Source organism: Phyllostomus hastatus, unplaced genomic scaffold, assembly GCF_019186645.2.
Source record: "Phyllostomus hastatus isolate PE091 unplaced genomic scaffold, TTU_PhHast_1.1 phas_scaffold_39, whole genome shotgun sequence".
Classification (NCBI taxonomy): domain Eukaryota; kingdom Metazoa; phylum Chordata; class Mammalia; order Chiroptera; family Phyllostomidae; genus Phyllostomus; species Phyllostomus hastatus.
In genome coordinates, this window is record NW_025334028.1 from 6,842,518 (window position 1) to 6,986,696 (window position 144,179).

The 144,179-nt window shown below is 38.0% G+C and overlaps 1 protein-coding gene, 2 long non-coding RNA genes and 1 pseudogene across 3 annotated transcripts; 2 read left to right on the forward strand and 2 right to left on the reverse strand.

Moving 5' to 3' along the window:
• Positions 1-1,758: 1,758 nt before the first annotated feature.
• On the reverse strand, positions 1,759-79,823 carry LOC123806762 (protein transport protein Sec31A-like). Its single transcript, XM_045820028.1, is given in 28 exon segments — positions 1,759-2,329; positions 3,683-3,754; positions 6,229-6,348; positions 9,502-9,756; positions 10,779-10,837; positions 19,778-20,116; positions 21,953-22,079; positions 25,166-25,339; positions 27,416-27,589; positions 28,787-28,932; positions 32,288-32,414; positions 34,082-34,260; positions 34,692-34,767; positions 39,991-40,068; positions 40,556-40,594; positions 42,227-42,301; positions 43,464-43,703; positions 50,543-50,695; positions 50,895-51,056; positions 54,073-54,172; positions 60,389-60,531; positions 62,126-62,167; positions 62,169-62,267; positions 63,650-63,745; positions 65,216-65,414; positions 66,592-66,715; positions 67,371-67,453; positions 79,676-79,823. Coding segments are annotated over 27 exon segments (3,657 nt in total). The 5' UTR covers positions 67,450-67,453; positions 79,676-79,823; the 3' UTR covers positions 1,759-2,149.
• LOC123806697 lies at positions 6,506-7,133 on the forward strand (annotated as a pseudogene).
• A 97-nt stretch (positions 79,824-79,920) lies between the features above and the next one.
• Positions 79,921-81,778, forward strand: LOC123806763. The gene is made up of 3 exons (XR_006783527.1): positions 79,921-80,105; positions 81,036-81,160; positions 81,332-81,778. It is a non-coding gene; the product is annotated as an uncharacterized LOC123806763 (long non-coding RNA).
• Positions 81,779-83,674: 1,896 nt separating this feature from the next.
• On the reverse strand, positions 83,675-89,419 carry LOC123806970. Its single transcript, XR_006783554.1, has 5 exons — positions 88,894-89,419; positions 86,707-86,776; positions 86,441-86,476; positions 85,409-85,489; positions 83,675-84,071 (listed from the first exon to the last, which is right to left on the reverse strand). It is a non-coding gene; the product is annotated as an uncharacterized LOC123806970 (long non-coding RNA).
• Between the last annotated feature and the right edge of the window lie 54,760 nt (positions 89,420-144,179).

Here is a 144,179-nt window from a genome sequence, read left to right on the forward strand (position 1 = left end):
TACCCTGCTCTGAAGATTACTTAAGGCTCTGCCCCACCCAGCTTAACCAGTGCACTTTTCTATAATAGGCCACACTACCAAGACAGAGAGTCAAAGCAGCTCTACCTAATACATAGAAACAAACATTTTAGGAGGTTGCCTAAAATGAGGAGACAAAGAAACATGGTCCAATGAAAGAACTGAACAAAGCTCCAGAAAAAGAACTAAACAATGGAGATAAGCAATCTATCAGATGCAGAGTTCAAAACAGTGGTTATTAGGATGCTCAAGGAACTCACTAGGTACTTCAACTGCGTAAAAAAGGCTCAGGTTGAAATGAAGATTACACTAAGTGAACTTAAAAAAAAATTTACAGGGAACCAACAGTAGACTGGATGAAGTCGAGAATCAAGTCAATGATTTGGAACATAAGGAAGAAATAAGTGTTCAACCTAAACAGCAAGAAGAAAAAAGAATCCTAAAAAACAAGGATAGGCTAAGGAGACTCTGAGACAATATGAAACATACCAGCATCTGAATCATAGGGGGACCAGAAGGAGAAGAGAAAAAGCAAGAATTGAAACTTACTTGAAAAAATGAAAGAAAGCTTCCCTAATTTGGTGAAGGAGACAGACATACAAGTCCAAGAAACAGAGTCCCAAATAAGGTGGACACAAAGAAAACCACACCAAGACACATCATAATTAAAATGCCAAAGATTAAAGACAAAAGACTCCTAAAAGCAGCAAGAGAAAAGTGGATAGTTACCTACAAAGGAGTTCCCATAACATGGTCAGCTAATTTCTCAAAAGAGACCTTGCAGGCAAGAAGGGGCTGGAAAGAGGTATTCCAAGTCATGAAAGGCAAGGACCTACATCCAAGATTGCTCTATCCAGCAAAGCTTTCATTTAGAATGGAAGGGCAGATAAAGTGCTTCTCAGATAAGGTCAAGTTAAAGGAGTTCATCATCACCCAGTCCTTATTATATGAAATGTTAAAGGGACTTATCTAAGAAAAATATGTTCAAAACTATGAACATTAAAATGGCAATAAATTCACAACTATCAACAAATGAATCTAAAAAACAAATTAGCCCTGGCTGGTGTAGCTCAGTGGATTGAGTAGGGCCTGCAAACCAAAGGGTCGCTGGTTCGATTCCCAGTCAGGGCACATGCCTGGGTTGCGGGCCAGGTCCCCAGTAGGGGGCACTCAAGAGACAACCACACATTGATGTTTCTCTCCCTCTTTCCCACTCCCTTCCCTTCTCTACAAAATAAACATAATCTTTTAAAAAATCAACAAAATTAAAAAAAAATTACTAGTATCTGATTCTCCAAGATTCTAGGGGAACATTATCTTTTGTTATAAGCTTAAAACAGATTATATTAAAATCATTTGACAGATAACTGGCTGGAAAATATCTATCTCTGATTCAGGAGGCTAACAGAAATTGAAGTTTTCTTTCTGCACTTAAATTTCAGATTTATAGGTGCTTCTTAAAAATCAGATGAACAATTATCTATATATAAAAGAATTCAATCTTAAAATTCAAACAATATTGAAAACATTTATTAATAAAATTCATCCTACAGAATGCAAATGCTCAGTCTTTTCACTTAAGGCCAGTGATCCCCCTTTTCATTAATATTTGCTAAAATCTATGTAATAGGCTCTAGATTTAATTATTTATTCAGAACCAAAGTAAAGCCAGAGACATAAAGAAATAAAGATTAAAGTAAACTGGGCAGCTGTTTAAAAAAATACCGCATACACTTAAAATAAGATCGCACACTTTAATCTGATTGACATAGAGGGAGTATGGAGGACACAAAAGAAACTCAGTTTTAGCTCTGCTTTATGCATAACCAGATGCTCTATTGCAAAAGTACACTAAGGTTTTAAAAAACCACAATTTATCAGAATACTTCAGGAAAACTATGTGTAATCCAGGAAATACACTATTTGCATAATAAGAAAATCATTACAGGCAATAAAAGATTAAAATAAAAGAAAGCACCAAGGTTTGGAGCGGTTCTAAGGTGAGTATCTTTGCAGAAATAGTGTAAATGCTATGAAAACATGCTAATGAAGATTGGTCCACATCTTATCATTTTTAAAAACATGTTTCTTTGGAAAAATGGCAATGTTGGCGGGAAGTGAAGCTGTCCTGTTAGACACCCAGCTTATTGGCCTGGGTGAGAACAACTTTAAGAACTGGCATGAAAGCAGAAGTCTCGCTGAAGTTGCTGGTGCTGACTATGTGGGTATGGATGGTCAAGCCTTCAGAGTAGTTTCGCATTTCAATGCTCCTTGCAATGTTGTGTAAACCATTGATGATTGTGGGTGAAAGCTGAAAAAAGGTGGAACCAAGAGAAAGAATTAAAGGAGAATTTCCCTTAAGACCCTCAAGAGACATTAAACAACAATATTTAAAAGGAGTTTGATATAAACATTATAAAACAAAATATATAAACCATTTAGCATATCTAGATGCAGTTTTTTTAGACCAAGCAATATTTAAGTTATAAAACAGAACCATGACAAACTGACATGTAAGGAAATTATTTATAAATTAAATATGTATGATAAGCCAGGACTTTCTTACAGAAAAGCCAGATTTCCTCCCCTAAGCTGAACCACTAATGAGTCTCTCCACTTAAAAGCTTTAATCTTGCCTTGGCCGGATAGCTCAGCTGGTTAGAGCATCATCCCAAAATGCCACAGCTACATGTTCAATCTCTGGTTAGGGCATACAAGAAGCAATAGTGAATGAATAAATAAGTGGAACAAGATTGATGTTTTGTCCTCTCTCTAAAATCAATAAATAAATTTTTTTTAAAAAGAGCTTTAATTCTTTAATTATTTTAGATATAGCTTCACACCTTTAAAAATGATTCTTAATCATGATATCTCAAAGTAAGGACCCATTTTAATCTTAAATCCTGTCTATAATAGATATCCTGAACTTTTGATCTATTTCCCTTAGTAGGGCAACAGCCCTAATTACGTGCTCAACTGATCTATTCTTAACTGCTTTTAATAATTCTGTCATCACTTAAAACCATAAAACCGATAGTCTGTTTTTTCCATTACTTGGTTTAAATGTTCACACTTTTGAGGGAAGACTTTATTTGGATCAGCCCATGGACCACACCACTTCCACAGCTACATCAACTAGCTTTTTTTGGTTTGGTTCTCATGAAATAAATGCTTATTTTTATCTGACGGAATTGGTGTAGGGAATGGGAAAGAGAAATGCTGAAATGCAATAATATAAAAAGTCCCAGTTCTTTTTTCCTATCCTAGTGCTTCTATTAATAAAGCAAAACTATTCTGGAAAGAATGGAGAGGTGGGAACAAAGGAACAGAAGACAGTACACTTTCTCCTACTGCTGGCTCTCTTCACAGTTACAGCACATTAAGTTGCTCATCTTTTGGCCACATTTCGCTTTGCCTTTGTGTAATAGGCATGCTAGAGGAAAAGGGATCAGGAGTCTTGACTGTGAGAAAGACTACAGTTTTGGTCTCTGAAAAACAGAGTATCTTCCCACTCTGATTTCTTGATTCATGGGACAGAAAAAACAAACAGAAGGCCATTTATCTTAACATGCCAGTTTGTCCCCAAGCACACTACAGGCAAGTGCTGATAAGATGCTTATTTTAGCAACTAGGAATAAATGAATCCTTTTCCCCACAAACTTACTGTCTGTTCCCTAAGTTTATCATATAGAAACTCCAAGCGTTTGCTGGCATCATCTAGCTTCCTCTTGGTTTGCTGCAGGAGAAGAAAAACAGGTATGTTATATTTGAACATTAACTTTTATCCAAAAATTTTGCCCTATCTCATTTCACTAAACCTTATACTCATGATGGTGAACAGCTTCATTTTATAAAGAAAGGGAGGCAACTATAACCAAGAAACTTGAACAGATTATGAAGCAAAGGTCAGTAATCTAATGGGAGGAAGACAAGAGGATGGGCCTCTTTCTTCTGGTGTGCAAAATTAGAGGACTGGGTGGATTTCATGTGAACTGCAAACTCACTTGACAAGGTGTATGAATGTACAGGTGCACTATATCCAAAAACAACAGCAGGGCCATCTGGAGGCGGCAATGGGTCAGTATACTACAGATGAAAATGTCTAAGTACACTCATTATAAATTGTGGGTGTTAGAAGGCAAACATATAGGTAAACTAGAATCTTTCAAAAATATTACTTACATACTTAGTCATTTGGTATGTTTAATCCTGACTCTTTCTGAGCATTTAAAAAACATCAAGAAAAAAAAATTGTCATCTGGTAACTTAAGACTACTAAGAAGGAAGCAGTAAAATAAGTTCTTAAATTAAGAAGATCCACCCACCCCATCCTAATATTATAAGTACAGTGAGAGAAAACTAATCTGAAACCAAAGTGAAAAGTTTAAAACTAACAATGATCTACATTATGCAACAGCTATAGAACTGACACTGTTCTTCAATATTTATTGAGTGTCTATACTATGTGCTATGCTGGGGACACAGTAGTATGTCTCATGGAGCTCATACTCTACTGAGTAGGAAAAGATACTAAATAAACGATATGTTCTATGCCAGATGGTGATGAGTACCATGAAGGAAAGTTAATAGAGTAAGAAGGACTGGAGGTGTTGGGAATTGAGGGGGTGGTAAAGAAAGGCCTAATGACTAATAGGATATTGGAGCAGAAGTCTGGAACAAGTGAGGAGTGAGCAGAGCAGTTATGTGGGGGAAGAGTTCTAGACAGAAGGAGCAGCAAACACAAGTCCTTGATGTGGAAGTGTCTTGGTATACTTGAGGAAGGAATGTCAGCATGTCAGAAGAGGAAAGCAGAAGAGATGAAGCCAAGAATAATATTATAAACTAAGCTGTGCTGCAAAATTACTTTGTGTTGTTTGGACATAATTAAAGTAAAAACAGTAGTAAAGCCATACTATAAAAATGGTTCCAATTATTGATTAAAATGGATTTATGTGGAGGGGAACTATTGCAGTTCCTGTTCAAAGTTAATCCCACATAACCCAAGGGGGTGAGGGTGGTGGTAGTTGGGCAGGAGAGGATATTAGAAGTTCTCCTCCAACTAGTCACAGAAATTACAGGAACAGTTTGTCTTTTGTGGATCTCTTCTGCCTAGTGCTCCTGTGGACCCAGAAGGAAGACGGCACGGAGACCTAGAGGAGGTTAAATTCAGTTAAGAATTTACTGAGCTGGGCCATGAACTAAGTGTCCTCTCACCCTCTCTATACCAACTCATCCCTGAAGGAGGAATGAAGTTCCCCCACATTTTTATGGAAACACCTCTATTTTTGAATGACTGTGGCCTATTTAGAGGTATGCACAGGGGATAGTATTTACCTGGCTATGAGCTTCATCTGCCTCTCCATACTAGTTTAACATTCCCATTATTCTCAGAACGTCAGGCGCTAAGGTTTACCTTAAACCTTCCCTGCCTCTGCTTTCCTGAAAACTTCAGTTCAGGGAATTGCTTTCCAAAAATCAGCAGAAGGCTGCACATATTAATAATACTCAATGTTGATGAAACAACAAAATCCAGAAGCTGTTTTTCAAATAGACAAGTGCCTAGTGGCTAAATAAATCTATTCAACATTTGTTGGCAGAAATTAAAATTTCATTGAAAACAAAAGTGGCTTTGTAGAGTTTCTGTTGTTGCCAATACACAGGCATCCTCTAAGTAAACTAAGTAAAATCATGCATATGACTCCAATATCTACATTTATCTATTTTTAAGATCTTTGTAAAGTTTTAAGATTGTCTACTTTTAAAAGCTTCAATGTAAGCTCAGAAATAAACCTGAAGATTGACTTTCTTGCATACAACTCTTCTGTTCTATTATAGTGCCAAGCATGAGGTTTGCTGATGAGAAGCAGTACACATAGTGGCTGAGAGCATAAACTCTGGAGTCAGCCTAGGTTTGAATGCTGACTCTGACCTTGGGTATTACTTAACTGCCTTTTGCTTAAATTTCGTCATCTGTAAAATAAAGACAATAATCTATCTACCATGGGGTTGCTGTGAGGATTAAATACATTTATATATAAAAATGTACTTAAATATATTTTTATATGTTAAAGCAAACTATGTAAGTACTACTAGCTTAATTACTTTTGTGCAAACATTTAAAGTATATCTTGCAGGACTTTAAGCAATGATTATAGAAGACTTTCATAAAGGAATACTTCAATAAAGCAAAATATAAGAAAAAATACATACAGGATCTGTGGCTGAAGAAAGACAACGCTGAATAAGATCCTCAAATGTGGTCTTTAGAATGAGGTGTTCATCTGGAATAGGTTTCTTAGTAATTTTTTCTGTTGGCAAAGACTGCACATGCTGGAAGAAATAATACCACAAAATCAGTAGAAAGGGCCAGAAGCTCCCTATACACAAAGCCCTGAAACCCTGTGGTACAGAGAAACCAACTGCCTTCTAGACAGGCTATTCAAAAACCAGACGAAAAATTAACATGAAATCACTAAGTTAAGTAAAAATGAAAACCAGATATCTAGTAGAAGGTATAACTACTCTTCCTACAGCTCTGATTCTTAAAACTAGGAGTGGAGGCCTTGCAGACTCCACCTCTGCCCCCTGGACCTTCCCTCTCCCAGCCATGGTCAACCCTACTGTCTTGTCAACCCTACTGTGTTCTTCCACATCACTGCCAACAGAGAGCCCATGGGCCACATTTCCTTCAAGCTGTTTGCAGACAAAGTCCCAAAAACAGCAGAAAACTTGTGTGCTCTGAGCAACAGGGAGAAAGGATTTGGTTTTAAAGGTTCCTGCTTTCACAGAATTATTTCAGGATTTATGTGCCAGGGTGGTGACTTCACATGCCACAATGGCACAAGCAGCAAGTCCATCAGGGAGAAATTTCATGACGAGAATGTCATCCTGAAACATATGGGTTCTGGCACCTTGTCTATGATAAATGCTGGACCCAAGACAAACGGTTCCTAGTTTTTCATCTGCACTGCCAAGACTCAGCGGCTGGATGGTAAGCATGTGGTCTCCGGCCAGGTGAAAGACACATGGATGTTATGACATCCATGGAGTGCTATGGGTCCAGGAATGGCAAGACCAGCAAGAGGATCACCATTACTGATTGTGGAGAACTCTAATAAATTTGACTTGTGTTCTGTAGTTCAGGAGAGCACCCCTTCACCCCCATCTGCTTGGAACGTTCTATAATCTTCATGTTCTTGCCACAGTTCTTTGGGTTCCATATTTCCCTTAACCCTTCCAAGTCAAGCTGGATTGCAGAGTTAAGTTTATAATTATGAAATAAAAATGAAACAACAACAAAAAGGACTGGATATAAAGTATTTAACTAATTATGGAACATATGTTGATCACTAATGTATATAAATTGATGGGAAGTAGATCTATGCCAGTAAGAAATAAAAACAACAAGGCATTTATCAAGTAGGCTGGTTAAAACAACTGCTTGTTCTGTTTGTTGGCTCATTTTTGTTTATTCTGGCACTCTTCTATCCGTTAACTGGGCTGTTGACAAACTGCAAGATTAAGCCAAAGGTTAGAATAGAAGAGACCATGATGTTACAGAATATAAATATGAAAAAACAAAGAAGGAATGTTTAAGTTTTTAAAATTTTGATATATTAGTTCATTCATTCATGAAAAAAAATAGGCCATTATGGGCCAGGCACTAGTTATGAGCCAATATAGAAATGATCTCAGCCCTCAGGGAATTTACAGGCTAATGAAAAAGAAAGGAAGTTTTAAAATGTTATAAATGTTTGTAAAATACCAGCTCAGTTATATTGTCTGTGGTAAGCCAACTGAGATTTAACTGAAGGGAAGGCCCTCTTCAGGGGTTGGAAGGATAAGTAGAAGTTAACCACTGAAATGGGTTTCAAAGCATTCCAGACTGAGAAAGATCATGCACAAAGGAAGGACCATGATACAAAAAGACTAAAAGGAGACCAGTGTGGCTAGAGCACAGAGAGAGCAGGAGGTCAATGAGCTGAGACCTTCCAGACAATGTGAAATATTTTGGGTTTTATCTTGACAACAATGGAAAGTTGTAATGTTTTAAGCAAAGAGGAGACAAGGCCAGATAAGAGTTGGATGAAGTAAATGCTGGCAGACAAATGAAAGATTCCTGCATTGCTGAAGACTACAGAAGAAGGTGGCATGGACCCGGCTGGAAATGTTAAGAGAGTTGAGGGAGATTTTAAAGTAACAGCAACAAGATTTGGGGATAAATTTTTAAAAGAAGCTGAAGGAAAAAGATTATAAACAGCTCTCTCTTTCAATCGTAACTGAAGTTCCAGTCTAAACGAGTATGACATGAGCACCCAGGTCTAAACAAAAGTGAATTGCTGGGTAGTTCCCCAAACTAACAGAGACTTGTAATCAAAGAAAAAATTCACAACGCATCTTTATAATTTATATTCTTGTCAAAAGAAGCAAGTTCTGCCCTGGCTGGGTAGCTCATTGCATAGAGCACGGGCTGAGAACCAAAGGGTTGCTCATTCAATTCCCAGTCAGGGCACATGCCTGAGCTGCAGGCCAGGTCCCCAGTGGGGGCTACGTGAGAGGCAACTACACATTGATGTTTTTCTCCCTTTCTCCCTCACTTCCCCTCTCTCTAAAAATAAATAATAAATAAAATCTTAAAAAAAAAAAGAATCAAGTTTCCCTATCTCCCTCAAAACACTGGTTTTTATAATATAACTTTTAATAGTTAGAATTTCCTTAGGCGGAACTATTACTTAACAAAAAGGCATACTCTTGTGACAGAAATACAATCAGTACAAATTTGAATTCGATAAGTCAAAGACAAAAACAGAAGAACTAATTTTATACTTGGACAGGAATTTGTTTCACCTTACATTGAACTTTGGCCCAAGCTCTTTACTTTTCTTTTTTTAACCTTTTTTAAAATTGTTGTTCAAGTACAGTTGTCTCAATTTTCCCACTTCTTTTCATTAATAGATCAAAGTATTTATCATTATATGTCAAAGTCAGATACATGTAAATGTAACAGATTTTTCACATCTGGAACTCTCCCAACTAGCAGTTTGTATGTAAAAAGCAAGTACAAATTTATAGTTTTATTTGAAGATAAGGCTATATATATATATTATTAGCTCATATATAAGAAAAGATGTAACTCACTACATTTTTATTTTACATTTTAAGGGAAAAACCTTTGAAAAGAGCTTCTGCTTAGGACCTTGGAGGCAAATAAAGGATTCAACTGAAATTGTGGCTACTGCTTAGGTATACCACAATCACCAAGTTACTGGAAACATACACTAGCAAATATGCAAGGCTCTTGTAGAAGTCTGTATATGGCCATGTAACTGAAGAATAATATACTATTTTTTATTCAATGTGTCTAAGTTGAAACCAAATTTTAAAAAATGTTAATAAAGGTGTAACCATAAAAGTTAACACATTAAAAAAGTTTGCTGAAATAGACTCATCTCCCCATTCCATTTTCACAGATTTTACTGTTACCTGGATGGTATTTCCAATAGGAGCTCCTGGGGCACCTTCAATATTGGGCTTTGAGAAAGACGGTGGCATGCCTGGTTGACCAAGGGGTTGCTGCATGCCAGGGAAGGAGGGCTGGCCACCTGGAAGATGTGGCTGTGGGAATGAAGCTTGGCTTGACAGTGGTACTGCAGCTGAAGGTTGTTGCTGCAGCATCTGTGACTGGGGGTCACCCAAGGGGTTTGTGATGGGAATAGGAGGTATAAAGTTTTCAGGCATCTGTAAAAGATAGTAATAAAAGATAACAAGAGTGAGAAAAAATGGTAGCAACATTTCCTCAGCTTTAAATAAGGGAGTTAGACTAGTCCATGGTTTAAAAAGTTGTGTTTTTTTTAATAGACTACTTTTCAAATGAAATTTTCTGCAAAATTATGGAGAAAAACATAAAAGTAGAGCTAATCTGGCTTAAAGGGGTGGAGAGTCCAAACCTAGACCTTTTAGTTTCCTCTTTGCCTTCCCTCCTTATTCCCAAAATGGGGAGCTAAAACCATGGTGTTTTTGAAAGAGGATATAAAAGTCTGGAAAATTTTATCTGGCAATACTCAAATCAGATATACCAAATATGTTTGTATATTTAATATAATCACAATGTAATACACTTTTCCTAGTGGATTACCTGTCAATTCACCCACACAAAAAGCAGTAGACTAAGTTTCTGATTATTACTAACCTAAATTTTGGGTTTTCTCAGCCATTTAGTGTCTCCCAATTTTATGTTACGGCCTCTCATTACCATATTTGGGGGAAGGAGAGCACTACGAGTAAAAAAAGGTAGAAAATGGCTTGGGGAGAAGGAAAGAAAAATCTTATCTTGTCCTCTAACAGCTCTCAACAGTTATTGGCATCTAAACAATGCTCAGCTATAAGAATATTTCTTCATTCATATTATATGTGACAAGCAAAATATAATTACCAAATTCATGATTACTGCTGGAACCCAAAAACCAAAGTAACACCTAAAAAAAAGTCATTTGAGAAGGCTGAAATTTTGTTTCTTATTCTTTGAAAGAGACCTGTTTGTAAATTTATATTTTGCCTCTCAAAGAAGTGCAATCCATACCACCATACTGTTTTCTACTTTCTTTCCTCTCCTTCATGGATTTGAAGATGTAAGCTGAAATATACTTTATCAATCTAGTAAGCTTTGCCTTTAAAGGATCAGAAAAGTGTGATGTGCCCTAGGTAGCTACATGATTAACAAAACATCTGTAGGCAATTGGATAGACATCTTTTTCTAGTACCTTCTTCTTCTTGGGTACTCTGTTCAAAGCTGGAGGATCATTCCAACCATTCTGAGGACCTATAACAGATAATAGAGGGCATTTTCCTTTAGAATTCCAAATAGAAGAAACTAAATTGTATCCTTTATAGAATACCTTCAAATTCTGCCTTAACCCTGAGATAACTGTCGTAAGTTTTACCAGCTGAGCTATGAAGGTCACTGGGTAGCCCTAGATTCTCAAACTCATTACCTCTAAAAAAATCACAAGGCATCAGCTTAGTAGGCAAGACATCTTGCCATTAAAATGAAAGAGCTGTGCTAAATTTAAGGACAGTAAAGTCTTTATGTCTATATTAGCGTATAACTTTCAAAGATCTGTTAATAATTCTCTCCTAATAAAGAAAAAATAAGTCACTAGAGATTGCTTTTAAAAAGCTCATAGTCAACAGACAAAAAAAAGTAAAGGTACTAATCTCCTATTTCCCAAAAGATGAATTCAACATAAGCAATTCTGCATAAGCAAACCATCCACACAGTAGAGAAACACTGTTTAAAAAAAGAGAGCCCAACTATACAACACTAGAAATTTTTATCATCTTTGCTTTAGGAATTACTTACAAAATAGAAAAGGACATTCAAATACTTGTGATAATTTTTTAATGCCACAAAACTAAATTCCAGGCTGGCAGCAAATATAAAATTAAACTGCTGCCAACTTTAGTAAATGTCCTCTTAAAAAAAAACAAAAACCCCGTAATCTCAGCAGAACTTAGTAAGTACCATAGTGCTGGTATCTTTAAAGGAAAAGGAACAAAACATGCCAGAAATAAGATAATTTCTAAATCACAGTATAATCATGTTATATTTCATGGAGTTTTATATATGTGTGTATGTAAAGACAGAAATTACTCTTCTTTCAATAAATTATATATTTTCAGTATTTTACCTTTTGTTTTATTGATATCCTTGATGTTAAATTACAAAATTGCTTAGCAAACTAAAGAACCTGTGATTAATAACAATGTCACGGAAACTTTTTTGAAAATAAGATCTCCTAATGAGCCATGTACTCATTTGCCTTGATTGTAAAGACAGAATAAATTTTCTACAAATTTACTATGATAGGATGCCAAATGAACCTCAAAATACTCAAGACAACATACAACATATTAAACTACATGCTGGTATCTGTTTAACAAATTCTCCAAGTTTTGATCATATACAAATTAATCATTTATATATAATTTTATGCATATCTAAGACAATCTTGATATAGTTATTGTCTTTATGTCTACCTAAAATAGATGATTTTTATGATTTAGAGCTATTAGTATCACCACATTAATTCAATCAGTTCTGAGATCTGATTCATTAAGAAGCCAAATTTAAAATAATGACACGGATCAGACTTAAGATATCATCAGCTTTGAAGTTCACATGCATTATTGTGAATGCCCAATCATTATTGCATTCATTGATTCAGAGATTTCCAAAAGTACATTTTATAACCAATTCACCTTCCAACAAAGGTGCCTGGTCTTGTATAAACTGATTTTCTGTAGACAAAAATGTAAAAGTCACTTAAACAATATTATATTCAAAAACATTCTAAACTCTACTTTTCATTTTATAATTGTTTCTTCTCCCACCAACAACTCCCAGAAAAAAACAAACTAATTCTATAAGGGGTTATGAGGGTAGGGGTGATGGATAAAAAAGGTGAAGGAGTTAAGAAGTACAAATTGGTAGTTACAGAACAGTCAAGGGGATGTGAAGTACAGCATGGGGACTATAGTCAATAATACTCTAATAACTAAGTATGGTGTCAGATGGGTGCAAGAATTATCCAGATGAACATTTAGTAAGTTATGTAATGTCTACTCACTGGGGTGTATATCTGAAACTAATAATGTATGTCAACTGTAACTGAAAATTTTAAAAAATAATGAAATGAAAATGTATATGAGGGAATAAAACTTTAATCAAGTCATGTGAAATACTTCTTACCTAATTAAGAAAGTAACCAATTTGGGGGTAAAGCAAAATCACTTGTGTCAGATCCCATTAACTCTTAAACAGTATGTTTTTTCTCTTACTATACCCACGGTCTCTTTTAAGAAAAAAGACAGTTTCTTCTTACTTAAAATAATTTCTCCCTAATTGTTTGAATCAATAGTTTTTCTACCATTTGATCAATGAAGTTCAGAAATATTACTGGGGGAAAAAGTTCTGCCTAACATATTATAACTAGTGTGTCCATTTTAGTGTTCTTTAAATCTGTGACTCCAATTCAGCTGAAGATCTTGTTAAAATGCAGATCCTAATTCACCGGCACAGTGCAGGGCCTGAGATTCTATCATTCCAGCCATCTCCCAAGTAATGCTGATGCAGCTGGTCAAAATGAGATCTCTACACTGGCCTGTAGAGATCAGCACTGCTCTTGTTAAAGATACGCATATCAACCAATCTTAACAAGGTACCACTTCACTGCTGAATTTGGGAGACCCCAAGTGTCTGTATTTTAGAGAAACCATAATTTCTGGAGTCACACCATTGAATATAAGTATACATGAGAACAGGCTCAGTTAATATGTTACCATCTCATACGGCCTTTTCCATAAAAATATAAGGATTTGCAGACTGTTTAGGACAAGTCTTCCAGAAATCACTAGTTCTTTTAAGGGAACTGGATTTTGGCAGCAGACACGAGGAAAGAAGGCTGAAAACTATTCGGCAAATATTCAGGGTTAGGCCAGGCCCAACCTCAAATCAAAAGCATGCAGTAGAGGTACGTCATATGCACATATAACTTAGGGGAATTCAACTCAACTATCTTTACTTGGGTAGAGAGGAACTAAGACAATATAGCAATTTATTAGAGAGTTCATTCAATTCAGTCCGAGCTCTACTCAAGAAGCACAAACCTCAAAGAAATTGTAAGGTGGGAGAGGTAATCCCACAGTCGAAACCTCACACACTGTGTGGAGTTTACGAATAGATGCTCTGCTACCCAATATGGCTCCTAAACACAAACCAACTTTTTCACCAAGGGCTTGACTGCAGAAAGGAGTGATCAAACATAACTGACTATAAGTGAGTGCCTATTTTTGCCTTAAATAATGACTTTATAACCTAACTCCCACATGACCTCATAGCACAGTAGTTAATAAACCGCTGGGAGTCATGCCTGCCCCACGAGAGAGGACTGACATGATTTGCAATTACTAATGTACTTCCTATTAATAGGCTTCAGCTTCTGGGCTAAGGGGTAGATATATTACAAACCTAAAGGTACTGAAAATAGTTTGACCTTGACTCTTTTTTTTCAGGAAGTGGTCCCAACGACAAGCCCTTATCCCCTGTCCAATGAGAGGCAAGAGCAGAAGATGAAAGCAGTTTTTTCTCTAACCTCTCATAGCAACGACTTAAGCCCTGGCTATTAAAGCCTGAGGGTGTATCCTGATTTTACAAACTATGAGTAGCACAAAAAAGCTTATGGAGCAATATCGTATGACCCTTTGGTCATAGCCAGTTTGCTAGCCTGCGTAACTTAAGGGGCAGGGGGCAGGGGGTGTCTTCTGAATAGAACATAACAGATGTACAATAACCAAAGTCCCCTCCCCCAGATATATGCCTAACTGACTATACCTAACTTAAAACCATGAAATATATTACCCATGTTTTATTCCAGCCCAGATGATCCTTGTTCAAATTTCTTACTAATTTAATGCAGTTTTGTCTCAGCTATAATTTTAACCCCTCTCAATCTTTTTGCTTTTGTCTTCAGATTGTTTAACTATGACTTTTAAAAACACAATGAAATTAGCTTCTCCTTTATAAAAACATTTTAGTATCAACTCAGGTAAAGCAAGCTACATGAAGAACATGAATATCTATAGAAGATACTATTATGGAGGTTCAATACAAATGGGCACAGTGATACTCTTAGTAAACATTTAAAAAATCAACACAGCATTGTTTAATCTAGAACATAATTCTCCTATAAAACTGTAAAAAGAAGATAATCTTTTGCTCTTTAAAAAAACTACAGAATGGGGACAAATCTCTTTCATACTCTTTAAAACATGACATGACTTTAAAGGGGGAAAAAAAACCCAACCAGAAAACAAGTGTTGCTGAGAGTGTGGAGAAACTGGAACCCTTCTATACTACTGGTGGGAATGTAAAATAGTGCAGCCACTGTTGAAAATAGCACACTAGTTTCTCAAAAAATTAAACATTGAATCACTATTTGATCCAGCAATTCCACTTCTGGGTATATGCCCAAAACAACTGAAAGCAGGAACTTGAACAGGTATTTGTACACCCATGTTTATACCAGCATTATTTGCAATAGACACAATGCCTATGCACAGGTAAATGGATAAACAAAATGTGGTATATGCATACAGTGGAATGTTATTCAGCATTAAAAAGGAAAGAAATTCTGACAAAGTACAACATGGATGAATCTTGAAGACAGTGAAATAGGTTAGTCTCAAAAGGGCAAATACTGTATGCTTCTACTTATATGAAGTACCTAGAGTAGTTAAATTCAGAAATAAGAAGTAGAACAGTGGTTACTTGAGGGGGAAAGGGGAGTTGTAGTTCCACTACTGGATGACAAAAAGGTTCCAGAAATAGATAGTAGTGATGGTTGTTCGACAACATGAATGTACTTAATGTTACTGAACTATATACCCTTAACAAGTGATTAAAAGAGTAAATTGTATGTCATATACATTTTAACCACATTAAAAATTTTTATTACATGCAAATATACAAACATACATATGTGTGTGTATGCATGTATGTATATATGTATATAAAGGGAATATATAAACCTAAATTAGTGGTTATATTTGGGTGATAGAGTTACAACTAATTTAAATTTTATTCTTTATATTATTTAGAGTCTTTCAAAATCCTACAGTGAAAACTTAATAAAAACAAGAGAAAATTAATTTAAAAACTGAATATGGTATGTCACAGAATACTGGAGACCCTTATCCATGTCAGTGCAGGGATTAGCCCTCTACAGGTCTTTAGGGAAGAAAGAGGGAACTGCTTGGTCTTATGTATGGGAGTGGACTTGCATACCACCCTTACTTGAATCCCATTTCTCATTGGGAACCTCCTTAGGTATTCTTGCAGGAACATAATGTACTGCCTATATACTGGCTAAGACACTTTTCAGTGGATGAACAAAATAGTAGCTCCAATAGTATGGAGACTTTGGCTAGAAGATAATTTGAGATAAAGAGAGCAGAGCATTCTTGTCAACACTATACATCTTCTTTCCCTTATAAGTCTAGCAAGTCACATTTAAAAAAAGGATGACAAAATTAAACATTAAAATTTAGAAAGATGTGCATTTTGGAAGTAATTTCCAATGACATAAAAAAGAATTTTCCAAAAGAAAAGTTCTCTCCTTTATTTCAAAGTTAAAACCAGGTCCTTATAATTTGACTAAGAAATATTTATGGAAATTAAAAATTTTCAGAATATTGTTTAATGAAAATATGCAATATTATGTATGTATGTCCCTTGAAGACTCTTCTATGTGAAGAAACAATAGGACTATATGCCTAAATTAAATTTTCCATTGTTTAACAAAAGCAATAATGTTCACTCAAAGATAAATTTCATGATAGCTTAAAGGTCATTTTATCAAAAAATATTTTTTTAGTAAAATTCCAAGGTCTTCTTCATATTTGAAAGTGCTCACCCTTAGTAACAAACATACATTAAATGAGAGATTAAAAAAAACAAGAACAACAACAAAAACAAATGTGGCCAGCATTGTCCTACTTATCCTAGAGGAATCACAGGGAAATCTTCCTGCTTCCTGTGCTGCCACCACTGAACCAACACTGCACTACCCTAATGCAGGCTGTTACCACATTACCCCTAGAACTAGGACAGGGCCTGTTTTCCTCACCACTGACTCTGCCATGCTGCCCACAATCTATTTTGTAGGACCACATTCAGACTAGCCTTCTGCAAGTACCAATTCAATCATGCCTATGACCAGGTCCTTCATAAGAACTTTTCTTCATAAGAGAACTCCAGGTCCTTCATAAGAACTTTTCTTTTTACCATATGAAGTAGAAAATTCTTGCTCAGGCATTTAAGGCTTTCCAAAATTTGGCCCAAGTACAAATTTTATATTCCAACTTATAACAAAGCTATGGGCTGTTCATTGGAATTGCACTGTCTTTTTCCGCCTCCATATCTGTCTGGAATAATTGTGATTACAGACCAAATAGACCCTCATTAAGGATTTACTAATTGAAAAAACAAAAAATAATTTACTGAATGAATGTTATGATTGCAACATTAGTTTCTGAGTATGGGCACATTACTTCGCGATTCACTAACACTGAGAGGGCTTGACTGAAAAACCTAAGTTTCTGTCAAGAATCATCCGTTGGACAAGCAGAATTCTTAAATCCTATAGAGAACCATGATATGATCTAAGACTCATCAGAACAAAGATAAAATTTTCAGTCACAATCCTTTATATAACCTAAGCAAAAATTTTAGGAAGACAAAAATAAATTATGATAAAGCTGTAACTGTTAATTAAAATATATGGGACTATTAACATGCAAAAGGCAACAAAGCAGCTAGCTTAGTGCATGCTGATTACTGAAAAAGTTTGTTTGGCTTCTTAATAGTCACTCTGTTTCTCAGCCAGGTTAGAACATTCTGTTACTCTGTATATAAGCAAACATTTTATCTCACAGCCAAATGCACTTTTGCTGAAGAAGAAAGACATACCCATACAAATGTTTAACTTAGATAATGCAGTAACAAATACCTAAAACTGTTGCTAAATGATTTTTCTAATTCTAACACTGATAGCTATTCTATCACATTAGGACTATACTCTGTGATAAATAAGAATGGATAGGGCTTTGAAGACTGAGAGACCTAGGTTTGTATCTCAACTTGGAGATTTCCACAGTGTACCCAGAAGAACATAATACAATTCCTAGAAAACTCAACTTTCCTCATGTCAATTTTTTAAAAAATAATTTTTCCCATTTCTCATGGCTGTGGGAACTAAATAACAAAATACTTGTCAAGTGCTGGTATATGTCCAATGAATGTTCAATAAATGATCATTGACTTCCCTGCACCATCTTTTAAGTAGGGGTTTACTCGAATCCATCTTTCATTCACAAAGTCTAGTATCCAACTATTCACTGAAACACTGTTCATACAGTTTCACTCACCCAGATTTTAAAAGGTAATTTTTTTTAAAGATTTTATATTTTAGACAGAGGGGAAGGATGGGAGAAAGACAGGGAGAGAAACATCAATGTGTGGTTGTCTCTCACTGTACACCTCTCCAGGGTGCAGGGGGTAGACCTGGCCAGCAACTCAGGCATGTGCCCTGACTGGGAATCGAACCAGTGACCCCCTGGTTTGCGGGCTGGTACTCAATCCACTGAGCCACACCAGCCAGGCTTTAAAATGTAATTTTAAAAACTCTACACCTGAATTAGCACTGCTTGATAAAATATCTGTATTGAATATTCTAGAAATCCTATTTGTGCTGTAAAAGATGATACATATTGTGTGTGAATGTGTATGTGATTTTTGGTACTTTGGATTTTAATATATATCAAAGAAGAGAGGAGGAGATATGTGTGTAGTTCTGGATCCATAAGGCTTTATTAGAAAAAAAATTTCCTTAATAGACTCTCTTTTTTGATAAATGTTTTCAGTAAATAAAGCTACTGATCAGCACATAAAAGGAAAAAATAATACTGGACTCCCCAGGAGCAACTTCAGTATTAGGAGCAAAGCCAGCACTCATGTATCTTTTTGCCCCTCTAGTTTAAAACCATCAATTATAATCTGAAAGAGAAATTATTTTCAAATATCAAAATGCACAGAACTCTAATTTTTATGTAAGGTTTTGTGTAATCACAACTAATTTTGTAGTCACTGTCCCTCAGTAGTTTTTATATACTTAATACATTAATCCCCTTTATAAGCTTGTAAGTGGGAACATTATTATTTTGAGGAAACTGATGCTTAAAGAAGTTAGGTAACTTACTCAAGGTCATACACATAGAAAGTAGTGAAGCTGGGATACAAACCCAGGAAGTTTAATTTCAAAGTCTACATTTTATCCACTGTTGTTAGTAGTTCTTAACCCTGACTCACTGATGCCTTTTTATGGCACATGCTTTTAAGACCTTTTTTACTATCCAAAAATAAAAATCAGATAATGTAACTTACCCCCCAAATTAACATAATGCTATAATTGTAACATGAGAATAAAATTAATAAAATGTGTATTTCACCATAAAACAACTTAAAATTATAATTTTTAATTACAAATTTCATGCACAACTATACTACTAGACTCCCCCCCCCCGCCCAAAAAAAATAACACACCTAGAAATTTCCAAAATGTTTCAGAGGATGCTTGGCATTGCCCTACTGGAGAACTAGAACAATAGTGTACAATGACTTTCTGCTGTATTAGCAATTCTGTCACTTTTGTTCTCTCACTTTTTTCCTTTAGATAAGCATATCTCCTCACTTTCCAAATAAATATACTTATAAAATTTGTGCAATCTCACTAAGACTCCGTACTGTTTAGCCTCCATGAATGATTTTAAGACACAAGTACTTTTTAAAAGTGTAAACTTCACAGTGAGAACACAGAGCATTAGTTTTACTCTGGTAAAGATATTAGTGTCAATCAGATCTGGGTCCAACCACCACTGATCTTGCCAATTAATTTCTCACCCCTTACCTGAAATTCAATGTGGATTGCACACTCTTACCCTTTTGAAGCTCTAAAGCTTTCCTCATTTAGTAACTAAATTCATTATAAGAAAATCACCCCTTTAGAAAGTTTGAGAATTTGTTATAAAAACTTAATGAACACCTCACATTATCCAATATATGAACAGAAATAATTCCCCTCTTTCCACCCAGGTATTCATGAAAAATAAAGGAGGGAGCCAAACCGAATCCTTTTCAAGCTCAGACCTGTTCTTTGGGACGCAGGCAGCTCACTGGCAGCAGGCAGTGTACCTGTTGTTCCAGGAGGCAGTGCGTAAGCTGAAGATGGTGGAGCTCCTGGTCCGCCATGCTGGAAGGATGCTCCAGAGGAAGGGGGAGGGGGGAAAGAAGCAGAAGGGCTGGAGGTAGGTGGAGAGACCTGGTGCTGTGCTGCATACAGCTGAGACTGCCCAGAATAGGAAGGAGTAGAAGATATGTAAGAGGTGTTAGGGTAAGTGTTTGAAGCAGAAGGAGCAACAGGCTGCTGAGGTTGATATGTTGCTGGCCCCCCCGTTCCGAAGGAATATGGCTGGGCTGGTTGATAAGCTACACCAAGGAGAAGAAATAGAAATTTTCATTAATTACAAGTTTATTCGGACAGCAACAGAAAATCACTTATCTCATTCTATGGAAATTGTTTTTATCATTCTTTTAACAGTAAATTATAAACAAACATAAACACTTATATGTTATGCTTTTCAATGCTCAGATGCCCTAAATACACTAAAAGTCATTGAATTCCATATTTGAAACCTGCCATCTCCACATTGCTATGGGCTATGAAAATCTTTGAAACACCAGATCCAAGAACTGTAAGACTGACTCTTTTCTATACTAGAATTTCCAGAGGAATCATTTCATAAGGTATATAAATGTCTAATCACTATGTTGTATACCTGAAACTAACATAATATTGTGTATCAACTGTAATTGAGAGATAAATTTAAAAAGTAAAATCAATTTTAAAAGAGGCTCTGAGACTTCCTGTTTCTGAGAAAAGACTGCAGTGACATCTGCTAGCCACCAGATGGAACCATGGAGGAATTATACATTCAAAGAGAAATTGTATATCCTTTAGTTAAAGGGAGTTTAGTGGCAGCATAAGATCTCCCCCACCGTAAGAATTGTAGCATAAGCACTACTATAATTTATCAAATGTCTTCTCCAACATTTAGCAAAATCATTAGCTACTCAAGTTCTGAGTTTGAGTACAGTTCCAAATTAATGATCAACTCTCTATGATCCCTGACAAAACAATTACTATGTTTCATATTATATAGTTGGTTAGTAAGTAATCAGGCAGCCAACTAATATTTTAATGCAGTGAACTGAACTCAGACTAGAGATCTTAATACTGTTACATTCTGTATGACCAGGGGTAGATAGGAACCTCTACAGAGTGAATCCAGTAGAACCGCACTTAGTTCTAACTCTGAAGACAGCACTTTCACACTGAGCACTTGAATGAAAAGTTGTATATTTGTATTCATGTTAAGTATAAACATTCATTTTAGCATAGAACATGCTCATTAAGATTAGTTCTTAGTAGGTGATAACCTCTTATTTTTATAATACTTGTTTACTCATATAATATTCCCCTTTGAGATTTCTATGTTTTGTTCTTCATTTAAATTTTAAAACTAAAACAGTGGTGATATTTTACTCTCCAAGAGCAAATATTTTCTGGAGGAAAAAAAAAGCCACTGGTGTATATGTGTCATTATTATACATCTGCCAAAATTCACAGAAGGTACAACACCAAGAGTGAACCCTAAAGCACGGACTGTGGATGATAATGATGTGTCGATGTAGGCTCAATGACTGGGACAGATGTACCACTGAGGTGCAGGATGTCAACAGTGTGGGAGGTTGGCATAGAGGGGCTGGTGGTATATTGTAACTTTCGGTACTTTCCATTTGGTTTTGCTATAAACATAAAACTGCTCTAAAAAAAGTAAAACCTATTTCTTAAAAAATAAAGTAAGTGGAAAACAACAACAAATGTCCCTTGGAACCATTTTTCCAAAAATGATTTATGTCATCTCACCTGAGGGAAAACAGAATGTACCAAGTAATTTTTTAAATTCTATTTTTTTTTAGACCAAATCATGGGCTAATTGACTCTCTTTAATATGTCTTAGTAAAGACTCAGGAATAGGAGCCAAGTGGTCTGAATGGACTGACAGAACTATTTGTTAGTGTAGTGATTCAGGATGCTTCCTATTGAAACCATGTTTCTCCATAGCAAGGACTTGGGCCCTATGTACATTGGTTCTTTCTTGTTAAATTAATTAGATCATGGCTTTGAAGCCTCAAAATAAATAGTTACCACACTGGACAAGACATGCTGCTATAAAAGGACTTAAGGGACACACTACTTACGCTGTGGCTGTGGATAAGGTGGTACCTGGGTGTGCACGTGACTGGGTGATGTGGGGAGCTGAGCTGCGGCAACATGTGGGTTAACATTTCCATGCATCAAGAAACCTGGAGGTGGAGGATTTTCTCCCTAGGAAATGAGAATATAGTAAAAGGAAAATTCACCAAGAATCTTATATGATGGATTTATAATCTCCAAAATGGAATTCTATTGAAAAATACTTTATTGTATAATACAAAGAAACATTGCATTTTGCACATTCTTTTTTCTTCAGAGCACATTTTCTGAACAACACATTCTGAGTGATTTAAAAATCAGACAGGTTCAAAGTAATAATTGCAATGAATAACCACAGATTTTAAAAGCCTCATAAAAGTGTCAATGATATTTATAAGTCACCAGGATTTCTCATCTCTACTAAATTCCATCCACAATTCCACACTTTGAAAATATAAGTATAAATGCCACAAGGGAAGGTTGCTTCTCTTCAATTTCTGCAATGCTCAAAAATAAAAATAAAAATAAAAAAAGTAGAAAGAAAGGAAAAAAAGAAAATCTTCAGTGAAAGCAGATTTACACCATTGTTAGAACCTTGGTTGATGTTTTTCTCGCTCAAGTCAATTTAGAACTGCAAAGGAGGAGAAACGGATAAGAAAAATAAATTAATTGTGCTAATGGCTTCTTGCATCCTAAAAGCATTCAAATGCAATAAGCAGACAGAGAGATAGTGAAGGGGAACCTGAGAAAAGGGGATAGAAAATATATAACTATATATATTTAGGTGAGCGGAATTCTGCTCAAAGAGGAATAATGAAGGATATACCTGTGTGTCAGAGGGAGAGGCTGCAGGTGGATGGCTGGGAAGGGCGGTAGGAGTTTTGTTACTCCAGGTAGTGACAGTAGGGGCAATTCTAACCTGAATTGAACAAAGAAACATCAATCACAGAAAATAAAAAATGAAAATGTTAAAAGAAGAAAAAAAAACCCCGAAAGGTATTAACAGCCATATGCAAAGCAAAATGTTAAAGGGCAGCAAGATGGCATATTAGTCAGGCAACTGCTTTTAAGGTAGCTGGGATTCCAAAAGAAAAGCACACATTCACAATAAAATAAGGGGAGGGAGGCAGTAGAAAAAATCAATATAAAAACCTAAATCAAAGCACAAAGAACAATACCATTCAAATGTCAAGAATAAGAGGAAAGGCTAGGTCCTGTAAGTAGGGAAGGAAAGAAGACATTCTGAGGAAAAAAGGCAACTGATTAAAAAGTTATTCTGAAGCATTAATAGTATTCATGCTACTAATAGTTCTGTAAACATATTGCTATAAGTTTTCTTTTCTAAATTTCATTAGAGCCATGAAAAAAAATTAGTCCCATATGAGGCTTAGAATCATACAGAGAACATCAAAGAATATCCAGTCTAATCCCCACCCTACACCAATGAGAAAACCAAGGCCCTGACATATAAAGTGGTTTGCTGAGGTCCATACAACTCACTGGTGAAGGAAGCTAGGACTCATTCCCAGTCTCCTGACTCCCAACACAGTGTCTGCTACACTGTGTTGCTTACCCTGGAGTCCAGAGGTTTTAAATTGTTTTAAACCATCAAAATCTTTTTGTCAAGTAAATCTTCATAGAAACTCCAATACATAAATAGCAAGATGTACTGGTTGAAGTAGAACTCCTACAAATCTGGTCTCTCTTTCATTCCTTTACTCCTGCCTGTAACCTTCCTTTAAAACTACAAGCCACTGTCCTCATTCAGCATAGCATAAGCTTTAATAAAGAAAATCATTGCTTAATTTATGGTTGAATCTGTCTTTCTTTTTTTAAAGCATGACACTGGTAAGCCAAAGTAAAACAAGTCTTTTGATGTTTTATGTTTTCCCAGAAAGAGAGATAAACCCAAAGACATAAAGGGCAAATGCTGTCTTCTCTCAATGCAGAGAATGCCTTACTATGTCAGTATCCCAAGAAAGAGCATAGTCCAACTCACGGTGCTTCAGAGTTCTAGCCCCAGACTGCCAATTAATTAGCCACACAATGCTGAAAAATTCAAATGCTATGTCTTAAAACTCTGGTTGGTTGATTGACCTCTCCACCTCTCAAGTGTTCCCAGCCATGACCTGATTTGCCCTACCTATGTTACAGACTTTCCAAGTGCAGTTTAATTTCCACGAGAGTGGGAAATTCAATCTGTTTTGTTTACCAACATACCCCTAACATGTAAAATAAAGATGGGCAGTCACAGTAAGGGTCTCAATAAATATTTGTCAAATGAATGGGAAAACTGTTAAAACACAGAGTACTGTAGATAGTTATATTCAAATGTAATCTATCCTGATTAGGTACTAAGCAAAAGTACAAAAGACCAAAAAGCGTGATTTGATTTTTTTTTTAGTTTTCATGATTTTATATTTACATTGCCTCAATCAAATGTAAGAAAGACCCTGTCAATTCTATCAGCAATTTATTCTATTTTAAAATGGGCACAGTATCTGTTAGCTTTGTTTTCAATCAAGACCATTTATTATTTATAAAAATATACCTTTCCTTTAAGAACATAAATGTTATCTGATGGTCTAGAAATACATCTCTACACGAAACAGTAAAAGACAACATAGGCCACTTTTTTGCCACTAAACATGGTAAGTTTAATTTAATAAATAAATAAAAAATATTCAATCATCTTCAAATTCCCCATGACCTATAACTTCATAAACTTTTGGTCATTCAGTTTTCTCCAAAAAGTGTATATTCTCAATACTCTTCATCGTGCTGATACAGATGACATAATAAACCTACACTAATGATTCAGAAAAGAATACTAAAAAAAAAAAGACTATTTTCTAAAAATATTTTATAAAATTAACTATACAATTGTTGCCACCACTTTACTTAAACTTTGTTAGATGAATCAAATTGTAGAAGTTTCAAGAACAGATGTACATGCATTATAAAAGTTTGAGTTATGGAGAAATAAGAAATCTATCTGGAGAGCTTAATTTGTGTCTAAAATATAATCTATTAGACTAAAGGGATAATTTTTAAAAACATAAATACCACTTTGAAGAATACAAAAAGTATACCTACCAAAACAATATGTTGTCTAGTTTTATCACAGTGGATAAGGTCTGTTACCCAACAAACTAAAACCACTCATTTGAACAGAAACACATGAAACGTTCCTACTTAATCTGGACCGTATCACTCACATGGGGATAGTATTGTTGAGGTGCAACTCTTGGCATCTGCGTGTGGCCAGCAATTGGTCCAGGCCTGTCCTTGGGCAGCTGCTGCCTCTCATAAGGTACTTTGGGTGATTCCTGTCCTGGTACAGGCTCTCCTTGTGCTCTACAAAGTCTGTCACGAAGCTGCACAATATTTGGCTATAAGAAGCAATGGAAGAAAACACAAATTATTAAGAGTTCATCCAAATATATGACAGCATGTTGATTTTCTTATAGTAAGCTTGATCATTCATATATTTGTTTATGTGCTGTGTATTCTACAACAAACCTTGGCACACCAGGTTCTGACATCATGGTTTCTAACACTCAAGACTGACACGAAAGGTCCATAATATACAGTGTAACTTGCAATTTAACTGAGGCAGTGATTTGAATTATGCCTACTACATGGTGGCATGCAAGATCAAGGTCACTTCTCATCGCTGCTCTTTTGTTATTTTCTTGTAGTTAAGTAATGTTCACAAATCACAAAAGTAGTTTTAAAATATAACTTTGCTTCTTTGTAGGGAAAAAAGGCTCCCAAAGAGAATCAACTGCTAAAGATGGTGATGAAAGAAAATAATGATCTGAGAAAGCAAAAATTAATCTAAAAAGGCATTTGAAATAAAAGAGATGTCAAGCTCAAGCTTATACAGATTACAGCTATATTGATATACAGCATGAGTTGACTACATACATGTCATATATTAACAACAAGAAAGCAATGTTGAAATGTTTCAGCAAAAATTCATTTTATTACCTTCAAAAATTATATATTTCTATAAGTTCATGTCATTTAAACATTTCAGGTATTCTTTATTGTCTTTTAGGAGGATAATTGTATACTATAATGATATCAGAGTCTCATAAAAAAATCTAAGCATCTACTGAGATACATAGGTGAAGTAACATCAAAATGATGATATTTGCACCCTGACCAGTGTGGCTCAGTCGGTTGAGTGTCCTCCTGCAGGGCCACGGGTCACTAGTTAGACTCCCAGTCAGTGCACATGTCTAGGTTGCAGGCCAATCCCTAGTTGGGGTGCAATAGGCAACTGATTGATGTTTCTCTCACACACTGATTTTTTTTCCTTTTTCCTTCCCTTCCCCCTCTCTAAAAATAAATAAATAAAATATTTTAAAAATATTATGACATTGCATAAAGAATATTTAAAAGTCCAAAGAAAATAATAAAGAATAATGTGTAGACAATGTATGTAGTTATAAATGGTAATGAAAAGAGTTTAATTCTAAGGCTAGAAGATCTAAAGATCTTAGATTGAGTTAGTCTTAAAATAAAAAAAATAAAACCCCCCCATAAGAACAGAATAAAGTTCACAATAAAAAATAAAGAAATAAAATACTTAGAAGGTTCAAAATTAAGTTCTGTCAGACACACAGTATAAATATAAATACCCCACTTGTGGAAAACTTCCCTCAGATCCCATCTTGACTCCACCCATGCCCCATGATGGGTTTTAGGTTTCTATCTTCTGTGCTCCCACAGCACTACTACCTCTACCACAGCACCCTGCACTTGTGGAATCCTATGTTTGTTTGTCTACCATCATTTTGAGTTTGGAAATTCCCTCAGGGACAGGATCTTGGCATTCTTTTCCATCACTGTATAGTCAGTTACTCATTGAATTGAATTAAAACCAATACCATGAAAAACCCCGAGTTTTATTGCACACCAAATAAGGAAACTAAATTAGGAATGTAGTGTAGTTCTCTCTGCCTTAAATACTTTAAAAATAAACTTGCCCATAGAAGGTATCAGACTGATGGCATACAGAACGAACTTCTTCGCTAGTATCTGGGATGGAACTTGTGGGAATTCTGACATTACAACCCACTAGTCTGATTAAGCATGAACGCTTACAGCTTTTCAACACAGAAGATTCTTACAAAGGCCCCTTGTACACAGAAGTAGCATCTGGCTTAAGAAACAAAGTTAGTCCTTTTCCCATTTATTTCCTCAAATACTATGACCCTCTGTACAAAGAGCTGTATCATACTACGAGAGCATACTATCTGTTTGACACAGCTTTAAGGGCACTCCTATAATGATCCTTGAAGAATTGTCCGACAACATTCACCTATAGTCAGGTGATAGACATTCAACCACTCCGAAACATTCCACCTACTAGCATGTTTATGTTTAATACTGAGTGCTATCTACTGGGCTCACCTTACTCATATATTAAAATAAGAAAAATGACCACTTATAATTACCTGGTTGGTGCTTTCAGGAAGAAAAGCCAAGGCTGCAGCAATACTGCCCTGGGCTGCCAACAAACTGGCATACTGACTCATCTTCTCAGCCAGAAGAACTCCTACAGTGTTAGTGTCCATGGCTTGGGTGAGTTGTACAGCTTTTCGTAGGATGACAACTTTCTCAATCAGATCCTAAGTGAGAAAAAGAAAGGAGAGTAAAAGAGAAGGATACCAAGATCTGTATGAGAGGAAACAGGAAAAGATAATTACTACGATTTCCAAAAAAGTATAGTACCTATTATCACCTCTCTTAGAAAGGTCTGGAATAGTTTACCACCATTTAAGTAACGGAAAAAGTAAGGAGGAAGGTCTCTTACTCATGTTATGAATAGGGCATAGGTTACCACCTTCTCCTAAACATCCTTAGACTGCCAGATATTTGTAAGTTAAAAGAGGCATATCCAAAGTGTCCGAAGGCAGAAAATTGGGTTCTAGCAGGAACAGGAGAAACTATGAATGAAAACATCATACTATCTATATTATAAAAATAGTACTACTATGAGGTGACCTACAAATGGGATTACTATTTCAACCCAAAGTTTCTCATATTGCTCCTCAATACCAATTCTTTCAACAATGGGGAGTTATGCTTCATGTATAAAGCACAACAATATCCTACCTATTGCCCTTTAGAGGTACACAAATCCAAAAGTGTGAAACAAGTGTTTTCTCTCAGAAGCACATAGAAGGAAACCTGGATTTCCTACCAGATTTTCAGTTTCAACAGAGTAATATTTAAAGCAACAAATTTCCTGTAAACCTCTTTCCAGAAAAAAAAAGAAATACTAGACTGAAATGAGACACTGCTGATTAAATGCTTAGGGAAAAAATTTAAATATATAATTACTCAGTGCCTGAGAATAATTTTTTACTTCCTCGCTTGTCCATGTATTAGTGTTACATGGGAATACACTCATTTCTTACTTTCATTTCTCCTTAACCATGAAGATTCTCTATCGGTACTGGGGATGCCTCTCATTAGTTACCCTACATTGATTCTTTCTTTGCCCAAAACAGACAGGATCACTGGAGGCAGAGAGAGGAGCAGGAAGAAAAAGAGGTAAAGTAAAGGCTGTTTTCATGCTCTTGGCATCTACTTTCCCCAATTAAGTACCAAATCACAACCCTGACCTCATAAACCACTGCAACCCCTTTTAACTATAATATCATCTCAAACTCTCTCCCTCCAAATACAGCAATAAATATGCATAATTATCTAGTACAAGAACTTCTAAAATGTAAATAACTAAGGGTAAAAGCAATGAACTAGAACAAATTACTTCTATAAATAGGGTGAAAGACAACTAAAAAGGTTTCAAAGATACTAACCTGAAGTGACAAAGGGCTGGTTCCATCTTGAGCTTTAGTCCAACATGCAACTAATTTCTCTACATTGCCTGCACAAATATAGCAGAGACATGCCTGAGTCTGCAGGGGGCTATCACCTTCACTTTCAAGCCTGGTTCCCAAAAGATCTACAAATCAAAAGAGAAGCAAAATAAGATTATATCTAAGACACTCTGTATGTGAAATTGTGAGCAGCCCAATAACATTTTCAAAAGTATAAACTTCACAACCAGTGAGTAGCAGGTAGAAAATCATTGTGCCATGTAAAGTTTCAGTAAATATTTGTCAAGTGAAATAAAAGTGCATGACAAATCGTATATAATAGACAAGACTCTAAGTGACAAGATTCTATACCTAGCTATAGAATGGATTTACATTAATTATATTAGGGAAAAAATAAATGGAAACAATATTTGTACAGAAAAATCCTAATAAGCATTTAACTCCAAGTTATCACATCAGATATTTTTGTAAGCACTAGTTTAAAATATGGCACAATTGGAATAAACATCAATGACAGCTAAGATTACTATAAATTATTTATAATAATAAAGTTGTTATCTTTTAATTTTCATATTCTTATAATACTTTCAAGTTGACAAACTGCTGTTCCTTCCACACTAAGCAGCCTAAAGTTTCCATTCTTACAGATAAATATTATTCCTTAGTCACCAGTTTAGAAATATTCAGTCTAAGAAATATTAGACTCTCAAAGGTAATTTCTACTCAAATGTTATAATTATTAATTTTTAAAAAGATTTTATTTATTTTTAGAGTGAGGAGAAGGAAGGGAGAAACAGAGGGAGAGAAACATCGATCTGTGAGAGATACATCCATCAGTTGCCTCTCACATGCCCCCAACTGGGGAGCTGGTTCACAACCCAGGCATGTCCTCTGACTTGGAATTGAACCAATGATCTTTTAGTTTGGCAGACGATGTGAAACACACTGAGCCACACAAGACAGGCTATAATTATTAATTTTATCAAGCTAACATTTATTAAGTGAGAGGTGATTTTGTATCATTTTACATAAGAACAGATCAAGGCTTAGAAAGCATTTTTGACTAGGTTGTACAGCTAGTAAGTGGCAGAGACAAGATTCTAAGTCTGGTCTGTCTGAAATCAAAATCATTAAACAGTATTATTAAAAATGATTAGATATGGAGAAGTAATATAGAAAATAATTCTGAAAAAAGCATTCAAATGAGAACCCTTTTTCTTATTTGTGATTGGTAGGTTTATGAAAATGTATTTTTCCCCCGACATAAGATATTTTATTTCTTTAAAAATCAGGGCATGCATAATATAGTTTCAAAAAGGCTAAACTAAACACACATTTGTGATATAGGGATTTCTATAACTTAAAAATATATTCTATTGATTATGCTATTACAGTTGTCGCAATTTTTCCCCTTTGTTGCCCTTTATCCAGTACCCCCCTCCACTTGAACAATAACCTTCCCTAGGTTCATGTCCATGAGTTAGTTGTGCATATAAGTTCTTTGGCTACTCCATTAACTATACTGTTCTTAACATCCCCCTATTTTGTATGCACCAATTTGTACTTCTTAATCCCTGGACCTTATCCTCTAGTCACCCTCTTCCCCTCCAAACTGATAACCCTCCAAATGATGTCCATTCCTATGATTCTGTTCCTGTACTGCCTGTTTGCTTAGTTTGTTTATTAGATTCAATTGTTCATAGTTGTGAATTTATTGCCATTCTAACGTTCATAGTTTTGATCTTTTTTATTGTATAATTCCCTTTAGCATTTCATACAGTGGATTGGTGATGAACTCCTTTAGTTTTACCTTGTTTGGGAAGCACTTTATCTGCCCCTCCATTCTAAATGATAGCTTTGCTGGACAGAATAATTTGTTGCAGAATAGGTTGTAGGTCCTTGTTTTCATCACTTTGAATACTTCTTTCCAGCCCCTTCTAGCCCGTAAAGATTCTTTTAAACAATCAGCAGATTGGCTTATGGGAACTCCTTTGTAAATAACTGTTTTTCTCTTGCTGCTTTTAAGATTCTCTCTTTATCTTTAACCTTTGATATTTTAATTATGTGTTTTGGTGTGGTCCTCTTTGGATCCAACTTGTTTGGGACTCTTCATGCTTTGTGGACTTGCATGTCTATTTCTTTCACCAAATTAGGCAAGCTTTCTTTTATTATTTTCTCAAATAAGTTTTCAATTTCTTTTTCTTCCTTGTCTCCTTTTGGCACCCTATGATTCTGATGTTTGTATGTTTAGAAATATCCCAAGGCTCCTTAGCCTATCCTCATTTTTAAAAATTTTTTTCTTCCTGCTGTTCTGATTAAATAATTTCTTTCTATCTTATATTCTCAGCTTTACCCCCTCCACTGTTGGTTCCCTGTAGATTTTTTTAAATTTCACTTGATGTAACTTTTACTTCTGCTTGGGTCTTTTTTATGCTGTTGAAGTACCCAATGAGTTCCTTGAGCATCCCAACAACCCATGTTTTGAACTCTACACCTGATAGTTTGCCTATCTCCATTTCATTTAGGTTTTTTTCTGGAGTTTTATTCTCTACTTTCATTCAGGCCATGTTTGTCTTATTTTGGCAGCCTCCCTTTGTTTCTGTGTATTAGACACAGAGGCTTGACTCCCCATCTTAGTAGTGTAGCCTACTGTAGAAAAGCACACTTGTAAGTTGTATGGGTAGTCACCAGGGTAGGGGTAACCCGTGTCACCACTCTGTGGCTCTGTGTGGGGAAGAGCTTGGAGAGGAGATAATGCCGCTGCCTGGCCTTCAGAGTTTTGCCTAGGAGGAAGCTGTCTCCCAGCACTTGCCTCGTTGCCAGTCACTTCAATTTCTTCCCATATGCCACTAGTACCCTCCAGCTGTTGCCCTGATGCTAAATCCCAGAGGGGGTGAGTCTGCATAAGTCCTAAGTCAGTTGCAGTCCCTTTAAGAGTCTCCTGAGAATTCTGCAGTTTCTTCTGCAGCTCCCACCCGCACTGGTTTTTACAGCCAGAAGTTATGGGGACTTATCCTTCTGGTGCTGGAACCCTGGGCTGCATTGTCCTGTCTGGGGCTGGGACCCCTTGATCCCAAGGTATCCCTCCTGATTTTCATCCTCCACATATGGATGTGTGACCAACTGTTCTGCATCTCCACACCTCTCTGTGCCACCCCACATCTCTCCATGTCTCTATGCACTTCTCTGCATCTCTTGGCACCTCTCTGTGTCTCTCTGCATCTCCACCCCTCCTACCCATCTGGATGAATGTGGCTTCTTTAAATCCTTGGTTGTCAGACTGCCATACAGCTAGATTTTCTGACAATTCTGGGCAATATCTGTTTTGTAGTCTATTTGTACTTTTTGTTGTGGTTGTGTGTGGAAACAAGGAGCGTTTACCTATGTCTCCATCTTGATGAGATTGAAAATTTCTAATATTTGTCAATTTTATTTATAATATACTATGCCACATACATAATATAAAGCTCATTTTCTTACCACAGAGGGCTGAAAACTCATCAGGTTTAGCATAAGTCAATACTGCAGCTAAAGCCTCTCTCCAATTTTTAAGGTCACAAGACTCAACAATCTCTTTCCAGTTCTTCATCACCACTGCAGTAATTAGCTTGGGAAAGGGAAAAAAGGGAATATTAAAAGCTGTTGGTATATTAATAATAACTAACTCTGGTTAATCAATCATATCTTTCAAAAATTGTTATTATTCATAGTATTTCACATAGAATAAACAGCAGCAAAGTGAAATATATCCTTGAACCAACTAACATAGAGTATGGTATTATTTTTTCCTTTAAAAAATATCACAACAACACACTTTATAGAATTCCGAGAAGAAAAAGTATAGAGTGTTATCAAAACATTTAACAGAAAGTCATAACCTGATCTGATGGATCAAGAACAACTTTCTAAGCATACAGACATGTGATACGAAGTAAGAATTAATTTCATCAAGGAGGGAAGAAAATATTCTAGGCCAAGGGAACTCTAGGTGCAAAGTCCCAATAGAGAAAGGCACATGGAATGCGTTAGGAACTGAAAGGTGGCCAGAGTGGCTAAAAAATAACAGGGGAGAAAGTGACAAGAGACAAGGCTAAGGAGACTGATGGCAACCAATGCTAAAAGGACTGAAATCTGGGGCAACTTTTATTAGAAGAAAATAATAACATCAAGCAGGGACTTTAAAATGTTTAGACCCTTTGCTCCAGAAATTCCTTTCCTAGGATTGTAACCTCATTAAATAATTAGAAATTCTCACAGATCTTTAGGTATAACAAGGATGTTTAACACTAACTTATCAGTGTTAGGAAAATATCAGAAACTACCTAAACACCCCCAAGCAAGAGAAAAAATACATCCTTGCTGTAGAATTTCATAGACCAATTATAATTTTTGTAAGAATCTTTAATAATATAGGAAAATGTGACAATATTTGTAAGTAAAACCACACACATATATACATATACGATCCTGATTCTGTTTTAAAAAATTCTACAAACACATAGGAAGAGGTATGGAAAGTTGGACCCAATTTGAGATTGAGAAATACCAATCTGATAGAAGAATTAGAGGGTGTTAAATATTTATCTTTAAAGTTTTCTAGCCCTGGACAGTGTGGCTCATTTGGTTGGAGGATCGTCCCATACACTAAAAGGTTATGAGTTTGATTCCTGGTCAGGGCACATACTAGGTTGCAGGTTTGATCCCCGGATGGGGAGCCTACGAGAGGCTCCTCAATCAATGTTTCTCACATTGATGTTTCTCTCTCTTTCCCCCTTCCTCTTTCTAAAAGCAACGAAAAATTGTCCTCGGGTGAGGATAAAAAAAATTTCTATATTCTATCTTTTCCACAATAAAAAACCATGAAAAGTATTACTCATTTTATATGTAAAGAACAAAAATTGCCTGGCTAAATAGCTCCGTTGGTCCGAGCGTTGTCCCAATACGCCAAGGTTGCGGCAGTTCAATCCCCAAACACATATAAGAGTCAACCAATGAATATATAAATAAGTGGAACAACAAATCGATGTTTCTCTCTCTCTTCCTTCCTCTCTATAGCTCTTTCTAAAATCAATAAGTTAAAAAAATTATAAAAGAACAAAAATTGAAATAATCATGCCCAACTATGAACATTAACTATTTCTGGGTCAAGAAATTATGGATGGGTTTTTTTATTGTTTACTGTTTTCTGCATTTCAATCATCTATAATAAAAGTGTATTGCTTTTATAATCAGATAAAAGTTATTGTTTGTTTACCTATTTTTAAAATAACATACCCTGGTAACTTTGCTTTGTGATTTTGCAAAGTATTTCTTCTGGGTTCGAGCCAATAGTTCTTGTCCACCTGCTATGGCCAATATTATAGCATCGGCCATGCGGTTATCATGTAAACAAAGGTCAACAGCGCTCTCAAAGTTACCCGTCAACAAAGCCTGAGTAATTAAACCATCAATATCTGCAATAAAGATATAATACACCCAAGTTAAAGTTTTTTGTTATAAGAAAAAATATTACACATATCAACTTTTATATGCACACCCAAAGAAGAAAAAAATTCTAATTTCTGATTATTACTGGTGATTAATTTTTAACAGAAACTGTTGAGATCTGTGGCAATACACTGATAGCATGTAAGTAAAATCAGGTAAGATACCACACTTTATAGATTGCTTAAACTGGAGTAATAAATATCACACGGTTTCTATTACATAGGTGCCAGAATATCCCACCATTTCTAAGACACTAATTACACATACTAAATGATAACTGAGTTCTTCTTTTTAACCTTCTAACACTTGTAGCAAAATATTTCTAACTTAAACTTAAGAACTATATGCTTTGAAATGATTAAAAAAAAAACGAAGTTAAAAACCAACAGGTTTTTACCTCCATTGATGGAGATGTTAAATGGTCCTCCAGCTGAAGGTAGAAATTCAAATTCTTGTTTTTCCTCTTTGACATGCTGAAGAAATGAAAGGGCTACAATTTAGAAGAATGAAACTGTGGAATAATTTACTGGCAAAACAAAATTTATACATGATTATTCACTTATTGACTGGATAACATGCCAAGTTATTCTAGAGAGTGCTCAGATCCAAGTTTACACTTAAGATCTACAACTTCACTAAGAATTAACTCCTGTTATACAATCATAAGTAAAAGCCAAGATCGTCAGAAGTAACGTTACACAAACTGAAGTATACATACACATTATTGGTAGCTCAGAAGTTATTGAAGCTAAACAAGCATTGTTTTCTTAGATACCTCAACTAAGAGTAACTTGAAACATGCAAAATATGAAAAAAATCACATAAACGCAAGGTAAACAGATTGTTTATGAATATACTACAATTCTAGATTTTGTGTTCTCTTCAACTAGCCATACCCAGAACAGATTAGTCTGATAAAAATATATACAGTTCTGATATAAATTTCTGAGATGACGTGTTGAGACTGAGTAAATATAAATTCAATTTTTTTTTCTTTAGGAGAAAAGAAGTATAATGGAGGCATATATGCCTTCACTTTTATGCATAAAAATAAAAAAAAGACAAAAAATAAAATATATCAGCCCTGACCAGTGTGGCTCACTTGGTTGGGCATCCCTCTGCCAAGTGAGAGGTCACTGCTCAATTCTAGTCAGGGCACATGCCTGGGTTGGGGGTTTGATCCCTGGTTGGGGCACATACAAGAGGCAGACAGTTGATGTTTCTTTCTCACACTGGTATTTCTCTCCCTCTCTTTCCCCATCCCCTTCCCTTCTCTCTAAAATTAAACAAATAAAACCTTTAATTTTTTAAAAGAAATATATAAAAGATTACTGAGAAATTTTAAAGAAAAGCATAGCTGTCTTATATGAGATAAAAGACCTATCTTCTGTACTTTTGTAACCTACATGCCTGAATGTAAAAGTGTCTAGTTTTAAAAATCAGGGGCATTTTTGGATTGGGCAATTTTAGTGAAGAGCACAGCATGACATCATAGGTAAATAATGCTTAGTTATAGTTAATATGGACTATTACAAGAGAATAACTATAACTCTTTCTCCAACTAAAGAGCATTTAGAATTTAAAAACTTAAACAAAAGAATATCAGAACTTAAATACTTCACATTAAGAAATAAAACAAGACTTCTGGTTAAGATGGTGGCATAGGCAGACATGGCTCTCCTCCTCCTCCTCACACAACCACATCAAAATTACAACTAAAATATAGAACAACCATCAGAAATCGAGTTGAATGGAAGTCTAACAACTATGGAATTAAAGAAACCACATCCATACAGACTAGTAGGATGGAGCACAGATGTAGAAATGGGCTGGCCCCTCACCCATGTGCAATGGAAAAAAATTCAAGAGGGATATCTTGAGAGTAAGGAGTCCCAGCCCCAGACATGGCCCTTCAGCCCATAGTTCTAGTGCCGGGAAGATAAATCCCCACAACTTCTGATGGCAAAAATAAGCAGGGATTGAGTCTGTGGAGGAAACTGCTGGAATCTCAAACAGTTCCTCTTAAAGAACGCCCCCTCCTATCCCCCACACAGAGCTGGCAAGCTGGTGCCATATCTAAGACTCCATCAACCTGGATAACACTTTCTGACCTGCCTTGGAGATTCCTGAGATTCTGCCCCACCCCAGATGCTTTTCCATATGAATGGCTGGTTTTGGCTCATGCTTTACAACTTCTTAAAATAAATCCTCTCAAATAAACAACAGCTGGCCTCAGTAGGCCCCAGGCCCCGCACTGGCAGCAGCCAGCCTAGATTCACAGTTTGGCTTCACCAAGCCCAGGACAAGGAGCAGATTACTTTATAGTTCAGACGGGGTGGTCCCGTGTAAAACACAGGTGGGGGTTGACCTTGGCCTGTACCACCTGGGAAACCCCAGGGCCAGCACACCCAATGGACAGCTATGGACCATGTTGGAGCACCACCCTGCCCCTGTATAGCTGATCCTCCTTAGAAGGCAAAGGTTGGTGATCAGTGGTCATGGCAAATCCTTGCAGCTGACTGGTATGGCTAAATCCCTCCCAATGATCTGCCAACAGCAAAGAAGGCTCAATTATAAGAGGAGGGTATACTCAGCCCACACAAAGCGTGCACCCCAAGTACTGAGCTTGGGTGATATGGGAGGCTGTGCCACTGGACAATACAGGACACCTACTACATTAGGCCACACTACCAAGACACAGAGTCAAAACAGCTTTACCTAATACACAGAAGCAAACACAGGGAGGCTGCCAAAATGAGGAAACAAGAAACATGGCCCAAATGAAAGAACAGATCAAAACTCCAGAAAAAGAACTAAACAAAAGGGGTATCAGATGCAGAGTTCAAAACACTGGTTACAAGGATGCTCAATGAACTTAGTGAGGACCTCAATAGTATAAAAAAGACTGAGTCAGAAACAAATGATACATTAATTGAAATGAAGAATAATTTACAGGGAAAAATCAGCAGAATGGATGAAGCCAAGAATCAAATCAATGATTTGGAACATAAGGAAGAAAAAAACAATAAATCAGAGCAACAAGAAAAAAAGAATTAAAAACGAGAATAGTATAAGAAGCCTCTGGGACAACTTCAAGAGGTCCAACATTCACATCACAGGAGTGTCAGAAGGAGAAGAGGAAGAGCAAGAAATCAGAATAATTAATTTGACAAAGTAATGAAAAAAAAATTCCCTAATTTGCTGAAGAAAATAGACATGCAAGTCCAGCAAGCATAGAGTCCCAAACAAGATGGACCCAAAGAGGCCCACTCCAAGACACATCATAATTAAAATGTCAAAGGTTAAAGAGAATCTTTAAAAAAGTTGTAAAGAAAAGTAGGTAGTTACTTACAAGGGAGTTCCTATAATACTGTCAGCTGATTTTTCAAAAGAAACTTTGCAGGCTAAAAGGGACTGGCAACAAATATTCAAAGTTATAAAAAGAGGGGACCTACAGTCAAGATTGCTCTACCCAGCAAAGCTCAGACAAGGTAAAACTAAAAGAGTTCATCATCACCAAACCATTATTATATGAAATGCTAAAGAGACTTATATAAGAAAAAATGATCAAAACTATGAAAAATGAAATTATGAAAAATACATATCTATCAACAAATGAATCTAAAAAACAAACTAAGCAAACAAGAACAGAGACAGAATTATGGATACAGAGAGCATTTTGATGGTTGCCAGATGGGAGGGGAATGTGGGGGAATGGGTGAAGGGGTGAGGGGATTAAGAAGTACAAATAAGTAGTTAGTTACAGAATAGCCATGGGGATGTAAAAGTACAGTATAGGAAATGGAGTAGCCAAAGAACTTAACAGCATGACTCATGGACATGAACAATGATGAGAGGACTGCGTGAGGGAGGGGGAGTGCAGGGTGGAGGGGGGCAAAGGGGGAAAATTCAGGACAACTGTAATAGCATAATCAATAAAGTAGCATTTAAAAAATAAAAATATTTTATATAGAGAAAAAATAAATCAGATACTGATTTGATTACTATATTCACTAACACAATAAAAAAAAGCCTTCTTTTTTAAAAATCACAATTTTTCAAATCTGCTTTCTAACCGATAAACCTTTATATATGAACTTCTGAAACATGCATAAGGCCAACAAATGCACAATTTATTACATGTTGAGTATCTTCAATGTGTTATCTACTATGTTTGGTAAACAAATAGCATCATTAAGATAAAGAGGAAGATTTTATCTCCTTAAAATTTTTTTAAATACTCTGAAAGTACACACAGATGACTACTCTTTTGTTAAATACATATTCTTTTTTAAAAAAGGTTTTATTTATTTAATTTTAGAGAGGGGGGAAGGGAGGAAGAGACAGAAATATTGGTATGTGGTTGCCTCTCGTGCACCCCCTACTGGGGACCTGGCCCACAACCCAGCCATGTGCCCTGACTGGGAATCGAACTGGTGACCCTTTGGTTCACAGCCCCACACTCAATCCACTAAGTCATACCAGCCAAGGCAAAATACATATTATTCTTGAGTGTATTTCCAAATGATCTTCTATTTGATAATACATAGTTTATTCAGTTGTATATAAATGCAAGTACATTTTTAAAAAAGATTTTACTTTTTTAATTTTAGAGAGAGGTGAAAGAAGGGAGAAAGAGAGGGAGATAAAAATCAATCTGTTGCCTCTTGCAGGTGCCCCACCCAAGGACAGAACCTGCAACCCAGGTATGTGTCCTGATCGGCAATCAAACTGGCGATCCTTCACTTTGCAGGACAACACCCAGCCAACTGGGCTACACTCATCAGGGCTGAAAGTATATTTTTTAATGTACCCTACAATTTTGTGTAGGTATTCTCAAAATTAGTTAAAATCTTTTGTAAGATTTTACCCATATCCTTTATTCTCAACTTAAATAAATGCTAGACCTACTTCCAAGAAAGATGTTTTTTTATAGTTATCTTGTAATAGTCTAAATTTATTGATGAGTTGTGTTCATAACTTAGTAAAAGACAGTAAGAAATATTCCACAGTCAGATATTCCCATATCACAAAGAAGAATGGAAAAGTCAAAGGCGAGATGGAAAAAAAACTTAATTTTCCAAGAAGAAGTATAATAAAAAGCAAGAAAAGTAATTACAGAATTATTTGTTAGTGGTTAAAAAATACCCCAGAAAATTAAAGGTACAACATTGTGTTCAAGGACTCTTTTAAATTAGTTGTAAAAATTATCAAATACAACTGAGAAAACGTTTACAGTAATCATGGCAATCAGTTTATTTAGTGAAATACTCTTTACTTGAACTCCAAAATTCAAGAAACTAATTCAGAAGCCTATGCTACTAATAGTGGGCCCTAATTATTAAAGTGTCAAGATAAAAACATTAACTTCACATACAATGAACAGTGGATATCTGAATAAAATCTCTTTTCAGTTTGACATAATATTGTCTATCTGACCAAACTAAGTTAACCCCACATCAACTGTTCATTTTAAACCATATAATCCAGAATCTAGGTCAGAGAACTAAAAATTTTAGAGATGATACTTCTGTAAAACTAGTAAATAGACTCCTACCCTAAACATCTCTAAGAAAACAATATATTCCATCTTAATTTTGAAACATATAGTTAAGAAAATTTTCCATATTTCAGTGTGTGGTAAACAAATAGCATCTATTTTCCCAATGTAATTAAAATGAAAAAAAAATAAGTACCTCTCCCAAGAGCTGCTCTTCAGCAGCAGGGCTCTCCTCCCCATCACTCTGTGCTACTTGATCAGAATCTTTAAGAGCCTTTGGTACACAAAACAATTGCAGAGGAAGTTGAAGTTAGTAGCATTAAAAGGTTATTAGTGAAAAATAAAGACAAAAGACCCAATAAACAACATTCAGAGCTACTTTAATCGTAAGAAGCAACACTAAGTAAATTTGAGACACACCATTAGAAGAAAAGCAAAGAGCCATTACAGCTGAGATCTTCCCTTTTTCTACTAAATGTCCCCTCGACAACAAAGATCTTAATGTTAGGTATTTGGGCAGTCATTGATTTCGTTTTTTCTTTGTTTTTGCAAAATTCAAATACCATCAAGAACAAGGTATGCTCTACCAGCTAAATTTATACTGCTCTAAAATGAGAATTTATTGACTTATTAAAATATCTTCAATCAGCATTTATTTTATACCATAAAGCAATAGAACACATTTCTTAAATTATGTTTCCTTTTTTGTTATCACCTAAACCAAAATTTTAGAAGATAGCTATTTTTAAAGGCCTTCTTACCACATCAGGTCCATCCACTTTGTTCAAGGCCAAAGTAATCTGAAATAAAAAAATAAAAAAACCCCACTCACCTACTCAATGGAATTCTATTTCAAGGTATATAGCAAATATTCATCTCTTATTCCATTCTCATTGGCAAAAATCCACAGAAGTTCTGATCAGGGATAGCATGTTTAAGAAAAGAATAAAATCTGTGCAGGACTGATTCTCAATGGTTCTAGTTTCAATTACAAGGAATTCCACTGCTCACATACCATCTCACTCTGTTGTTCAATGACAAAACTTCAAAACAAGCGTATTTTCTTCTATTTTGTTTTAAATAAAATAACTGCAATTAGTTTTCTAAAATATTTCTTCAGGTACTCACTCTGGAGACAAATGCTATTCCAAGTATTTTGAAGCCCTGACTGGGTAGCTCAGTTGGTTAGAGCATCATCCCTATACGTCAAGATTGCAGGTTAGATCCCTGGTCAGAGCACATATAAGAATCAACCAATGAATGCATAAAGAAGTGGAAAAACAAATTGATGTTTCTCTCTCTCTCTAAAATCAGTAATAAATAAATAAATAAAAATTTAAAAACTTTAAAAGAAAAAAGCATTCTGACAAATTCTATTTCCTGTGTTTGCTATCTGGTATGCAGTAGAATTTTGATATTAATCTCTTAAAAACCTAAAGAAGTTATAGCATTAAGCTACACAGACTAATAATAAAGTTAAATATAAAAAAAATCTAAGGAGTGATCATAGACACATAGCCAATAAGCAGTGGAGCTGTGATGTGACCCCAAGACTGTCTTGACATTAAAAGATGTGCTCAGCACGCCTAGAGTGTGCAGTATCCAACCTGTAATTGCATGTGACAACCATGCAATGCTGCAGAACACTTTAGTCATTTTTAAAGGATGACAAGGGCTAATGTTAATTACATAAAGAATCTACACTATTTCCTTCAAGTTTTCCAAAGTCAGAGTGTTTTTACTGCTGTTCATGTCAACACTGCAGAATAATAATAATTAAGCCCCTCTTAGAGAAGAAAATTATAAAACTGGAATATAATTTCTTTTTATAAGGGAATCTTTTTTAAAATTAAAATGTTAAACAAATCACTTGGACTTTTCGTTTACTCAGGTTCAGTGCAATAAATTGCCCTTGTTCCAAAATGTTTACTAGTTAGCTGTTAGCTGAATCAACTCAATAAACACTTTGGGAATGGTGGGCTAAAGGCATAAACATCTAGGTTGGAAAACTGTGATAGCTTGAAATAGTACCATTTTTTACCACTTAAGCTGTAGTGAATGTAGGATGATCTCTAACAGTTTCTCCCTTTCTCCCCTCCCCAGAGCCATTGGTTTCACACCCTCTTAAAATCTCTGTTATTTCCAGTATTTGAGATTCATAGCCTCTTATCATGCAAAGCCCAATCCTCCCTGACACAGCTCTTTAAAACAAATTTGAATAAAAGGTAGTTCTGGGAGCTTCAAAATCCAGGTATAAGTGGAATTTTACATTTAACAATATGATTCAAAACTTTGGCAAGCAAACACAAATTCTTACTAAATATATATTGAATGACTGAGATCATCTGTGTAGAATTTTATTTAAAAAAACCTATTCTATAGAAATATTCTACTTGTATAAACACAACTTTTTCACTTTTCTAAAAGTTTACCTTTTTTCCTAGGTCTTCTTTTCTGTATCCTAGAAGTTCAAGGTATTTTCCACGAGAATCATCCTCAAAGTTTACCTTTAAAAAAACATATTCTTAGAACAAAGACCAGCATATAAAGGTCTAATTTTTAATTAACTGATGAAATTTCAAGTAGAATTACTAAAAATATCTAAAGTCTACTATATCAATTAGAAGTTTCACTGCAAGAAAAAAATCCAAATACTCTTCCTTTAAATAAGTAATTTTTTAATGAGTATACTAGTAATTATCCTAGTTGAATAAGTTTACTTTTAAACTATAATTTTTATAAATAAAAACTTAACTCATGTCTGAAGGCTATATGAATGAAAAACTCATACTATATGAAATATTCAATATCCTAAAACTCTTTCCCAAAATTAATACTTAATTAAAAAATACAAAAATAAACTGTAGCTCTAGCTGGTGTGGCTCAGTGGATTGAGTGCCAGCTTGCTATCTGAAAGGTTGCTGGTTCAATTCCCAGTCAGGCCACATGCCTGGGTTGCAGGCCAGGTCACCAGTTCAGGGCATGCAAGAGGCAACTGATCAATGTTTCTCTCATACACCATTCTCTCACATATCATGTTTCTCTCCCTCTCTTTCTCCCTCCTTTTCCCTCTCTTTAAAATAAAAACAAAGTGTTAAAAAAAACTGTATAATTTTAGAATTTAACCTTGTTGTATTCAAGATCTCTCATCTTTGGGAAATTCATTATGAAGGAATAGACATTCCAGTGGAGACAAATGATGAACCAAAGATTCTATCTGTTACTCTACCATCATAAATGCAACTCAGTAAAAGGGATGAGAAATGCCTCCAATCTCTCTCCCCTACACCTCTTCCATCTCTTCCCATTTTCCTTAAATGGATCTACTACAAAAAATAAATACTCTACTTTTTATTATATTTATGTTTTTAATATTCTAAGCTCTATGTTCTCATTTTAAAATAGGTCTGGTGAATATTATATCTTTCTTGTATATTGTTTTTTGCTTATTAAAAAAGTACTTCATGTTAGGCTTTTCGAAGAAGAGAAGAATTCATGACATAAAAAATTAGGTTGTGTGCTCTTCATAAGGTTTCCTTAATTTCATCCTGAGGTTCTTGACATCACATTCTTCCAAATATTTCTTTACCAGGAAGACAGATTTAAAATATAATGGTAACAGTTAAATCTGCAGATAATGAAATAAAATTGTTTTAATACAAACTTTACCTTCAAAAAGGACCACACATTTTTTTCAAATTCTGACTGAGAAGCGTCAATTTTTTTCTGACAATATTTGACAAAGCCTTGTGACTGCATGACCTGCTGAAGTTGATCTGATCGGCTGAGGAATTCCTTTTCTGTTACAACCTGACTAATGAACACGTGCTGCTGCTGCTGCTGCTGTTGCTCAGCTCCCTGCTGAGACTGCATTCTGACATTTTCAAAGGTAACCAGTTTGCCTCCAAACTATAAAAGAACAAACAAACAAAGTCAGTTTGAACACAAGTATGTGGCCAAAAAATGTTTTTATTATACACATGCTAAAAGAAAGGACTGTGACCTAAATATATATCCTTTGGGTAAAATTAGGGGACACACTCTCCCACACTCTACCATCTGACCCTAGTCTTCAATTATTATTCCTCTTCACAAAACCCGCCTTCTAGATAAAATGGGCCCTACAATTTCTAACCTACTTCATTTTACTAACTTCCACATACTCAATGCTACTTCTTTTTTTTTAAATATATATTTTATTTATTTTTAGAGAGAGGGGAAGGGAGGGAGAAAGAGAGGGAGAGAAACATCAGCGTGTGGTTGCCTCTCACACACCCCCCATCGGGGACCTGGCCCACAACCCAGGCATGTGCCCTGACGGGGAATCAAACCAGTGACCCCTTGGTTTGCAAGCCAGCACTCAATCCACTGAACCACACCAGCCTGGGCTCAATGCTACTTCTTTTTAAGGCCTAGGCAAATGTCACCTCTTCCAACCCAGATGCCTTCAGTGTAATAGTGTACTATAGATCTCTTTTGATTAAACTACTAGTTACATGTATTTGCCCCACCTTCTGGTCTAGGTGCTGTTTTGGAGAAGGCAGTATATGCCACTCTTCCAAAATACACCATTTGGCATAATGATTGTTTTGAGCTAAGGAGTACTTGAGCCCTGGCTGGCGTAGCTCAGTGGATTGAGCGTGGGCTGCGAACCAAAGTGTCGCAGGTTCAATTCCCATTCAGGGTACATGCCTGGGTTGCAGGCCATGACCCCCAGCAGCCGCACATGGATGTCTGTCTGTCTGTCTCTCTCTCCCTCCCTCCCTCCCTTCCCTCTGTAAAAATAAATAAATAAAATCTTAAAAAAAAAAAAGAGTACTTGAAAATGAGCAGGAGTAGAAAGGCACTCCTCTTTTCTTTCTAAAAGTAGGAGATGAAACTCCCATGGGAGCTATTCTCCCTATGCCAAGAGTAAGGAAACATTCTTATCACTAGCAATGAGAGTTAAGGCCGAGAGAAATCTGTACAAAAAACACTTGTTAAATAACAAACAAAACTTTTACATATCAATTACTTCCCTCTAGTCTCTATATATTTACTTTTCTACAATTCCCATTTGTTCAACCTAGGTTTTACTACTTCTTTGTATGCTTTACTTCTGTTAATTTGTCTTATGTCAACTTAACTCTCAAGCCAGCATGAAAAACCTAGAAAGGGAGACAGATGCAAAGTTGTACCTCCTCTACACTTACAAGAAAGATTCTGTGTCTACTTTATTCTTGTATCGCCTAAAGGATCCAATATCTGCCTTGTATACAGTAAGTAGACAGTTAATATCCAATTAATGTATTCATAAAAATATAGGTAAAGAAGAAAGTACAAACCCTGACTAGTGTGGCTCAGTGGATTGAGTGCAGGTCTGTGAACCAAGGGTCACTGGTTCGATTCCCAGTCAGGGCACACCTCCTGGGTTGCCAGCCAGGTCCCCAGTAGGGGGTACATGACAGGCAACCACACACTGATGCTTCTCTCCCTCTTTCCCTCCCTTCCCCTCTCTCTAAAAATAAATAAAATCAAATCTTAAAAATCAAAATAAAGAAAGAAAGTACAGGAACAAATTTGATTCTTATACTCGGTAATTTTTATACAAGGATTATGGACTTTACACCAACTTATCTTATTAAATATCTAATATATTCAAAGTGTTTTTTATATCAGACATTATAGAAAATGTCAAGACAGAAGAAACTACAAATCACTATCCTTCAGAAACTTAACATGAAAATAAAACTGGATACAACAGGCACATATAAGTGTCAAATGAAGTGTGGACAATACCACACATGATACAGAATTTCACAGAAGGGCAAAAGTACTGGGTTTCCCCAAGTTCTAGGAAAATTTGAGAAAACACTCAAGAGCAAGACCTAAACTGAATTTTACATGATGATCAGGTTTATTCATTTACTTGGCTTTATGTAATATTATTATAATGTATTATAAATAATGTAAATGCTGTTTAGTCATCAGTTTTTTGTTTTTAAATATTTTATTTATTTTTTTAGAGAGGGGAAGGGAGGGAGAGAGGGAGAGAAATATCAATGTGTGGCTGCTTTTTTCACGCCCTCTACTGGGGACCTGGCCTGCAACCCAGTAATGTGCCCTGACTGGGAACTGCACCAGTAAACCTTTAATTCGCAGGCCACAGCTCAATCCACTGAGCCACACCAGGCAGGGCAAGTCATCAGTTTTTTAAATCATCCACAACAAATACAGAAAACTTTGATATTGTTACTGAAAATAACAAAATTATTTTTAAAATCATGGTGATGTAATTTATGAAAATTGAAAGAAAAAATTTAGAAAGGTAAAAATAAAAAATATAAATGTGCTAATGTTACATAAAAGTTTCAATTAATACTATGTAAAGTTGATACAAGAAGGCATGGATGTTTAAGTAAATTATTTACATTTCCAAAGACAATCACAAAATAAACAAAAATTCTACAACATCAGTGGTGGTAACCCAAAGATATTTGAGGGGGATACAGACCATTTACCCCTTCTGGCCACAGAGAGGTAATTTTCATTGCATTCTGTTAAAAGGAAGAGCAGAGGAAGAACACTTCCAGCTTCACCCCGACACTCTCCTGGGAGAGCATGGATTAACATTATTTTTCAGGGAAGAAATGTAAAAAGCTTGCAATAGCTCTTAAGAGCTTTTTTTCCTTTTCCTTTTTTTTTTTCCCATCTGTCTTCCTACACAGAGCAACAGTGTATGTAGATAAAAGTTGCCTGCACCTTCAAGGAAAGCTAGGATCTCAAAGACATATTCCACATAGATGCTTACTGCAGCATTAGTCTCCACAGTAAAAACAACCTAAATGTCCATTGACAGATGAATGGTTAAGGAAAATGTTGTATGTATGTATACAATGAAATATTATTCAGTCTTTCAAAGAAGAAAATATTGTCGTACACAACATAAGGACATTATGCTAAGAGAAACAACTCAATCACAAAAAGACAAAAACTGTGTGATTCCATATATAAGGTATCTAAAATAGTAAAAGTCAAAGGCTCTCTCTATGGATCCTACCTGCACCTTTCCCAACCCCCTTCTACCTCCACGGCCCACATGCATGGTCCCACCCCTCTACCTCCTCCTGTTGCCCCACGTGTCTGAATCCCACACACATGAAACTCTCACATCTCTCAAGGCATACATTTCTCTTCCTCTTTCTCCTAAACTCTAGGGGCCCCTTTTTCTGCTATAACTTGTTTCTTGAGCCCATTTTTTCTACAGCTCGTTTCTTCTACCTCTGTGACTAAGTAAACTTGCTCTTATAATTTGAAAAAATAGAAAAAATTAAAAAGTAAAGTAGTCAAAGTCAAAGAATCAGGAAGTAGAATGTGACCACCAGAGGCTGGGAGAGAAAAATAGGCAGTTGTTGTACAATAGGTATAGAGTTTCAGTTTTGTAAGATAAAAAAGTCTGAGAGATCTGTTGCACAACAATATGCATGTAGGTAACACACTACTACACACTTAAAAAGGGTTAAGATGGTAAACTTCATACTTTGTGTTTTTACCATATTAAAAAAATTGGCAAGTAAAAAAAAAAAGCTAGAAGGAAGGGAAGAAGAGAAGAAAGGACATAATCTCCTAAAAGAAGAAAAGGAATGAAGGAAGGAGAAAGAGAGAAGGAAGATAAGTTTAAGAAGGTGATTGGGAGAGATGGATGGTGTGAAGGTTGTACAACAATGTGAATGTACTTTTGCCAATGAAATGTATATTTTAAAATGGTCAAAAATAGTGAATCTTTTGTTATGTATGAAGAGGGGATCCCCCCCAAAACAGAATTATTTTCCTGTAGTACAGGCTTCCCCTGCTAGGTAAGTGTTCTCGGAACTCATCTGTATCAGTGTACCAGATGGTCTTGTTGTGAGAGGCTGCAATCAGCTTCAGTGAGGTTTTTTTATGAAGACTCTTTCAACATGTTTGCCCACTTCATGATGGGTGATTTACGAGTTCACCTGCCCATACTGTGCTCAGTGTTCAACAGTTATTGATCCAAAATGGCATCACCCTTGTGCCCTACCCACTCTATTAACCCGATCTCACCTGAGTGGCTTTTTTGTTTCCCCAGATGAAAAAAAGTCCTCAAAAGGAAACGATTTGCCAATATGGAAGAAGCCAAGCAAAACAAAACAAAACAAAACAAAACAAACAAACAAACAAAACAGCAGAGGCACTAAAAGGCATCAAAACTGACAAGTTCAAAACCTGTTTTGAGCAGTGAAAAAAAGGTCTCAATATGTGTAACCAAATGGAGGGTACTTTGAAGGTGACTGAAGTCTAAACATGTAAGAATACATAATCTTTTATAAATAAATCCCAGGTTTTGGGGGGTCTCCCATATATTTTACCTTTAAAAAAGAAAAAAAAGGGGGAAGGTACCACTTTTCCTGAGAAGACATTTTAAATGAAGAAAAAGTCACAATAAACTCAAATTGGATAAAAGACTTAATTATGAATTTTGATACCATAAATGTCCTAGCAGGGTGTCCAACCTATTGGTGTCTTTGGGCTATACATAAAATACACAAACACTAATTAAAACTGATGAGCAAAAAAAGGTTTTCTTTGCACCCCGATGTTCATAGCAGCACAATTTACAATAGCTAGGGGCTGGAAGCATCCTAGATGCCCATCAGTAAATGAATGGATCAAAAAACTATGGTACATTTACACAATGGAATTCTATGCAGCAGAAAGAAAGAAGGAGCTCCTACCCTTTGCAACAGCATGGATGGAGCTGGAAAGCATTATGCTAAGCGAAACAAGCCAGGCAGTGAAAAACAAATACCACATGATATCACTTTTAACAGGAACCTAAACAACAAAACAAAGAAACAAGCAAAATATAACCAAAGACACTGAAATAGGGGACAGACTGACAGTGACCAGAGGGGAGAGAAGAGGGAATTTCAGGGGGGAATGGGTAGGGTTTACAGGAACAAATTTAAAGGACACATGGACAAAAACTAGGGGTGGGAGGTAATGGGAGGGAAGTAGGGAGGGTTGGGTGGGTGGGCTGGAATGGGAGTAAATGGGAGAAAACTGTACTTGAACAATGATTAAAATAAAATTAAAAAAATTTAAAAAAAAGAGGTTTTAAGTAAATTTATGATTTAGTGTTGGTCTGCATTCATAGCCATCTTGGGCCACATGTTGGACACCCTTGTGACCTATAAAAAAACATAAGCAGCAAAATTTCAGATGTCCCATGCAGCAATATTTTTGCCGCTGTATCTCCTGAGGCAAGGAAAATAAAGGAACAAATAAACAAATGGGACTGCGTCAAATTAAAAGCTTCTGTACAGCTGAAGAAACCATCATCAGAATGAAAAGAGAACCAATTGTATAGGAGAACATACTTGCCAATGATACCTTGGACAAGGGTTTGCTCTCCAAAACATATAAAGAACTCACAGGATTCTACACCAGGAAGACAAGCAACCCCATTAAAAAATGGGCAAAGAACTTGAAAAGACACTTCTCCAAGGAGGACATACAGAGCACCCAGAGACATATGAAAGGATGCTCAGCATCACTAGCCATCAGAGAGAAGCAAATTAAAACCACAATGAGATATCACCTCACATCTGCCAGAATGGCCATCAAAACAAATCAACAAACAAGTGTCATGAAGGATGTGGAGAAAAGGGAACCTAGTGCACTGTTGGTGGGAATGCAGACTGGAGCAACCACTGGGGAAAACAGTATGGAATTTCCTCAGAAATAGATTAAAAATGTAACTGCCTTTTGACCCAGCAATTCCACTGCTGGAGTTATACCCTAAGAATCCTGAAACACCATTTAGAAAGAACTTACCCACCCCAATGTTCATAGTAGCACTGTTTACAACAGCCAAGTGCTGTAAGTGCCCATCAGTAAATGAGTGAAATGAGTGGATCAAAAACTGTGGTATATTTACACAATGGAATCCTATGCAGAGGTAAGAAAGAAGGAACTCCTACCCTTCGTGACAGCATGGACAGAACTAGAGAATATTTTGCTAAGTGAAATAAGCCAGGTTGTGAAAGACAAAAACCATATGATTTCACCTCTAAGAGGAACCTAACCAACCAAACTAACAAGCAAAATAGAACCAGAGGCACAGAAACAAGGAACAGACTGACAGAGGAGAGAGGGGAGGGCAATAAGGGTGGAAAGAAGGAGAAGGGACTAGTCAAGGACAATGAATAAATGACCCATGGACATGGACAACAGGGTGGAGAATGACTGTGAAGGGAAGGTACTAGGCAGAGGAGGGTAAAGGGGGAAAAACTGGGACAACTATAACAGAATAACAATGTTAAAAAAAAAAGATGTGTAACTTAAGTGTCCTTCTACTAAGAACACATCATTACCTTACTCAGTTTGGGTAAAATCCTGAAATAAAGAAATCAGCCCTGGCTGGTGTGGCTTAGTGGATGAGTGCCAGCCTGCGAACTGAAGGGTCGCAGGTTTGATTCCCAGTCAGGGCACACGCCTAGGTTGTGGGCCAGGTCTCCAGTTGGGGGCACATGAGAGGCAACCATACATTCACGTTTCCCTCCTTCCTTTCCTCCCTCCCTTCCCCTCTCTCTAAAAATCAATCAATCAATCAATCAAATCTTTAAAAAATAAACCAATGTTTGGGGGAAAAAAAGTCACAGACACATCTCAAACTCAATCTTCTTCCATGAGAGTGATCCTATAAGGCTTTTGTGATTGTGGACCATAATAACAAATTCACCTACTGAAAAGGAAGCACCAATAGGCCTTCGGATCCACTTCGGTGGCTTCTTCAGAGGCAACACTATATGATGCTGAGCAGCCTGCTGAGGAATTTGTAATGGAGGAAGAGGCTGTCCTGTGCCAAAGGGGTCAAGATTTCCAAAAGATGATGAAAGCTAAAAAAAACAATAATGTGAGAACTTCTAATTTATATAAGACTCTATTACACGTTTTTAAGTCATATGCAAGAATTTTTTTCATCACAATTATCCAATTAATCAGTTTTGTTGATCTATAACATCATTTTCAAGATAATTACACAATAAAATGATTTTTTCAGTTTCTATAATAAAAAACCTCAACATTTCCTATTACCTTGTGAACTTGTTTCTGCCTTAAACCATCTGCATTTCCTCCCATGATAGAATAAACACTGATACGTCCATCAAAAGAAGCAGCTGACAAAACAGCAGGATTTCTGGGACACCATTGAATATCAAAGCACCACTGTGTATTGGTGGGAAGTTCATATAAGACCTAGACAAAAAAACGTCAGAAAACAGTATAATCACTTTATAGCCAAAACACATGAATTAATATGATCAACAAATACAGCTTAATTAAACATTCTCTTTTAGATAGTGTCTTTTTTTTTAAGATTTTATTTATTTATATTTATTTTTAGAGAGGGAAGGGAGGGAGAGGGAGAGGGAGAGGGAGAGAGAGAGAGAGAGAGAGAGAGAGAGAAACATCAATGTGCGGTTGCTGGGGGTTATAGCCTGCAACCCAGGAATGTACCCTGGCTGGGAATCGAACGCGGGACACCCAGCCCGTGCTCAATCCACTGAGCTATGCCAGCCAGGTAGACAGTGTCTTTAGCTAGGAAAAACAAGTATAAAAATTTCTTTAAGGCCAAGAAAGTCCATTATGATGATCTGTTATAATAAAAGGGAATGCTACTCAAAATTTCAACCAGATTTAGAATAACCACATCTTAAAAACAGATATTTTTGTTTTTATTGAAATATTAGTAGATGCATGTGAAAGACCAGAACACTTTATCAGAGTTAGCTTATTAAACTCTAAAAGATCACTGGTGTGTTGTCCAACTGTTTTTGCTTGCCAAGACCCAAACAATTACATCTAGACTACTTGAAGACCAAATTTTAATAACAATCTTGAAAGAATTCACTGAGAAATTTGGCTTTTCATTAAAGCAAGAAAACAGATACACATCATTCTTATTACTGCAGAATCAAAACAGAATTTGGCATAAACAATCTTTCTTATAAGGAAAATATTGAAAAACTATATGAAATGGCTGATATAAAATCTTTACAATGTAGTAATTGTTGTTAACTCAAAATTAGTGTGCTAGCAACATGCTCATAAAGCACAGGTTTTGCAGCTTTAAGAAAGAGAATGGGGAGTAACTGTTTAATGGGTACAGACATTCAAGTATAGAAGATAAAAAAGTTCTGAAGATGGATGGTGGTGATGGATGCACAATAATGTGGATATACTAAGGTTACTGAACTGCATACTAAAAAATGCCTAAAATGGTGTCATGCATATTTTACCACAATAAAACCAGAGGGTCAGTATGCATCTTTAAAAAGAAAAATAAGTCAAATTAGCTTAACTTTGGCTTGTATAATATTTAAAAATAATGTTTTATTTTATAAGAAAACAATTAAATGAAAAGATATTTGGCCTGTTTGTCTTTGATGCTCAAATTTGTTGCTAAGAGTCAAAGCTTCATGATATTTGAATCACTGTGTATTTGTAACTGGCATTTGAACAGAACATTTACTGTTTCTTATTTTAGTTGCAGCAAGCATGAAAAGTTTATCACTTCAAAGTCTAAGCACATAAAACTAATCAAATGCAAAAATTCACTTCATCAATTTATATAACTGATAAAATTAAAACAGTAATTTTCATGAATTTTGAACTCGCCTGGGAAGACAGTTTAAGTAAGATGCAAGATTTCTATTATTTAGTCTACAAATCAAATGAGGCAAAACTTATTGTTTTAATTTTTTCTCTTGTCTCTCCTAAATTTAGTGTTTCTACATTCTCATAAGCAACACTTCATCTGAAAACTTTAAGCCACAAATCAAGCAACAGAAGTACTTGTTTTTATTTTAATGTTATAGATTAAAACCTATTGAAGATACTCTTATTTTTACTAGCATTCCATCAGGGTAACTAGCAAAGCACTTGCAATAATCTAGTTTAACTTAGAAAAAATAAAAGTTTAGAAGCTATAATTAAAATCTGCAGTGTCTTCGCCAGTACTGAAAGAGAGGAAAACCATTCAACTATTAAGAATAATAAAATCATAATTAAAAGAACATTTTAGTACATAACCCAAAGCAAATAAAATTATACTTATATAACACTTACATTTAAATATGTAAAATTTCCTACATCTAAATTTCTTTTTTCTAGGGAGATAGTTTTTACATTCTCTCTCTCTTTTTAATCCTCACCCGAGAATATGTTCATTGATTTGAGAGAGTGAGGACGGGAGAGGGAGAGAGGGAGAGAGGGAGAGAGGGAGAGAGGGGGAGAGAGAGAGAGAGAGAGAGAGAGAGAGAAAGAAACATCAGTCAGTTGCCTCTCATATGCCCCCTGACAGGTATGTTCCCTGACCAGGAAATGAACCTGCAACCTTCTTATGTATGGAGACTAAGCACCAACCAACTGAGCTACCTGGCCAGGGCATTCCTACATCTAAATTTCTTTGGGTAAAACATTTAACAAATTAATATTACAAAATATTATATCCTTGCTGAATAATTCAGCAAGGATATAATATGATATAATAGGATATAATATGATGAGAAAATGTGTAGTTAAAAATAAGAGAAATTAAAAAGCTATTTCTACTGATTTCCAGAAGTCAAAGAAGATCTTCAGAGATGATAAAGCAGGAAAAAAGACCCAAACCTTGAACACTATTATTCTGAAGGCACCAATTTTCAGAAACTACATGTTAAATAAATCAAACCAGCTATTTCTGAGTCTAGGTAAACACTTTTTATTGGAAATGGAGGGTAGAGGTGATTACTAGTTTCATATACACTACTTTAATGACTAATTTTCCCAGAAAAAAACAACTTAACCTAGAAAATGTTCTTGATAAAAATCTCTACCAGATTAACTTTTCACACATATCTCCATCTACTTTCTTTTTTTAAAAGATTTATTTATTTATTTATTTATTTATTTATTTATTTATAGACAGAAGGAAAAGGAAGGAGAAAGAGAGGGAGAGAAACATCAATGTGTGGTTGCCACTCACACGCCCTCTACTGGGGACCTGGCCTGCAACCCAGGCATGTGCCCTGACTGGGAATCGAACCAGCAACCCTTTGTTTCTTATCCCACGCTCAATCCACTGAGCTACACCAGCCAGGGCCCATCTACTTTCACATGTCCTGAATTGTAATAGTGTGTTAAAAGGATCCTTATGAAAAGTTTCTTATTCAGCCAGAAATAAAATATTATGATAGCTGTAAATCTGAGAAATGTTTCCTCTCCATACCTCTCCTGTGTTTGGGTTGGAGCAGAGAATCTTAGCATCTTTTCCACAGCTCAGCAACAATTCAGGATCTGCCATGCTCCAAGCAATTGCCAAAATCCCCCTTATACGAAACAGAAAAAGATGAAGAAAGTTTTAACCTTGAAAACAACCAAATCTCCAAATTATTTGTCTAAGCTTTAAAGACATACACAACTAACAAAAGTATAATTTCACGTAGTCTTTCCAGGAAGCAGTTTAGTAGTGCACATGCGTTTTAATCATTACAAAGATACAAAAATTCAATACAGTGTGCAGTGTATAATAACAAAAAATAAAAACAAATGCCCAACAATGTGAATTACGCAATAAAAAATTACAGATCATCTTTTGATGAGAAAATGTGTAGTTAAAAATTCTGTCATAGAAATATTTATAACTATTAAATGCTGGTTATAATTAATAAAAAAGGTTAACTCTGCACATTAATTTGTATAAAATGCATAATTGCATTAAATATTTACAATAGTAATTGAAGTTACGTACATATAAAGAAAAATATGTTCAAAATGTTTTACCTATTGATGGGTAGGAAATGTAATTATTTCACATTTTCCTTTTTGTCTACATTTTCTAGCTTTTGTTACCAGAGAAGTTCCAGTATATGACATTTTTTAATTAAAAGAAAAACTTTACAATTTGCCAAAGATCTGATTTTACAGTCATTTTTGCATTTTAATAGCTTTTGATTTTTATCCTAAGTATAACAAAAGTAATACTTTTGGTACCTGTTCTGAAAACTTAGATTAGGTTAAAGAAAAATCTCACCATCACACACACAAAAAAATGCTATTAACACCTTGTCTTTTCTATATTAATCCTTTGTTGTTTAGAGATAAAAGCAGGTAAGTAAACATTATCATACATAAAGAAAATACTAGAAACTAAAATTTAAATACATGATAGCAGAAAGTACTAGACTAGACAAACACTACGCAAGAAGTGTATTTGCATATATTTTTTAAATCCTCACTCAAGAATATGTTTTTATTGCTTTTACAGAGAGAGAGTGAGAGAAAGACAGAGAGAAAGAGAAATATCAATTAAGTTGCCTCCTGTACACACCCCAACCAGGGCTTGAATCTAAAACCTGTACGTGCCCTAACCAGGGATCTAACCCATAACCTTTGGTGTATGAGATCACACTCCAACCAACTGAACTACCCAGTGAGGGCTTATTTGCATATTTCTTAAAAAAAAAAAAAAAACACACACACATACAAATTAATGTCCCTCACTTCTCCTGAAAACATCACAGTAATTCTAAAATGCATAGTTAACAAAAAAAGATTAAGTCTCATTTTCAACATGTATATTAGAGATGTTTTACTTTCCCCAAAAAGTTATCAAGAGTTTATGTATGTATGTATGTACATATGTATTTATTTATTTTTAGAGAGAGGGGAAGGGAGGAAGAAAGAGAGGGCGAGAAACATTAGTGAAAAACTATTAGTGGCCCCCTGTATGTCCACCAAGCAGGGACCTGACCAGCAACCCAGGCATATGCCCTGACAGAGAATTGAACTGGCAAATTTTATGGTTTGCAGGACAATACCCAACCCACTGAGCCATACTAGTCAGGGCTCCCCCAAAAGTTGTTTTTAATTTTATATTTCTTACAATCTAAGTCACCTCAGAATCAGGAAACTGATACAGGAAAAGGACCCAAATACTTTATGACTTTTGTTTCCAAGAGTTTATTTTTAGAAAGTTAAAATCTTTCTAAAAATTATGAGCACAATGTGATGTATACCCTAATAATCCTCACCTAGATTCATAATTGTGGCCATGTTTACTTCATGTCTTTCTCTCTGTGTCTATTTGAGAATTAAGTGCCAATACCATAAGAGACACCCCTACACTTATCTCCAGGGATAAGAACATTCTCTTATATGACCACAACACAATTACATATTAAAAAAAATATTATTTAGATGCAATTATTTTAAATAAATAACCCATATTCAAATTTCTGCCATTTCATCAATAATGTACTTTCTAAACTGCCTCTCCCTTTAGAATCCAATCATACATCTCAACAATTTCAAAGCACATCAAGAATGTCTTTTAAACGAAACTATATATTTGGTATCACATTAAAAAATATTTAGGTTTAAATTTTTTTTTAAATCATAGAATTACAGATCTGAAAATAACCCTAAAGATCATATAATCCAACTCTCACACATATTAGAGGAAGAAAATTGAAGAAGAAACATTGATTTGCTCCTGACACCCAGTATGGGTATCTGTCTTGCTAAATTACAACCATTCCTAAAATTCATAGTATATGGACTTTGAGATTACAATATTTGGAGTAGAAGTCAGTACTTGACCTATGTAACCCAGGCCAAATTTAATCTTGCTGAGCTTCAATTTCTAATCTGTAAAAGGGGATAATAGTATGCACATCATAGGTTTTTTATAAGGATTAATCAAGCTAACATTTAAAGTGCTTGCATACTTTACATGTTATATAAGTGTTAGTTATCCTCCCACTACAATGTAAGCTCCCTGAGGCCATAAATTTTCCCTACAATATTACTGAATTCTTGTGCAGTATTTGGTACAGAATATGTGTTCAATGAGAATGTGTTAAGTGAACTTTTTAAAAAACCTTATCTACTGTGAGAAAAATGTTTCTCAGAATCAGTTGCAACAGCTTCCAGGAGATGGGGTCAGAGGTTTCTGGAAGGGCCTTGGGCTTGTGGTGCATGTTCTGTGAGATGAGTGATATAGAAGCTGGTGGTGCCACTGTCTTCCCAGATCTGGGAGCTATAATTTCACCCAAGAAGGTGGCCTAGGTAAACACAGCTCACCTCCTTACACAACCACATTAAAATTACAACTAAACTATAGAACAACCATCACTCAGAACCAGCAGAAATCAAATTGAACAAAGGTCCTGCAAATAATGGAATTAAAGAAGAAACCACCTCCATCAGACTGGTAGAAGGGGTGGAGACATGGAAACTCAAAACTGGCCAATACCAGTGGATATGGCTGATACCATACCCACATGTGGTGGATAAAAAGCAGGAGGGATATCTTGGGAGCAAGTGGTCCCAGCCCTACACCAGGCTGCCCAGTCCACGGGTTTCAGGGACAGGAAGGTAAGTCCCTGTGGCTTCTGGCTGTAAAAACCAGTGGGGAGGTTAAGTCAGTAGAAGAAAGTGCTGGATTCCTAGGCAGTTCCTCTCAAAGGGCCCACATATGGACATACTCAGACTCACTCCCACTGAGCTCCAGCACCAGGGCAGCAGCTTGAAAGGCACCAGTGGCATATAGAGAGGAACTGAAGTGTCTGGCATCAGAGCTAGATTTGGACGACAGCTTTCTCCATGACAGAAAGGAAGGCAGAAGTCATTGCTCCTCTTCTGTTTTCTTTTTTAAGACTTTATTTATTTTTAGAGAGAGACGAAGGGAGAAAGAGAAGGAGAGAAACACTGATATGTGGTTGCCTCTCCGTGTCCCCTACTGGGGACCTGGCCCACAACCCTGGCATGTGCCCTGACTCGGAATCAAACTGGCACCCTTAGGTTCGCAGACCAACACTCAATCCACTGAGCCACACCAGCCAGGGCCCACTGATGCTCTTCTGAGCCCTTCCCCAACAGAGCCACAGAACATGGCGGGCACCATATTTTACACTGTTTGCCCAGTCATAGTGATTCCCTGAGACCCCATCCAACTTACAGGCCCACCCAAGTGGCTAGCAGTGGCTTTTCCATACGAATGACTTGTATTGACACATGCTTCTGATCTTTCTGAATCCACTCAAAAAAGCAGAGGCTGGCTTCAGCAAGCCCCCGAATCTTGCTAAGTGGTCCCAGGCCCAACACTAACAACAGTTGGCAATGGTTCACAGACTGGCCTCACTAGGGCACCTCTAAACACAGCAGAAGAAGCACCCAGCTGCAAACCATTTTATAGCTTATGCATAGGGGCCCCAGACAGAACACAAGTGGGTTCCACAGCACTGCTGAAGTAAGCTCTGCTCTGTACAGTGGGCCCCTGCACAGCTGATTCTCCACAGAGGGCAGAGGGTGGTAGTCAGTGGTCACAACCAGTCCTTGCAGCTGACTGGCCAGGCTAAATCCCTTCCATTGACTGGCCAACAGAAGTCAGGGCTCAATTATAAAAGGAAGGTGTTCTCAGCCCATACAAATGACACACATTGAGTACCCAGCTTGAGTGATAGGGGAGGCTGTGCACTGAACCCTACAGGACACCTACTACATTAGGGCACACTACCAAGACAGGGAGTCATAGCAGCTCTACTTAATACACAGAAACAAACACACGGAGACAGCCAAAATGAGGAGACAAAGAAACATGACCCAAATGAAAGATCAGATCAAAACTCCAGAAAAAGAAATAAACAAAATGGAGATAAGCAATCTATCAGATACAGAGTTCAAAATACTGGTTATGTGGATGCTCAGGGATTTTAGTGAGGATCAACAGCATAAAAAAGGTCCAGTTATAAATGAATGATACACTAATAGAAATAAAGAACAATTTACAGGGAAACAACAGTTGAGTAGATGAAGCAGAGAATCAAATCAATGATTTGGAACATAAGGAAACAAAAAAACAAAACAACAAACCCCCCCCCCCCACACACACAAATCAAAACAACAAGAAGAAAAAAGAATCCAATAAAATGAGGATAGTATAAGCAGCCTCTGGGACAACTTGAAGCATTTCAACATTCGTATAAGGTGCCAGAAGGAGAAGAGAAAGTGCAAGATATTAGAAATCTATTTGAAAAAATAATGAAAAAAACTTCTCTAATTTGGTGAAGGAAATAAAGATGCAAGTCCAGGAAGCACAGAGGGTCCCAAACAAAACTGATCCAAAAAGAACCACACCAAGACACATCATAATCAAAATGCCAAAGGTTAAAGACAAAGAGAGAATTTTAAAAGCAGCAAGAAAAAGGTAGGTAGTTGCTTGCAAGAGAGTTCCCGTAAGACTGTCAGCTGATTTCCCAAAAGAAAATTTGCAGGCTAGAAGGGATTGGTAAGAAATATTCAAAGCCAGGAGAACAAGGACCTACAAGGAAGATTTCTCTATCCAGTAAAGCTATAATTAAAATCAAAAGGCATATAAAGAGCTTCCCAGACAAGAAAAAGCTAAAGTAGTTAGTTCATCATCACTAAGCCATTATTATATGAAATGTTAAAGGGACTTATTTCAGAAAAAGATCAAAACTATGAACAAAATGGCCATAAATACTTATGTATCAACAACAGAATGAAAAAAATTAAGCAAACAAGCAAAACAGAACAGAATCAAAAATACAGAGAATGAGTTGGTGTCAGCCAGGTAGGATGGGGGGGGGCTAGGGGGAGAGGTGTAGGATGGGGGGGCTAGGGGGAGAGGTGAAAAGGTAAAAGGATTAAAAAGCACAAATTGGTAGTTACAGATAGTCATGGGATGTAAAGTACAGTATAGGAAATCTAGAAGCCAAAGAACTTATATGCATCGCTGAGAGAGTAGGGGGTATTCAGTGGAGGGGGAAAGGGTGAAAAAATTGGGACAATTATAATAGCATAATCAATAAAATATAATTAAAAACAAACAAAATTTCTCAGAATCATCCCTTCTTTACTAAAAGCTAACTAAAGTATAACATCTGATTAGGGATTACATTTTGACTGGACTCTTTTTTTCCTTATAAGAAACTCAAGGAGAGGTCACAATTTTAAGACTTTTTAGTGTGCAAATCTACTACCCAGAGGGAAGAATGGATTTAAAGCTTTAGTTTATGCCCTGGCTGCATAGCTTAGTTGGTTAAAGCATTGTCTCGGAATGCCAAGGTTGTAGGTTCAGTCTCCAATCAGGGAACATATAAGAATCATGCAATGAATGCATAAATTAAGTGGAACAAGAAACTGATGTATTTTTTCTTTTTCTCTTTCTCCTTCTCCCTTCTTCTCACTCTAAAAATAGTAAGTACATTTTAAAAAATTTATTGAACAAATATGTAGAAACTCCCTGGGTACCTGAATATCAATGGCAGGTAATCTGTCAAATTACGAACTAAATTTAATGCTACTAAAATGTTAACATGAGAAAATTCTCATGTCATTTTTTAGAGCATCTGCTTTTCAGATGCTCTAAAACTGAAAAGCAGAATAAACTACCTACTTTCTCAAAAATTTTTGCTTTTAAATCAAAATAAAAACTTAACTTAATAAAAATTATCTGATAATTCAAAGTAGTAAGTAAATATTTTTAAAAATAAACAAGTTCGTTAAGAGAAGCATGATACCTGGCATGGTTTTCCAGGACACGGAGTGGAGTAGAAGCAAAGCGAAGATCCCACACCTGGACCACTGGTAACCTATCATCTTCAGATGAGAGGACCATTTGAGTAGCAACATCAGGATGCCAAGCCAACCCAGAGCAATGCATCTGCAGATAGTTAAGGACCATATTTTATTAATCATATTATTTTATGAAAGCCAAAATGAACTTAAGGAATATACTTTTGTTGAAACAAAAAGTAGAAAATATCAGCTCAGGCTTAGTCTATTTAAAAAAAAATCTGGGGAGAAGTTGAAGAGGGTATAGGAGAAATATATGGTAATGGAAGGACACTTCACTTGCAGTAGTGAACACACAATAAAATATATGGGATGATATATTATAGAATTGTAGACCTGAAACCTATATAATATTACTAACCAATGTCACCCCAATATTCAATTTAAGAAAATCTATAAGGGATTAAATTAATCCCTATAAGGGATTTTGTTAAACAGTAGTCTTAAAAGTAAAAAGTTTAAATGTTTTCAATTCATCCAGCTATTTGACACATAAAGCCATTCTGGGATAGAATTATTCTATATCAAAAAGGTTTTCCCACCAAAATTATAACTAAAAGCAAGTTTTATATTAAATTTAAAATTTAACATTTCCAAACAATAAAAATAACAAAGATTTTAATAATAAAAATCCACATCTTTTTCTGTTTTACCAGAACAACCAAGATAATATGTCTAAGTAACAAGTACCATCAAATGTTCAGACGGGGATAAATTAACATTACTGACAATTACTTGGAAGTTCAGATCCTATTAAGTATTCCAGAATATGATTGAAATGCTTACTGTATACTCTGTTTCATTAAACTTGTTTTAAAACTCCTGATTCACTGGAAAACAACATCCTGGAGAAATATTCTTCTAGTTTCTTGTTGTTGAAATATCATGTATGTATTCTCTGATTTAAGCAAACCTATTTTTGAAAATGTGCAGCTATACAATGTAATTAAAAACAAACTAACAAAACAAGGCCCTAATGGTATCTAAATCATCTTCCAGGACATGATGGCATAATATTAAGAAATTTAAAGCAAAAAATTTGATATGTTATAAAGCAGTATTGACTAGGCAGTAGGAGAAGAACATTAGCTCACTTTAGCAGTACCTAATAGACGGGATGAAGCCAGGAGTTTAGAAACTACAAGTTCAGTTATAAAATTACTTTCAGGGAAAATCTTCACATTTTAGAGAAAAGTAAAGCTGAATTAAAAAGTTGCTGTAGCCCTGACTGATGTAGCTCAGTTGGGTGTCTTCTTGCAAAGTGAAAGGTCACTGGTTTGATCCCTGGTCAGGGCACGTGCAAGAGGCAACATGTTTCTCTCACACGTCAATGTTTCTCTCCTTCTCTTTGTAACTCCCTTCCACTCCCTCTAAAAATAAATAAAATGTATTTTTAAAAAGTTGTTGTAATGCTTTGGAACAGCTAGCAGAATCAGCAGAATATCATGGAATAAGGCCCCAATCTCTCTCTTCATCATTAATAATATCCAACATGGTTTACTGAGAACTTTATTTTCCCTAAGGAAAAGTCTTATTGTTCCAACATGACTGGTCCACGAAAACACAGGCTATGACTTTACAGAAATTTGATTTGTTGCCAGCTCTGACAAACAATATAGGATTACCTACAGAAGAATAGGATTACCTACAAAATATTCATCACAAATCAATCATACACTTACCCTGTTATTATGATCACTAACTTTGATGATAGGTTCATTTTTTTCTAAGATCCCATACAGTGGCCCGGCCACTGGGACTGGCTGATGCTAAAATGTGCTGGACTTGTCTGTTCCATGCAATGCAGCTGATATCTTCTGGGGGCTATAAAGAATAAACTATTAAAAACCATTTCTCAATTATAATCAAATTTAACCATAACATCTGATCCTCCTTTTTAAAAAACAGATTACTTAAAAATCTAATGTCTACTCCACAAATCTGCTTTACATTCCTAAACTCTCAACATATACAACAATTTCATATTGTCTCATCCACTAGGGATTTATTAAGTTCCCGTTATAAATAAAGCCCTGTTTCTTTATTTTGCAAGTGCCGCAAGGTACATAGGGGACCACAAAGCAGATGTGGGTCCATATAACAACTAGGCAGAGCAAAAGTTATAGCCTAGACAACTAGAAAAATATCATTATAATGGTCAACCACACGCTATCATCATGCCAACCTCAGACTGGCAAATGTTAGGGTCCCATTATCTTTGTAATGGCTACTCAAATTGAGTAGTCTACACAACACAAAGAAACTCAAAGAGGCAGCAGAAGAACTGCTGTTTCTCAACTTATCAAGAATACATAGTACAGCCCTGAGTGGTGTGGCTAGGTCATTCCTCAAAGCGAAAGGTCGCCAGTTCAGTTCCTGGATGGGGTACATGCCTGGGTTGAGAGTTCAGTCCCCAGTCAGCGTGTGTATAGAAGCCAACCGAATGGTGTTTCTCTCTCTTTCTCCTTCCCTTCCCCTCTCTCTAAAAGTAAATAATAAGTGAAATATTTTAAAAATTATTAAGTATAGGGAATAATGCCTTGGAGCCATCACACCAGAATAAAACAGGTGACTGACCTGGAACGTGAAATTGTCCAGAACTCAATAATCCTGTGGATCTTCTGGACTTCAAGCTAGGGCTGGGTTGCTTTTTTAAAAATAAGTTCCCTGCCCTGGTTATGTGGCTCAGTGGATCAAATGCCAGCCTATGAACCAAAGGGTCCCCCAGTTGATTCCCACTCAGGGCACAAGCCTGAGTTGTGAGCCAGGTCCCCAGTACGGGGTGCATGAGAGGCAACCACACACGGATGCTTCTCTCTTCTACCCTTTCCCTCTAAAAATAAATAAATAAAATCTTTTTAAAAATAAAATAAGTTCCCCTGAGAGTCTATTTTTTTTATTCTAAGGTTGGATTGTGTTAAAATACTATATCTAAGAAAATTATTAAAGACAACTATTTTATTCACTATTGTGTGTCTACTACAATGAACAGTCTCCAGCAGATGCACTGAATAAATATTCGCTGTTGAAAGACTCACTGGTATTTTGAAAAAGACTGATTAATACTCCACTGCCCTGAAGAAAAGTCAATGACATCTAAACATGGATTTTAAACAAATATATTTAGTGTGGGAAAAAAACCTGAAATACATTAAGGATAGAAGAACTGATTTTGGCTCTTCTGATTACATCAAAATCTGTAATACCTGTGTTTTGGCTCCTGGTGTCATTGGAGTTGCAAAGTTGTTTAGATCCCAAATGTAAATTTCAGACTCATTAGCACCAGAGGCCACCAGATTAGTCTGCAATAAGAGACAATTAATAACTAAATAGCACTTAAAAAATTTGAGAGAACTCAGGTTAACTCAGTTCATACCTGGAAGGATCTGTCAGTTTTAGGTCATAAATTTTTTTTATTTAAATAAAGAAGCAGAAAGTATGAATTTCTAACTACTATGAATAACTGTAAAATTTAAATAGTTTCTTAGAAAACATATAAAATTCTATTTAACTCAAAAAGATAATGTGTGTATTGACATTTTAATACAAGACATTAAAAAATAATTACATGGTTAAATTCATGCAACCACATGGGAATTATCATTTGTGGTTTTAAATCACTGGAAGGGAATCCGAATGTGGAAAGCAAAAACAGATCATCAATTATTGCTTTCAGGCAAATACTGAATCCTAAAATAATGGCATCTATCTCCGGGGACTGCAAACCCAGCTTCCGGAGCCAGACCAAGGTAGTGCTAGTAAAATCTCTCCTCTTAAATCCCTCACATAATTCTATTTCCTTTATACTCAATCTTGTTGCAGGTGGCAATATTTCTAGGTTTTCTCTGTTGCATACCTTTATGGTCAAAAAGACCCTAAAACTGACATGAAGTACAGCAAGATAATGAGTTTCATGTATTAATCTTCATCCTTTATTGTTCACTGTCATAAATTCTTCTCTGATCAACAGACATATAACTGAAAATAGAGGAATTCTATGGTAATAGGTACCTATAATACAAGACGTTAACCAAAAATCAGCAGCTGTTTGATTCGAGTCACAAAGGAACTAGCTTTCTAATCTGAAGAATAAATACCATGATGGCAGAAACGAAGAATTTTGGGCTTTAAGTTCTGTATCTTAAGTATGTACATATAACACTATAAACTAAAATAAACTTTATAAACTAATATAAACTTTAAGATAAAGTTATTCTTTTTGCTTGATAGGCTCTAGTAGTCTATTAACTCAAGATCTTTATTAACCTATATATTTATAAAATTAATATTCAGTAATGTTTATAATAGTAACAGTAGACTCTTAATTGTCTAATTAAATTTGCACTATAGTTGTGTATATTTCTAATTATGTCATACAGTAGTGACCTCTTTGTCATAAATACCAAATTTCTCAATTAATAAAACAGTGGATTAACCCAGACATCACAGCATCAACCCAATGCTGCATTATACAAACTTTTAAAAAGCAAGGTTTCTGAATTATGGGGCTCCTAATGTTTAAATACTATCCAGATGTATGACATCTCCAGACTTCTCTGAATTAAATCAGCCAGATCCCTTCCATGGAGTTAGTATCATTTATCCTGAACTCAACTCTGAACACTCCATTCTTCAAACATGTATACTCGCTCATCAATCTGCTTAGGCACACATTCTTAACTTTTCACTCCAAGACTGAGACATAATAGAGTCATATACTTACTGAAAATATGTACGTAGCCCATATCTCAAGTAAATGTCAAAAGTCTAACCTGAAAAATGTTCACATCCAAGGCTCTCACTGGGCCAGTATGCTTGTCATTTTGTGCAATCACAACTTCCTTCTCTCCAGCTATAATTTTAGAAGGATCATAAAGAATAATATTTCCATTTTCACCACCCGCAATCAGAACTCCAGAGATATTTCCTTTGGAATCCATCTTATGAGGCCCCCATATCAACTTGTGGTACCTTTAAGAGAAAATGAGTAAAGCCACTAATTTTGGAAGTCAAATAAATGTAGAATTTAATTTGAAATCATACATTTAATTCTTCACATATTCATAAATACTGCCAAAACACTGCTTCTCCTCTAGTCCTGGTAGCTGTGAATGACTTGGTGAAATGGCACTTTAGATATTATACTCATGTTCATATTTGATTTTGTAACTTGAAAGAGTAAAAATATGCTTTTGTAAGAGGTAATAGACTATGACAAAGTGTACTTGATTTGTGTGTCAAAGATACGGAGTTACAAGTGGTTTCACCATCTAGAAACTGTTAGGCCTGGGCAAGTTAGTTGATCTTTCTAGGCTGCTTTTGGTTTATCTGAAAAATAGAGCTAATCAACCACTTCCCTTGATTCTATTTGACTATGGAAGTGCTTACCAACAAGTGATTTGTTAAACAGTAAATGTGAAGGGAATCACCTAAAATTTTCTAAGAAAGCCCTGGCTGGCATGGCCCAGTTGGTTGAGCACCATCCCACAATGCCAAAAGTTGCCAGTTCAATTCTGGTCAGGGCACATGCCGGACTTCCAGGCCTTATCTCTGGTTGGGGTGCATGCGAGAGGCAACCAATCAAGGCTTCTCTCACACATCAATGTTTCTGTCCCTCTCTTTCTCCCTCCCTTCAGCTCTATTTTTTAAAAAATATTTTATTTATTTTAGAGAAAGGAGAAGGGAGGGAGAAAGAGTGGGACAGAAACATTGATCAGTAGCCTCTTGCATGACTCCAACCAGGGACCTGGCCTGCAACCCAGGCATGTGCCCAGACCTGGAATTGAACTGCAACCTTTTGGTTTTTGGGACAGTGCCCAATCCACTGAACCATACCAGCCAGGTCAAATAAAATCTTTATATAAATATAAAAAAAGTAACTCTACTATATCATGAGGGGGAAAAATACTAGAAACTGGATCCTCTCCTTCCTATCTCACATAACAGTCAACAATTAGAAAATCAATAGACATGGACTCTTCTTGACTTCCACAGAAATTCACAAATATATTTTTTCACAAAATATTTCATGTCATTGTTGGTAATATTCTTTGCAGTTTCTAAGAATGATATATTTATAGAAAAACTAGGCCCAAATCACAACAGTCATTCAAATATAGCCACATGAATTTATGGTTGGATCTCATACCTGTGAGAAGAAGAAAAAGTGGCACAAGATTTCATATCCAAGGACGGATCAGAAAGGTCTAATTCAAATATCTCAAGGGAAGCATTAGTACTAAATGTTGCATCCAATTGCTGAGCAGATGTTCCTACAGAAAATACATTTATGGTAACTATGCACACAAAAATAAGACTCTCAGGAAACCATACAACATAGAAATTAAACGCATGTTTTTCAGTGATCTTACCCATGAGTGCTGTAATAGTGGCTGAAATCACAGCACATATACCACTGAGCAGATGTTTAAATCACTACAGCAATGAGATCCTAACTCAGGGTTCAGAGATGATGTTTATAAGAGGGAAGAGTGCAGATAATTTTTTAAGCCTACAGATCCTTTAAAAGCTCTCTGTAAAAACAGTACTGTGATTTACTCTGCCTCCTTATAGTCACAAATGATATAACTCCAAGTCTGTTTATATAAAAAAGCTAGCATCAAAACTGATCTTCATGCAAACTGATATTTAACAGTTTTGTTTACACGTATCTATTGTGCTTAATACTGGAGGAATAAAGATAAAACACAACTGGTATAAAGTGGGGAAGATACTATAAATGCATTGTGATTAATGCTGTGATGTATAAGGTGCTTTGGGAACACAGAGGAAGGTCACTGAATCCAGCTGACAGCCAGGAGGGAGGTATCTTGCCAGGGAAGAAGAGGCTTTCTAGAGATGAAAGTTGACTTCAAGCTTAAAGAACAGGTATGAATAAGTTAGATGTACTATCTTTTTTGAACTTACCTGTAGCTAGGTAAATGGGATGATTCTGAGCAGGGCTCCATGCCTGCATAGCTGTACGATCTACTTCCTTTAACTTCATCCTGCTAAAGAGAATATTTTACACAGAAATATACTGAACATGTAACATAGAACATAAAAATACACTGGACAAACCATTACATCATTAGTAATGTCCAAACACCAATAAATCCAATTTAGTATCATTTTTTGGGAATGTTCAATATTAGAAAGGAGAGATACTTGGTCAATTATTTTGAGACAAATATAGGGCTATTCTGATGTTTACTGAATATAGTCTGTCAGCTAGAAAATCAGTGTGGAAAAAAAAAAAAACTGGCTACACTATATGCTTCTCAGGCAAGGATACGTGGCAATGTACCAGGGGTAAGAGAAGGCACATAAAGCATAAGGTGCGTCTTCCTGGAGCAGGATAGTTCAATAAGAGCAGTTTTTAAAATTAATTTTAAATTAAACAGAGTAACTACAAAGAAGACTATAGTAAGCCCACAGATTTTAAAGATAAAGCGGAAATTTTTAAAGACCTGTTCACTCCAAGCTACACTCCCCATACTACTAGTTTATATATTCTCTTTTTTAAAGTTACTTCAACAAAAAAATTAAGGAGGTACTGTGTTATTGCTTAAAAATAAAAAGAATATTATTCTATATAAATGCACTCACATGACACAGTATTCCACTGTAAAGATGTACCATAATTTCATCGCTTAGTCCACTAATGATGAACACCTGATTTGTTTCTAATGTTTTTGCTATTTTTGCAAAAAGAAAGGCTGAAATAAAGGGCCATTGTACATATTATTGCATTAAGGGGCAAGGATAGCTATAAACTTCCAGAAGTAAAACTGCCAGGTTAAAGGACAAATGAGATTTCAATTCTGATGGATATTGCCAAGTTGCCCTCAATGGTAACTATTTTTTCACATTCCCAAGAATAATAGAATAGCTGCTGCCCTACAGCCTTACCAGAATACCACTTTTTTGGGGGGCGGGGTGGGGGGAGGGGTGACACTTTGACTTTTAACAACAGGACTGATCAGTGAAATATTAGCTCTGTATAGTACAATTTGCAATTATCAGACTCTAAAGAATGTTGAACATTATTTCCTTCTCTTACCTTTATTTTTTTAAAAATTTGAAATATGTTTATTGATTTCAGAGAAGAACATTGATGTGAGAGAGAAACGATGATTAATTGCCTCCCATACGCTCCAACCAGGAATCAAAGGGCAACCTAGCTGTGTGCCCTTACCGGGAACTGAACCCATAACCTTTGGCGTATGGGATGACATTCCAACCTACTGAGCCAACTGGCAAGGGCTCTCTGTCTCTGTCATCTTTTCTATCTATTCTTATCACTATCATTTGCCTATCTTTGCATTATGTTCTCAGACTTCGTTGGTTTTGCTTACATATTTTTTTACCTTTCACAAGATTTTATTTTTAAAAATAGATTTTATTTCAGAATTGTTTCAGGTTCACAGAAAGATTGAGTGAAAGCACAGAAAGTTCCCACATACCTCTCCCCCATGCCCCAAACACACTCTGCCACCATCAAAACCCTGTACTACAGGAGTACATTTATTGGTTTCAGGCAAAGACCCAACAGAGACACATCATTATATCCCAAAGCTCGTAATGTACATTAGGGTTCGCTCCTTGTGTTATACATTCCATGGGTTTTGACAAATGTATAATGACTCATACCCACCATGACAGTATCACGTAGAAGTTTCCCTGCCCTAAAAGTTCTCTGTGCTCCACCTATTCACCCCTCTCTTTCTCCCTCCCTCCTGGCAACCACTGATCTTTTTACTGCCTCCATAGTTTTGCCTTTTCCAAAATGTCACTTAGTTACAATCATAGAATATTTAGCCTTTGCAGATTGACTTCTTTCACTTAGCAATAGGCATTTGAGTTTTCTCCATGGCTTTTTGTGACTTGACAGCTCAATTCTTTTTAGCATGAAAAAACGTTCCATTGTATGGATGTACCATGATTTTTATTTTTCATAGTCAAATTTCTCACTTAAAAATGGTTGCTGAATTTTGATTAGTTAGCAAGGACTTGTGCATTTCAGATTATGAATAAGTTCACTCAGATTTTTCTTCTAGAAAATCCATTTATGGTTTATGCTTTACATTTAGATTTTGACTCACTTGAAACGTATCCTGGGATACAATGGATGTTCCAAGTTTCTTTTTTTTTGTTATCACTCCAAAACTGTTTTTTGAAATATCTTTTTCCTACTAAATTAGGTATCACTTTCCATTATGTACTAAATTCTTTTTATTATGTTTATTTCTGAACTTACTATTTAGGTTTATATTCCTGTAGGTATCAGGATGTAGGTTAGGATTCACATTCTTCTATATGCTTAGGCTTATTTCTGCATTTCCAGTCCATAGGCCCATTTGCTTACTGACAGGTTCGGCAGTCCACTGTTTTAAATACTTAGACTTTATATATGACTTCAGTAACCCCAACCCACTGCTTTCTCCAACCCTCTTTTCTTTGTAATTACTTTTTATTTTACTACATAAGCATTAGAAAAGTTTATGTCAATTCCAGAAAAAGTGTTAGTAACTTTATGGAATCTACATCAAATTAATAAATTTAGGGAGAACTAACACAATGTCTGAATCTTCCTAGTGAGCACAATGGTATCTTGATTCAAGTCTTCTTTTTGTACCCTTTCAGTATTATTTTAATTTTTTGACATTGGATTTGCTTATTCCTATTTCACCTTTTGGCTTTGCTTATAAATGTGGCTTCCCCCCCTTTCATTATACTGTCTATATTTTTGTTACTGATATATAAAGGCTAATGATTTCTTTAATTAATTTTTTATCCTGTTTTCTTATTGAATTCTCTTTCTGGAGTAGTTTCTCAGTAGATTCTTTTGTGTTTTCCACATATAGACTCATGTCATGTGCCAATAGTAACAGTTACCTCTGTTGCAAATGGTTATTCCTCTAATTTCTCTTGTCCCAGATACTAGTTCAGATATTGTTCAGATACTAGTTGGCTAGTATCTGAAGTAGTATATTGAACAACAGTGATCACAGTGAGATTTCTTGTCCTGTTCTCTTTTCAGAGGGAAAGCCTACTGTATCACCACTGAGCATGATATTGGGATTTGAGATATATATACATATGTGTACACATTAAGTATATATAATATAAGGAAACAGCCATTAATTATTCTTTTACTGAATGCTATTTATAAAGACTGGCTGTTGAATTTTGTCAAATGCTTTTCATTAGGTAATTGGAGATAACCATATGATTTTTCTCTTTAAGCCTATCAATAAAACAAATTATACTAATAAATTTCCTAACGCTGCATTATCTCATACCCTGAATAAACTTCTCTCTCTCTCTTTTTCCCCTTTGGTCCTAGAGCCTGAGGTATTGTAACATATTGTGAAACCATGTAACCAAATACCTAAATATATCTACAACATGTACACCACAGTAATGTATAGTACATTATATACTAACATCTCAAAATGAATTTCTATTAATTTTATGCAAATTATGGTATAAGATTACTATGTGACACATTCTGAAATGGCACCAACTTCACATAGCATTCCATTTCAATTTACTAGTCAAAATCCTTACTGGTAATGATGTTTTCATACATTGTTATCTGAATATTTAAATTAAGCTGTTAATCTAATAACCACAGTACTTTACCAATTCAAATCACTGCATATGTGGATGTTAAAGTAAATGAGTAATACAGCAGGAAAAATATTTCTAACTGAATAAACTTCTCTTGATCATGATGCATTATTTTACTGATGTGCTGCTGGATTCCATTTGTTTAAAACAGTTTTGCAGCTAGAGTCACAAAAGTGAGATTCAGTCTATGGTTTTCTTCTTTTGTGCAGTCTTTGTCAGGTTTTGGTATCAATCTTATACTTGTTTCCCCCAAATATGGAAGTTTTCCTTCTTTCTCTATGCTCTGGAACAGTCTGAAAGGCAGCAGTGGAATTACTGATTGTTTAAGGATTTAGAGAGCTCTCCTGTGAAACACCTAGGCCTGATACTACTGGGGGCGTTGCTTCTTTGGTAATTGGTCTATTTGAATTTTCTTTATTCAAGGTCATTTTTGGTAAATCATATTTCCCTGTGTTTTCATTACTATGATTACCTATACATTCTACAATGGCTATTTGTATTCTCCACTGATCCAAGAATTGTTTGAGTTCAATATCCAAGTGGAAGAGCCTTAATTTTTACTACATTGTGACTTTTTGATACTGTTTCTCCTTTATGACACTTACTAAAGTTTTCTCTGGGACCTACATAGGTGTTTTTGTGACTCTTCCAGGAGACTAAACAGGGCAGAGCTCTGGCTACTCAAACCTGAGTCTTGTCCTCTTTCCTTCTTCCCTGAGCAACACGAACTTCAACACCCTCTCCAGCTTTTCCACAAATTACCAGACTCTGGATTCCATGCAGTTGCCCAGCCACCAGGCCTGGCAAGCCAACAGTGTGGCCAGACTCTATGTAAGTGCTGGGGGCTTGGGCTCCTGGAACTCTGTGTCCCATTCCACAAGCATGCAAAGTCTCTGAGGTTCCGGGTGCCTGGCTGTGCGGATGGCCAAGGATGGCCAGGGGCACATGGGGAATCCAGAGAGACAAAGAGACTATGCAATGCCTGCATGGCCACTTGGCCTCCTACCTGAAGAAGTGAGAAGTCTGGAGGCTGATAATCGAAGACTGGAAAGCAAAATCCCGGAACACCTAGAGAAGGGACCTTGGGTCAGACACTGGGGACATTATCTCAAGACCATTGAGGACCTGAGGGTTGAGATCTCTGCAAGTTCTCTGGACAATGCCCATCTTGCTGCCCATCTTGACTTCAGAGTCAAACATGAAATGGAACTGGCCATGCACCAGTCTGTGGAGAGTGACAACAGTGGGTTCCAAAGGGTCACTGATGACACCAATATCACTCAGCTGGAGCTGGAGACAAAGATCAGGGCTCTCAAGGAGGAGCTGGTCTTCAAAAAGAACTGCAAGGACGAAGTAGTCTACAAAACCCAGACTGGGTTTTGCCAGCTCTGGGTTGACCATGGAGTGGAATGCCCTCAGATTTCAGGACCTCAGCAAGATCACAGCAGACAGCCAGGCCTAGGATAATGAGCTAGCTCAGAATAGCTGAGAGGAGCAGTCTAGTTTTGGTCCCAGCAGATTGAGGAGAGCACCTCAGTGGTCACTTCACAGCCTGCTAAGATAGGAGCTGCTGAGATGACACTCACAGAGCTGAGACTACAGTCCTGTCCTTGGAGATCTACCTGGACTAAATTAGAAATCTGAAGGCCAGTTTAGAGAACAGCCTGAGGGAGGTGAAGACCCGCTATGCCATGCAGATGGATCAACAAGATCTTGCTGCACCTGGAGTCAGAGCTGGCCCATACCTAGGCAGAGAGGCAGCACCCTGCATACAAGAGCCCTGATGAACATCAAGGTGAAACTGGAGGGTGAGGTTGCCACCTACCACTACCTGCTGGAACAAGGGGAGGACTTCCGTCCTGGTAACTCCATGGACAGCAGCAACTCTGAAATCCATCCAAGAGACCGCTACCCACGGGACTTTGGACAGTAAAGTGCTATCTAAGGTCAACAACACCAAACTTCTGAGGCATTAAAACAACAGAAGTGGGGCATGTCGTGGTGGAGAGGAGGCCAATAAGTAGTTCAGAGGTCACTGAACATTTTAAAAAGGGTGCTCTGTTTTCAGGATCAAGTTCAATATTTCTTAATCAAATCAACACCATTACTTAATTGTTTACATCTTCTCTATACTAATTCTTTTCCATTTGATCTGTCTTGAACCAACAGTGAATTAAAATTCTCCTCACTAGCCCTGGCTGGTGTCACTCAGTGGACTGACTGAGGGCCTGAGAACCAAAGAGTTGCTGGTTTGATTCCGAGTCAGGATATATGTCTGTGGTGTAGGCCAGGTCCCCAGTAGGGGGTGTGTCAGAGTCAACCACACATTGATGTTTCTCTCCCTCTCTTTTGCCCTCCCTTCCCATTTCTAAAAATAAAGAAATTTTTAAAAGCTTCCTCACTGATGCATTTGTGCCAATTTCTCCTGGTAGCTCCTGAAACTTGCTTTATAAAATTACTTTGTTATTTAATACACTCTAATTTGATAGATATTTAAAATGTTAAATACTCACTGTCAAATAACATTTTAGCTTCATAAAGTATTCTTCCTAGTTTTAAATAATGCCTTCGTGACTGAATTAAGATCATTATCATATTAAGGTGAATATTTAGATCAATACCTTAGTTTCCTTTTTATTTGCCTTTATATGTATACTTTTGTCCTTTTCAACTTCTGAACCACTGTGTTTTCACTGGCTGTCTTAAATTCTAAAAATAGGAATTAAGCTTTGCTTAGTGATCACAAAAAAAGAGCTTTGCTTAATGATTCAATTGGAAAATCTTTCCAATACCTCAACTAACAAGGCCATTTAAAATGTATTGATAGGACAGATAAGGTCGCTCTTAGTTCTATCTCATTTTGCTATGTTTGGTTTTATAATTAAAAAATACTTTCACTGTTGTCTATTTTTTTGTGTGTATTTATAATTTTTCTGATAATTAGGATGTTTTACTTTTGTTCTAATACGTTGTTCTGGTTTTATCTTTATAACTATGATTTTAAATATTTTCATTTAATACCAGTAATTGTCTAAAAATAACTATGAGCATAAAAGAAATGAGCTTGTATAAAATTACTGTCCCTCTTGCACTACACAGTTACAGTCAATAGTATTATCTTTCTCAGTGTTTACCTTTGTACTGTTAAATACACTTAGACTTCTACTAACTGATTTGTCAGCTTTAAATGATGTCCTTTGACTCCTGGCCATTACACATGAGGCAATCCACAAACTTATTCTACTTTCAATTTTCTTCCTGCTTCCCTGTTCTCTTAATTTTTTAAAAGAATTTAGTTGTAGGTGAGTATAAGGGAGTTAAATGGTAATGAAAAATAAAAGTAAAAAAGAAAAAGGATTTCATTTATTTTTAGAGAAAGGGGAAGGAAAGGAGAAAAAGAGGGAAAGAAACTTCAATGTGTGAAAGAATAATCCAATGGTTGCCTCTTGCACACCTCCAACGGGGGACCTGGCCTGCATGCAATCCAGATAAGTACCTTGGCTGGGAATCGAACCTTTAGATTTGCGGGACAATGCCCAGCCCACTGATCCACACCAGTCACAGCCAGTTCTCTTAATGTTTTCAAGTTTTATAACCAACTTCTATATTGTCAAATATTTACCATAGACTTTATTTTTTTTTCCTTATTTCCACTCTTTAGTCTTAAGTCTTTGGTTAAATACACTCAGTGCTCCCCAACAGTACTATTGCCAGTTTCTTACTCATTTCTAGAGGATGAAGTTCATCCTCTACTAGTTTCCTTAAGATGACCTTAGATTAATAATATGCCCTGTGTCTTACAGGTTCTAAATGTATACTTGAAGAACATTTTACAGATGATAAATTAAGGCATAGAGAGATAAAATAATCTGTATATGCTAGCAAGAGGCAGAGCCAAAATTTAAACTCAGGAATTCAGCTCGAGTCCAACCCCTTACTTGTTGCTTCAACAAGTTCAGATATTCAATTTTAATCACAGATGAAATATTAACACTTGGAAGAAATGATTAATGGCAAAGCATCTACGACACATGATGAAATTAAAAGAAGAAAAAAAATATATTTGAAAGTGTGCTGGATTAGGCAAAAGTGGATTAGGAGGTTGAATTACTCATGCTTAAAAGCCAAGTCCTATAAACTCAATCTTTGGTTTGAATATTGGCTCTGCTACTTATGACACTATGGACACATCATTGAAACCTCTCAGAGCTCCAGTTTTTACATTTGTAAGATTGGGATAAGAGTGACTACCACATGGGATGTTGTGAGGTTTAAGTGAAATAATTTATTTTATCGAGGGCCAAACTCAGTGCCGTCAACATAAGTTAATAAGTGTTTCAATGTGCTAACTACTTTTTGAAGTTATTACTATCATGAGGTTAACCAGGAATACCATGCATGTAGTTTCCTAAAATTATGATAAAAAAAAACCCCACAAACCCAATATTCTAAAAAGTGAAAAAGCAGCCTATTTTCCTTATATAAAATGCCATCTTCTTCCTTTCAGCCAACTGTCAAGTTTAAGTTCCAGCCCCCTCATGAAAACTGCCTAATGATCCAATCCACACTGATCTAAACAACCTCTTAACTTTCTATTTGTCTGTATCACACCCTTAAGCATTTTATAAGAAAGTGTCTTATTCTATCTTAACAAAACTTTGTAACATTATATTGGTACATATTGTTGACATATTTTCCCCACTGCCTTTTTACCAATAGTTTTATATGTCATGCCACATTAAATACACAAATAACTTATTTTCTCAATGAGTCTTACAGTTTTTACCCCTTTTGGGATCAAATTACTCAGCACAAAGGAGTAGGTCCACAGAAATTGTTCTTCTTCTGAATGTTTATATTTAGGGAAATTCAAATAGACTAATGAGCTAGAAAGGCCAATTTCAGATAAAATATTTAATTTTTAAATTCTTATCTATTTACAAGACCTTTCCTCATTTGAAAAATAGAGGCAAGTATTGTTAGGAGAAAAGGTTTTATAAACTGCCTTTAGAGTAATTTATAAAAGTGAAAACAGAATAGCTATATATATTTTAAAAATTCAACTGAAGTCCTGGCCAGGTAGCTCAGTTGGTCAGAGCATTGTCCCAATATGCCAAGGTTGTGGGTTCAATACCCAGTCAGAGCACACACAAGAATCAACCAATGAGTGCATGAATAGGTGGAGCAACAAGTGGACGTCTTGACATCTGTCTGTCTTACTCCCTGCCCCTTTCTCTCTCAAATCAGTAAATAAAAATTTTAAAAACCTAACTGAATAGAATTACAGTATCTCTAAAGAGCAAAGGTACAACAAGGGCTACATAACTCATGAACATTTAGTTAATGTGTAACACTTACTGAAAGAGGAAGATAAATTTGCAAGAACATAATGTGAATAAGTGGGGATTCAAAGCATTTATAAAAGTCTATTTTTTTTTGTCTTAGTACTCTATGTGCCACCAGAAGCAGTTCCACTGATCAACCTGTATTGAACAGAAGGCTTCAATGCTATCTGAAAAATAAGTAAGTAAATAATCATTATACTACAAAAATGAGCTACAAATACATTGTGGCCTGAATCTAATTAAACAAGAGTCCCATAATCTATGCAGTATAATCATTCTCAAAACCAAGAATGCTACTGGAATATAGTTTCACCTGGATGAATATATATAATCCTTCTGTAAGATATGATCACTCAGTGTTAAAACATGAAGAAGGTTTAAATTAAACCATGTGTACTTTCCAAGTGAGATGTGTTTTAACAGCTTTGTGTAATTTTTTTCAATAATATATGTGATTAGAATCCACATTATGCAGACTTCTCATTCAAGACTATTTTACATGGAATGCGATCATTCTGACAATATCAAAAGTAAGTTGTGAGGACAGTGGCTTGTTCACAGAGATCATCTACAAGATATCATCTGTAGCACAGCAGTTAAAGAGTACGGAGCCTGGAGCCAATACTCTGTTTAACTCCCAGCTCCACCACGTCTTACCTCTGACTTCAGACATGTAACCTTACTTATGTGTGTCTTGCCTACCCACTTGGTAAAATAAATATAACACAAGCATTGATACCATAGGGTTGTGGAGAGAATTAAATAAGGTATTACACAGAATGCTGAGGAGAGTGTGTAGCAGGTAGTAAATAAATGCTCTTAATTGTGAGCTATTAACAAAGTAACAATTTAAAGTGTTTATCCTGCCCTGACTGGTGTGGCTCAGGACTGAGCCCTGGCCAGTGAACCACAGCGTTGCTGGTTTGATTCCCAGTCATGGCACCTGCCTGGGTTGCGGGCTAGGTTCCCTAGTATAGGATCAAGAGAGGCAACCACACATCGATGTTTCTCTCCCTCTCTTCCTCCCTCCCATCCCCTCTGTCTAAAAATATATAAATAAAATCTTTAATAAGTAAAATAAAAATCTCACCCTGGCTAGGTGGCCCAGTTGGCTGGAGGGCCGCACCTACATCAAAAGGTTGCGGCTTTGATTCCTGGTCAGTGTATAAACCTAGGTTAAGGTTTTTGTTCCTGGTTGGGTGTTTCTCTTCTCACATTGATGATTCTCTCTCTTTCTCTTTCTCTCTCTCTCTCTCACCAACAAATATATCCTCCAGTGAGTTTTAAAAACAAAATAAAATCTTTATCCCAGTGAATGTTCATGAATACATCTACTGAAGAAAATTTATGTTCCAGACTAGAACTCTTATTATTTTCATCCAACATTCCACAATAACTGCATGCAGTTAAGTGGAAACTTTTTTCTTTCTGCTCATTTTCTTTTTCTTATTTTTTAAAAAAAATTTTTAGAGAGAGAAAGAGAAACATCAATTTGTTGTTTGACTTGTTTATTCAGTTATTGCTTGATTCTTGTATGTCCTCAGGGATTGAACCCACAACCTTGGTGTACCGGAATGATGCTCTAACCAACTGAATTACTCAGCAGGGCTCTGCACATTTTCTAAATAATTTTGTGAAACAATATTAAAACAAAACAGTACTATTCTCCAAAAAATACCAACCTTACAATGCGACACAGAGAGAGGACCTACATGTCAGAAGGTAAAAAGTGTAGATGGTAATAGAATTGGAAATGTTGACTCCTGAACCAGAAATACAGTCCCTAACTCACACTGCCTTTAGTAAAAATACCCATCTTGTGTGGGCAAAACATCTCATCATGATGGGCACATTTGTTCTACAGAAGTTATTTGGTTTGATCAGTGTTCTAGGCTCATCTCACTCAACCAAAACCAAAGAAGCAACTGACCACTGAACTAGAAAGTGTCATACGTATCTGGAGTCTAACAAATATAAACTTTTTGAGCTGAAATTAATCTATTCAAGAATGGCATTTCTAAAAACAATGGAAAAAACAATTTAATAACATCACCTCACGTGAGTTTTTAACTTGGGATTGGCAAACTTCATGAAATTATATAGAAAATCCTACCTGTGTGTGCATTTTTCTGGGACAATGACCCAGTATCTTCATCAGACCCTCAAAAGAGAGCAGAATCCCAAAAGCTTAACAATCACTGCTCTTTACAGTTTACAAACTTCTTTCTATTCTTATGTTACTAGTTTCAGAAAAGACCCTACTTATATGACATTTAGCAGTATAATTCTAAATCCATTCCAAATCTCGTGTAAGTTCTTACAGCCTGCAAGCCTTTCCCACAGTTATAATTAAGGGACAAGGAGAAGCAAAGAGCACAGAAGAATCACAAATCAAAGAGGAGTAAACTTTTTTAGCCAACTCTGTAACAGTTAGTACGTACAGAAAATGTATAGTATAATACAAAGAGGAGTCTCTAATTATAAATTAAAAAGTTACAGTTGATGACAAAGACCATCACAGTTCAGTTTTCTATACTTACATAAAGAAGTTTAGAAAAAAAATTTGTTTTACCCACAGACCATCAAAGACCTAAGTAAAATTAGTTCCGTGAGCAAACAGAAAAGTTTGCAATACCCACAAGCCCAGGCAATACTTTGATTTATTTTACACCTGCCCCGTAATCTACCCTCTTATGATTTATTAGCAAAAACTTACAGCATTCACGAGACTTCCTCTGAGGTACAGGCTGAGATTGGCGACCACTGCCCATAAAATAAACCAATACTGGCTGAACGACCGTAGCCTTCAGTTAAAACCTGCCAACTTTTCAATCTGGCAACAGTTAAAACACACAAAAAATTCTACCCAACCCAAAGGAATCCTGAGGTTTGTTTCCTTCCCTCGCCCTTGGGGACCGCACCTCTTTGTGCACAAGGGGTTGAAGGTCTCCTAGCCTCAGACCCCAGTTACCCGCCTTGGCAGGACACCCTGTCGCAAGCCTCAGCGGAACTCCTACTCAGCAGTGAAAACGACGGCGGACGTGAACCCGCACAATCTTCAAAACAGCCGTGAAGCCAAGGCGTTGTCTCGCCGGGCCCGAAACCAAGCCCAGGGGCGCGCAGCCACCGGAGACCGGGCCTCAGGCTGGCGGGGACCAGCGGAGACCGAGGCTGTGGTCACCGCTTTGCCCCATGCTCAACCTCAGGCCCCAGGGCTGGCGAAGAGGTAAGGAAGGAATAGGGTATACATACCTGGCAAGGACTCTAGACGACCGGTTACTGCGTTAGCACGACTCCAGTCAGACTCTCCGAACATTCGCTACCGCCCCTCCTCCAGGCTCAGGGACACCTCCACGTTCCGCTTCAACGTGGCAGCCGCAACCCCGCCCAATCGGCCACCGAGCTTCCGGCAGCGAAGCCTCGCTCCGCCCACTCCAGGGCCAAACGGGCCACGGCACTTCCGGGAGCCCCAGCAGGCGACGCCGGCTTGCGTTGAAGCGGGCGGGGCGCTCTCTTGGGATCCTCGCGCGCGTTCCTACGGCTAGGGACCGGTGCTGACGGGGAGTAGCCACGGTGTCAATGCGGTGCCCCGCGATGTGGTGACCCGAACTGTGCGACAGAGAAAAATCCTACTGAATTTAGATGTGCGGCCGAAGACCACTGGGGCTTGCCGGAATGCCAGGTAGCACTAGTCAGAGAAGTGAACAGCCCTGGTAACACTGCCCACACCAGACAACCCACGTGAAAATCGGGCTACAAGGGCCTTAACTGCAGGGACAGTAACTTGTGATCCAGTTCTTAAAACTTCTTAGTTGGTTCTGTAACCTTGTGTTTGGGGAACTTTAAATCCTTACGATCTGGCCACACCCAAGGGCTGTCTTGGACTTACTTGATTCGTTACTCCAAAGAGGCATTATGGGTAAGGTGTTCCATTAATACCCTATGGTACAATTTGAGATCTATTAGAATTTGCCCCCAGTTACTGGAACTTTACTAAATAGTTTAATGAGAGCCCGGCATCTAATTAGTGCGTTGCCTGGGATGTTGTTCCTAGATTAGGGGGAAATTATTCCCAGTAAAGAAAGTACCAGAAGAAAATCACTTGCTAAAGTACCAGAACCTAGATGCAAGTTCTGACAACTTCTAGACCAGTTCTCTTTTTACTAGGGACCAGTCAACGGTCTCTTTCCTAAAGCCGTAAGTGCCTTCATTGGAAGGAATGTTTCTCTTTCTTGTACACTGAAAGTAAAATATGGCTCTTTGTGTCCGAAATGTCCAAATGTGTAGAGAATTTTTATGAGTTTATTTGAGCCAAACTGATGACTTATGCCCAGAAGCAAGATCGCAAGTGCTCCAGAGAATAGGTATTGCAAATTTTAGAAAATGTATTTGAAATTAAAAAAGGGGACAGAAGAAAATGAGCAAGGTGCGGGGGTGGTGGTAGATTACAGGTTAGGGTTATGTGCTTTCTTGAAGGTGGTTAAGGCTTATTTGGTTGTTTGATTTCCCTGTTGAGTTCAAGTAGTTTTCTGCCTTCCCCCCCCCACCCCAGCCCATTCTCCAATTATTTGTTTTTAAAGTCCTCACCCAAGGACATGCTTATTGAATTTAGGGCGAGGAGAAGGGAGGGAGAGATGGAGCGAAACATCCATGTAGTGAGTTGCCAGGGACAGAATCTACGTATGGGACATTGCTGCAATGCACACCAGCCAGGACCGGATAAGGCTCATCATAGAGGTATGTTAACAAGGCTCTGACCAGAGTGGCTCAGTTGGTTGGGTGTCCTCCTGCAAACAAAAGGTCACTTGATCAGTCAGTGAACTGGCTGAGCTCAAGTTCCTGTGCCATGGCCCCATGGACAATAGGAAGTTGGAGTTCGGACAGAGCAGCCTCAACCTCTCCTCACAGGGCAAGATGGATCTTGAGCACACCATGTGCTGGCCTCCCTGTGAAGCCAAGACCTCTCTGTGGTTCCTGGGTGACCTTGAAGCCGACATGGCCAGCCAAGTCATGCAGGAAGAGCAACACTTGAGTGCTGCATTCGACATCCTATGTAATCTATGATCACCCAGGGAAGGGCTGGAGAAGGCTGACTCCTCAACTTGAAGTGTCTGAGACCAAGATTGATGCCTTCAAGGTGAAGTATCCAGGTAACCTGGATGAATGGCTGAGGCATTTGCTAAGAGCCTGGAACAGCAAGGGGAAGGACACCCAGGGACTGGCAGTTGAACCTGGTGGCAGACCTCATGGGAGATCAGCCCAGGCCCTCCAGGGCAAACATGAGAAGTGTTAGCTGCACTGTGTGCCTGGTATTATGGAACTGAGCACGTACCTCTGGAGCTCCTGGTGATCCATCTGCTCTTCTCTGGGGGGACTGAGGATGTCTGCACAGTCTAAACTTTGGCTACCACCACTTAGGTTGACCAAGTGCCTTCCATGTGCCAATGCTATGAAGACCTAGCAGTGAGCCAAGATTAGGGACCCCAGCACTGGCAGAGGCACAGACTGGCTTCTCCATTAAAGCTAGCATTTATAGAGCTTAATCTGCGCCAGGCAGGGCTTTGAGCACTATACAGATACTTCCATGTAAGGGAGGCTGTGGCAGCCCCATTACATGGGTTCCTTCAGGAAGATTTGGAACCTTGTCCAATGCATAGAAAAATACATCTGTCACCTTGGTGGTTATTACTGTGATGATTCTTCAGGTGAGCAAACGAGCACAGAGCTAAGAAACTGAAGGCAAATTGGGATAGAAACAGAAGAGCAGTCTGGCTCCAGAGCCCACGTGGCAACCACTGGGTCATTCTGCCACCCCTAGATCTTGAGGTCCTCAGCGTAGATCTGTATACCAGAGCAGGTCACGTGGGTGAGATGCACCATGACCTATGCTTAGTAAGCCTACTGTGCCCATTCTTCAGCTCTTGGCCCTTGAGTGCATGGAATCTCCCGAGGTGTGCAAAGTAGGGATGGTATGTTTGTGGACTGACTGAGGTGAGCCTGCTAAGTGCTCGAAGTGACTGGCTCAGTCACTGCTCTACAAATGTTAGTTCTTAGAAGTATGATTCCTGTGATCTCAATCTGTTACTCTTTTGTATTAAAATCACTCTTTCTGATAACGGAATTGGCAAGGTAGCTGGATCCTGTAATGTTAAAAAGTAATCTTTCTTCCCGTTTCTCAGGTAATCCTATTAAAGCAGATGGCTTTACACTTGAAAGATAATCATATGGTCCAACTACGTGCTCCTCTTACATCTATGTTGAACTATAATTCTCCCCATCCCCACCCACTTTTGTTAAGGCCTTATGAGCTAACAGTATCATAAACACAAAAAACTCTGGGCAAAAGAAAATTATTTCACGATGAGAAAATTATATGAAATTCAAATTCCAGTGTACATGAAGTTTTAAGTAACTCTTCAATAAACAGAACCCTCATATAAGGTGTAGTTGAGGGCCTGTAGTGGGAGCTTAGTCCCTTCCACTGGTCCATCTGCCCCAACAGGAAGAGGCACTTTCCACCTTGAACAGGAAGATGTCTTACTGTGCTACTCTGGCAGGAAGTACTATGTCTTTCCCCAACAACCAGCCCAAAACTCAGTACACTGCAAACTGTTTGCTCCAATCAACTGGTTACAACAACCCCTCTGAAATACTCCACCCGCACTCCCCGTTTATTCTTCACCTTTATTTTCTGGATTTGCGCTTGGTTCGCCATTAGACCAGATGCCTCAAACTGCAATTTGTTGTCCCAGAATAAACTCACTTTGTTGGAGAAATATTCCTTAAGGTTAAGAGAACACAGCCATTCTCCAATGGCCTATGACCACTTCTGGGCCATCAGGACAAAGTAGGGTAGCTGCAAGAGACTCACAGAACCTAAAGTACTTACTGTGTGGCCCATTACAGGAAAAGTCTGCCAAACCCTGTTCTGTTAGGATTCAGCCTACAATTGGATTAATACCCTAAGTAAAAAATGAGACATGTAAGTTTTATAAATTATTTCAAAACTTGATATAGTAGGATAAAAAGGCAACTTGAGAAATGTCAACTATAATTGGTTCCGGTAGGATGCAAATATACCCGTTTCTAAACCTGATGTATTTATATTTGGTGAAATATAAAGACTCCCTAGCCTAAGTTGTGGAAAGCAATCTTAATCTATGATTACTGTGACTTTACATCAAAACAGTAAGCTGTCTTTATGTTGGTTATAAACGTAAAAAAAAAGTAAAATATTTAAAACATTAAACATTGAGAATGATAGTGTTTTATTTCTTTGTGAGCTTCCTTTCTATGCCATGGCAGATTTAGACCAGCTTCTGAAGTTTTATTTGTGCTTTCAATGGCAGAAAAATCACAGAGTTCCTTTAGTGAAGTTTCTCATCTGCATCACTTCCTCTGGCTGCATACCCAGGAATACTTCTTCAGTGGAGGCAGTGTCAATTTCCCAGAGTCATCTACTACTTCTGGAACTCCATTTACGTTCCATCCACATCCTACAGTTTTTCGCACAGCTGTCTTGCCTGACTGTGAGGTGCCAGCATTGTCTGGAACTCTTGGCATCTGGGTGCAAATTTCATAGTAGCATCCTTAACCTCAGCTTGCAGTTTCACCAGATGGTTTATGGTTAATCAACTCATGCAGGATTCTGAAACGATACAACCAGCCTTTACTGGCAATACAATGTTCTTTTTGTCTTCTTGTAATTACCTTCCCCTTCAGTGTAGCACTAAGATACCTTGGCCTGAATGCTAGTGAAGCGGATTGGGATTTGTTTCTCATTACAGTCCTCAACCTAAAGTACAAGAAAATGCTCCAATTCAATCATAAGCAGCTTTCTCTTCCTAATGCAACTTAACCTAAAAGAGGTTGCAGCAACTTTACCTTAGTTTTCACATTCATCAGGCTTTTAGAATATAGTTTGTACTGTAGCTTCACGTAGGCCTAGGTCTCGCCTTGTCTTTGCTTTGCTGTCACCATTTACAAATCTAACCACATTCAATTTCACTTCCAGTGTTATCACTTTTTGCCTCCTTACTGCTGTCCTCTTTGTGGACCAATTCCCTCTTTTGATTATCCACTTTTATAAGATGTCATACAGGTTTATCACAGGAAGACAAGAAAGCAATACAACTATTCTTTACTAGCTGTGTTGAACTGACCCACCACCAACAGACTTTGAAAGAAGTGATGCAACTGGTTTCTGATCATGACGCACATCTTTTAGTTCCATAATGGTTTATGGAATAAAGAGCGAGCTGCAAAGTTTATGTAACAATTCAGTTAATAATCGGTAACTGAATTTCAACCATGTTGGGGGCTGGTGTTACTTAGCTGTGAAAAATGCATGTTGGAATGGTGCAAAGTAAGAACTACATGCATCTAAAAAGAAAACTTTGTATTAGTCCACAGTCAATCCGGGAAAGAGAAAGAGGGAAGGGAGAGCGAGAGAATGAGAATGAAAGAATGAACATTGAGTATTTACGAAATTTCCCCCCTTTATATTTCTCATATTTGAGAAACCCCTCAGACAACATGCCTAATTAATGACAAATGAACCTGGTATTAGATTCGAGATTCCCAGCTTGCAACCACCTGCCTATGACTTGAACAAAGCTCAAGTCATAGGATGATCACCCACTGGCGCATCAAAGAGTACTTATCAAATGTCTAGTTGTTCAGCAAATGTAAACCCCAGAACATCTGATCTCTGAGAATTTCAGGGGCTGAAAGGATTATGTCATTATTTTTAAGAAAAGATGACTGTGGTTAAAAGGTCTGTCCCCCCACCCAGCCAATGGCCTGTTCTTAAACTAATCTATTCATTCAGAAAATTATACTATCTTTGAAATCATATTTACTTTTGAAAGCTGAATGAAGGAAAAAGTACTAATCGAGTACAATATCAAAATTCTGATCAAATGTCAATTTTTTTTTGCTCAGCCTTTTAAATGTTTTATCCAAACTAATTTACAAACTTCTTACCTTATTAAATAAATCTTTGATTTCTTAATCAGATAAAGCATACAAATGTTTTCTTAAGAAAAACATCCTGCAACTTTATTCCTAAATGAAAAGAAATTTACAGGTAAATCAATGTACAAAAACTGATACCTATTATGACCCTCACACTTTGCATTTTCCATTATGTCCTCATCCACATACATTAATCACAACAAGTCATGATGTGAACAGCAGTGGAAAAAGTTTAATCATTGGACATTTATGCTTTCTCATTTTTAACTTATGCTCTAGTCATAAGGTTTTCAGTGCTTAGCCATTTTTAAAAATAATACATAACACATGCACATTTCTATACATTTCAATTCTCTCAGGTAGAAGAGATAAGAGCCCTAATTTCACTGATCAGAAAACAACCACAACAAAGATCATCTCAAGTATATCATCTATCTACTTTGCACAGCTTGTGTTATGGAAACTTACAGGCATACTCTCACCATCAGACTTGCTACGGAAAGGGTAATCATACTTCAGTACATTCCAAAACTGGTTATGCCTTGCTTTATGTGTATGCTTTTGTTACTGGACAAGGTTTCCAATGATCAGAAGTTTTAAAACTTTAAGAAAAAAGCAAGAGGATCCTGACTGCTGTGCTTCAAGTTGGTTGGGAACCCTCTGCAAAGCAAAGGGCTGCCTATTCCATTCCTGGTCAGGGCACATACCCACACTGCAGGTTCAATCCCTGCTTAGTCCATGTATGGGAGGAAACACACTGACATTTCTGTCTCCCCACCGCCCCCCCCCCACAATCAATAAACATATCCTCCAGTGAGGATTAAAAAAAACAAAAACAAAACCTGAGACATGCCAAGTGAGACAGTTTGGAAGGAGATGTCCCCCACCCCTCATCATAAGTGTTTGTTATTTTAAACTACTAAGATTTGAGTAATTTGTTACATAGTGATATATAATAGAGGGCCCTAATCCATATCCAAAAAGTAAAATGTACAACTTATGAATTAGCTGAAAAGGTCTAAAATTCAGAATTGCCTTTACCTTTGGTCACCAGTAACTTCAAATCTCCACGGCTTTCTGAAGAAAAAAATAATAAAAATTAAAAATCCCACAACAACCCAGAGATCTAAAGGGATGAAAAAACTCAGCAAGAATGTAAATCAGTTACTAGAAATATACTTCATTATATCAGGACAACAAAATAGATTTCACCTTTATCAATCCATTTTCTTTTAGTTGGACAACCCTTCGTTTCCAACTCATCATTACTGTGCCAGAAGTACAGTTAAGACAGAAAGATACACTACCTCCTCTGCATATTCAGGTCATTTTCCAAGACCCAGGAATCTTCTTCTGACATCTCTAAGAATGTAATTCCTGAAAGGAGATGTTTTCTTTTAAATTACTTTGTGTAATAATCAATGCCTTTTGCAAATAATATCTTTATAATAGCTTACATATCCTCATTAACATGTTCAGTAATCACAACAGTTCATTATGTGAACAGCAGTGAAAAGGTTTAATCACTGGATATGAAGTTATTGGAGGAAGCAAAGATGATCAAAATGAGAACCTCAGTGTCATCGTAAAACAATAAAAACTAGTAACAAAAATCATGCAAAAGTGATAAACATATAAATAAATACAACTCAACTAAAAAAATTCCATTTATAACAAAGTACAAACTTCTCTATCCACAAGTACACCGACAATACCTATGGCAGTGACCCTTTGTGGCTTCCCTGGATTAGTGACTTGCAGTTAAGCAGTCTACATTTGAGTAGATCTGTTCTGCAGTAATACAAAGAATGCACCAGAATAATGTGACAGCCACTATTTCATCTTTCCTAAGAGAACATCAACACCTGGAATCCAATTGAGCAGAAAAGGAAAAAAAGGCCCTCTTTCCTCGGTACTCTGAGACGAACTGGCAGCACCTTTCCTTTCACTCTATCTTTAAAAAAGTGAAAACTGAGTGCCTGCATTCCTGGTGCCCTCCCCGGCCCCACCCACCTCCGTCTATGTTCTCAGTAGGTTACCTGCTTCTGAACCCATTTGAACAGAAGCCCTTTCGCCCAGAACTCCACTTCCATCTGTAAAATCTAGCCCCACCAGCTTTCCTGTTTTAATACACCTACACTCTATGGCGATCTCCATTTAAAGTTACCTTTGATGGGGTAGGACGGCATTAAGACTACTTCTCCATGCTGATCAATGCTTATTTTCAAGATTATCCAATTGCATAGGGTTTCCCCACAAGCCCTGCTTCTTTCAAAAGCACAACTGGTTGGACAGAAGGTTTTTTCAGAAACACATCTGAGACATATCTATTTGTGTACCAGGGGCCGAAAGGACAAATTCACCTTAGACATTGTTTCTGCACTCAAGGAGCATCTTCTAGCAGGTTCCTTACAAACTCTAAGTCCTTAAAATTAGGGCAGCCACCACAAGGAGCTCCAACTTCGCACCTACCAGACCGAGACTGTGGAGAAACTGGAACTCTCATCCACTGCGAGTGGCAATGTAAAGTGGTGCAGCCACTTTGGAAAAAACAGTTCTGCTAGCTTTCCTCAAGAGGTTGGACATAAGGAGTTAGCATATTACCCCAGCAATTCCACCCTTAGGTACAGACTCATGAGAAAGACAGGTCCAGCCAGCCCTGGCTGGCGTGACTCAGTGGATTGAGCGCTGCTGCCCTGGGAACAGAAAGCTGGTTCCATTCCCTGTCAGGGCACATGCCTGGGTTGTGGGCCAGGTCACCAGCTGGGGGCGTGCGAGAGGCAATTGACTGGTGTTTGTGTTTCTCTTTCTCTCTCTCTCTCTCTCTCTCACACACACACACACACACACACACACGAGTCTCTCCCACTTTCTTGCTCCCTTTCCCGCTCTCCAAAACATGAATACAATCTTTATAAATTAATTAATCAATCCGGGTCCTACCCTTTGTACGACAAGCAAGCTCATTCTGCATGGACCAATTTTCCCCTAATGTGACTTTTAAAAAAGCTATATAACCAACACCTCTGTGAATTTCAGTCAAATAAAATGTAGGCGTATTATAATTCAAAGGACACGTCAATAAATAATACCCTGAGCTGAGTCTTTCTGACTGGAATCTGAACAGAAGTAACAAAAAGGGGGAAAAGAAGCAATACTGCTTGGACATGTTGGAATCATTCTTGCGAGCAAGAGAAGGAAACGAAGAGGTTACATTTTTGTTAAACAGAAAATAAATACGCCACTTAATATGCTAAGGAGCTCTTCCAAGACGCAAAATAGAAACTATGCCCTAACTGGCCCCATTTTGTTTTTCTATGAAAACTGCAATTTCATACCGTAAACATACAGCATCGTCCTAAAATAATCCCACTCCTGAAAGCTTTCTATGATGCCCCACACCTTAAACAAAACCCTTCTCTCTTGTCCCTCCTAAGACTGCTATTGATGAGTCCCCACTAGACCCTGAGCTTACCAAACCCCAAGGACCTTACCTTATTTCCTTCTTAGTTCCCGCATTGTTTGAAAGGGTCTTACAAACAAACTGTTCGTTGAACTGAAAGTCGACGTCTTCTCCTATTAGACTCACTTATGCTCCTTTGGAGTCACATACCTATGCCCGACAGCTCCTACATTATCTCCGCAATAGGGAACGACCAAGTAAAACGCGAAAAAAATACATTCGTGTGTGTGTGTGCGTCTTAGTAAATTTACTTTTGGCCCGATTTGTCTTCAGTATTTCTAGGACACACGCGTTTATCCCTTCTTTCCTTCAAGTCCTCCATTCCCTTTTAGAGCTCGCTGCCGGAGACCCATCGCTTGCCCCGGAACTCGCCTCAGCGTTCGTCCTGCCACTCCGCTTCGCATCCTCAGGCCGGGCGTCACAAGAACAGCGATGGCACTGGATTTAACCACAGGGAGGGGAAACAGCAGAAAAAGCCAGTTACGACAAAACCCCCAAACCACGCGGCAACTGAGAGGGAGGTGCGACCAAGTGCTCATCCGGGAGTCCCCCTGCCTTTCCGATTGGCTGCTGCTACGTGACGTGACCTGTGATTGCTCACTAGGCGCCCAGCGCAGCGCCCACCGGAAGGAAGGATGAGAGCCCTGCGCCAGACTTGAGAGCCCGCCCTCTCCACGAACGAAGATCCTTGAGGCGGGGCGGGGCTTATCGTCAATTACGCCACCCCTGGAACTTGGACAGCGCAGCCCGAAGTAGCACGATGACCCGAGTTTGCTCGGCAGTGGGCTGCAGCACTCGGGACACCGTGCTGAGCCACCAGCGCGGCTACTCTTTACCACTAGTGCGTCAGAGCAGCCTCCGAGCTGCTTTAAAACCCAGCTCTGCCAGGCGGGCAATAGGCCAGGGTGGGGTGGGGTGGGGTGGGGTGGCGTGGGGCGGGGCGGGGCCGAACGGGCTCGCGTGGTGGAAGTGAGGTGCTGGAGCTGCGGAACGTGGGGCGAGGGAAGGAAACCGGGGGACCTGGAGGGTTAAGGTTGTTCCAGCTTTTCCGGCTCAGTGATTGCCTCCAAATTTCTCATACTTTCTGATTGCCTGCCGCTTCCGTGGCTTTGAGTGACAGTTACTCGGAAGGAATTCTGCTTCCTTTCTTGGGATTTAACATGAAGAGATGGGGAAGGAGAGAAATTTGGGAGAACTGTTGAAGGCGTGCGCCTCTATTTAGAATGTGTGGGTTGTCCTTGATCTTGAGCACAGATCAGGTTTCACACCGCGGAGTTCGAAGAGGCCGGTCGTATTCTGGCAGGATCTGGTCATTGGCTAGAAGTTTCCTTTAGCTCTAGAGGAGGGCAGATCTTCAGCCCAAACTAATTTGAACCCACATTTATGGTCCGGGCTGGTAGGTAGGTCATTAAAATCAATGCTCATGGTAAAATGGGAAATAGAAACGTGGGTTAATGTGCTCAGGGACCAAAAGAAGTGCACTTTGAAAAGAGGTGGCCTATTAAGGTAATGTGAGATGTAGGGTTAAGCTGTTGACAGAGCACTACTAGAAGACCAAAAGGAGCTTTATGGGAATGGTGGTAATTGAGTTGGACCTTGAACCTTACCGAGATTGGGGGATGGGGTGGGAGCAAGATAGCACTTAACTGCAGATAAAATATACAGAAGTGGAAAAAGTAGCTTGGAAACAAATTATTTTTTAACGATTTTATTTATGTTTAGAGATAGGGGAAGGGAGGGAGAAAGAGGGAGAGAAACATCAATGTGTGGTTGCCTCCTGCTGGCCTCAAACAGGGGACCTTGGCCTGCAACCCAGGCATGTGCCTTGACTGGGAATCAAACCAGTGACCCTTTGGTTCATAGGCCAGCACTCAATCCAGTGAGCCACCCTAGCCAGGGCAGAAACAAATTATTTTTCAAAATTGAAAACTCAGATTAAGAAATCTCACCCATGTATGGTAGGCCTTTTGTAGTCACTTTTTTGTTTTTTGTTTTGTTTTTAAATAGGGCTCTTTTCTCCACTTAAGCAGTTATAATTGTATACATTCCATTTCCCGCTGGGATTTCTTTCCGTCAGTTGCACTGTTCTCTCTACAGATTACTTGCCTCAAGTCGGTAAGCAAGCTTATATTACAGCCCTCCCCCTCCCCCTATTGAAAATGGTAGGGCTTCAAGAGTTGGAAAATTTCAGTTTAAGTAATATAGCTAATAAGCTTAGTAATCAATGCATGTAAGAGCTGTTGTGCCAGGAACTGAAAGTATGTTCCACCCTGTCTCTAAGCAGTTCCACCACCTTTGTGCCTCAGGAGGACTGCAAGAAATCAAGATGGTATCTGAGCCATTGTCCTCCAGGGTGAGATGACCACAGCCCAAGACACAACTAATGACCACTGCCCAGGGGGGGAATACTGCGGCTTTCTTAATGCAATTAACTTTCCCCTGAATTCCAAACCCCTTACATCTTGTCTTATAAAAAGGGCCATTTTAAAATGGAATTTAGACAGTCTGTTAGGGTATGAACGCTCCATCTTCTCGGATCACCTGCCATCTAAATAAAGTACCCAGAAAGATTCAATCCCTGTTTCTGGTTATTGGGTTCAGTATGTGACAGGCAGCACGAAGGCCAGTGTTTTCCAGTTTCAAGAGTAGAGCATTTCTATGAAACCTCATAAACTGAAATGGCATGAAACGAACAGAAAGTTTGCATTCAGAAAGTTCGCTTTCACGAGAGACCTACATTAATACCTGTTCTTGCTAACGGAAAGAAATCCGGAGGATTTTCACTTTTACAGGGGTGGGGGGAGTGATGACTGTACTGATTATGTCTTTCATGAAGTGAAGTAGCTTGATTGAAACTTCAGAATGGGAGATACCTGTACTTATATTTGTAAACACAGACACGGAAACTCTTGAGCCCACGTGCACTTCTACACTGCCCTTCCCTTTACAACCAGGTTCTTCGGCTTTTCAGCCTCCCGCAGCCATATCCCTGTGATCACTGCACTACTGAAACAGAGTTGACAAAGGGTCACTGATAATCTTGCTCAATCCAAGTGGACACTTCCAAGTCCTTCTTTTGACCTCTTTTTAACTTTTAATCATTTGCTACTCCTTGAAGCTTTTCACCTCCCTTGGCTTTACTGACACACTCTAGTTCTCTTCCTTATCTCTGATTTCTTCGATTTTTCTGCTGCCCTGCTTTTCCTGTGCCTTCTCCTTAGGTTCCTTACATGGAGAAGAACTCATGTATTACTTTTATTTGTTATATTGAGGACCAAATCCTGCTTAATTTTTTAAATGATGCATTATTACACTAGTGTGCTACAATTCTTCCAGCCTAATTTTCTCCCCGCCTCCATTCCATTTTCTAGATTCCTGGCAATGACTTTTCTAAGAATGCAAGTTTCATCATGCTGGTTCCCTAAAGGAAGAATTTATATCCTTTGGGCTCTCCCATGCCTCAAAGACAGAGTACAAACTCTTCTGTGAAGTCTTTCCTCATATACCTCTCTTCCAACCTGAATTATAATATTTCTATTACTGTACATGTACACTGAATTAAATACACATCTGCATGAATAGGAAGGAATCCTCTTTGTCTTCTTGCCACCTAAGAAACTGCAAGGAAGGCAGGAGAGAACAGAGATAGGTAAAGGACTTGGAGTACTATGGTGGTAGTCCCAACAGCAACAAGGTGGTATTAATCTGAATTTAGGGCTCAGCAAAAGAGGTAATATGGAAAGGAGAGACTTAGTCAATTTCCCATCATGTAAAGCTGCCATCATCACAATTTTTGATACCATTATCAAAAATTCTGTCCATTAAAAAAAGTTTTTGAGTACATGCCTCTGATACATGCATACTGATTTTTTTTATCCTCACCCTGGGATGCCTTTCCATTGATTTTTGAAAGGAAGGGAGAGAGAGAAAAACATGGACAGTATGCCTCCTGTACACATCCCAATTAGACATCGAACCCACAACTGAGATATGTGCCCTGAGTCAGAATTGAACTGGCAAACTTACTTTTTTTTCTTTTTTTTTAAAATATATTTTATTCATTATGCTATTACAGTTGTCCCATTTCCCCCCTTCACTCCCCTCCACCCTGTACACCCTCTCCCACCCACTTCCCCCACCTTTAGTCATGTCCATGTGTCATAAGTTCTTTAGCTTCTACATTTCTCATACTACTCTTACCCTCCCCCTGTCTATTTTCTACCTACAATCTATGCTACTTATTCTCTGTACCTTTTCCCCCCTCTCCTCCTCCCACTCCCCTGTTCCTGACCCTCCATGTGATCTCCGTTTCTGTGGTTCTGTTCCTGTTCTAGTTGTTTGCTTAGTGTCTTTTGGTTTTGCTTTAGGTGTGCTTGTTAATAATTGTGAGTTTGCTGTTCTTTTACTATACATGTTTTTTTTTTAAATCTTCTTTTCTTAGATAAGTCCCTTTAACATTTCATAAAATAAGAGCTTAGTGATGATGAACTCCTTTAACTTGACCTTATCTGAGAAGCACTTTATCTGCCCTTCCATTCTAAATGAAAGCTTTGCTGGATAGAGTAATCTGGGATATGGGTCCTTGTCTTTCATGACTTGGAATACTTCTTTCCAGCCCCTTCTTGCCTCCAAGGTCTCTTTTGAGAAATCAGCTGACAGTCTGATGGGAACTTTTTTGTAGGTTACTGTCCCTTTATCTGTTGCTGCTTCTAGAATTCTCTCCTTCATTTTTACCTTGGCTAATGTAATTATGATGTGCCTTGGTGTGTTCCTTCTTGGGTCCAACTTCTTTGGGACTCTCTGAGCTTCCTGGACTTCCTAGAAGTCTATTTCCTTTGCCAGAATGGGGAAGTTCTCCTTTATTATTTGTTCAAGTACATTTTCAATCTGTTTCTCTACCTCTTCCCCTTCTAGTACCCCCTATAATTCGCATGTTGGAATGTTTAAAGATGTCCTGGAGGTTCCTAAGCTTCTCCTCGTTTTTCTGAATTCTTATTTCTACATTCTTTCCTGTTTGGTTATTTCTTTCTTCCTTCTGGTCCACTCTATTGTTTTGAGTCCCAGTTTCCTTCCCATCACTATGGGTTCCCTGTGCAGTTTCCTTCATTTCTTTTATAGTAACATGCATTTGTTCATCTAATTTTTGACCAAAATCAACCAATTCTGTGAGCTTCCTGATCACCAGTGTTTTGAACTCTGCATCTGATAGGTTAGCTATCTCTTACTCACTCAAAAGGATGAGTCCTGGGGCACTGATTTGTGCTTCTGTTTGAGCCATCTCTCTTTCTTTCGTTTTTGTTTTTGTTTTTGTTTTTGGTTTGCCTGGTTGCTCCTGTTACTGTGAGGGGCGGACCCTTAGGTGTTCACCAGGGTTGGGCACCCCAGTCGCTAGATTGTGACATTGTATGTGAGGGCGGGGTTGAGAAGGAACAATGGCGGTAGCTCCGTTCCCCGTGGGACCTCAGTCCCTTCCCTGGAATCCTGGGTTGTGCGCTCTGCCCTGCTCTACAATCGCTGCCTCGCTGGGTCTGCCAGCTGCCGCCTACATTCTCAGGGTCCATCTGCTGCAGTCTTGCGCGCTCCAGATGCCTTACGCACCCCCGGTTACCTTATGTGCCCAACTCTCCCTGTTCTCCACGCCTGGCTGTCGCGTCTGGCTGCTTGTCTCCGCCCCTCCTACCAGTCTGGATGAACAGGTCTATTTCAACTTCTTGGCTGTCCGACTTCCATTCAGATAAATTTTCTGTTAGTTCTGGGTGTTATTCTTCCTCTAAATTGTTGTTGTTTCAATCTTGGTTGTGTGTGGAGGTACGGTGTGTCCACCTATGCCTCCATCCTGCCGGAAGTCCCCAACTGGCAAATTTTCAAGGCCTGGATCAACGCTACAACCAACTGAGCCACACAGCCAGGGCTAATGCATAGTGATTTATAAATTACATGTATAAAGTGATATGCCAGTATACCTATATCAAAAATTAAAGAATGAGGTGAAAAATTATAAAAAGAAATTCTAATATTTTCTTGAAATCTCGGTTGTTGCGGCTGACCTGAAGGATGGCTCCACGACTCATTAGCATAGAAAAAAACCTTCATCATCTGGCCTCCAGCTACCTCTCCAGCCCACCTGGAACAAACTCCCAGCTACCTCGGTACTCTCATTTCAAGCCTACAGATTATTTTTTAATGCCTTATCTGCCAGTAACATCCAAGGAGTGATTTTATGTCTCTGTTTTTGCATCTGCTTGCAGTGGCAAACTCCTGGGGACTCTTCAGACCCAATATTATCTCCTCTGAAGTCTTCCCCAGCATCTCCCAATACAATCACCATCTTGTGACAGAAGTTGCAAGGACATAGGCAAAGGCTCTGACTGAAAAGCATGAATCAACATGACTCAAAGGTGTGGGGACTGCAAGGGAATATTGGTGCTGTGTCAAACAGAGAAACAGCTAAGTGTGAAGTGAGACTGGCAAGTTAAAAATTAAAGTGACCCTTTCACTCATTCTCTTCATTGTTGTAAAGAGATTAAAAAATTAAATTTATTTCATAACCAAAGAAATAAATGAACAATAATTTGGAAGAGTTTTTGCCAGAATTGTTGAAATGAATTGTTTTTAAACATTTAATTATGAAACATTTTAACACACTGGCAAACAAAAAAAATAATATGTTAACAAATACCTATTTCACATCACTTGAATTAAGCAGCTGTTAACATTTTGCCTAGTTTCAGATTTTTGTTTTCTGTAGAAGACACTTAAGTTACAGGTATAATTAAAGCCTTAAACCTCAGTTCCTTCGCCCATCCCTTGTGCCCAGAGGCAGCTTCCTGTAGAAGGGGTTTTGTTAGCCACTCTTCTGGAAAATATTTGATGCACAGGGAGCCAAAGGTAAATTCTTGCCAGAGTGTAAAAAAGGTATAGTCAACAGGAGAAAGAAAATGAATTCTGAATAACAGTGTAAACCAATTTATTACTGTGTGTATGAGGTGATTGGTTTCTTCTGCCAGAGGTGGCTTTCAGCAGGAGAAGACATGAATTCCCATTTCAACTGACTATTTAGTGTGGCTATACTTGGCTCTGGTTTTGGTTTCTTCTTTTGTAAAAGGATAAAATTCTGTCTTGCAAGACTTCTGGCCAAGATGAAGGCATATGTAGACATACTGTGCCTCCTCCCACAACCAAGATAGGGAAAACATCAATTCTTAAACAGAATATCAACCAGAACTGACAGAAAAATGAACTGTATGGAAGTTGGACAACCAAGGAGTTAAAAGACGCGTTCATCGAGACTGGTATGAGGGGCGGAGTCGGGCAGCCGGGCATAGAGGGGTTGAGGCTTCAAGAGTGGTGGGACCAGGCGCGTAAGCCATCCTGGGTGTGCAAGACCACAGCAGGCGGACCCTGGGCGCAGGGTGGCAACCAGCAGACCCAGCAAGGCAGTGATTGTGAAGCTTGGTACTGCGAGCAACCCAGGGTCCCAGCACCAGGAAATAGAGCCTCAGGGCACTGATTGAAAACACATGTGGGGGTCAACGGTCCGGGAGAGACTCCCAGCCTCACAGGAGAGTTTGTTGAAGAGACCCACGGGGTCCTAGAATGTGCACAAGCCCACCCACACGGGAATTAGCAGCAGAAAGGCTCAGTTTGTTTGGAGGAGGCGGCAGAAGGGACTGAAGTCCGACAGAGAGTGGAGCAAGTGCCATTGTTCCCTCTTGGACCCTGCCCCCACATACAGCTTCACAACCCAGCTATGTGGGTTGCTCCGTCCTGGTGAACGCCTAAGGCTCCTCCCCTCATATGCAACAGGCGTGACCAGAAAAATAAATATGGCCCAAACCAAAGAACAGATCAAAGTACCAGAAAAAATACAACTAAGCAACAAAGAGATAGCCAGCCTATCAGATTCACAGTTCAAAACACTGGTGACCAGGATGCTCACAGAATTGGTTGAATTTGGCCGCAAATTAGATGAAAAAATGAAGGCTACACTAAATGAAATAAAGGAAAATGTACAGGGAACCAATAGTGATAGGAAGGAAACTGGGACTCAAATCAGTGGAGTGGACCAGAAGGAAGAAACAAACAGCCAAACAGAAAAGAATGCAGAAACACGAATTCAAAAAAATGAGGAGAGGCTTAGGAACCTCCAGGATGTCTTTAAATGTTCCAACATCCGAATCATAGGGGTACCAGAAGGGGAAGAGGAAGAGCAACAAGTGGAAAAGTTATTTAAATAAATAATAAAGGAGAACTTCCCCAATCTGGCAAAGGAAATAGACTTCCTGGAAGTTCAGGAAGCTCACAGAGTCCCAAAGAAGTTGGACCCAAGGAGGAGCATATCAATGCACATCATCATTAAGTTACCCAAGATTAAAATGAAGGAGAGAATCCTAGAAGCAGCAAGAGAAAAGGAGGCAGTTACCTACAAAGGAGTTCCCATCAAACTGTCAGCTGATTTCTCAAAAGAGACCTTGGAGGCAAGAAGGGGCTGGAAAGAAGTATCCCAAGTAATGAAAGGCAAGGACCTACATCCAAGATTGCTCTGTCCAGCAAAGCTTTCATTTAGAATGGAAGGGCAGATAAAGTGCTTCTCAGATAAGGTCAAGTTAAAGGAGTTCATTATCACCAACCCCTTAATTTAAGAAATGCGAAAGGGACTTGTCTAAGAAAAGAAGATTTAAAAAAAAAAACCATGTATAGTAAAAGGGCAGCAAACTCACAATTATTAACAAGCACACCTAAAACAAAACAAAAACAAACTAAGCAAACAACTGGAACAAGAACAGAACCACAGAAATGGTGATCACATGGAGGGTTAGCAACAGGGGAGTGGGAAGAGGAGAGATGGGGAAAAGGTACAGAGAATAAGTAGCATAGATTGTAGGTAGAAAATAGACAGGGGGGAGGCAAGAGTAGTATGGGAAATGTAGAAGCTAAAGAACTTACCACACATGTATGTTAACTAAAGGGGGGGAATGTGGGTGGGAGAGGTGTGCAGGGTGGAGGGGAATGAAGGGGGGTGTAATGGGACAAGTGTAATAGCATAATCAATAAAATATATATTAAATAATCCTGTCTTGCTGTTTTTGCAAGACTAAAACTAAGTCTTTAAAATGTACATATCACAAGGTAAATGCTTTAAAAGTAGTTTCAATTTTTTAAAAAAGATTTCATTTATTTTTATACAGAGTGGACAGGAGGGAGAGAGAGGGAAAGACATATTGTTGCCTGTCTGATCCGCCTCAAAGAACCAGGGACCAACCTGGTGGCCCAGGCACATGCCCTGACCGGGAGTGGAACATGGTGGCCTCTCTCTTTGCAGACCAACGCCCAACCAACTGAGCCATGCCAGTCAGGGCTAAAAGCAGCTTCAATTATTATTGCCAATTTTATTTTGTCCAGAATTCTAATTATTCTTTCCAGTTAGACTACAGTATTTCCTAACCCTTTAATGTTATTTTACACATAGGGGATATTTATGTACTACTTTAATGCAAACCAACCAAGCTATTTGGGACTGGCTTGATGTAACTACTTCAAGGGTTCCAGGTAGCCCAGGTCACCCTGTGGGCTGAGGGGATTGATGGATGCCTGTGCTCACCAGGCATGCCAGTTGGGAAGCTTTGCTTTAGAGGACCAGGCTAATAATATAATTTGGTGGACTAGCCAATGTTTGATGGTCCCTTGCATGGTTAGACACTACACCCAATCTGTGGAAATGCTGCCTCACAAACATGCCATTAGGTAAGAAAAGAACCTGATGAAAAGGGAGAGATGTGCCTCTCCTTTATTAGAGAAGCAATTCTAAGTACATATTCTCTTGATCAAACAGTATTATCTTCCTAGGACAGTCAAAAGAAAGTCCCAAAAGTACAATTAGTTGTACCTAAGAAAGTATAAAATTTGGGTAGTACTTTACCGTTTACAAAGTGCTTTGAACATTTGTATCCTAATGCACTCTTATTACAGCCTTCTGAGGGGGTTCAAAGATTGAGAGATGGATCTAGTATCATATGGCTGATAAAAGGCAATTGAGGCTTAAGTGCAGGTTTTTCCATTTTAATGTTTTTTTTCTCAAGGTGATTGAGAGTATATCAGAATTGTGTTATGCCATACTGCTATATTATTTCCCTAATCATTAGTTGAGGAAATTAATATTGTTACCAATTTCAGTTCTTAACAACTATATGTTTTAAAGCCTCAATTAGAATATACAAAAGTCATACAGCTTAGATCTGTGTCTGAGATAAATCAAAGAAAAGGATGCAGAAAGAGTAGTTTTGTGATTTTCATTATCTGACTTTAATGAATTATTTCTTCACTCATTTCAAAACAATAATTTGGCTGGGACTGAAAAATGGAGAAATGCAGATTTTTATACTCTGAAATCTTGGAGGGTCAGGAATTCAGAGTGGATGAGCTGGGTGTTACAGAGTGCCTCATAAGACTTCAGTCAGAATGTTAGCCAAGAATGCACTCATCTGAAGACTTGACTGAGGCTTAAGGGTCTTCTTTCAAAAAGGCTCACTCAAACATCCTCTGGTTGGAGGCCTCTATTTCTTGCCAAGTGCACCTTTCATAGGGCTGTGTATGACATGGCAGATAACTTCCCCTGGGACAAAAACCATTCAATAGAGTAAGGAGGAAGCCCCAGGGCCATTTATAATCCAGTCTAATTGCCCACTATCACTCCCTTTTTTTTATATTCCTTAGAAGCAAATCACTAACCCCAGCCTACACTCAGGGGAGGGGAATTAGGCTCCCCCCCTTGGAAAGAAGAGTGCCAAAGAATGTGTGGACATGGTTTAAAATTGCTAAGGAGGAGGAGGGGGAAGGCCACAGGAAAGGAAAAGACACATACCGAATTTGACCCGATTCTTTTAGATATAGGCAGTAAAGACAAAATGTGGTAGACTATTTAATATAATAATTGCACGCATTTGAAATGGAACAATAGAATCAAAGAAATTTGAAAAATGAAATCAGATTAAGTAAATTAAACTTTAACTGGACTTAATGCTTATATAAAGGAGTTAAATAATAAATGGGTTTATGTCTACTGTAACATTACTGTAATATTTTCGTGTTAATGGAATTTTAATATGATTGCTATAGATTTCCAACTGACACCATACAGCACTTAAAATAGGTCAGGGCTATTCATCATCTGGACCCCAGAAGAAGAAAGATTTGGATTCCAGGACCAAGTGCTAAGCTGTGTTCCAAATGTTTTCACCAGAGTGACTTTGAGTCACAGGGCATAAGAAGAAAGCTGAAAAAAGGAACAGTGCCTTCTGTTTCTCTATGCAAGGCACTTAAATCTAGGTGTAAACAAAACTAAATTTTACAGAGCATTTAAAAGCCAAGCTAGCTTACATTATAGCTAGAATCTGCAGAAATTTAAAATCCCTACATCTTAAAATAAATCCAACAACAGATTTCAAATGCTTAGAAAATTAGTTTTGCTTTGTTTATTTGTAAATCTAGAATGTAATATAAGTGATTCTGCTTTGAAGCTCTTTAAAAAGTAAGGTGTATAAAGGCAAATCATATGAAGGTTACTAAGCTGATCACAAAAATCAATTGGTGGACATAAAAAAGCCTTGACTTAGAATTCAGGCTTTTATGTACTTTTATGTATGAGACAGTTTTCACAATAGTTTGAAATTATCTGTCCTGTTTTGGGCTCCTCCCAATAATGCTATTGATCTTGATCAAAGATGTACCTAACTATTAGCATTGATACAGAGAGAGGTGTAGAGAAATAGGAGACTTTCCATAAGTCAGTCACCAGTTGGTCTTAACATTCTAATGGGTGTTTTCTTTATAGTTTTTATTTTACCTTTTGACCCCGTAGTCACACCCTTGTACATGGCTCAGTCACTGTCTGCAATAGTCATCTAGCTGTTCTATCCTGCCACTACCCTTAACTTCTTCCTGTTCAATGGAGTCTACTTCTTATGTATTGTTTTTTCTTTTTTAATATTTATTTTGTTGTTCAAGTACAGTTTTCTGCCTTTTGCTCCCACCCCAGCCCATCCCCCAGCCCTCCTTTTTGTGTATTGTTTTTTCTTATTTCCTATTTAAAAGAATACAGTTGATGTTGGGAATCCAAACTCCTAAGTTCCAAGAGCTTCCTATTTAACCAACTTGTGCATTTTAACAGCTTTGAACTATCTTTTTGAATACATACACTTATCCACTGTATATTATTAAATTGACTCTCTTTCATGCTTTTGTGTAAAATCAATAGTACTTACTATTTATTGAGACATATAGTGGTTCGGGCATTGTGCTAGGAGACTTACAAAAATTATCTTGTATTCTCAAACAACTTTTGTAACCTCAAAACGAATGAGGAGATGAGGAGTTGTAGAGGTTAAGTGACAGCTAACAAGTGAGGGAGCTGGAATTTGCACCCTGGTTAGACTTCATTGCAAAGCTCAGGCTCTGTCCACTGTGCCCTCCTTTTTTCACAAGTAACTGTCCTCTCCTCTCCATGAAGCCATCCTGCTCCTTCAAGGAACTGCTCAAAGCATATCTTGAAGACTTTCAAAATTGCCACCTTTCTCTAGTTATTTTGATCATTTCAGAAATTTTCAGCATCATGCTAGTATTTCTGTATAGATGCAAACAAACAAACAAACAAACAAACAAACCCACCCAACCCTGTTTGCATTTTCCTACAGAGATTATGACCTTTCTTTCATAACTACACAGCAACCAGGTAAGTGCTTTGCATTAGTGGTATTAGTGTAGATAATCTTTTGTGTGATAATTTCTAAAATAACCTTACATTTTTTTTATTTCTGTCAAAGGTTCTCCAAGGTGTACATCTTAAAGGTAAAGCAAGGCAGAAAATCCTAAAAGAGCCATTTCCTGGTGATTTTGAAAAGGTTGCTACTGAGGATCATAACTACAGTTTAAAGAGAGACCTTTACCAATAGGTTCAGAGAAACAGGCTGAAGTGCAAGAGATGCTACCAATGGCCAATACAAGACTTGTTCCTGTCAAAGACTACAGGATGTTGAAGACGAGAAAGGGCTTATGACTAGCTAATGCACCAGTAGAACAGAAACTACTCTCTGAAGAAACAGTGATGCTACAAGCACTATTTTCAGGTATGTCCCCCAATGACCTATTCTATTTATAAAACAGCTCTTATTTTTCTGAAATATCATTAAGTTCTTTACTATCGCCTATGAAAACACTGGCTGAAAACCATTGGCTTTTCACTGCCTGAGAAGTGAAAAGTCTTAGTAGCATAAGAGAGAAGAATGAAAAGTAGTTGCCAAAATCCTTTTATGGCTTTCTAATTTTAAAAGTAATATGTCTATTACAGGAAAAGCAAAGAAATATGTAAATGCAAAAAATAACAGATAATCCTACCATTCGGAGTTGAGATCATATGGTTTATACCATATACTGTACCTTTCTCATCTTATAATGCACTTCCCCATGTTACTCCAAATCTTTATACACAGTTTTAACTGCTAAATAATTTATCACTAAAGTCTTTTTTTTTTCTTTAAAGAGAGGGAAAGAAACGTCAATGTGTGGTTACCTCTACATGCCCCTCACTGGGGACCTGGCCCGAAACCCAGGCATGTGCCTTGACTGGGAATCGAACCAGTGATCCTTTGGTTTGCAGCCTGCGCTCAATCCACTGAGCTACACCAGCCAGGGCTCACTAAAGTCTTTTTAATATGGAATTGAACTACTTGATATGTGGAATCACTTTGAGCTTGAAAATAGTTTGAATCTCCAAATTATTTTCTAAAATATTTCATAGAGTAAATATGTCCATCCATTGAAAAACTAACTTGTCGTCTTTGTGAATCAGGATGTTTTAAGAGAGGCAAAATAAGAATTGGCAACTTATTTGTTGATGAAAAAAGCAGAGATTTGAGGTTTTACATTCTGGTAAATAACAAGCATAACCTGTCAGTAGAAGAAGAATATGTATCGTTAAAGAAGTAGAATATTTTGTGTTTTTCCAAGAGTGGAATGGAGGTAATAAATAGATGTCCTCACATGGAACAGAGTTTTGGGTATATTTAGTTTATTTGTTTTCCCTCTGAATGGTAGGCAAGATTGTCTCTTCCATCTGAATAGTGCCCTATCCCCAAAAATGTTTCTCATTTCTAATCTTTACTTTCAGATAAATATAACAAGGGAACAAAATGAAACAATAAATGTCCTCACAATTAAGAGACTCAACTTTATCCAGTTATTATATACTTTTTCCTGTTCCTATAAAAATCCCACTCAGGCAGTCAGTGAATAGTTAAACATAGTATTTCAAGTTGAAACCTTTTTCTTTCTTCTTGCTAGTGAAATAATTCAAGAGGAACAGGATAAATTCATCAACAGGCTCAAAGATAGGATATTCATCTCTGTACAAACTCAGTTAAAATGTGATTGTACAGTGAAACCTCAGTTCTTGAACAATTGGTTTTTGACCAAGTTGTTCATGGAAAAAAAAAATGTCTCAGCTGTCTGATAAAACTTTGGGTCTCAATTCTCTCCCTAACGACCATTTCCATGCTGATACTTACGTGATCAGTCACACGTCTCTCCAGTGACAAAAAAAGGAGATTCAGTTTTTGAACAAATTACTTCTGGAACAGCCTTCTGGAACACATTAAGTTCGAGAACTGAGTTTTCACTGTATTTGAATTTTGGTGCCCAGTGCCTTTTGTATAGAAGTTCTATGCTCTATACCTGAAAGTGTCACTGTACACATTTTTCATCACAAGGAACAAATAAATTTAACAGATTTTAAGTGGGAATTATATCACTGGAAAGAAATGTCCGAGTACTCCGCAGAAATGAAGCAATTTGTGTGTACACCCTACTTGTAACTGTGCAAACCAGAGCTCAGCCATTGGCACCTTCACTCTCCATGACTCAACAGTTAGTGTTGAAGGAAACAGGTGTTTATTACACGGTTCCAGTCCTGCTCAGAGCCCTCCTCTCCCATGAGACCCAGAACCTCCCTTGCTCCCCAAAAGGCTGCAAGCCAAAACCAACCCAGAAATACCCCATGTCCTTATCTGTCCATCAGCCAGTCTCTCAAAAAGATCTCTATCCTTTCAGGAATGTGTGCTTGTGGGTTTCAGAGCCCCCATCCTCTCAAAGCAGCTCTCCTTCAGGATCTGGGGTGTGCTGTTCTTGGCCTCCACGTAGCAGTCCCAGAACAGTGTGCCCTGTTGTGCTGTCCCAGAGGGTGGAGTCCAGGGAGACACATGTCCCTTTGTGGGACCCTGCCTCCAGGAGTGGGCTCCCCACCTCTGTGGGTTCTAAGCCCCTGGTGGGCCCTGCATAGCCTAGTCCCATGAAGTAGTGCTCTCGTCTGTGTGGGGAGTAGGGCCAGAGGCCCAGAATGTCCAAATGCCAAAAACCAAGAGAAAGAACAACCGAGTTTGCACCAAACTCTGAAGTCCCATACCAAGAGAATGACTCCTCCATACCTCCTTCAGAGAAATAAGAGTTCTGCAACTCAGCATTCCCTGTCACAATTCAGCTGCAAGCACCTTTCATGTGTCTGTGCTTGGCCTGGCAGATCCCTGCAGCTCCATCAGCTCTGCTGCTGTCTTCTCCAGGCAGGCAGGCCTTGTGGCTGACCCCTCTGCAGACCTCCTCTGACCTTGTGGCTCCCTGCTGACCTACGGCCCACCCTAATTTAAATGCTTGGCTCAGAACTTCCTATGGGACCTCATATCTAGCTCTTCCTATGGTGTGATAGTGTCTGCCATTTTTGTCAGTTCTGCAGTGTCTTTGATGCTCTTTCAGCTGCCATCTTTAGTCAGGGCAATAGTTCCTGGTGACACACAGGCACTGGGGTGGGCATCTGCCCCCTGGCTATGTCAAGGGTCACTGCACATTCTCACAGTCATGTACAAAATTTGCCCTGGGCAGCAGCCTTCTTGCCATCAGGAAGGCAGGGCTATTGATTTTGCCTTTCTTTTGCAATGTGTCTTAAACGCTGTACCTTCTGCTGTTCCCTGCCCCCAGTCCTGCCTGAAGGCAGGATTTCTGGGGTGTTCCTCTATTATCAGAGGATGAATGTTCTGTAACCCATCACATACTTTGTGGTAGCAAAGTCTTTGATTATATAAGAAAGATTCTTTTTTAAAATACATTTTATTGATTATGCTATTACAGTGTCCCATTTTTTCTCCCCCTTTTTCCCCTCTGCCTTGCAACTCCCTCCCATCAGCATTCCCCCACCTTAATCAATTTCCATGGCATATACCTGTAAGTTCTCTGCCTTCTTTGTTTCCCATACTATTCTTAACCTCCCCCCGTCTACTTTGTACCTACCATTTATGCTTCTTATTACCTGTATGTTTCCCCCATTCAGTCCTCTCCCCCTCACTGCTGAAAACCCTCCATGAGATCTCCATTTCTCTGATTCTGTTCCTGTTCTAATTGTTTATTTAGTTTGTTTTTGTTTTTGTTTTAGATTCAGTTGTTGATAGTTGTGGGTTTGCTGTCATTTTACTTTTCCTATTTTAATCATCTTCTTTTTCTTAGAGAAGTCCCTTTAACACTTCATATAGTAAGGGCTTGCTGATGAGGAACTCCTTTATCTTGACCTTATCTGAGCACTTTATCTGCCCTTCCATTCTAAATGAAAGCTTTGCTGGATACAGTAATCTTGGATGTAGGTCCTTCTCTTTCATGGCTTTGGATCCTTCTTTCCAGCCCCTTTTTTCCTTCAAGATTTCTTTTGAGAAATCAGCTGGTAGCCTTATGGGAACTCCTTTGTAGGTAACTGTCTCCTTTTCTCTTGTTGCTTTTTAGATTCTCTCCCTATCTTTATTCTTGGGTAATGTAATTATGATGTGCCTTGGTGTGTTCTTCATTGGGTCCAACCTCTTTGGGACCCTCTGAGCTTTCTGGACATCTACTTCTTTAGGGAGATTAGAGAAGTTTTCCTTCATTATTTTTATTTTTAAATTAATTTTTTAAGGTTTTATTTATTTATAGAGAGAGGGGAAGGGAAAGAGAAACAGAGGGAGAGAAACATCTATCAGTTGCCTCTCATACATGCCCCAACCCAGTGGGAACTGAACCCTCAACCCAGGCATGTATCCTGACTGGGAACTGAACCACCAACCCTTTGCTTTGCAGGACAATGCCCAACCAACTGAGCCACACTGGTCAGGGCTTGAGATAATGTTTTTTTTAACTATATTTTATTGATTATGCTATTACATTTGTCCCATTAGTCCCCCTTCATTTCCCTCCACCCTGCATACCCTCTCCCACCCACATTCCCCCGCTTTAGTTCATGTCTATGTGTCAGAAGTTCTTTAGCTTCTACATTTCCCATACTATTCTTGCCCTCCACCTGTCTATTTTCTACCTACCATCTATGCGACTTATTCTCTGTACCTTTCCCCCCTCTCTCCTCCTCCCACTCCCCTGTTGCTAACCCTCCTTGTGTTCTCCATATCTGTGGTTCTAGTTGTTTGCTTAGTTTGTTTTTGTTTTTTTTTTAGATGTGGTTGTTAATAATTGTGAGTTTTCTGTCATTTTACTATACATGTTTTTTATCTTCTTTTTCTTAGATAAGTCCCTTTAACATTTCATATAATAAGGGCTTGGTGATAATGAACTCCTTTAACTAACCTTATCTGAGAAGCACTTTATCTGCCCTTCCATTCTAAATGATATAGCTTTGCTGGATAGAGCAATCTGGAATGTAGGTCCTTGCCTTTCATGACTTGAATACTACTTTCCAGCCCCTTCTTACCTGTAACATCTCTTTTGAGAAATCAGCTGACAGTCTGATGGGAACTCCTTTGTAAGTGACTGTCCCTTTATCTCTTGCTGCTTCTAGGATTCTCTCCTTCATTTTTACCTTGGCTAATGTAATTATGATGTGCCTTGGTGTATTTCTCCTTGGGTTCAACTTTTTTGGGACTCTCTGAGCTTCCTGGACTTCCTGGAAGTCTATTTCCATTGCCAGAATGGGGAAGTTCTCCTTTATTATTTGTTCATATAAGTTTTCCACTTGTTGCTCTTCCTCTTCTCCTTCTGGTATCCCTATGACTCGGATGTTGGAATGTTTAAAGATGTCCTGGAGGTTTCTAAGCCTCTCCTCATTTTTTTTGAATTCTTATTTCTTCATTCTTTTCTGATTGTATTTTTTTTTCTTCCTTCTGGTCCACTCCATTGATGTGAGATGCAGCTTTCATTCCATCGCTATTGGTTCCCTGTGCATTTTTCTTCATTTCACTTATTGTAGCCTTCATTTGTTCATATAATTTGTGAGCAAAATCAACCAGTTCTGTGAGTGCTTTGAACTGTGCTTTGAACTGTGCATCTGATAGGTTGGCTATCTCTCAGTCACTTAAAAGTATTGCTTCTGGGGCTTCCAATTCTGTTTGAGCCATCTCTCTTTTTTGCCTACTTCGGTGTGGTTGCACCCGTTACGTATGAAGGGCAGAACCTTAGGTGTTCACCAGAGCATGGTCCCCTAGTCACTGGGTTGTGACGTTGTATTTGGGGGCAGGGTCTGAGAGGGAACGATGGTGCTTGCACTGCTCTCCATCGGACCTCAGTCCCTTCCACCACTTCCCCGAGCAAACTAGGCCCCTCTGGTGCCAATTCCTGTGTGTGTGGGCTTGTGTACCCTGTGGGACTTTCCACAGACCTCTCCTGTGAGGCTGGGAGTCTCTCCCTGCTCCGCAACCCCCCACAGGTTATTTCAATCAGTGCCCCGAGGCTCTATTTCCCAGTGCTGGGATCCTGGGTTGCAAGCAGTGCCTTGCTTCACAATCCCCACCTTGCTGGGTCTTCCAGTTGCCACCCCTCACCCGGGGTCTGCCAGCTGCTGCTCATACGCTCAAAGTCCACCCGCTGTGGTCTTGCGCGCTCTGGATGCATTATGCACGCGGTCCCAATGCTCTCTGCACCATGGCCTGTGCCCGGCTGCCCAACTCCACCCCTCCTACTGCTCTGTATGAACATGTCTATTTTAACTCCTTGGTTGTCTGACTTCCATACTGTTCAATTTCTGTCCATTCTGGTTGTCATTCTCTAAATTGTTGTTGTACCTATCTTGCGAGGAGGCACAGCGTGTCTGCCTATGCCTCTATCTTGGCTGGAAGTCCTGAGATAATCCATTATTTTTTCAAATAAGTTTTCACTTTCTTGATCTTCTTCTCCTTCTGGCATCCCCTATGATTCAGATGTTGGAGTATTTAAAATTGTCCTGGAGGTTCCTAAGCCTCTCCTCATTTTTTTGAATTCTTATTTCTTCATTCTGTTCTGGTTGAATGTGTATTTCTTTTTTCTGCTGCAAATTGTTGATTTCAGCCCCAGTTTCCTTCCCTTCACTGTTGGTTCCCCGTATATATTCCTTTAGTTCACTTTGCATAGCCTTCACTTCTTCCTATATTTTGCAACTCTACTCAACTATTTCTCTGAGCATCCTGATTACCAGTGTTTTGAACTGTGCATCTGAATGGTTGGCTATCTCTTCATCACTTAGTTCTATTTTGGGACCTTTGATCTGTTCTTTTATTTAGGCGATATTTCTTTGGGCATGCCTGTTACATAGTCAGGGGCAGAGTCATAGATATTTGCTAGGGCAAGGCAATTCATGTCAATGTGTGTGGCACTGTATGTGGGGGAGGGGTCTGAGAGGGAACAATGCTGCCTCCTTGGCTCTCAGCTGGCTTTCAGTCACTTCCCCTGCTACCCACAAGTAAATTGGGCCTCTCCGGTGCTGATTTCTGGGTGGGTAGGTTTTTGTATGTTCTAGGACCCTGTGGGTCTCTCCAAAAACTCTCCTGTAAAGCTGGGAGTCTCTCTCACCACCTCAATCCCCACAGATTTTTGCAGTCAGAAGTTTTGAGGCCTTATTTTCCTGTGCTGGAAACCTGGGTTTCACAGTCTGTCTTGATCCCCAGTTGTTCCTCCCAGTTCATACACATGCAACAGTAGGACCACCCAGTCTGCCATCCATGCCTTTCTGTGCATCCTTTCCACCCCTTCTGCCCTCCTCCACCCCTCCTACCAGTCTGGATGAATGTTTCTTCTTAACTCCTTAATTGTTGAACTTGCATATGGTTTGATTTCCTGGCAGTTCTGGTTATTTTTTGTTTTTAAATTTTTTGTTGCCCTTCTTCTGGTTGTGCAAAGTGTATCTACCTACACCTCCATCATGACCAGAAGTCAGAAAGTTTCTTAAACTGCCTTATTCTTCCATTCTGGGAATGTAACTGGACATACTTTTTAGATGTAATCATTTGTTCTTTTATTGCATTTAGACATTAAGGCAAATAATATACTGACTTTATGTTAATATGTTATGAATTTAATACTCAATTTTTACTGTGTTTTAATATTGGTTTTACACACTCTTTTTAGTTTTTATTTTCATTATTTTCTTGGCTTAACAGAAATTTACTATCTCACAGTTACAGAGTCCAAAATCAAGGTGTCTGCAGGGTCAGTTCCTCCCAAGGGCTGTGAGGGAAGGGCCTGTGCCATACCTCTCTCCTTGGCTTGTAAGATGGTGGTCTTTTTTGGTGATTTTTCACCTCCTCTTCCATTGGGCATATGTGTTTCTTTGTCTAGATTCCTCTTTTATGAGTCATGTTGGATTAGAATTCACCCTAGCGACCTCATTTTAGCTTTGTTACCTCTGTAACGACCCTGTCTCCAAATTAGGTCACGTTCTGAGGTACTGGGGATAAGGATCATGATATGACTTTTTTGAGGGACACAATTCAACCTATACCAGTCGCTTTCCTTCAGCTACATGCAGACTAAAGGCCAACTCCTTCCTGGGGCTAACTGACCTTCCTGTGATGTGGCTCCTGCTGGGCTCTACAGCTTATCTCTTCCCTCCCTGCATCCCCTCTTGCTTTCCATGCTCCAGTTGTAAGACATTTCTTACGTCTTGTTTTAGGAACTTACTTTTTCATCTGCCTGAAATGCCCATTCTCCCTATGTTAGTTCTGGTGATTAGTCCTCACCTTTCAGACTCAGATTAGCTATCATATCCTTTCAGGAGCCTGGCTTCCATTCTTCTACCAATTGTGGATTAGGCACCTCTTGTGCACATACAGTATTGAACCAAATCCTAGTACTTCCACACCGTCTTCCCCACTGTACTGTGAACTGCCCAAATATGGGGCCCGTGTCTGGTTCTTTGTCATACCCACACACACTAACCCCTGAGTGCTGCCTGGAACACAACGGTCCCTTGTTTCTTTGACAGAAATGCCTAGATGGCAATGTAGGATTTTGAATAGCTATAAGAAAGAAATGTAGTAGATCTCAAGTTGCTGCCTACAAAGCAGTAGAGACCAGCTAGGAATGGCGGGAGTCATCTCTCCTGGAAGGTGCCTCTTGGTTTCTCATGGCTTCAACTTGGAAGCAGTTGTACAGGGGCTCTGAGCTAGGGAAATTCTTAGAGATCATGTAGGCCAAGCCCCTCACTGTAAAGAAGGGCAAATTGAGGCTTGGTGGGAGGGAGGGACTTAATTATCATGACATTGTGTTTCTCTTTTGGGGAAAACATCTGTTTTTTAAAAAAATTCAGATGTAACTGATATATAACATGATATTAGTTTCAAGTATACAACCTTTTTTCAATATTTGAATATATTGTAAAACGATCACCACAACAAGTATAGTTAACACCCATCACACACATAGTTTCCTTTTTCTTGTGCTGAGGACTTTCAAGATCTAGCCCCTTAGCAACTTTCAAATATACAATACAGTCACCATACTGTACATTATATCACCAATTTAAAAAATGAATGAGAATTTTTTCATATACACTATTGAGGTAATACTACTACTAAACCATTTAGAAATGAGAGAAAAGGAAGAAAAATCATTCATTGTTCCTGTAAGTTATTTGTAAACTATTACTATTAACATTCAAGGAATTTTTAAAAATTTTATTTGATTTTATTTAGAGCAACAAAAGAATGGTAGAGAGGGAGAGAGAGAGAGAGAGTGCTGAGATTTAATCTTAAAGAAAGAGTGAGAAACATTGATTTATTGTTCCACTTATTTATGCATTCATTGGTTCATTCTTGTATGTGCCCTGACAGGATTAAACCCACAACCTTGGTGTATAGAGACCACACGCTAATCAACTGAGCTACCTGGCCAGGGCTAACATTCAGATATTTTCTTCCAGGCTTTTTTCTGTGTTTAGATTTACTAGTTGTTTTTTTTTTACATAATTACGATCTTTAATAGCTGCATAATAGCAGGTAGTTGTACCCTATTAACAAGGGCATTCTCCAACTATTGAACATTTACATTGTTTCTAGTTTTTGGTTGTAATTGTTGTTTCCTATATTGAGATGAACATTTGTGTATAGGCTTATTCATTATCTCTGATATTATTTTACCATTAAGGGGAGAGGTTATTACTCTTATAAATGTCAGCTTTCTTCTAAGAAGGAGACATTTCTAAGATGCTATGGTGATAATTCTTCCTCCTACACTTATTTAAAATTTTTTATTGATTGATTTTAGAGAGAGAAACATTGACTTGTTGTTCTACTTATTTATGCATTCATTGATTGGTCTCTGTATGTATCCTGATTCTGGATCAAACCTGCAACCTTGGTGTATAGGGACCACGCTCTAACCAACTGAACTACCCAGCCAGGGTCATTACTACACCTTTTTAAGTCAAGTTCCCTCTTCTGCACTGGTTTGGTTTATGCAGGAAATTCCACATGGCCTATCTTTTTTTTCCATGATGTTCTTCATTTCTTATAGATCTGCATCAACTCCTGGATAGTCTTCTCTGGCAATTCCAACTCACACTGATCTTTTTTCTCTTCATGTCATCCTGCATTTTATAACCTTTGCTCTGACATTGTCTATTTAGATTTACAATTTTAGTACTCAAAAAGTTGCTTATTTCTTTGGATACTTTGTCTGAAACTGAGGTACCTTGTTCAATGTGATAGCAATACATGTTTGTTATAAAACATTCAAACAACATGTGAGTATGTAAATACCAGGAAGTGAAAAATATTCATATTATTTCTATTCTCCTAATTCTACAAAATAACCATGGTTAGCAGTTTGGTGTATATTCTCCCAGACTTTTAAAAAATCAAGCTATCAGCCCTAGCTGGTGGCACTCAGTGGATTGAGGACTGGCCTGGAAACCAAAAGGTTGCCAGTTCTATTCCAAGTCAGGTCATATGCCTGGGTTGTGGTCCAGGTCCCCAGTTGGGGGTGTGGGAAAGGCAGCCAATTGACATCTCTTGCACCAATGTTTCTCTCCCTGTGTTTCTTTGTCTCTTCCCCTCAAATATATAAATAAAATTTTTTAAATAAAAAAATGTAGCTATCAATAAAATTTTGTTTTAATGGCCATTATTTCAATATATTAGAAGTACCTAGATTTCATCCTAAAAAAAATTGACCTGCCAAACATGTTCATTCATACTTGATTATATTTCCCTTCATTTTCTAATTTTAAAAGATATATATTTAAATTATATGTTATTGATTATTCTATGACAGTTGTCCCAATTTTCCCCATAGTCCCCCTCCTACAAAGGCAACCAAAGCAGTTAGGTTTTAATGCTCATTTCATTTAGTTTACTTCCAATGAAAAGTCTTGTATTTAAAGCAGAGGTCAGCCAGAACAAATGTGTGCTAACTACCCAATAAACTGTCTAAGCAGAAATGTTGAAGTGCTAACATAGAAAAATTGCTGGTGATTTGTATAGCAAGTAAAGGCAAGGCTGTGAAAAACAGAGGAGGGAGTGTATGATTTGAGGTACTGAAGGTAATATTGGAAGCTATTACATCTTTGTCAAAGAAAAATTGAGAGAAAGCTAGCAAGTAAATAGAAAGAAACTTGTGTTTTAAGTGTACTTATTTGCTAATATTATATGCTTTGATAATTTCATAGCTTTTATTTAAAATATTACAATTTTAATAACACCATACATCACCCTAAGAGAGAGAGGTACAGGATTCGCAGACATCATGGTCAAGAGGACCTTTAGCCTTGTCTGTGTCCCTTGTTTCTTTGATAGAAAGCCATTATTTATATATAACTTAGGGATATAAAACAAAATGGTAAAAAACATTTTAAACTGGGTGATTAATTTTTAAAAATGGTATATTAATGACTATATTTATTTCTAGGAAAGCATATTTAATAGGCTATCTGTTCCATAACTTGGCCAGAGGAGTGATTCTGCTGTTCTGTGAACCTGTGAAAAAAGAGGTATTTTAATGGAATAATAGACAGCAACACAGTCTCACATTAAAGAGACCTAATGCAGGATAACATTTAAGTGCAAGAATGACTAACATTCTAAAGTACTGACTATGTCAATGTCACAGGAACATCATGAATTTTCTTTAAGTTATTTTGTTATATCTTAACAAAGCAATATAAAAAAAAGAGGAGTGGATTATGAAGAATGATAAGAATGTCATAGAATTTCAGAATTAGTATCTGTTTAGAGTAGTGATTTTCAATTTTTTTCATCTCGTGGCACACGTAAACTAATTACTAATATTACATGGCACAACCTGACAAATAATATAGGTATAACTTTGATTCGTTCACACTGACAGTTATTGTTGTGTTGGCTGTTGTCATATTTTAATTTTACAGTCTGAGGGAAAAGAGGTCGGGTCTCCTGCACAGTCAGGAATTGCATGTTTTAAAAATTCTTGCCCTGACTGGCGTAGCTCAGTGGATTGAGTGGGGACTGCGAACCAAAGTGTTGCAGGTTCAATTCCCAGTCAGGGTACATGCCTGGGTTGCAGGCCATGACCCCCACCAACTGCATATTGATGTTTCTCTATCTCTCTCTTTCTCCCTTTCTTCCCTCTCTAAAAAATAAAAATAAATAAAATCTTTAAAAAAAGAAAGAAATTATTTAAAAAATTCTTGCAGCAAACCAGTGTTCTGTGGCACACCAGTTGAAAATTGCTGGTTTAGAGCAAGTAATAGGAGAACATTTTATTCAAAATGGACCTACAATGAATAGTTTTATCTTCATCCATGCCCTCCTTACAAAGAATGTATATTTTTTTTCATGTCAATGGTATGCTTCTTGGTATGTTTATGTGTATGACTGACTCGTAGAAAGACAATAAGACCACACAAAGTATGTGCATTGTTTTTAAGTCTGAGAAGATTCCAGCTGTTCTAATAGTGGGAAAACTGGTTCATAACATTAAGGCTGAAAGGAACAAACAGTATTTCAATAGCCAGGTTCGCACAGATTCAGTGAGAAATAATTTTTAAAAAGTCCAACATTGCATAATATTATTACTTAACAGAAAAAGAAAGTCTACAAACAAAGCATAATTACTTAAGAGATACACACAGCTTATTTTACAATGGCTCAATATAAGAAATAGAGAATTTTAGCTCTGTCTTTAGCAGAGATGGATACCACTAAAAGCAACTAAATATGTTAAATAAAATGTAAAAGTATCTCCTTAACATACACAAATATAACAAGGACCTGAGGAGAAAATAAGGAACAACAAACAACTAACAACTAAGTGCTGGGATTTTAATTGCATACTGAATGTGAACACAAAGTATTCTGGATTAGAGATAGATTGTTAATTATCTCAGTAAATAATAAGTGTGTTGTCTCTACACCTTTGGGGTGTCCAGATGAGAGCCAGATCAATGATCTTATACAAGGAGCCAGATGCACTGCAAGTACAAGGTTGTGAGAAGTGGTTATTCTCTACCTTTAAAGAGGGAGGAGTCAGCTGTCCTTTCCCCTTCAAAGGGAACTGTTCTAGGGGAAAATGGGCTGGAATTCTAATCAGCACTGTTGTAGTAAATAAAATTCTCCAGGAGCCAAGAGCTGTAGAGATGTTTTCAAGTTTGGGATTTATCCCTTTTGACAAGTACCATATTTTCCCATGTATAATGCATTCGTTTTTGCCCAAATTTTTGAGGGAAAAATAAGGATGCACACTATACATGGGAAATACTATTGTCATATCTCTATAAATGTTATTTAATTCTTTATTTACACTTGTGCATTAAAAATGTAACTCTAGAAAGTAATAATGATATCTGTATGCAGATACCCTGGAATACCCTGGAATAATACCCTACAATGTGATAATCTGTTTTGTTTCTAAATATAAATAAATAAAAATTGAATTACAAAATTAAAAGGAAAGTTTTTTCCTGAAATTTTTGGCCAAATATGTGGGTCCACATTCTATACAGCAAAATACAGTAAATACCCAGGGAGATAATGCTCAAGTCTCCACACTCTGGGACTTAACAAGAATTAAGGGCTGTAAACTGTGACTCTCTCAGGGAGATAATAAAAGTTTTATTATCCATTCTGATCAGAGCAATTAACTAGGAAAATGGTTACAAAGCTAATTCTCATGGTATGTGAAGAGTTACCTAAAGCTGGAGCTTTTTAAGGGTACATGGGAAAATCCAGAAAGGTTTTTAACACTTTAACTCCTCTTTAGCAATTACTATGTAGAAGTGCTATCCTAAGGTGCTTTATAATAGTAACTCATTCCATCTTCAGACCAACACAATGAGTCAGGTTCTATTATCTGCATTTTACAGATGAGCAAGCAAAGAGGTGGGTTACTTGCTTAAGGTCTCACAGTAAGTTCCTTTGAGTTCCAAGATTTGAATTGAGGCAGGCTAGCTCCAGAACCCATGTGCTTAATGATGACTGCTTCTGCTGCCTCTCAAAGTTTTCCACTACACCTAGAATAAACTCCTGATATTAGGATGGCTTTCCATCCTTATCATTTCACTCTCCCCCACTCACAACCCCACCATCATTGGCCTCTTACCTGTTCCTCAAACACTCTGCATTTTCAACTTGGGAGGTTCAGTGGAGTTGATGGCTTTCTACAGAACAGTTTTAGGTAACCATCTCCACTTAAGGGCAGGGAGTTGTCTGTTCTGTTCATTGCTGAATCCATAATGTATAGTACATAGTAAGTTTTCAGTGACAGGCAAAAGAATATAAAGGAATGACAACTACAAAGATGGAAGCATAGAATATAAAATACTGAGTTAAAAAAGATTACAAGTATACCCTGGTGATATGGTGGTTTTAATTTCCAACCCCCTCAATAAAGTATTGCAACAAAGTGAGTCATAATGCTTTTGTTGGTGAAGGGTCTTGTGTTCCATTTGTAAAACAAACAAAAAAGAAAACACAAAACAACAACAAAAAACACCTGTGAAGCACAGTCAAGTGAGATGCAATAAAACAAGATCTGATTGTACTACAGAAAGATGGAATGATATAGTGTGGTAACTGGAAGGAGCCCAAGAGCAGGAAAAAATTATTTTAAGTAGTGGAGGTTTGCATCATAGCTGAAGTTAGTGGAAGGTGATACACTGAAAGTGTATCATTGGAGACACTTGGAGCTGGCATTGCAGAAGCATAGAGAACATGTGCCACCTCTTCAAAAAGCACAACAAAATCTAATCCAGAGATTTGGAAACATTAGCTCTAGAGAGAGAACTCTTCTAATTCATTTGTGAATAAACCACTGTTAGATAATTTAACTATGGAACACTTACTAAACACCAAGTCCTTTACATGAAACATTACACTGAATTCTCACCAAAAAATGATTAGGTATGTGCTGCTATTAGCCTCATTTTATAGATGAGGACACTGAGACTTGGAGGGTAAGTAACTTACTCCAAATTACACAGCCAATTAGTAGATCAAATCTCAAACCCAAGTTCTGCAGAGACTTTTGTAGAGATGGACAACAAAATACGGTAGTGAGAGTAGGAAAAACTCAAATTTTAGACACTTATGGCTTCAGTTAAATAGGATATAAAGATAGCTACTCTAAGAGTGGTGAAAAGGAATGTGGGATAGACCTGAACCTGGCATATTGAATGTGTCTATATCTTATCACATCTGGCATCTTTCTAAATATTTGTCATTCTGTAACAGGGTAGCCCAGGCCAGATTGCTGGGGACAGGTGAGGGACCCCAGGAGCAGCACCAGAGCCAGCATCTCACCATCCAAAGGGAGCAGGGGGGATTGCAGGAAACACCAGAGATCACCTGGATTGAAACTGCAACTGAAACCGTGTGACAGCTTTCCCATACCTTGGGGCTATTGCAAACAAAGGCTGAGAAGTAGCTGTGCAAGCTGTGGGGGCTGCAAACCCCACCTCAGACTGAAAGACTTTTGCCTTCTTCTGCAAAATGGAGGCTGGAAGAGGGACAAAGACACTGTGACGAACATGACAGACATTAGCCCACAATGGTTGAAAAGCCAGATGCTCTGTCGTACATCAGATTTTGGGCCAAGGTTTTAAAATGGAATGTGTGGGGAAGCACATAGTCTTTCCCCTCCCCTCACTTCAGGGGGGGCGAGTTCATGGGCTGGTGGGCCCTGGAGGCCATGTGGTTAAGGAGTATTCCTAGGTTCCCTCCCTCACAGAAAGCAAAGCTTCCTGGCCAGGCACACACAGAATTGTGAGCGATGCCTGAAGCTGAACCGCAACCAGGAATCTACCAAGCAGCCTGGTGTACCAGGGACCCCAAAAATGACCTGCTGCAGTAACCTGGCAGTGCACCCCAGCCAAGGGAGATAGAAACTCTTCAAGATGATGGTAACTCTGGAATCTACAAGTGCACACCCAAGGGAGAGAGAGCCTAAAAGCTGGAGAAATGGAGAACCATTCATGTAGCTGCCCTGGGCTCCAAAAAGAGAGATAAAGAATGATTGGGAACTTCTGGGCATGGGTTTGGATTTCTGTCTTTCTGGGAGCAAGGGAATTTCTGTGTTTTGCAGAAGAGGTTGGCTTGGAGCAGGGATGCTTCCAAGCCCAAAATTGGGTACCCTGTTTATAAAAATTGTTTTCCTTCTCTACCAGTTCTCATGTTATGTTTGCATAAGGCTGCTTGGTTACAATTCTCTAAGTTTCAGGTTTGAACAAGAACTGAAAAAAAAGTTTACACACACACACACACACACACATATATATTTACATATATATGACTGTGCAGCTGTATCAGAGGACATGGGAACACCAGAAAATACTTCATATGAAAAACCCAATTTTACTAGACTATCACCTGATACCACTTATGGAGTATAAATGTAAAGTACTCTTTTCTTTTTTGAGCTATAACCCTTCAAACACTGATTCTATCAGTTATAGCCAAGAGATAGTTTGTTCTGACTGGAATGAAATATATTCTTTGCACAAAAATCTACCCAATTAAGTAAGGAAGATTAAACTGAAATAGAACATTGGGCTGAATATAGTAGTTATAAAAATGTAGAAACTATTCCTGGTATTCTCAGAGGCTGTAATATTCTAATATTTACACTTAAATAAAGATAATTAGGTGCAAAAAATCCTTCAGCTTGTTTTTCTTCTTTTTTGAAGCATCTTTTATTTGAACATTTATGTCAGGCAGAACTTCTTTTCCATTAAAAAAGAATAAGGTGTAAAGATAAAGGAAAAGGGGCAGTACAGAAAATTCTTTTTTAATTAGGAAGCAACAAGCTTACTAGAAGCCCAGCCCTAGTCACCCTGGACATCCTTGAACAAAACTGGGTCATTGGGTCACCCTTAGCTAAAGAAGCTAGCAAAGTGAAAATCTATCTTCCGGCTTCCACAGTGGGAGGAACAGGGGGCTGGAGATGACTTGTTGGGTTAAGGACAGAGCCCATCACACCCTCCAAGTCTAAGTACCTTTACTGCTACCTGTCATTACGCTCATCACACTATCTTTAAAAGTCTGTCGACAATCCTAATAGGCCAGAGGCTGACACCCCCAAATATTAAAAAATATTCAGCAGAGATCTAATGTATATTTAAGAAAAAAACAGATTTATTGAGATACAATTTACAGGGGGTTCAAAGATGGCATCTTTGCTCCAGGGAGCGTGATTCTCTGCTTCTGTGCAGGGGAGAGAAACTCGCGGATTGGCAGAGGAGCAGAGCAAGTGGCCTAGGTTACCGAAACATTTTTGAAAACAGAACATCAAAAATTATAGTGGACATTGAAAAACCAGATGGTAAGGAGACTGCTTCAGCACAACAGGGACCCAGGGACCAGGGGGGTTGCAGTCCCCAGGCCTGGTGCTCCCGGGTCTGCCTCAGGGCACCTGGGAGAGCGGAGTCGCTGCTCCCTCCCTGGACAACAGGGGTTGAGCAACACCAGGGGAGACCTTGTGGCTTGAAGGCACAGAGAGGGGAGTTGGACTGGGAGACAATCGCACAGGGGCTGTGAGCACCCACCCATAGCCCTGGGAGAAGTGAGTGCCTCCAGCTGGCACAACCAGGGGCAGCCTGGAAGTGCGCCCGTACCCCCAGCCCGGTGGGTGTGTGGATCAGTGGAAAACCCAGACCTCGCAACCCTGAACAAGGAAAGGGCACAGGAGTTCTCGGGTTTCTGGAGCCTGCGGTGGTGAACTGTGGAAGCGCACGTCCCCTTGGGAATCCTGACTCTTGCGCTGTGAACCCGGAAGGGTCGAGGCGCTTAGAGGGTACCTAAAGCCCGAAACTGAAAAATTTGGTGGATGTGCATGCCCCTTTATGATCCCCAGAGCTTGTACTGTGAATCCAGAAAAGATGCGTGTGCTTCCCGAGAACATAGTGCCCGCCGTGGTGAAATTTGGGGAAAGGGCGTGTCTCCTTGCGATCCCCGGAGCTTGCATTGTGAACCCAGAAAAGACGCAGGAGTCCTGAGGGGCCCCAGAGCCCAGGAGACCGTGGCAGTGAGCTCTGGAGAACGAGCTTGGGAGCACCCAGGGTCCTGTAGGGGAAAGTCAGATTGGCTCTGGGGAGAGTGCCAAGCTGGCCCTGGGGACAGTATGGGAGAGACTGACTGAGTTTTGACTGGGAAGAGTGACAAGCATTCGAAAGATCCCTCAGCCTGCTGAAGCCAGCAAGACCAGAAAAACTGGTCTGGCCAGTCAGAAACCAACAAGAGGTGTTTTTTTCTTTTTCCTTTTTTTTTTTTTTTTTGGCTGTTGTTGGTTGATTGATTTTATCTTGTGTTTTAAGTGCCTTTTTATTTTTCAATTCTTCTTATTTTTATATCTCTCAATCCCTTATGTTTCTCTTCCATTCACCCTAGTATTATTCCTTCCACTCCACATTTATCTCTCCTGCACTCCATCTTCTGCTTTTTTTCCCTTTTTTTTTTTGAGCTTGCAAGTTACTGCACATTTGTATTATCTTTTTCTCACTTTTCTGACATTTTTATTTTAAGAGTATTTTGGTATTCTTTTTCTTTCTGTATAATCTTCTTTGCTTGGCTGGTTATACTGTCATTTGGTAGGTTTCCCCTGTTATCTCAGTCACAGTGTGTTGATAATTTACTATCCCTCATTTGTGTTCCATTAGTACACCTCTCAAGGTTCTATACTCCTTATTCTTGTTATCTAGATCTCATAGATTCTGCCACATATTTGTTGCTTTAATATTACTGTAAATAAGACTTAGTTCATACAATTGTAAATACTACTCAACACCCCTACCTGATCATAGCCCACTTCACAATTTCCTGAACTCTATTATTGTGGGGGTTGTCTCTATTCTTTTACACACTACTCCTATTTACTAATCTTTATTCCAACCCTACCTCAGAATCTGACCTCCCACAGCTTCACAGCTTTCTAGATCCAACTAACAATCCTTTTGTCCCCAATAAGAGTTTTACACTCTTTCCATCCTTTCTAAAACGTGGATAGTGGGGTGGAGGATCATGGTTAACACTATAAGTAGCCAAAGGATAACCCATCTCTTCTCTACTGGATGCTAATGTAAATAACATAGAATACTGTCTTGCTGTCTTAAACCATTTTGCCTTACTCCTCCAACTGATCACAAAAATAAGTAGGGGGAAGTTGTGAACACCAGGATACATGAAGGAGACTGCACCACAGAATCTCACAGGTATTCTACCACAGAACTTCACACCATAATCACAGGGAACCAGAACAGATCAATTTAAGAAACAGAGGCTAACAAGAAGAATCCCACGAACAATGAGAAAACAAAGAAACAATACCCAAATGAAGGGAAAGGAGGAAGCATCAGAAAAAATGCTAAATGAAACAGAGGCAACTCAACTATCAGATATTGAGTTGAAAACAATGATTATCAGGAAGCTCGATGAACTCACAATGAGCTACCAGAAACAAGTGGGAAGCTACAACTATCTCACTGCAAACTATATAAACATGGAAAAGGAAATAGAAACTATCAACAAGGGCCAAGAGGAAATGAAGAATGCCATTTCTGAACTGAAGAACATAGTAGAAGGAATGAAAAGCAGGATTGATGAAGCAGAAGATCGGATTAGTGAGCTAGAGGACAGAGTAGAAAAGAATACCCAGAAAGAGCAAGAAAAGGAAAAGAGGCTCAGAAAGATCGAAGAGGGATTAAGAGAAATGCAAGACAATATGAAACATAATAATATCCATATAATAGGGATATCAGAAGGAGAAGAAGAAGAGCAAGGGATAGAAAACCTATTTGAAAAAGTAATGATGGAAAACTTCCCTAATTTGATGAGAGAAAAAGTCACACAAATCCAGGAAACACAGTAAGTCCCAATCAAGAGGAACCCAAAGAGGCCCACCTCAAGACACATCATAATTAAAATGGCAAAATTTCAAGACAAAGAGAGAATATTAAAGGCAGCAAGGAAAAAAAACAGAAAGTAACATACAAGGGAGCCCCAATAAGGCTAACAGCTGACTTCTCAATGGAAACACTTCAAGCCAGAAGAGAATGGCAAGAAATACTCCAGGTAATGAGAACCAGAGGTCTGCAACCAAGGCTCCTTTATCCAGCAAGGCTCTCAATCAAGATAGAAGGCCAAATAAGAAGCTTCCCAGACAAAAGAAGTCTAAAAGAATCACCTCCACCATACCAGCTCTGCAAGAGATTCTAAAGGGACTTCTTTAAGGAATGGAAGGAAAAGAGAGAGAGAGAGAGGGGAACACACGTACATAAAAGACAATGAATAAGTACCTATCAATAATAACCTTAAATGTAAATGGATTAAACGCTCCAATCGAAAGACATAGAATAGCTGAATGGATAAGAAAAAATGACCCACATATATGCTGCCTGCAAGAGACCCACCTCAGGATAAAAGACCTGCACAGGATGAAAGTGAAGGGCTGGAAACAAATCTTCCAAGCAAATGGACAGGAAAAAAAGCTGGGGTAGCAATACTCATATCTGACAAAAAAGGGCCATAAAGAGAGACCCAGAAGGTCACTTCATAATACTCAAGGGAAGAATCCACCAAGAAGACATAAATATTGTAAATATATATGCACCCAACATAGGAGCACCCAAATACATAAAGAAAATCTTAGAGGACTTCAAGAAAGATATTGACAGCAACACAATTATAGTGGGGGATTTTAACACCCCACTATCAAAAATGGACAGATCTCCCAAACAAAATATCAACAAAGATATTGTGGCATTGAACAATACCCTAGATGAAATGGACTTTACTGATATATACCAAGCCCTCAATCCCAAAGAAGCAAAATACACATTCTTTTCAAATGTACATGGGACATTTTCAAAGATAAACCACATGATAGGACACAAAACAAGCCTCAACAATTTCAAGAAAGTTGAAATCATACCAAGCATTTTCTTGGATCACAAGGGACTGAAGCTAGAAACCAACCCCAAGGAAAAAACCCAAAACACTCAAAATCATGGAGATTAAATAGCATGCTATTAAACAATGAATGGGCCAAGAATGATATTAGGGAAAAAATCAAAAGGTTTCTGGAAACAAATGAAAATGAACTCAATCCACTTTTGGGTTGTTTTGAACAACCCAAAACTTATGGGACACAGCCAAGGCAGTCCTCAGAGGGAAGTTCATAGTGATACAGGACCACCTAAAAAAGTTAGAAACATTTCAAACAAACAACCTAACCCAACATCTACAAGAACTCGAGGAACAAGAACAAAGACAGCCCAGAGCAAGCAGAAGGAAGGAAATAACCAAGATCAGAGCAGAATTAAATGACATAGAGACTAAAAGCACAATTCTAAGGATCAATGAATCCAAGAGCTGGTTCTTTGAAAAGATAAACAAAATCGACAAGCCTTTAAGCAGACTCATCAAGAAAAAAAGAGAGAAGACCCAATTAAACACAATCAGAAATGAAAGAGGAGAGATTACAACAGATACCACAGAAATACAAAGGATTGTAAGAAATTACTACAAAGAACTGTATGCCAAGAAATTTGAAAACCTAGGTGACCTGGACAAATTTCTAGAAAAATATAAGCTTCCAAAACTCAATGGAAAAGAAGCAGAAAGCCTGAACAAACCAATACCAGCAGAAGAAATTGAAGCAGTAATTAAAAAACTCCCAACACACAAAAGCCCTGGACCAGATGGCTTCACAGGAGAATTCTACAAAGCATTTAAGGAAAAGCTAACCCCTATCCTTCACAGACTATTTCAAAAATCCAAAAAGATGGGAGATGCCCAAACTCTTTTTATGAGGCCAACATCATCCTAATTCCAAAACCAGATAAAGACACATAAAAGAAAGAAAACTTCAGGCCAATGTCGCTGATGAACATTGATGCTAAAATCCTCAACAAAATATTGGAAAATTGCATCCAACAATACATTAAAAAGATCATACATCATGACCAAGTGGGATTTATCACAGGGATGCAAGGATGGTACAATATTCGCAAATCAGTAAATGTAATACACCACATAAACAAAACCAAAGACAAAAACCACATGATCATATCAACAGATGCAGAAAAAGCATTTGATAAGGTACAGCACCCATTTATGATCAAAACACTCAGCAAAGTGGGAAGAGAGGGAGCATTCCTCAATATAATAAAGGCCATATATGAGAGACCTACAGCCAACATCATACTCAATGGGCAAAAATTAAAATAGTTTCCACTAAGATCAGGAACAAGACAAGGCTGTCCACTTTCACCACTTCTATTCAATGTAGTACTGGAAGTTTTAGCCACAGTGATCAGACAAGAAGAAGAAATAAAAGGCATCCAAATCGGAAAGGAGGAAATAAAACTGTCACTGTTTGCAGATGACATGATAGTGTACATAGAAAATCCTATAGACTCCACCACAAAACTGCTTGACCTAATAAATGAATTTGGCAAAACAGCGAGATACAAAGTCAATATCCAGAAATCAAAGGCATTTCTGCACACCCACAATGAAATGGCAGAAGCAGATATCAAGAAAAAAATCTCATTTGAAATAGCAAAAAGAAAAAGAAAATACCCAGGAATAAACCTAACCAAAGAGGTAAAAGACCTGTATTCAGAAAACCACATAACACTCAGGAAAGGAAGCAAGGAAGACACAAACAAATGGAAACATATACTGTATTCATGGATTGGAAGAATTAATACACTCAAAATGTCCATACTACCCAAAGCAATTTACACATTCAATGCAATTCCTATTAAGGTACCAATGGCTTATTTCACAGACATAAAACAAACACTTCAAAAATTTATATGGAATCATAAATGACCCCGAATAGCCGCTGCAATTTTGAGAAAGAACAGTAAAGTAGGTGGGATTGCAATAGCTGACACTAAACTATACTACAAGGCCACTGTAATCAAAATAGCATGGTACTGGCATTAAAAACAGGCACATGGACCAATGGAATAGAACAGAGAGCCCAGAAATAAACCCAAGTCTCTATGGTCAACTAATATTTGACAAAGGTGGCAGCAGCATAAAATGGAGGAAAAATAGCCTCTTCAACAAATGGTGTTGGGAGAACTGGACAGCTACATGCAAAAAAAATGAAACTTGAGCACCAACTTACACCTTATAGAAAAATAAATTCAAGTTGGATGAAAGACTTAAATATAAAATGTGACACCATTAAAGTCCTAGAGGAGAACATATGTAGGAAAATCTCAGATATTTCATGCAGAAACTTTTTTACTGGCATGTCCTTTAGGGCAAGGGACATAAAAAAAAAAGAATAAACAAATGAACCTCATCAAAACTAAAAGCTTCGGCACGGCTAAAGAAAACAGTATCAAAATAAAAAGAGAACCAACTGTATGGAAAAACATATTTGCCAAAGAAACCTCAGACAAGGGTTTAATCTCCAATATATATAAAGAACTTCCACGACTACACTCTAAGAAGACAAAGAACCCAATTAAAAAATGGGCAAAGGACTTGAACAGACACTTCTCCAAGGAGGACATACAGAAAATCCAAAGACACATGAAATGATGTTCAATATCACTAGCTATCAGATAGATGCAAATTAAAACCACAATGAGATACCACTTCACACCAGTCAGAATGGCCATCATAAACAAAGCAACAAACAACAAGTGTTGGAGAGGTTGTGGAGAAAAGGGGACCCTAGTGCACTGTTGGTGGGATTGCAGACTGGTACATCCACTTTGGAAAGCAGTATGGAACTTCCTCAGAAAACTAAAATTGGATGTGCCTTTTGACCCAGCAATTCCACCGCTGGGACTCCATCCTAAGAACACTAAAACACCAATTCAAAAGAACCTATGCACCCCAATGTTCATAGCAGCACAATTTACAATAGCTAGGTGCTGGAAGCAACCTAGATGCCCATCAGTAAATGAATGGATCAAAAAACTATGGTTCATTTACACAATGGAATTCTATGCAGCAGAAAGAAAGAAGGAGCTCCTACCCTTTGCAACAGCTTGGATGGAGCTGGAAAGAATTATGCTAAGCGAAACAAGCCAGGCAGTGAAAGATAAATACCATATGATCTCATCTTTACCAGGAACCTAACCAACAAAACAAAGAAACAAGCATAATATAACCAAAGACACTGAAACAAAGGACAGACTGACAGTGACCAGAGGGGAGAGAAGAGGGAATTTCAAGGGAGAATGGGTAGGGTTTACAGGAACAAATTTAAAGGACACATGGACAAAAACTAGGGGGAGGGTGGTATTAGGAGGAAAGTGGGGAGGGTTGAGTGGGTGGGCTGGATTAGGAGTAAAAGGGAGAAAACTGTACTTGAACAATGATTAAAATAAAAAAAGAGATACAATTTACAAAGAAATTCACCCATTTTGAGCATTCAATTGCATTTTAAGAAATGTAATTTTGACCATAATTGAGACATAAAGCATTTCAGTGACCTGCATATTGTACATCTGTGCAGTTAATCCATTCACTTTGCCCTAAGACCTGGGAAACCACTGGTCTTCTTTCAATCACTACAGTTCTGCCTTTTCTAGAATGGTGTATAAATGGAATGATATTACATGTACTTTTTTTTGGCATCATGCTTTTAAAAGTCACCTGTTGTTGCTTGTATCAGTAATTAACTCCTTTTAAATGACTATTATATGGTTAAACCACAATTGGTACATCCATTCACCACCTGACAGACATTTGGTCATTTCCAGTTTGGGATCATTATGACTAAAGGTGCTATGAGCAATCACATCCAAGTCTTTATGGGGACATAAATGATTTCTTTTCTCCTGGGAAATACCTGGGAGTGGAATTGCTGAGACAAGCAATAACTATATATTTAACTATTTTATAAGAATGTTTTTTCTTAACTTACCATACAATTTTGAATTTCTACCAGAAATGAATCAGTTTTAGATGTTCTACTTTGTTTTTTATAACTCCAGGTTATCAGATTGATACTGGTCATATTGACCAGAGAGACCTGGTTCTTCTTGCTGACGCATGTAAAGAATTACATATCAGCAAATCTAGTAGTATGTAAAGGGTCTTCTGCTCAGGTGGGCAGAAGAGGATCCTCCAATTCCAGGAAGATGGGCTGTGGAAATAATTAACTTCAACAACTTTCATTTTAATAACTGGATTAAGGACTTCCAGCAAGATGGAGGCATAGGTGAACGCACCATACTTCCATGCACAACCAAGATTAGAACAACAATTTAAAGGCAGAATAACACCCAGAACTGATAGAGAATTTATCTCAATGGCAGTCGGACAGCCAAGAAGTTGAAGTAGACCCATTCATCCAGACCAGTAGGAGGGGTGGAGACAAGCAGCCAGGCGCAGGTTGCAGCACGGGTCGCAGGGCAGAGAGCAGAGAGCAGTGGGTGCATAAGGCAACCGGGAGCATGTAAGGCATCCGGGGCACACAAGATCGCAGCGGGTCGACCCTGAGTACCTGAGCAGCAGCTGGCGGACCCAGTGAGGTTGTGACTGTGGACCAGGACAGAGCGCGCAGCCCAGGATCCCAGGGAAGGGGCTGTGGTCCCAGGAGAGTGGAACTACCACCATTGTTCCCTCCCACCCCCACCCCCCATACAACACCAGCCCTGGTGAACACCTAAGGCTACACCCCTCATTGTAACAGGAGCGTCCAGACCAAAAGAGAGAGAGAGAGAGAGAGACAGAAAGAGAGTGAGAGAGAGACATATCTCAAACAGAAAAACAGATCAATGCCCCAGGGCTCATCCTTTTGAGCGACCAAGAGATAGCCAATCTATCAGATGCACAGTTCAAAACACTGGTGATCAGGAAACTCACGGAATTGGTTGATTTTGGGCGCAAATTAGATGAAAAAAAATGCAGGTTACCATAAAAGAGATGAAGAAAGATGCACGGAGAACCAATAGTGATGGGAAGGAAACTGGGACTCAAAACAATAGAGTGGACCAGAAGACAGAAAGAAAAAAAAAACAACCAAACAGGAAAGAATGAAGAAATAAGAATTCAAAAAAATGAGGAGAAGCTTAGGAACCTCCAGGACATCTTTAAAAGTTCCAACATCTGATTTATAGGGGTACCAGAAGGGGAAGAGGAAAAGCAACAGATTGAACACATATTTGAACAAATAATAAAGTATAACTCCCCATTCTGGCAAAGGAAATAGACTCCCAGGAAATCCAGGAAGCTCAGGGAGCCCCAAAGAAGTTGGACCCAAGAAGAAACACACCAAGGCACATCATAATTACATTAGCCAAGGTAAAAATGAAGGAGAGAATCCTAGAAGCAGCAAGAGATAAGGGGACAGTAACCTACAAAGGAGTTCCCATGAGACTGTCAGCTGATTTCTCAAAAGAGACCTTACAGGCAAGAAGGGACTGGAAAGAAATATTCCAAGTCATGAAAGACAAGGACCTATATCCCAGATTACTCTATCAAGCAAAGCTTTCATTTAGAATGGAAGGGCAGATAAAGTGCTTCTCAGATAAGGTTAAGTTAAAGGAGTTCATCATTTTATGATGAACTTATTTTATGAAATGTTAAAGGGACTTATCTAAGAAAAGAAGATTTAAAAAAACATGTATAGTAAAATGACAGCAAACTCACAATTATTAACAACCACAGCTAAAGCAAAACCAAAAGAAACTAAGCAAACAACTAGAACAGGAACAAACCACAGAAATGGAGATCACATGGATGGTTAGCAACAGGGGAGTGGGAGGAGGAGAGAGGGGGAAAAGGTACAGAGAATAAGTAGCATAGATTGTAGGTTAAAAATAAATAGGGGGAGGGTAAGAATAGTATGGGAAATGTAGAAGCTAAGGAACTTATAAGTATGACACATGGACATGACTAAAGGGGATATGGGTGGGAGAGGGTGTACAGGGTGGAGGGAAGTGAAGGGGGGAAAGTGGGACAACTGCAATAGCATAATCTATAAAATATATTTAAAAAATAACTGGATAAAAACGCCCAAGCATTATTGGAATTAACTCATTTTCTATTTGAATCACATAGTAACACTAAATTAAATGACATTAAATGGCATTATTTAACTGTTAAAAAAATTTAGTAGTATGTAATCAGTTTATTAGTGGCCTGTTTCCATGGAAGAGAATAGGACCAGGGAGAGTAGGGGGTGAAAGGGAAAGTTTCAGGGCAAAGCAGGGTGAGAAAAGCAAGAGCGGCTGAAGACCAGGGTGGCAAGCCCCTGGGCAGCCTGAGGCCCGGTGGCCAGAGGCCCTGTGTCCTGAGAGCCAAGAGCACCCTGAGCCCCCCGACAGAGAGAGAGAGAGAGAGAGAGAGAGAGAGAGAGAGAGAGAGAGAGAGAGAGAGAGAGAGTCCTTTGTTCTCAGGACTTAAATAGTTGGTGGGATAGGAGGGAAAAAAGTTACATATTGATTAATTGATTAACAGGTAAATGTAGCGCCAGCTTTCCTGGGGAAATGAGATTACCCAAATTTAGGGATGAATGGGGATCTGTCAGTCCGAATTCTTATCTTGCTCTAGACTCCATTTGGTCATCTTGTTGTAAAATAAATACATGACAGGAGGCAGTTAATTAAAATTGGGGCAATTTCCAAAGTTATTTATAGGCTTTTTCTGTGAGCGTCAGGGACTCCCTCATAAGACAGACAGTCACCAGACGTAGGCAATTAACCAAAGTTGTTTTACGGGCTCTTTCTTTGGGCACCGGGGACCCTCTCCAACATCCAGGCCTTGGGATGAAAGCACAGTTTCAGGGCTTTTTTCCCCCCAGATAGTGGAAATGTTACGTAGAATTTCAAGGACTTTCTTTCTTGCTTGCTAATATAGTGTTTCTTGTGATATTGGAACACTTGGCAAGATTATCAGACTAGGTTCACGACTGCTGAGTTAGGCTGTGAGACTTGTCTGCTTCCTCCTCCCTGCCTCGGTTTACTATTTATTCCACCTAATTGGTAAGAGGCGGTTCCTGACAACCAGGGTGCTAAATGCTGGCCAGTGACAGTATTGCAGTCTCAGAGTTCTTTCTATGCTGTCTCCTGCTTCAGTAACCTGGCCAGTGCCAGTAGCCTTGCTGGTGCCCAGAGTGAGCAGGAGTGGAGGGGAGGGACTGTAGGAGAAGCCTGCATTGCCTAGGAAACTGGGCTAGCAAGTTTGAGGACAAATACTCTCATGCCACCAAGCAGGATGTGGTGGGAGGAATTGTGCTGAGCATGCTTAAGGCTAGCGAGGGTGATTGGCTAAGGGAAATGCCCTCCTACTCCCTTCCATTCTGGTGAAGACCTGTCAGTCTAGCCTGCGAAAAGGACGGGATTGGCTGGAGAGGGGTTGGCCCTCCCCAAGCAAGTGAAGTTTGGGTAGGGAGATTTAACCAAGGAAAGGGGAGAGACACACTCTCTTCTGGCCCCACCTCATGGACATAGGGGTTAGTGTCTTGTGGGACTGGCTGCCTTGGAAACCGTGTGGCAAATGGCAGCTCTGAAAAGGAGGGAGACTGAGGTCTGACAGTGGTGAGGGGAGAAGTTGAGCTGCATGGAAGACAACTCAGAAGCCCGCTGCAATTCCCAGAGGTAGGTATTTTAAATGGGAGAAGGAACTCTGGGTGCAGCTTGGGACTGGTCCAGCATAGGGTGACTGGATTTTCCTCTGGGTTCTTCAGAGAGGATGGGCTTTGAGGCAGGAGCCTGCCATCTTCCCAGATTGTGTAGCTTTTAAATAAAAGACCCCTTTTGTTTTCTCACCAAACCTCTGCCTTTGGAATTGGTCTATATGGGTGGTGGCAGACCGCCGAACCCCACTTTCTGTTTGGTAACAAGATATTTTAATTTTAGCTGTTATAGTGGATGTATAATTAATGATTTCATTGAGACACCAGCTTGCCTTTTCAAAATGGCTTATGATGTTGAGGATCTTTAATGTGCTTATTTGCCTTTGGATATCTTCTTTGACAAAGTATTCAAATCTTTTGCCCATTTTTAATTAGTTAAATGTTTAATTTCTTACTTTGTTAAAATATTTAAATACATTCTAAAAATAAATGACCAGATATGGTTTTGACATTCTGTAGCTGGTGTTTTTATTTTCTTAGAAATGTCCTTTCAGGAAATATTTAATTTTAATAAAGATCAAGTTACCAATTTTTCTTTTATGTTTCATGCTTTTAGTGTCTTATGTAGGAAATCTTTGCTTAAACCAAAGTCACAAAAGACGTCTCATGTAGATTTTATAATTTTAGCTCATTTAAGTATGTCGTCCATTTTAAGTTAATAATTGTATATAGTGGGACAGAAGGTTTGAAATTCATTTTCTTGCATATGGATATGCACTAGTTTTTGGAAAGGCTATCCTTTTTCTATTAAACTACCTTGGAAGTTTAATAGAACCTTAAGCTAGAATCAATTAGGGCCTGGCTGTTATGGCTCATTAGGTTGGAACATTGTTCTCTAAACCAGAAAGTCATGGGTTCAATTTTCATCAGGGCACATACCTCAGTTTCAGGTTCAGTCCCCATTTTGGGCACATGTGAGAGGCAACCAATTGATGTTTCTCTCACATGTATCTCTCTCTCTTCCCCCTCCCTTTCTTCACCTTTCCCTAAAATTATTAAGCATATCCTTGGTTAAGAATTTAAAAAATAAAAAAGACAATCAGGCATATATATGAGTCTATATCTGGACTATTTATCCTGTTCCATTAATATTTATGTCTTATCTTTATAGCAATATCATCTTTTATTTGTTACCATGAATTTAGCATAAGACATCCAAACTTTTTTTTCTAATTAAAATTGTTTTGGCTTATTCTAGTTTCTTTGCATTTCCATACAAATTTTACAATCAGATTGTCAAGTTCTAAAATAAAAGGAAAAAAAAAGCCTGCAGGGATTTGACTGGATTGCATTGATTTTATATATCAATGTAAGGGAGAAGTACTATCTTAATAGAATAACTCAATCTGTGAACATGGGATATGTCTGTATATTTAGGCCTTTGGTTTCTCAGTAATGTTTTATAAATTTCAGTGAACAGGTATTATATGTATTTTATTTAAATTATGCCTAAGTATTTTTTATGCTATTGCTTTTAAATTACAATTTTAAACTGTTAAACTCAGACACTTAATTTCCTGATGTAGGTGGCTTTTAGTTAGCAATTCATGAGTTGGAAAGCATCCAACCTAGAAAATAGAAAGGAGCTTCCAAGAGTAGCACCAAGTGAGAGGGTTTCATAGATCGAAGTGAACAGGAACAATAAAGTTATACTGGGTGTTGATAATTGGTTAAAAAAGGGTTACTTTCTCATACAAAGCAAAGGGAAGTCCTGGAGATGGGTTAGGTAATTTGTGCTAAGCAGGCAAGTGCTGATAGTTTGGCTTAGGCCTACATTTTCTATAAGAGCTGAGCATAGAAACAGAAAAAGTTTAGTTTGCTGACATGGGGTTTAGAATAAATAACTCCATCTTGAACCTAGTCAGCACATGTTAACAGTAGTATATAAAAATATTACTGATGTCTCTGGCTGGCGTGGCTCAGTGGATTGAGCACTGGCCTGTGGACCAAAGGGTCGCAGGTTTGATTCCCAGTCAGGGCACATGCCTGGGTTGCGGACCAGGTCCCCAGTAGGGAGTATGCAAGAGGCAACCACACACTGATGTTTCTCTCCTTCCCTTTCTCCCTCCTTTCCCCTCTCTAAAAGTAAGTAAAATCTTTAAAAAATATATTATCGATGTTTTATATTGATACAAAACAATATTGATGTTTTGTATCACCTTTATCATATGACCTTGTTAAACATGTTGGTTCTAGACTTTAAAAAAAATAGTACTTAAGATGGGCATAGATAAACACTCTTTGCCCCTTTGCACAACTACAGAAAAAATTACAAGTAGACCATAAAACAAATATCACCCAGAACCATCAGAAAATCAAGCTGTGTGGAAGTCTGACAACCAAGCATTTTTAAATCCAGATTGGGTAGGTTATATGGCACAGAGAGGTGGCAAACAGGCCTCCCTACATTCATGTATGGTGGATAAAAATCAGGAGGGTACCTTGGGAGCAAGGGATCCCAGCCCCAGGCCAGACCACACAGCCAAGGGTTTCAGCACCAGGAAGATAAATTCCCATAACTTCTGGCTGTAAAAACCAGTGGGGGTTAGGGTGGTGGAAGAACTGCCACACTTTCAGGAAACTCCTCTGAAAGGACCCTCATAGATTTAGGACTTATGCAGACCCACTCCTTCTGGGGTTTTTACCAGGGCCACAGCTAGAAGGGTAGCAGTGACATACAGGGAGAAAGTATAGTGACTAGAAACAGGGAGTGTGCCGGGAGAGAGCCTTCTTTCAGGCAAACTACCAGAAGCCAGGCAGCAGCAGTGCCCTTCCTGAGCCCTCCCCTCATACAAAATGGTGAAATGGGTTGCCCTGTCCTGGCAATTACCTAAAGCCCCACCCCACACAATTTGCAGATGCGTTTTCTACATTAAGCCATGCTACTGAGACAGGGAGTCAAAGTAACTCTACCGAATACACAGAAACAAACACAGGGACAATGCCAAAATGAGACAACGAAATATAGCCCAAATGAAAGAACAGAACAAAACTCCAGAAAAAGAACTAAAGGAAAAGGAGATAACCAACCTATCAGATGCAGAGTTCAAAACACTCGTTATCAGGATGTTCAAAAAACTCATGAGTACAATAATAGCATTAAAAAGACCCAGGCAGAAATGAAGGTTATATTAAGAAATAAAGAAAAAACTACAGGGAATCAAGAGTGTAGGGGATAAAGCTGAGATTCAAATTAATGATTTAGAACACAAGAAAAGAAAAAGCATTCAATAAGAACAGCAAGAAGAAGAAAGAATTTAAAAAACTAAGGATAGAATAAGAAGCCTCTGGGATCTCTCCAAACATACCAACATCTGAATCATAGGGATGCTAGAAAAGGAAGAGCAACAAACTGAAAACTTCCTGGCTGGCGTAGCTCAGTGGATTGAGCGCGGGCTGGGAACCAAAGTGTCCCAGGTTTGATTCCCAGCCAGGGTACATTCCTGGGTTGCAGGCCATAACTCCCAGCAACCGCACATTGATGTTTCTCTCTCTCTCTCTATCTCCCTCCCTTCCCTCTCTAAAAATAAATAAATAAAATTAAAAAAAGATTAAAAAAAAGAAACTGAAAACTTATTTGAAAAAATAACAAAAGAAAACTTCCCTAATTTGATGAAGGAAATAGACATACAAGTCCAGGAAGCACAGAGAGACCCAAACAAGTTGGACCCAAACAGTACCATGCTAAAACACATCATAAGTAAAATGCCAAAGGTTAAAGATAAAGAGAAAATCTTAAAAGCAGCAAGAGAAAAGCAGAGAGTCACCTACAAAGGAGTTCCCATAAGACTGTCAGCTGATTTCTCTGAAGAAACTTTGAAGGCTAGAAGGCACTGGCAAAAAGTATTCAAAGTGATGAAAAGCAAGGACCTACAACCTAGATTACTCTATCCAGTAAAGCTATTATTTAGAATTAAAGGGCAGATAAAGTGCTTCTCAGACAAGATGAAGCTAAAGGAGTTCATCATCACCAAGCTATTATTACATAAAATGTTAAAGGGACTTATTTAAGAATAAGATCAAAACTATGAACATTAAAATGGCAATAAATTCATAACTGTCAACAACTTAATCTATAAAACAGACCAAGCAAACAACCAGAATGGGAACAGAATCATACATGTAGAGATCATTTGGAGGGTTATCAGCTGGGAGGGGGAAGAGGTAGGATGGGGTAAAAGGTGCAGGGAATAAGAAGCATAAATTGGTAGAGACAAAGTAGACATGGGGAGGTTAAGAATAGTACAGGACATGGAGAAGTCAAAGAACTTATATGCATGACCCATGGACATGAACTAAGGTGGGGATTGCTACAAGGAATGAGTGTACTGGGTGGAGGGGCAAAGGGGGAAAATTGGGAGAACTGTAATAGCTTAATCAATGAAATATATTAAGTAAAGCAGAACCTTTAGATTTTTCTATATAGATGATATCATTTGCAAATGAAGATAATTGTACTTTCTTTACAAACTATATTTTTATTTTTTTCTATTTGCCTTATTACATGGCTATAAATTCCAGGACAATGTTGAATAGACCTGAAAGAGTGGCATTCTTGCCTTTAGTTTAATCACAGTGATTGATTTTCAAATATGAGGCCAACATGGTATTTCTGGAATAATGCCATTTAGTCATGTTGCCAATTGGCCTTTATATATTGATGGAATTGATTCAATAAAATTTGGAAGAACTTTTGCAACTATATACATGAAAGCTGCTGGTCTTCTATTTCATTTCTTGTAATTTTTGATATAAGAATAATCCTGCCTTCATAAAATGGGCTCTTCTAATATCACTAAGTTTATGCAACATTGGTATTATGTCTTCCTTAGAAATAGAAGGTATTGGGATTATTTTACATATTTTTGTCCTTTTCATGCCTTGAATTTGTTTGAGAGGCTTATGAAATCCACTTGTTCACGTTGTTTTACACTGCAGTAATTTAAAACAACAATTTAAAACAATCTGCAACCAGCTGATTACCATTTTCTTTCTAAAATTCTTCCAGCTCTTATAATAATATCTATCTGAAAAATGTTTAAGAAATAAGAAACATTAAGTTTAGTAGTATTAATAAAAGATTATAAGTCTTTAATGAATATTCAAACACCAGAAAACACTAGGGAATATTTTGGGTGTAGTTTTCAACCTAACATTAAGACCTACTAGCAAGGCTGACAACACTACACAAAATCAGTTGAAGAACATATTTTACTTCTAAAACTCATTTATTGCAATGCCACTAATATGATCTGTATAAAGTATACAATCCTTTTTCTTGCAAGAATGACTCACCCGCACCCATTAGGAGGGCTACTATAAAAAACAAAAAAAACAGGTATTGGTGAGGATATGGAGAAACTGGAATCTTTGTGCTTTGTTCATGGGAATGTGAAATAGTGTAGCTGCAATGGAAAATGATATGGTAGCTTCTCACAAAATTAAAAAATAGAATTACAATATCACCAGCAATTCCACTCTGGGTATATACCCCAAAGAATTAAAAGCAAGGTCCTGAAGAAATATTTGTATACCTCAGTTGACAGCAGCATTATTCATAATAGCCAAAGGGGTGAAGCAACCCAAGTGTCCATGAGCATATAAATGGATAAACAAAATGTGGTATATACATACAATGGAATATTATTCAGCCTTAAAAGGAAAGAAAATTCTGACATATAATGCCCCAAGGACATTGTGTAAGTTTAATAAGCCAGTCACAAAAAAGATGAATAATTATAGGAGGTAGCTAGAGTAGTCTTATTCTCTCTTTTTTTTTTTTGACAAGATAAAGTAAAATTTATTTATTTTTAAATTGCATTTTATTGATTATGTTGTTATAATTGGCCCTATTTTCCCCCTTTGGCCCTCTCTACCCAGCCTTCCCCCACTCCCTCAGACAACCCCCATACCATTGTCCATGTCCACGGGTCATGTGTATGTGACCTTCAGCCACTCTATTTCCTATGCTATACTTTACATCTCCATGACTATTCTGTAATTACCAATTTGGTAAAATTCCTTCGACTTCTTAATTCCTTCACCTTTTTTGCCCATCTCCTTTGGCCCCCTTCCACCTGCAGTGAATTTAGTGAGTATTTCAGCAACATAATAAAAGGGCATGGAAACCATAAAAAAGAACCAGTCAAAAATAAAGGATATACTAATTAAAACAAAGAACAATTTATGGGGAATCAACAGTAGAATGGATGAAGCTGAGAATCAAATCAGTGATTTGGAATATAAGAAGGAAAAAAATACCCAATCAGAACAGCAAGAAGAAAAATAATTTAAAAAATTAGGATAGAATAAGGAGCCTTGAGGAGAAAATCAAGGGTCCAACATTCCCATCATGGAGGTGACAAAAGGAGAAAAGAGAGAGCAAGGAATGGGAAACCTATTTGAAAAACTAATATCAGAAAACTTCCCTAACTTGGGGAAAAAATAAACTCATAAGTCCAGGAAGTGCATAGAGTCCCAAACAAGATGAACCCAAAGAGGCCCATCCCAAGATACATCATAATTAAAATGCCAAAGGTTAAAGACAAAGAAAAAATCTTAAAAGCAGCAGGAGAAAAGTAGGTAGTTCCTTCAAGGGAGTTCTTATGAGACTGTCAGTTTATTTCTCAAAAGAAACTTTGCAGGCTAGAAGTTAATCGGCAAGAAATATTAAAAGTGATGAAAAGCAAGGACCTACAACTGAGATTACTCTACCCAGCAAAGCTGTCATTGAGAATCAAAGGACAGATAAAGAGCTTGCCAGACAAAAAAAAGCTAAAAGGTTTCATCACCACCAAACCAGAATTATATGAACTATTAAAGGATCTTCTTTAAGGAGATAAAAAAATATAAACAACAAAGTGGCAACAAATGCATATCTATTAACAATTGAATCTAAAACACAAAATAAACAAGTAGAGCAGAAATGGAATCATAGATACAAAAATCATAGAGTAGTCAAATTCATAGACAGAAAATAGAATGGTGGTTGCTAAGGGCTGGGTGTAAGGGAGTAAGGAATGTTGTGGAATGGGTATAGAACTACAGTTTTGTGAAGTGATAAGAGTGCTGGAGATTGGATGTATAACCATATGAATGCATTTAATCCTACCAAATTGTGAACTTAAAAATGCTTAAGATGATAAATTTTATATTGTGTGTATTTTACCAAAATTTTAAAAAATAATGATTCACACTTTAGTAGCAGACCAGCTATGATAACACACTTGTAGCATTGCTAAATCAAGGTTATTTCCATCATACATGTTTCTGTTCCAGTTTGGGAATGCTGACCTTAACCTTTAACACTACAAGTCAGTGTTTCATGCTCTCACCATGTCAGTGATGACATGGTGATGACAATTGTCAGTGATGACAATTTTCTTCAGATATTGCTAAATGTTCTCTGTGGATGTGAAGAGGGAGGAAGTTAAAACCACTTTCTTAGAACCATACACTGTATATTAGTGTACCTAGGGTTGTACATTAAAAAAGTTATGTATGTTTACTTTATGGGCAAAGGGAGGAATTATTTATGAAATAAATTTCATTATATAAGATTTTCACCTTACTCACCGAATTCTTAATTTGATTCTTTAAAATATTTTATTTATTTTAATTTGATAGAGAGGAAGGTAGGCAGAAAAAGAGGGAGAGAAATATTGCCTCTTGCACATGCCCCACTGGGGACCAGGCTTGCAACCCAAGCATGTGACCTGACCAGGAATGGAACTGGCAACATTTTGCTTTGTGGGACAATGCCTAACCAGCAGAGCCATGCAGGCAAAGGCTCTGAATCTAATCTTTGTTAAAACTTTGACTCTATGCAAAATTCATTTTTTTTTCAGACGCTAGACAAAAGAGCCTGAGGCTCTGAAGCAGACTAATTTTTTAATTAAAAAAATAAATGTGTCTTCAAAAAATATTAGCCAACCTAATTCTGCAGTATATTAAAGAGATTATACACCATGATCAAATGGGATTTATTATGGAGATGCAAGGTTGGTACAATACTCGCAAATCAATAAATATGAAAGTGTGATATACCACATAAACAAAATAAAGGGTAAAAGTCACATAATAACATCAATCGATGTGGAAGGAACATTTTCTAAAACCCAGCATCTATTTATGATAAAAACTCTCAGCAAAGTGGGAAAAGAGGGAACATATCTCAACATAAAAAAGGGTCCTATATGACAAACCCACAGACAACATCATAGTCGATAGGCAAAAACTAAAATGTTTCCTGTAAGATCAAACACAAGACAGGAATATCTGCTTTCATCACTGTTCTTCAAAATAGTACTGGAAGTTCTAGCCAAACAAAAGCAATTAGACAAGAAGAAAAAATAAAAGGCAATCCAAATTGGAAAGGAAGAAGTGAAACTGTCATTATTTGCAGATGACATGATACTGTATATAAAAAAAACCTTAAAGACTCTGCCAAAAACTACTAGAACTGACAAATTAATTCAGTAAAGTAGCAGGATACAAAACTAATTTTCAGAAATTGGTGGCATTTTTATACATCAATAATGAACTATCAGAAAGAGAAACAAACAAAAAAAATCCCATTTAAAATTGCAACAACAACTACAATTTGAATAAGGTACTTAGGAAAATATTTAACCAAGGAGATAAAAGACCCTTTACTTGGAAAATTATAGGATATTGAATAAAGAAACTGAGGAAAATACAAGTAAGTGGAAGCATATACCATGTTCATAGATAGGAAAAATTAACATTATTAAAATGTCCATACCACCCAAAGCAATCTATAGGTTCAATGCAGTTTCTACTAAAATACAATGGCATATCTCTCAGAACTAGAACAAATATTCTATAAATTTATATGGAAACAAAAAGATATCAAATAGCCTCAGTAATCTTGAGAAAGAAGAACAAAGTTATAATTATCATGCTACCTGATATGAAACTATACTACAAGGCCATATAATCAAAACAGCATAGGGAAGTACTGGCATAAAAACAGGCATACAGATCAATGGAACAGAATAGTGAACCCAGAAAGAAAACACACAACTTTACAGTCAATTAATATTTGTAAAGGAGTCAAGAATGTACAATGGGGTAAAGACATTCAATTCAATACATGTTGTTGGGAAAATTGGAAAGATACATACAAAAAATGAAACTAGACCACCTTCTTACACCATATACAAGAAAAAACTCAAAATGGGCTAAAGACTTAAATGTAAGTCATGAAACCATAAAAATCCTAGAAGAAATCATAGGCAGTAAAATCTCAGATATTTCTCATCACAATATGTTTTGATATACCTGCTAGGACAAGGGAAACAAAAAATAAACAAATGTGACTACATCAAACTAAAAAGCTTTTGCACAGCAAAGGCAACCACCAAGAAAATGAAAAAGCAATGCACTGAATGAGAAAACATATTTGCCAATGATGCATCTGATAAGGAATTAATTTCCAAAATTTATAAAGAACTTATACAACTTAACACCAAGGAAAAATCAGTCCAGTTAAAAAAAATTAGTAAAGTACTTGAATAGAAATTTATCCAAACAGGATATATAGAGGGCCAAAAGACATATGAAAAGATGCTCAGTGTCACTTAATCATCAGAGAAATGCAACTTAAAACCACAGTGAGATATTATCTCATGCCTGATAGAATGGCTATCATAGAGGATGTGAGAAAAGGGAACTCTCATGCATTGTTGGTAGAAAAGCAGATTGGTGCAGCCATTGTGAAAACTGTGGAGTTTTCTAAAGAAATTAAAAATGAAACTGCCTATCCATGAGCATGGTACATGCTTCTATTTGTTTGTGTCTTCGTTAATTGCTTTCTTCAGTGTTGTATAGTTTTCTGAGTACAGGTCTTTTACCTCCTTGGTTAGGTTTACAATTTACAATAGTCACATGCTGGAGGCAACCTAAGTGCCCATCAGTAAATGAATGGATCAAAAAACTATGGTATATTTACACAATGGAATTCTATGCAGCAGAGAGAAAGAAGGAACTCCTAGTTTTGCGACAGCATGGATGGAACTGGAGAGCATTATGCTAAGTGAAATAAGCCAGGTGGTGAGAGACAAATACCATATGATCTCACTTTTAACTGGAATACAATCAACAAAAGAAAAAAGCAAACAAAATATAACCAGAGACATTGAAATTAAGAACAGTCTAACAGTAGTGGTGGGGTGCGGGGACAGTGGGGAAACGGGTTTTCAGGAGCTACTATAAAGGACACATGGAAAAACCAAGTGGGAGGGTGGAAGCAAGGGAAGGAGGGAGGTCTGGCTGGGGTGGGGAGAGAGGGGTGCAGAGAAAATGCAGACAACTGTAATTGAACAACAAAGTAATTAAAAAAATGGAACTGCCATAAAGTCCTAGAGTAGAACATAGGCAGGAAAATCTCAGATATTTCACACAGCAACATTTTCACTGATATGTCCCCTAGAGCACTGGACATAAAGAGAAGAATAAACAAATGGGATCTCATCAAAATAAAAAACTTCAGCATGGCTAAAGAAAACAGTATTAAAATAAAAAGAGAACCAACTATTTGGGAAAACATATTTGCCAATGATACCTCAGACAAGGGTTTAATCTCCAAAATATATAAAGAACTTACATGATTCCAATCTAAGAAGACAAGCAACCCAATTAAAAAATGGGCAAAGGACTTGAACAGACACTTCTCCAAGGAGGACATACAGAGGATCCAGAGACACATGAAAAGATGCTCAGAGAATCTAGGACTTCAGGCCAAAATGGAGGCATAGGTAGACACACTGTGCCTTCCCGCACAACCAAAAGAAGGACAAAAACAATTTAAAAAACAAAAAACAACCAGTACTGACAGAAAATTGAACTGTATGGAAGTCTGACAACCAAGGAGTTAAAGAAGAAACATTCATCCAGATTGGTAGGAGGGGTGGAATTGGGCAGCTGGGACAGAGAGGACTCGCAGCAAAGTGGTGGCTGGCAGACCTAGTGAGGCGGCAGGTTGTGGAGCGTGGCGCGATGGGCAAAGCGGTTGGTGGACTGGATAGTCCCACATTCGCATGCAGATAAATCGGGAAACTGGGGAGCGAGACAGACCGTGCAACCCAAGTCTCCAGCACCAGGAAATAAAGCCTCAAAACACCAATTGAAAACACTGGTAGGAGTTGATGTTCCAGGAGAAACTCCCGGACTCACAGGAGAGTTTGTTGGAGAGACCAACAGAGTCCCAGAACATACACAAACCCACCCACATGGGAATCAGCACCAGAAGGGCCCAATTTGCTGGTGGAGAGTGGGAAAAGTGACTGAAATCTGGCAGAGAGCGGAATAAGCACCATTGTTCCCTCTCAGACGCCTGCTCCACATACAGTGTCACAACCCAGTGACTGGGTTGCCCCGCCCTGGTGAACACCTAAGGCTTCACCCCTCATAGGAGTGTCAGGACAAAAAAAAATGGCCCAAATGAAAGAACAGATCAAAGCTCCAGAGAAAATACAACTAAGTGACAAAGAGGTAGCCAACCTATCAGATGCACAGTTCAAAACACTGGTAATCAGGATGCTCACAGAATTGGTTGAATTTGGTCACAAATTAGATGAAAAAATGAAGGCTATGCTAAGGGGAAAAAATGTACAGGGAACCAATAGTGATGGGAAGGAAACTGGGACTCAAATCAATGGAGTGGACCAGAAGGAAGAAATAAACATCCAACCAGAAAAGCATGAAGAAAAAAGAATTAAAAAAAAATGAGGAGAGGCTTAGGAACCTCCAGGACATCTTTAAACATTCCAACATCCGAGTCATAGGGGTACCAGAAGAAGAAGAGGAAGAGCAACAAGTGGAAACGTTATTTGAACAAATAATAAAGGAGAACTTCCCCAATCTGGCAAAGGAAATAGACTTCCAGGAAGTCTAGGAAGCTCAGAGAGTCCCAAAGAAGTTGGACCCAAGGAGGAACACACCAAGGCACATCATAATTACATTAGCCAAGATGAAAGATAACAAAAGAATCTTAAAAGCAGCAAAACAAAAGGAGAGTTACCTATGAAGGAGTGTCCATCAGACTGTCAGCTGATTTCTCAAAAGAGACCTGGCAGGCAAGAAGGGGATGGAAAGAACTATTCCAAGTCATGAAAGACAAGGACCTACATGCAAGATTACTCTATCCAGCAAAGCTATCATTTAGAATGGAAGGGCAGGTAAAGTGCTCCCCAGATAAGGTCAAGTTAAAGGAGTCCATCATTACCAAGCTCTTATTATATGAAATGTTAAAGGGACTTATTTAAGAAAAAGAAGATTAAAAACATGTTCAGTAAAATAAGAGGAAACACACAATTATTAACAACCACACCTAAAACAAAACAAAACAAAACAAAACAAATAAAAACAACTAAGCAAACAACTAGAACAAGAACAGAACCACAGAAATGGAGATCACATGGAGGGTTAACAACAGGGGAGTGGGAGGGGGCGGGGGGGAGGTACAGAGAATAAGTAGCATAGATGGTATATAGAAAATAGACAGGGGGAGGGTAAGAGTAGTATGAGAAATGTAGAAGCTAAAGAACTTATAAGTATGACACATGAACATGAACTAAAGGCGGGGAATGTGGGTGGGAGGGGGTGCACAGGGTAGAGGGGAGTGAAGGGGGGTATAGGACAACTGTAATAGCATAATCAATAAAATATATTTTTTAAAAAGATGGTAAGTATTGCTAGCTATCAGAGAGGTGCAAATTAAAACCACAATGAGATACCGCCTCACACCAGTCAGAATGGCCATAATAAACAAAGCAACAAACAAGTGTTGGAGAGGTTGTGGAGAAAAGGGAACCCTAGGGCACTGTTGGTTAGACTGCAGACTGGTACAACCACTATGGAAAGCAGTATGGAACTTCCTCAGAAAACTAAAAATGGATCTGCCTTTTGACCCAGCAATTCCACTGCTGGGACTATATCCTAAGAACACTAAAACACCAATCCAAAAGAACCTATGCACCCCAGTGTTCATAGCACAATTTACAATAGCCAAGTGTTGGAAGCAACCTAGGTGCCCATCAGTAAATGAATGGATCAAAAAATGATGGTGCAATTACACAATGGAATTCTATGCAGCAGAAAGAAAGAAGGAGCGCCTATTTTTGCAACAGCATGGATGGAATTGGAAAGCATTATGCTAAGCAAAATAAGCCAGGTGGTGAGGGACAAATACCATATGATCTCACCTTTAACAGGAACCTAATCAACAAAACAGAAAAACAAGCAAAATATAACCAGAGACACTGAAATAGAGAAGAGGCTGACAGTGACCAGAGGGGAGAAGGGAGGGAATTTCAGGGGAAAAGAAGAGTTTGCAGGAAGAAGTATAAAGGATACATGGATAAAACAAGTGGCGGGTGGACATGGGAGGGAAGTGGGGAGGGATGTAGGGGAGGGCTGGGATGGGAGTAAAGCACAGAAAACTATACTTGAACTATTAAAATTTGTTTTGAAAAGGAACTGCCTTATTACCCAGCAATTCCAACTCTGGGAATACAGCAAAAGAAATGTGAACTGCTGATTTGAAAGAATACATGCACCCCTAAGTTCACTGAAGTGTTATTTACAATAGCGAAGATTTGGAAGCAGCCCCAGTGCCCATCAGTAGAGGCATGGATAAAAAAGCTTGTTACAAAAAAAAAAAAAGCCTTGTTACATTTACACAATGGAATACGCTGGGCCACAAAAATGAAGGAAATCTTACCTTTTGTGACAACATGCATAAAATATGCTAAGTAAAATAAGCCAGTTAAGGAAAAAAATACTGTACGTGGAATCCAATGAACAAAATAAGCTGGGAAATAAAACAGAAACAGACTCATAGATACATAGAACAGAATGACAGTTGTCAAAAGAGAGAAGATTTTGGGGGTCTGAGTGGAAAAGATGAAGGAATTAAGTAAAAAAAAACACAACAACATGGACAACAGTATGGTGGTT